General features: G+C 40.1%; 7 protein-coding genes and 1 long non-coding RNA gene across 17 annotated transcripts; 3 read left to right on the top strand and 5 right to left on the bottom strand.

The window, feature by feature from the left end:
• Positions 1–1348: 1348 nt before the first annotated feature.
• Positions 1349–12395, bottom strand: LOC125898665 (protein spinster homolog 3-like). 4 transcript variants are annotated; one of them, XM_049592499.1, is made up of 13 exons: positions 12292–12395; positions 8386–8617; positions 8224–8289; positions 7902–8038; positions 6760–6911; positions 6593–6659; positions 6357–6499; positions 6057–6209; positions 5783–5972; positions 3836–3901; positions 3646–3744; positions 3371–3542; positions 1349–1828 (listed from the first exon to the last, which is right to left on the bottom strand). In XM_049592499.1, the coding sequence occupies exons 2-13, from the start codon at positions 8594–8596 to the stop codon at positions 1722–1724; spliced, it is 1563 nt and encodes a 520-aa protein (XP_049448456.1). In that variant the 5' UTR covers positions 8597–8617; positions 12292–12395; the 3' UTR covers positions 1349–1721. The 4 variants fall into 4 exon arrangements, with proteins under 4 accessions (XP_049448456.1, XP_049448458.1, XP_049448457.1 ...); XM_049592501.1 differs by having other exon boundaries at positions 12296–12387; XM_049592500.1 differs by having other exon boundaries at positions 8386–8639; positions 12292–12377.
• Positions 12396–20056: 7661 nt separating this feature from the next.
• Positions 20057–29396, bottom strand: LOC125898348 (protein spinster homolog 3-like). Its single transcript, XM_049592124.1, has 13 exons — positions 29370–29396; positions 28629–28860; positions 28457–28522; positions 28148–28284; positions 26749–26900; positions 25686–25752; positions 25452–25594; positions 25095–25247; positions 24821–25010; positions 23048–23113; positions 22856–22954; positions 22595–22766; positions 20057–20419 (listed from the first exon to the last, which is right to left on the bottom strand). Exons 2-13 carry the CDS (start codon positions 28837–28839, stop codon positions 20349–20351), a joined length of 1527 nt encoding a protein of 508 aa, XP_049448081.1. The 5' UTR covers positions 28840–28860; positions 29370–29396; the 3' UTR covers positions 20057–20348.
• Positions 29397–31317: 1921 nt separating this feature from the next.
• Positions 31318–39314, top strand: LOC125898548 (heterogeneous nuclear ribonucleoprotein A/B-like). 3 transcript variants are annotated; one of them, XM_049592380.1, is made up of 10 exons: positions 31359–31428; positions 32222–32295; positions 32524–32743; positions 33088–33256; positions 33788–33946; positions 34390–34521; positions 35673–35778; positions 36240–36386; positions 37845–37935; positions 38379–39314. In XM_049592380.1, exons 3-9 carry the CDS (start codon positions 32547–32549, stop codon positions 37913–37915), a joined length of 981 nt encoding a protein of 326 aa, XP_049448337.1. In that variant the 5' UTR covers positions 31359–31428; positions 32222–32295; positions 32524–32546; the 3' UTR covers positions 37916–37935; positions 38379–39314. The 3 variants fall into 3 exon arrangements, with proteins under 3 accessions (XP_049448338.1, XP_049448339.1, XP_049448337.1); XM_049592381.1 differs by lacking the exon at positions 32222–32295 and having other exon boundaries at positions 31318–31428; XM_049592382.1 differs by lacking the exons at positions 37845–37935; positions 38379–39314 and adding an exon at positions 36606–37209 and having other exon boundaries at positions 31355–31428.
• A 3564-nt stretch (positions 39315–42878) lies between these two features.
• On the top strand, positions 42879–44139 carry LOC125898266 (uncharacterized). The gene is made up of 3 exons (XR_007450609.1): positions 42879–43055; positions 43472–43560; positions 43670–44139. It is a non-coding gene; the product is annotated as an uncharacterized LOC125898266 (long non-coding RNA).
• A 1143-nt stretch (positions 44140–45282) lies between these two features.
• Positions 45283–49869, bottom strand: btg4 (B-cell translocation gene 4). Its single transcript, XM_049592025.1, has 4 exons — positions 49300–49869; positions 48553–48690; positions 47809–48100; positions 45283–46707 (listed from the first exon to the last, which is right to left on the bottom strand). Exons 1-4 carry the CDS (start codon positions 49470–49472, stop codon positions 46495–46497), a joined length of 816 nt encoding a protein of 271 aa, XP_049447982.1. The 5' UTR covers positions 49473–49869; the 3' UTR covers positions 45283–46494.
• A 3991-nt stretch (positions 49870–53860) lies between these two features.
• On the bottom strand, positions 53861–74112 carry slc25a14 (solute carrier family 25 member 14). 5 transcript variants are annotated; one of them, XM_049592062.1, is made up of 9 exons: positions 73965–74112; positions 73257–73401; positions 71910–72048; positions 70267–70361; positions 64507–64592; positions 64180–64275; positions 62816–62940; positions 62324–62537; positions 53861–60598 (listed from the first exon to the last, which is right to left on the bottom strand). In XM_049592062.1, exons 2-9 carry the CDS (start codon positions 73318–73320, stop codon positions 60557–60559), a joined length of 861 nt encoding a protein of 286 aa, XP_049448019.1. In that variant the 5' UTR covers positions 73321–73401; positions 73965–74112; the 3' UTR covers positions 53861–60556. The 5 variants fall into 5 exon arrangements, with proteins under 5 accessions (XP_049448019.1, XP_049448018.1, XP_049448021.1 ...); XM_049592061.1 differs by having other exon boundaries at positions 73257–73358; XM_049592064.1 differs by lacking the exons at positions 73257–73401; positions 73965–74112 and adding exons at positions 70460–70538; positions 72412–72677.
• Positions 74113–82476: 8364 nt separating this feature from the next.
• On the top strand, positions 82477–87813 carry LOC125898929 (glucose-dependent insulinotropic receptor). Its single transcript, XM_049592998.1, has 3 exons — positions 82477–82624; positions 82746–83358; positions 84855–87813. The coding sequence occupies exons 2-3, from the start codon at positions 82791–82793 to the stop codon at positions 85538–85540; spliced, it is 1254 nt and encodes a 417-aa protein (XP_049448955.1). The 5' UTR covers positions 82477–82624; positions 82746–82790; the 3' UTR covers positions 85541–87813.
• Positions 87814–89986: 2173 nt separating this feature from the next.
• Positions 89987–107850, bottom strand: LOC125898335 (dual specificity protein kinase CLK4-like). Its single transcript, XM_049592103.1, has 14 exons — positions 107719–107850; positions 107476–107620; positions 98902–99013; positions 98485–98546; positions 98025–98181; positions 94910–94976; positions 94661–94774; positions 94409–94575; positions 92128–92222; positions 91860–91989; positions 91684–91766; positions 91526–91605; positions 90347–90437; positions 89987–90262 (listed from the first exon to the last, which is right to left on the bottom strand). The coding sequence occupies exons 3-14, from the start codon at positions 98936–98938 to the stop codon at positions 90110–90112; spliced, it is 1236 nt and encodes a 411-aa protein (XP_049448060.1). The 5' UTR covers positions 98939–99013; positions 107476–107620; positions 107719–107850; the 3' UTR covers positions 89987–90109.
• Between the last annotated feature and the right edge of the window lie 5256 nt (positions 107851–113106).

Below are 113106 nucleotides of genomic sequence, written 5' to 3'. Positions count from 1 at the left end.
AGACATGTCGAGACATAGACACAGGACCTGGACGCATATCCTACGGATGCTGGATCGGTTTGGGATATGGGAAATGTGCAGGCCCTGACCTCTATGCCATGTTCTTTAGACCATTCCTGAGTAGTTTTTGTGGTGTAACATGGCACATTTTTCTTCTCCTTTGTGTCTTTAAATACGTTTTCCTTATCGCTTCTCCCTTGTAAAAGGCAAAATCAATAAAATATTCATAATTCAATAACACAAAAAGTGTTTGCCAGGCTGAGTATAATACTGCTTTGCAATCTGTTTGCCTATATGAATGCTATTACCTTGGGTAATATCATTACAGTAGGATCATTACATGTAATGGTGCTGCCCAAGACACAGAGGGATATTAAAGATCATAACAGTAAATCTGCACATTATGCTCGTGCTGCCTTGGTGATTGCAAACATGAGCATTTTTTTAGTGCTGCTGGAGGTCCCAGTGAACATCTGGAAAATCCATTTCAATGAAAGACAAGTGGGATCCTTGTGTTAGCATGTTTTACAGTGGTGCTGTTCTGCCATCTACTGGACACACTCAAAAAAAACCCCCACCCAGCTCATTTACTTATTTATGTAAAATAGAAACACATTAACATTTTCCTACAGTGCATGGACAACATAAAGCATTCTGAGATTCCCTCAGGATGGAATTATGATCTGGATTTCCTGCAAATATCACTGTAAATACAGGGTTTAACACCATTATGTGCATAAGATGTGTTCCAGCCTGATGCCCCCTCTGGTCCTCATTAGGAGGCAGCAGCTGCATGCTGGCTGGAGCACGCATAGACAGAGAGGTTAATCTGGTGATCCTCAATGTGGACAAATTCATCTTACTCTGCCTGAGGTTTATGGACAAGTCTGAGCTGGTGACAGGGGTGGTGGGGGGGATGTAGCTGTCAGCAAAATTCAGGAGAATCATTAAAAAATAATAAACAAGTGGATGATATACACAACTAAATGAAGGCATTTTGAAATTCCGGTGTCAGCAAAACAACGTATTAGGACTGTGCTATCACTTGGAGAAAGTTTTAAGGTTTCTTCAGCTGTATATGTGCATCAGCTCATAAACGTTTCCTTCTGGAAGAGTTTCTGGCGGCCCGTTACTGTTAATGTTAATATTCAGCAAAAACAGCCAGGTCTATTGTGATAAGCAAAATGCAAACTTCTCTTTATGAATTAACCTCTTACCAGTACATTTTGATTGTTGAGGGATTCATAACATTAGCCAGTGACATCAAAGTTTAGATATAAACATAAAAAGCAGGTAATGGAACGGACAAACATCTTAAAGACTGAAAAAGTTGAATGCTCAGAAGAAGTTTTGCTTAAAAATTTATTGCAAAATGAAAAACAACATTTCCATTAAAAAAATAAGCTGCGCAGTGCCCATGAATGGAACATAATATTCACATAACACTTGAAACAAATTCACATATTTCTTTAAAAGTACTGTGAAGTTTCCACTTTCTCCTGCTGGGAGGAACGGTCTGACTCGACGCTGTACACATTGTAAAGTCCTTTGAGGCAGATTTGTTAATTGTTATTTTGGGTTGTACAAATAAAATCAACATGACTTGACTTCTACCATAGAAAATAAAACTTCTGTCACCAGTCTGTGTCTGTAAAGTGACAAAAATGGATCCTTTTCAAGTCAACTCCAATATCCTGCGGTCATCACCAGCGGTTCCTAAATTAACTTTCAATATTTACAGATAAATTATTTGCATGGTCGCTTTTGTTCCCGACGCTCAGCTCCATATGAGGCTCAGATGCAGGATTCGGTTGTGGTGGAGGATTTCCTAATAACACACACACACACACACACACACAAAAGTATTTTAAACATTTGAAAATGAAGCGTGGAGCACTCATTACAGTGACATGGAAGCTAAATACAGTGATCAAGTATAGGTATACACACACCAGCCCAGTCACCAGAAGAAAATGTTGGCATTGTACGTTTTGCAAACCATGAATATGTTATGTGGTAGGTGTCATATAAATGTTTCTAAAGTGATGTAGTATATGAGCTGACTTTGTCATCAGGAGGTGGAGGGGAATGGTGGATGGTGTGTCAGCTCGGTGAGACACTTGCTGAGCTGCAGACCACTGCTCAAGACCAACAAACAGCAAAACCGTGTGTTTTTAGCGAGTCATTGCTGTGTTTCCATCAGATTTTTAGCCACCAAACAAGGGTGTTGCACGCAAAGTTCTTCACTGAGACATCACTGCGTTTCCAGCTGGGATAGTGCCACATGTGAGTAGTTTTTTACTGAGACGTCAATTGTGCCATGAAAATCGGTTGAATTTTACAGAGACATCAACAGTATCTCCAGCCTTGAATGAGCCACCAAAACCTGATTTTATAGCCCAAACATGATTTTTTTCTATCCATAACCAAGTGTTTTTAGTGCCTAAACCTCACCACACAGTGCTGTTGAAGGCAAGGTAAGGCAGTTTTATTTGTATGGCACATTTTATACACCAGTGTGCTCTACAGGGTTATAAAAATACAGCAAAGGTAAAAGATTTACAATTTAAAAAGTGCAAAGTACAGCCAAGTGACACAAGATATACGCAATTTAAAAAGTAATAGCACATTAAATACTCCTATATTTACATACACAATTAAAGCAGGTCCACTACATAATAACATACAAAATGTATGCATGGTTGGCAGAAATGTTCAATGCCAATATTTTTCCTTGCGATTTGTGTTGCACACACACTAGTTTATGCAACACCAGACCATGTCAACTCTTATCTGCTAAGGTGTCAACTGTCAGATAAGTCGCCCTGTTGGTGCAGCAGCTGCCTCACACACACACACACACACACACACACACACACACACACACACACACACACACCAATTAACAGTCCAACAGAATGGAGAGAATGTGGTAAACTCAGATCCAAAGTAGGAGGACAATGTTATCTTTATCAAGTCTGGCCCATCTCTGCCTCTGTGTTACCAGAAAAACTAGCCTGCCAGTGTGTTACTGGGGCACGTGTGCAGAAAAGGGGAATTTGTCCGTAACTGCATAAGGAAGAGTGCTATTTTGTAGCAAGTGAGTTAAACACAGGGCTGTTGTTGAGGGAGTGCTCTCCAGCATGCGTGACACTGACATGAACATGCAAACACAATGGTGAGGACTGCCAGTGTGTCATCCACACAGACCTGCACAGAAATTGAATCCTTCTCAGAGTATGTTGAATTCAGTATGTAACCAAAGCTCAACAGAACAGTTGGATGTGCAGAGAGGTGTTCTGCTTGAGCCATGGTTGCACTGTATCCCCATTTTTAGAGACACAAAGGATAGTAACTGCACATACAGTACCTTCAACCAACAGTGCAGCTGTCTTCCTGTCTTCAATGATGTAAAAGGAAGTCAAGAGGAAAAAGACTCCACCCAGGAGCCCAACAAATGGGCAGAGCAGGAGGCTGTACTTCAGACTGTGGAAGTTCCAATCGTGAGTTGCAGATTTGGATCTGCGTATAGCATCAGAGATCTGCAAAGACAAATCAGTGATACACAGTAAATGTAATTTCCTTAAACTTGCTTGTTGAAACACTACAGTTAAAATAAAGCTGACAGTGGGAACTATTTCTTACCGCTCCTACTAGGTAAGGACTCCCAGCGTCACCCAGGAGATGACACACTGAAATCTGGAGGGCCTCAGCTGTGGATCTTCTGGTCGGTATGACAACATACTAAAGGGAAAAGTAACACAAAACATGTTAGCTTTAAGTTTCAGCTGTCAGTTTCATGTTTTTTATTCCCACACACACTGTTCAAACTCACCAGCAGTATATCGGCCATGACAGCCCAGTTCAGTGATATCAGTACTTCACCGATGAAAATGAAAACCTGAAATGAAAACGAAACGTTTAAGACACAAAGTGAGCAACTTATCAAGTGATGAATTAATTATGCATTGATTCATTCATTATCTGTAACTGCACAATTTAGAGCCCCCCTTTTGGACTTTAGGAGGAAGCTGGAGAACACAAAGAAAACCCACACTGACTTTTTTTTTAATACCGAAATGAACTTTATTCTATAGCTTGGTTGCAACCATGTGGCTATATGATGCGTGAAATTCAGATGGAAGACAGGAGGTGAAAAAATCCTTATACTGCGCCACTTGGAAACAGAGGAATATAACTATGCATATAGAGGGTTTGATGAACCTGAAGGCAGCAGGTATCGTGAGAAAATTGAAACTTATGCTGGATGTGATCCACACAAAATGTAGGAAAGTAATTTTATCTGCAACCATGTGGACACGATTGTTGTTAGAAAGGACTTCTTCCTCCAGGGCTCCTAACGTTACTAGTGTTACATGGCAAGTTGATGAAAGTGTAGTGGGCTATAATTTTTTTGTGTTTTGGGCCCACGACTGAAATGACAGCTGTCTTATTTTTGGCCAGGTGAGTAAATGTGTATAACTGTCTTTTATATTTCAACTCTGAACATGGATGCATTGCTGATAACTTTAGCTACTATTTTCTACCTGCCAGGCCAACAGTTCCCAGAGGTCTGGTGAAACACCGTTAAACATCTAGGTTGTGGCTAAAAACACAGAGAAGTTGTCTCAGAACAGTATTGCATCCAACTTGAGGCATATTTAACCTGATGCTTCAACGTTAACGTTTGCCATTTGTTGACTCCGCTCCTCCAGACTGAAGATGGGTTTGTTTTTCTCAGTGAGTTTTTTTTTACTTCTTCACCTTACATCCTACTATTTTCAGGACTCAAAGTGGCCCTTGTGTTTGCACTTTTTTCCGGATATGATCAATCTAATGTTCTACACTTTGAGACATCACAAATTTGAGTTTAAGCACTCTAGTTTTTGGATTTGGGAGAGTTGTTCATATGTACTAATACTTTTGGACTGTCCTAGACTATAGGAATAATGTATGAATTTTAAAATGAATTTTGCTGAATGTAACGCTGGAGAATGAATTTGATTGTTCATTCCCAACCCAAAGCGTTGGTTTTTGATGACCTGGGAATGAGACAATTACCTTTGTTTCTTGTCATGATCCTTGGTTTTCCTGCCTGATCGCTGCCCCGCCCTGATTCGTTTCACCTGTTCCTCATCAACCTTACTGTCACCTGTCCCTCGTTTACACCCTCCTTGCCTTGTGTATGCAGTCTGTGTGTTCTCTGTCCTTATTTCCAGTGTCATTCCAAGTGTGTGTTTTCTGAACCGTCTTTTTTACATTAAAGCTTGCTTTTTGTATACTCAACTTACCTGTTTTGAGTCCTGCATTTGGGTCCTCTTATGAACTAAAATATGACATTTCTACAGAGTTACATGCAACATCTTACATCTCGTAGCTGTCTCCACTTTTGACGATTTTGACTTTCTACATTGCATAGAGTGTCCATAATCCTTAGCAACCGTTAGCGTTGGATATCCAAATGACCAATGGAAAGACATCTATTACATTATCTATTCAACACATATCTTCATTGGATGTCAGAAGTGTCCATCAAAACTTGTAGAAAGTCAAAATCGTCAAAAGTGGAGATACGTGTTTTTCATCCAACAGCGACAACTGCTAATTAGCAATAAAACAAAGTACAGCTGAAGCTGCTTAGGATGTCATTAATTTTGCAGGTATTGGTCATAAACCTAAGTACTACACAATTGTTGCCAGATAAGTGTTCACTAAAGTTTTTATTTAGCGATTTAGCGAGTTAGCGAGTAGACACAGGCAAACAAAGAAGTTTGTCTCTTACATAAGTGGTGGGAATGCTTGCTGATGCCACAAAGATGGTGATTAAGAGGCAAGGAGCCGATCCCAGCAGGCCAACTGCGCAGATGAGGGGGTCCGCGTTTGGGACCTTTTCCCTAAACCATCTTGACAAACCGCTGCCGAGACATCCTCCCAGAATGCCTGTCACCACTGTCACAGCACCAAAGATATAACTACAGAAAAGGGAGGCAGACAGCTTTGTTAAAACTCTGTAGATTTTTTGAAGAAGAAGATGTAAATGAAGGGTGATGCTGCACCTGTCTGTGGGGCTGCAGGGCTCTTTGACACATGGTGGTTGGAGGCCCTGACTGACCTGAGCTCTGGACAGAAAAGTGGGCATCCAGAAAGCCAGGGCTCCAGTGAGGAAGGCCGTAGCTGTCACGCCCAGTGATGACCACACATAACTTTTACTAGGGTCAGAGGAACAAAACAAGAAGAACAGTAAATATCAATCAAAAATCATATCTCTGTAAACATTAGGGATCAATACAAGGTATCACAGCATTTATTATTAGCTAGGACACAGTATTAAGCCAGTATTAGTTTCCATGTCTTACGTTTTCAGAAGATACTTGATGTCCTCCAGGTAAGAGCTGTTCCCTGTGACTCCCTCTCCGTGGGTTTCTGCAGCACCTCTGGGTGGGTTGGGGCATAAGAAAAACAGCAAGACTAGTCCCACTACACCCAGGATGGGAGTGATCTGATAACACAGAAAAATGTTGTGATATTAAATACTCAATATCTGTCAGTGCTCAGCTAACATTTATATGACTGTGTACGAAAATGTTCTCACCCTGAGAGCCCAGCGCCAGTCCCCTGTGAGAGTAGCAACCCCTGCCCCGACTATGTATCCAAGACCACTGAAAACACAAATGGTAAATTTTAAATTTTAAAATTTAATAAAGGTGCGAAAAAAAGTATTTGTGTTATTGTTAGTTTATATTTAGTTTTTTTTCTAACCTTCCGACTGGGATTAAGATGTAAAAGACAAGGATCATGGTGCTCCGTTTAGGCCCGACAAAGAGGTCACCGATGATAGTGGGAGCAATGGTGGAGTAGCTGGCCTCTCCTACCCCGACCATGCCTCGCAGCAGCATCAGGAGCCAGAAGTGCTGGAGAAATAAACACAAAAGCATCAAGCCAATTGAATGAGATTTAGTCATAAATATCACAGATATCCTCAGTTTTATTTTTCTTATTTGTCAGTTGTACTGCATGTTGAAGTTCATATTGTCCATTAAATAAATCTGCAAAAATGTCTGACAAATACTGTATTGTTTTAATATTTCTGTTTACACAAGGTTTTAGTGTTTCTACCCCCAAGGATAAGTTTCCTGAGCCACAAACTTCCCATCGATTTCTTCTTGCACTGACAAACAGGCATGAATGGATTACCTAACCATTCATGCCAGCCAGCCAAGTGTCAGTGCCCCCCTGGCCATCACCTGCGAAATGTCGCTGAAATTAACATGTACTAACTAGGAAAAGAGTAAAAAAAAAAACACGGAGCGATGCAAAGGAACTGTAAGGAGGTACAAAATATCTAAAAAAGACATAAAACAACCTCCAAAAGAAGCAAAAATGACCACAAAGACAAAAATGAAAAGACACAAAAGGGCTTCAAAGAGACACAAAAGACACAAAACAACCTCAAAAAAAGACAAAAATGACCAAAAAGACACAAAACAACCTAAAAAAAACCCTGAAAATGACCAAAATGACCACAAAGAGACAAAAATGACGAAAAAACCCTCACACAATTATCTACAAGAGAAACAAAATGACTACATGAGACACACAACAACCACAAAGAGACACAAAAAGATGCATAACAACTACAAAGACACAGAACAACAATAAAAAAGAGACAAAACCACCACAAAGTCTGTGTGTCATGCTCCTGTGTAGGAGAGGTGGTGGGGCCCTTTTGCATATCTGTGCCCAGGGCCCCATTGTCTCACAATCAGCCCATGCACTCAGGGACATGATGAGGTCAAATGATAGAGGAAGAACAACTGCGAACACTATGAAGTGACACCTTGTGATTGTGTTGCTTCTTATTTCTTGCAAAGTGCGTGTGAGCACATCTAGTTCTCACTTACCGACCCAGTGACGAAAGAGCTGCCGGCTGCAGTCACTAGCCACACACTCAAACCACCAATCATGATGTATTTCCGGTTGTAGCGGTCCCCAAGGTAACCAAAGAGAGGGGCCAAGAGCAAGAAACTGCAGATGAAAACTGTAAGTGCATAAATGAGAATTAATTCCTTCTTTATAATGAGACAAGTTGGCTTATTTACTTTATACTTCTGTCTTGCATTAACCAACAGTGCTGTGCAATCCACTTGCAGCACATGTTGCAAAACTGTATCTTAAGTAATGCAGGCTGAAATGAGGACCTTCAAAATATGTGCATCATCATACCTGTTTGTATAAGTGCAGCTGTACTGTCACTTATTTCAAAGAATTTCTGAATGTTGGAAAGGACACCTATAAGACAATAAAACAATTCAAGTGTTAACCCACCAAATTAGAAGCAGGAAATTGTGGTTGTTGATGGAGTGTGCATACAAGAGATCATCTGACCTGCTATCGTGTACCGTTCCATGTAGTTGAGCAAGTTGACGTAGCAAAGCACAGCTACAGCTATGTAGGCACGTCTAGGTGATATTCCTGGTTTCTCCTCTTCCTCTGCCCTTGGTGTAAGTGAGGAAAGGCTGTTCGCAAAAGAGCCATACTGTAGACCAGAGTTGGAGCCAATACTCCATCGAGGTTTTGGTTTGTCCTCTGGCTCCATTGTGAGCAGCTGTTTCTTCACCTGGAAATGGAGAATGTGTGACCTAGAAATCATTTACCCTCTGCATTCTCACCGAAGATCATAATACTGCAGCATGCGTACAATATAAAGTCTTACAAAACAACTCAATAAAGCTCAGTGACAGGACTGAATTATACTCTACAGAGAGGGGGAAGTGGATATAAATTACAGTTCTTCCTCAAAATGAAGTCTGCTACATCACAGAACAATACGTGACTCCCTCTATCCCACTGTACATTCATCAACCTAAAGGAGTCTAATACATTTCCTGTGTTGCCTCTGAAGCCACGCACTACTGTAGTTTGTGAGGAATCAGTGTGGCTTGTGGAAACACTTTAGAAATAGTCCCAATGACACAAAAGGCAATTACACAACTGCGTAAGAACAAACCATTGCAACTATGTCAAAATGTCAGAAAATGGAGAAGTAGGGTTTCAGAAAAGGTTTTCCAGCTATTTTTGCAGCTCTCACGTGAAGCAATGCATAATGGTTTTACACATCCACATACTGTTTAAGGCATATAATACATTGTATTATCAAGCAATTTGTCCTAATGGCAATTTAATGATACATAACGTAAAGCATTAACAAAAAACAACTTGAACATAGAAAAAAAAGGATATATAATGATCTGAATCCTTCATAAGTCTTAATTTATTTTGTATTATTGTGTGACTTTATTTCTTTGGATACAAGATAAGGGCCATATTGGAAAAAAAATCTGAGATATTCAAGTTAAAGTCATAATATTATGAGAATTAGGTTGTAATTTAGAGAACAATGTTTAAATATTATGAGAATAATGTCATGATTTAATGAGACTCTCAGGTCATACTATTTCAAGGAAAAAAATGTGATATTATGCGAATAAAGTCATAATTTCCACAGAAAAAGATGTGCTACCATGTCATTAAACTCTCAAATTCCAATTTTTTCATAATTCGCAACTTCAAATTCAAACAAAAAAAATGTCCTTTTCTCATCAGTAATGTACAATATGTTCGTTAAAATAGACATTTTAGTTGCACCCAGAGGTTTTCACTCATTCTTGTTAACCTGACACCCCCCCGCCCCTAAAAAACTGGGACATTACACAAGTCACATGATCAACAGAAAGTAGCATCATTTGAGTTCCCTGAAGGCCGTGGGAAAACCAAAAGTAACTTCTCTCACTTAATTTTCTGTATTTTTGATCATATGGTAAGTATGACTGAGAATGTCGATCTCAGCATAACGCCCCGTTGTCTAAATTGTTTCTCACATGTTAGGTTTTCTTATTCAGAGATAGTTTTAGTAAACCACTTTGAGGGGGCGAAGGGTTCTCATGCTGTTAGCATTGATGTCAGCACTGTCACTTTCAGTCCTGTTACTTTATGAACCATCTTCCATTAATAAACCTTCAAAAACCTTCATGAAGTTGAATGCAAATTGGACTGATTCGACGGAATTTCTCAAATACAAGCACTCTGGTCATGATAGCCACGTGACAATCACCGTATAACATTAAACCCACACATATCGATGAGTTAAATTACCAACACATGTTAACAAAAACCCATAATACATTAAAGATATAGCTAAGAACCGCACAGCACAAAAGAATAACATCAAGCCAGTAGCCGTCTTACCTTCTGTGTGGCTATATCTAGCTAGAGGTGCCTCTTTATTTAAAGTAGGATGTCCCTAAAACATACAGGGACAGGAACCAGCAATACCCAGCCAAGGGACATCACCATAATGATCTAATCAAGTCCTTAGAGATCAGCATCATCCTAATGATCTGATCAAGCCCATACAGCCCCATTCACATCTGAAATCTGTAAGATTAAGGGCATCATGTCTGATAAAACAATGGAAACAAGGATTTCCTGTCATGTTGATTTGTAAAGGCCAACATAAAAGAGTCTATGGACTTGATCAGATAATTAGGATGATACTAGACTCCAAGTACTTGATCAGATCATTAAGATTATGTTGGTTTCTATGGACTTTATCAGCTCATTAAGTCTGTGGTTCTAATACTGAAGCATTTAGACAAGCCTCAAACTACAGCTAGGGCTCTCCTCTTAGATTTTACATCAGCATTAAACATGATTCACTTCTTACAAATAGAGTACAGATACTAAAAGTTAATCAGACATATTCAGCTTCCATTGGTACAAACTCAGGAGCACCGCAATGTTGTTTGAGCTTTCTTTATACGATACGCAGACGACTGTAAAACTTATATTCCAAATACATTTAGAGTTTTCAAATGATACTAAGCTGTCATCTTTGTCTGGCAAAGACGATGCTAGTATTCATCAGTATTGTTCGGACAGACTGGTGGAGTGGTGTGAGAGGCATTCACTTATTATTTATGCAAAGAGTTCAATTTAATTCTACTTATAAAGCCCAATATCACAACTCATAAGTAGCCTCAGAGGGCTTTGCAGCATACGACATCCCTCTGTCCTTGGACCCTCACAGCCAATAAGGAAATACTTTCAAAGGGTCTTCCATCGAACTTGTATCCTCCAACTGTTACTGCCCATTACATACAGACTGAATGAGTTTCCTCCTATAAATATTTGGGCATCTATGTGGACGCTTTTTTCAATCTATCTAGTCTAATCTAGTGTTATGCAGTATAGAATCAGTGCATGGTTTCCTTTAAAGCTAGACTGACTAGGCTGCCGCATATTTGCTTAAAGATCATGGGTCAAGCACTTGAGACAAGTTTCCAAACTGCATATACTTAAAGGATGTTGTCTCTGGCTGGTAATATCACATCTGACTGACCCCTCTCATACGTTATTTGAAGAACATCAGCTTGTGCCATGACACAGGAGATTTACAGTCCCACAGGCTCAACTGAGCAGATTGAGGAACTCGTGTTTCTCAGTCTGTCAACCTATTAAATCAAAGTGTAGCTTCTAAGTAGTCTGGGTCGACCACTGAATGTAACAGGGGATGATTGATATGTGGATGCATTGCATCCACTTTTCGTAATGCCTGATGTGATTTGTGGCGTATGTCGTATGGATTTGTTTTCCTTTTTCTAAACATTAAGTGACTGCCACTTACTTCAGATGTATATCTTGTTCCTCTCCGTTGTGAATATTTGTGGGCTGGATATTGCAGATTCTTGTTTCAACATGTTTTCGGACATCCAATGTTAAATACAGGGGCACGTCTATCTCAATCTAAGCATATAGAAGAGCGCTGGCTCAAACCTTACTTGTGGATCTGCCAATAAGTGCACTTACAGTAGGGGAGCTACAGTGAGTACTTCTTATAACACCACAGAACACTAGATAATGTGAATATGTAAAGAGTTTAGAACTTATTATATATTTAAGGAAAATAGGCAAAACTTTGGGTTCACAGTGTAAAAACCTAACAAATATTTTCAAGTTATATACTACTGTGTAAAAGCATGCTTAGGTCAGATAATAAAGTGACAAGATAAGAAATAAAAAAGACGTAATACTGTCAATAAAAGCATTTCAGGGGATAATTTTAAATGAAGTATGAAGAGCGTTCTGTCTTGGTGAGCGAGTTAGTGCAGTGACAACAATGAGACTATTGTGGATCTTTTTATCTTTATACTGACACTGTATTCATATCATACAGGTTGAACCTTTCAGATGTTAAAACTGTCTCTGTAAAAATGTAGACAAACAAAGACTCACCTACTTGATGATATCTGATTTACGTTGTCCTCTCAGCTCATTTCATGTTTGCAGGACGGTGTGGTTTCCAGTGTGCCTCTGACAGAGGCCTCAGCTCTAACATGGCTCAAGAGATATTAAGTTAGTGAAAGGGACAGCCCACTTTGGGTTGGTCATATGCTTTCACACAGATCTTCACTGTGATGCAATGCTGTAAACAACCCTCATGTGTCTCTTGTCTTTCTTTCATTTTTTGTTTTGGGTGACACTTTATGTTCAGGTGCACATAGTCACCATTAAGAAACTGCTTATTAGCATGCATGTTTTAGTCACAATAAAGCACTTATTAATGCATTATTCTGCATGATCATATTCTACAACTACTCAGTCATTGACTAAGAGTTTTCCAATGAATTATGTGTGGATGACCACAAGCATAGTCATTCTACCCCAATAACACTTAATAAATATGATCTATTTCTCGGTAACAAAGCACAAAATGTTGGCACAGCGACTGAACTCTTACGCCTTCCACAAACACCCATGAAAATCACAGGGAAAAAGGAACATCATTATCTTCAGCCTCTTTGTGAGAAATTTGTGCTTAGGGAGGCACAGGTGATTCAGAACAACACAACACACAACCTGAACCCTGAGTTTCAGCTGTTGCCGTCAGGCTAATGGTTCAAAATGTGGAACAGACTGTAGATTAATCCATTAAAAAAATTCATTCATTCCATCCTCCGTCAAAATACACACCAGAAATAAGTCACTTTGACTCAGGGACCAGAATAATGCAACCTAACCATTTATAATGTGATACGGTTACACTTGGTTTTACTATTTGAAACTAGCTAATTTGATGTGGTTGTGTAATGTTTTCACGTTTCAAGTCATCTTATTTTATCTGGTTTTATTATGCAAAACTATTGTTTTTATTACTTTTATTATTAATGGAATGAATCATTTCAGGCATATCAACACAAGTGTGTGTATGTATGATGTCTTTATGTGTGTATCTATGTATGTTTGTTGTATGACGCAGTGACTTTGAGTCCAAGACAAATTTCCCTGTGGGACAATGAAGTATACCTTACCTTATCTCACCTTACAAAACTACAAATGTTATAGTGTCCCGTCGTCCAGCGATGGACCATCATCAAACAGAGGAGGTGCCATACAACATCACTTAATAGCCACTTACAATGCTGCCCATTCACACCTGGATCCATCTAACCCTAACGACTCACATCTGTCCGTAACGACTCTGAAACTCAGAGCTCACATGCGACCTCAATGACTCTGTCAGGGTTCACACCCACACAGGGTTTAAAGCCTGCGACTCCTGACCAGTCTGTTAGAACTGAGGAAGCCTATTGGATGACAGGTGAAACGTCTTCAAGAACCTCAATCATGTCCAGTTGCCTACTACACAGCAGTTAGGGTGCTCTCACACCCGAACCAGGCAACCGATCCAAGACTGACTGCTCACAATGGTGGGTCTCAGTCCCCTTCCAAACTGACTCTGGTGCAGTTTGTTTGTGGTGTGAAAGAGACTGAACCAACCGCAGGATTTTATGATAGCAGATATGTGATTTTAGCAACAGCCAAAACAAAAATAAAACCATCTGCTGATTATGAAATCTGTCCAGGACCAACCATGTACATCCCATAACCTATTTATGCAAATGCATACATGTACCCATGGTAACACATATGCACATCAGTGACGGTATTTTCCATGATTAAACAGCTGTTAAAACTCATCATCATATCAGACCCCGTGTACTTTGTCTGTTCATTAAGTTCATTAAAAAGTGTGAAACAGTGAACCCACTGTATTACGCCCTGAAACATTACTGTACAGGACGCCTTCTTTCCATCCTGTCTCTATGTTAGTCATTATTCACAACAGGCAATTAATTTGCAGTCCAATAATAGGCCATTAATAATGCGTACAATCTATTATTTTTCTATGAACTCTTTATGAAACCAAAGAACATAAATATAAACACTTTAGAAACATTAAAGTGCTGCAGCATCAACATCTGTCAGTCACCACAATTTGATTTCCCCACATGGGTCCTGATGATGCAGGATGACAAATGCCAAAACTATGCACAAGTTGCCTATCAGGTGGTAGAACTTAGTATTTACTCCTCTTGGTTCGTTTGCAAAAAGTCAGTGTGAACAGGAACCAGACAAAAAGTATAAAGCAACAATGTACTTTATGTATTTTTTTCCTCTCATGTGGACCAAATGAACTACATGTGTGAAAACAACCTAAGAATGACCATGACCTCGATGACTAAGAATCTTCACCAACATGTTAATAGTGTCCAAATAACTAAATTACGTATTTTAAACTCAGAATGTGTTCCTCTTTCTTGAATGAGGTCTCGCTCAAAGCTAATTCACTGGTGGTTTGACGCCCATTTACCCTCACAGGTTCCCTATTCTAAAGTTGCCTTCTCTTCACACTCTGTATATACTATATCACACTTGAGATGGGGCGGTTCATCAACATAACTGATTACAGAAATATGTTGATTTGCAAAATGTGTGTCGGCGCGTCACAATTAAGTGACACCCAGGCCACACTGCCTGTGCAGCACGTGACGACTACTTCAATGAGCTGATGCAGCTCGCACGTATGCAGTGTTCATACAGACAACATAACCACTGTAGCGAATGCATTTCCACAGTTAAAAGCCGGCACTCCACTCTGTTAAGGAGCCTTGTAAGCCACATGGAGGCAGTGTGGCCTGGACGAGCTGCAGCCAATAGGCTCAATAGGCTTTATTAGCATGGCATTTGACATGTTGCCAAAACACAGTTACTGTTAAAGGGCAGTGAATGAAATCAACAACTGATCAGTATTAGTCAATACAGTAAAATAGGTAATTAAATGAGTAAACAAAATAGAATAATATATGTAACGTACATACATATCTCATTTGTCTCACATATGTTTACCTCTAAACACATGTTTTCTATGTGGGAAAAAAAACATGGAGTAGAGGCGTAAATAAAAATATTCCTCCAGAGAACAAGCTGCAGCAAAATTATCTCGCCCACAAATTGGAAATGACTTCTCACAGGAGTGCAGCTGCTTTGCACAGACACTAGCAAAAGCACGCCAGAGTGCTTTGTAACAATGGCAGCAGGCAGCACCGTCCTGTTTACTGTTTGTCTGCATCCAGGCCATATTTGAATTATCAACATGCCAAACGTGTTTCTGTTAGTAGTAGTCACTTACACCAGGCCTCATCTAATGTTGTCACTCTTTACGTCCATGCACAAGTGAGAAAATGGCTTAAACTAACAGACTGCTGTTACAGTCTGTAAAAATCATTTCAGTTATTTTCCTTGCCCCATGCATTGATGCAAAATACATTTGCCAGTGACTATCTCAACTGCACATTACTCCAGTGATAATATAAATTGATGTCATGTCCATTTTAAGTTTGAGTCAAATACTAACGTAGAAATACTGATTTTCCAGTTAAGGGAAAAGGCTGCTATGATATACAGTGACTAAATCAATTTATGTATCACAGCAATCCTTGTGAATCTGAGGTCCAGTATTTTTTCTTATCAGGCATCTTACAGATTATCATTATTATTAATATCATAACACAGCAGTGGTGTGGAAATTAGACTAATCGCAGAATATGGCACCAATGTCATTATTTTTTAAGGGAAAATTATTGAATAGAAATATTTAATACAAATGAGACACGTTTTGATGTTTATATTGGGGTAAATTAATTATTATAATCAAGTAATAAAAAAACATCTTCATAATAACTGATAAAGTAGTTGTTATATAGATAAAACAGTTAAAAAAAATGTAAATGTAAGCAAGAAATAATAATAATAACGTTAACTAACATTATATGCTGCTACTGACCTCATTCATTGGTGAGTTCTAACAGCTTTGCACACACACAACTCACACAACAGAAGGACTAAAGGGCTGATAGATGTGGGTGGTCAGCTATATATGAATGCGTTATTATTTTCATCAGTGACTTCACTTCTGCTGTTGCCACAGGAAGTGTTTTAAGAGCTATTGCCTTGAATACATTAGGATGTGTCAAACCAAATTTCTGTCTCTCTGGGGAATGGATACCATCACCCAAACAACTTGTAACTTCTACTTCTAAAACAGTCCTCATTAAAGTCGTAGAGGTGATTGCCTTAATGGACAACTTAACTGGGGAATTTTCAGTGGGTCCAACTAACCAAGAAATCTGCTACCTTCTTGTCGCTTTTCCTCATGTCTGAGTGAGATTTTATAGTGGGTGAACAGTCCTACAAAATGAACTGACCCTCCCGCGTCGCCACAGGGTCAGCTTATTCAGTGGCTTTCTAGCCCAACAATAGAAACACAACAGCCTCTGGGACAAAAACAAAAAAACATGCAGGTACCTGCTCATCCACCACCGTCACAGCTGAGAGAATTTGTGATCAGAATCTACAAACAGACTTCCTCCTTCAATCTGAATACAAGTGTGAGATCATTTCGCACCTTCAGATGAAGACGATTTGTGTAAAAATAGAACATCGCAGTTAATATCCATGGTAAGAGGTGAAGAGAAAAGTGTGTGAGCTTAAAAATGTATCATACCATCACTATCTACACCAAAATGAATCAATTCATCCTTGACCCTGTCATCGCTGGGTTTGACATTGTCTTGCAATTTTCTTTCAGGTGGGGATGCTAATAACTTAAAGTTCCCATATTCTAAAAAGTCAGATTCCCATGCTTTTATTAATATAAAGCAGGTATGGTGCTACAGTATATAAATAGCGTGAAAGTATCAAAATGTTCAATCCACAGAGAAATGCACACAGTCCATATTCAGAAACTGTGCCTTTAAATGTGCTGTGAGGACTTATGAAGGTGTGGTATCACAACTATGCTATATAAAGGCACAAACTGCCGCTACAGGGGTGTTACAGTCATTAAATGGCTGCAGTGACAACACATTCTCACTCTGACCTTGTCACCTATCGATGTTTGGTCATGGACTTTCCACGTCGACATATGACGTGCAAGGTACCCTGGGTGTGTTGGTTGTTCACGTTCTGGGGCGCTGTGTCAAGTTCAGCCTGTTACGTTCATTGTCTGTTTTCAAAATACACTTCCTTGTTCACAGGAAATGGACCATTTGCATACAGTCTCTTTCAAAATAAATGTACTATGTCAGTACAGCATGCGAAGTGAGGTTTTTTTTCCTTCAACAACAAACACACGTGGTTATGTTTTGCAAACACACGAACTTCCGGTGTCTTAACTTTCATCGTTGTTACCCTGCGTATCCCCCTGATGATGCCAGGCGCCATTAAACAATAGCAGTGACCGGCTGCGTGTCATGCCGACATGAAAGGACAGATTTTTTTGTCGGCGTCTGATGCCGGAAGTCACTGACCAAGTGCCAGATTTTGACAATTTCAGAGTGAGACTGGGTTGGCAATGACGGTGGAGAATAGGGGCTGTGACTGACACAGGGAAAGTGTCAGAAAAACAGAGTAATACAGTGGAGACCTAGGGGAGAAAGAGAGAGCGCATGCAAGAGAGGGACAGAAAATACAAGAAAAAGAGCAATAAAGAGAGGCTGCAAGGCCACTTGGTTGGCAGTGTTTCTTTCTGCCTCCCCAGCAGTGGGAGAGATGTGCGTAACAGCGCAGTGAAGAGCAGTGATCATTACCTGCATGCCACATCGACATGGACTGCCATGTGCAGTAGACTTCCCAAGGAGTGCAACCTGCTCTGCTGAACCTTTCATGCACAAGACGACAGACTATTGAAATAAGGAAGAGAAGAAGGAAAGGTGGTGCGAAAAAACAGCCCTTGGCTTGTAGTTTCAGTATTAAAATATATAGAGCATATTTCCTTTAGAGTAGAAATTCAGGTTTTTAATCAGGCTCAGGCCCAAAGCTGTTGCTATGTCAGACTCACACTGGGCTTGGACAGAAACTGTGCCGGTTCATGTAGGGGTTGCTCCTGATTTTTGAGATGTGGAGGACCTGTAAACACTGACCAATCAGAACAGACTGGACTTTTTGGGGAGGGAATCTTAAATAGACAGATGCCAATATGGGGCGTTTCAGACAGAGGGTGAATACAAGTATATTCAGACAGACAGTATGAGAAAAATGTGTTTTTTAACACTGATGTGTAAACATGTTCTTAAAGAAACCCAAAATACAAATTTGAACCTAAAAATGAGCATAATATGAGACCTTTAAGTGATGTTATTACAGTAAGATCTTTACATGTAATGGCCCAAGACACAGAGGGTTATTAAAGACCATTATCATAAACCTGCACATTATGTACATGCTGCCTTGGTGGCTGCAAACATGAACATCTTTAAGGTAGTTCTAATGGAGCTCCCTTGAACATCTGGCAAATCCATTGTTAGGCTATAAAAGACACTTGGGATCAGTCATGCTGGCATGTTTTACAGCAGGACAGTGGTGCCATCTAGTGGACTAACTCAAACAAACTGAAGCGAAACTGAACAAAAAAACACTTATATTTACTTTTGTTAAATAGAGACACATTTACATTTTTCAACAGTGCATGGACAACATACAGAGTTTTGAGACACTTTCAGGGTAGATCCACGGAAATGGGGGGAAAACTGGAATTCTCAGATGGATTTCCAGCAAATATTACAATAAGAGATTTAACACCATTATGTGCATATGTTGTGTTCCAGCCTGATGCCCCTCTGGTCCTCATTAGGAGGCAGCAGCTGCATGCTATAGCTGGAACATTCATAGATGTAGAGGCTAATCTGATGATCCTCAATATGGATCCTTCCCCCATATTGAGGATCATTCATAACTGGCCACATGAGTGTAGATGGTTGTCAGCAAAATTCAAGAAAGAAAGTCCTTACTAGAATTGAGGGTCTAAGGCAGGTGTGTCAAGCATACACTGCAAATTAACTCCAGGACGTTACAATATGTAACTGTAATATTTCACAATAAATTACATTATTATTACCTCACAGGCTTTTACTGTGATTTTTAACCAAATTCAGTTTTATTGTGAAATTCATGCAGTTAAATATAATTTTACTGCTAAATCACAGCAATATATGCAGTTTAACTGTGAGGTTACAGTGAAATACTGTAATTCTATGAGAGCGTACTGCTAAATCACAGTAATCAAATGTACATAAACTGTGCAGTGACAGTTAAATTCAGTCATTTACAGGAGCATACTGCCAAATCACAGTAAAATGCAGGCATAACTGCTGCAAGATCACAGTATATAGCTGTCATTTCACAACATTCTACTGTAAAATGACACAGTAATTTACGGTGAAAGACCACTCAAATATTTTACAGTGTACAGCCACAGGCCAGAAGGGTCAATAATTAGTAATAAATAAAATTGCATATAAAATAAAATGCACCCATTCTTATTTCTTTATAGAAGTAAATGGGAGGCCAGTGTGCTGGGTGTGCAGACAGCTGTAACAGAAAGCTACCTTACTGCTCACAAAATAGCATTAGCATCAAAGGTTGAGTTTGTGAAGACATGCATGCTGAGACATATTGTTGAAATTGCACTCATTTTTTTCGAGACACCTCCAGCTGTTCACCATCTGTTTTGTAAATTAATGAATGTTTTTAGGATGTTCTCCTTTACACTAAAAGAAAGCAGAAATTTGGAGGTGTTATTGAGAGGTTATGGTTCCCAACTTGGGAACAATTTGGGCTGTATGTGGCCCACGAACTAAAATGAGTTTGGCACCCCTGGTCTAAGGTTAAAAGGTGTTGTACTGATTGTTCATCCCTTTGAGGCAAATTTTAGAGTAGCCGTAGAAAATACAGGTTGACCCTGAACGTATAAACATTTTTAAAAAAGGCATTTAATTCGATAGTCTTAAAATGTGAATTAACACATTTTTTTGCATCTGTCATCAGTGTATAGCTCCAAAGTGACAAAGATGCATCTTTTCAAGATACCTTAAACATCCTGCTTTCAGCACCAGCAGTTTAACTTCAAATATTTACTAATAAATTAATTGCATTGAGGCCTTTGTCCAGCTTTATTCAATCGCCCCATTGCTCTGTTCCACCGGGGGCTCAGATCCAGGACCCTGCTGTGGTGGGAGATCTCCTGGTACAACACACACACACACACACACACACACACACACACACACAAAATGTATTGACACTGAGCACTTATTAGATCAACATGGAAACTAAGTAATTTAGTACACTGAACAAAAAAATAAATGCTTCGCAAGTTGAAATAAAATGTCTAAGACTTTTTCTATGCACAGTACTGATGTCTGTAACGGGTTTATATTTCATCAATAATCAATATACATTTTGTTATTATTATTCTTGTTATTTCTGTGTTTTTTGTTAATGAAGTTTTTGTTGTGTGACCTTTGACATTTTGGCAGTGTCACTTCCTGTACATTAGCGCTTTTCTCCTCAGTCAGCTGCAGGCCCTGCTAAGGAGTGGTAAGATTATACGAGAGCCCCATGCAGAGATATCATTGTTTTTTACACAGCCTTTGAGAGAATTAATCTCAACTGACAAGCCAGTAGCTGCCCTTGTCTCATACTCACTATCTACAAACACAGCGCAGAGTTCTTAACAAAATGGAGTTTCAAGCCAGACCGGCTACACAAACGGCTAATTCTCTCAAACTGTGAACCCAACTTTGTTGAAATCCATGTTAGCACTTCTCCTTTGCCAGGATAGTCCATCCACCTGACAGGTGTGGCATATCAAGATACTGGTTAATCTGCATTGTTACTACACAGGTGTGCCCTGGGATGGTCGCAGTTAAAGGTCACTTTAAATTGTGCAGCTTGATCACACAACACGATGCCACAGATATAAGTTCTGAGGGAGCGTGCATTTGGCATACTGTCTACCAGAGCTGTGAACTGAATGTTCATTTCACTACTATAAGGACTCATCTATGCTCAATGTTAGACATGGAGACGGAGACAGACAGAGCCTTCTGTCTGTTCTCTGCATTCATTTTGTCTTTAATTGTGCACATTTTCTTAAAGCTTAAGGATACAGATGAAACAGAGCAGAGATCGTGGAGGTAGCGTAGTGTAATTCAAGTGAGATAAAACCATAGGAGACCAAGAAGAAATTTAAATAATGGTGGAACAGACAAATCTGCAATATATAGCGATGAGTAGTGAAAAGAATTCTCCGTCCGCATTTCGTGATGTATATAATGGCTGCATAGACCACCGCCATCTACAATGCTGCCTCTGTGTAAAGGTAAAATATTTCAACCTCCTCCACTATCGCCTAATTCATTGCTGTGTGAAATTTTTGACCCTGTCCTCCATCTATTGGCTGTATTTATGCCCCCAAAAAGTATGAGGGCAGTGACGTTTACAACATTTGAAACAGATGAATCTATAATCATATGTAAAGGGAGTACAAATGAGTCTTAAGCTCTGCATAGCCACACCAGGACCTCATGATCTTCCAAGACCAGCCACCCAAACAGCTGATGCAACAATTGGTTTGCACAACTGAAAATTTTCGGAACAAAATGTCGGAAACATGCTTGTCATCCTCAGCAGGGTTTTGACCTGACAGCAGTTTGTTGTCATGACCGACTTGAGTGGGCTGCTGCTCAACTTCAATGGCATCTGGCACTTTGGAGAAACATTCTCTTCATGGATAATTCCTGTGTGACCATAAGTGCATACCTGTAGCCCTAGTCATGTGAAATTCATAGTTCAGAGTGCTTAACAATTGTCTTTTTTTTCCAAAATAAAACTGCACATTTTATAGTTGCCTTTTATTGTGACCATCCCGATGCACACCTGTGTAGCAATGATGCTGTTAATCAGCATCTTGATATGCCACACCTGACAGGTAGACATATGATCTTGGCAAAGGAAAAGGGCTCACTAATGGATTTAACACATTTAACAAACAAGTCTTCTATTTTTTATTTTGACTTGTGAAAAATGGGAGCAAAAACAAACGTGTTTTTGACATTTTTGTTCAGTACAAGTGAGTTCAATAGAGGGCTATTGCTCAGGAAGGGCTCTCCAGTATGTGTAACACTGACATTAACATGCAAACACAACTGTGAGGACTTAATCGTGTACTAGTGTGTCGTCCAGACAAACTCCTGCACAGAAATACGAACAAACCCTCTCAGAATATGTTGATTTTAGTATGTAACCACAGCTCACAAGAACAGTAGAGTGTGCAGAAAGGTGTTCTGTTGGGGCCATGGTTGCACCATATCACTGTTTATAGAGAATAAATGAACAGTAACTATATCTACAGTACCTTCAACTGATAGCACAGCTGCCTTCCTGTCTTCTGTAATGTGGAAGGAAGCCAAGAAGAAAAAGAGTCCACCCAGGAGCCCAACAAACGGGAGGATGACAAGGCTGTACTGCAGACTGTGGAAGTTCCATTGATGTGTTGCAGATTTGGATTTGCGTATAGCATCAGAGATCTGCACAGAAAAAAATGATTTCCTCAAGCTCACATAGGTATTATTGATGAAACAGAAAAAAGAAGTTGACTATGGGAAATATTTCTCACCACTCCGACTAGGTAGGGACTCCCAGCGTCACCCAGGAGATGACAGAGTGTTGTCTGGAGGGCCTCAGCTGTGGACCGTCTGGTCGGTATAACAACATACTGACATAGAAAGTAACAAGAAACAACCTGTTGGCTTCAACTTTCAGCAGATGGTTTCATATTTTTATTCCCATACATGCTGTTCAAACTCACCAGCAGTATATCAGGCATGACAGCCCAGTTGAGTGATATCAGCAGTTCACCAATGAAAATGAATACCTGAAATGAGATGTTTAAGACACAGAGTAAGAGACAAATCGCGTGATAAATTAATTATTCAATTTCTTGTTTTTAGTCTATGAGTGCATTACCTCTAGCTAAACCAGAAATAGAATAGGCATACAGCTAAAAACAAGGACACAATGACATTTGTAAACAGCCGGATATTAGTGCAGTGCAAAGCCTGCTGGAAAAAATAATAAATTATTAATGTAGCATGTAACTTTATATACATGATGTAGGGGGATATATGTCTGGGAACTGCCCATTGGTCCGACAGCCCATTGTTCCGACCATATTAAACCCATTGTTCCGAAGTCCCGTTGTTCCAAAATCATCATGATGCCCTGTGGTTAAGGTCTGGTTAGGTTTAGGCACAAAAACCACTTGGTTAGGGTTAGGAAAAGATCATGGTGTGGGTTAAAATGAAAAAGAAAGTGACAAACACATAAGCCGTAAGCCTACTTCGCCTCAAGCCTTTCCCAGCTGACCCAGAGCTGGTTGCGGCACACCATCAAGGTAGAAATACGCCTGCCGGGAGCCGTTCAGCGCTAATGGGATGTGGTGGTGTAGTGGGATGTCGGACCAATGACATGGACATGGAATGACATGTATAAACAGTATATATGCAGTATATGCAGCATGCTGAGATTACTGAACTGTTTACAGTTGACAGGTGACAGGTGTAGCATATCAAGGCGCTGATTAAACAGCATCATTACTACACAGGTGTGCCTTCTGCTGTTTAATCAGCATCTTGATATGCTACACCTGTCAGGTGGAGGGATTATTTTAGAAAGGAAGAAGTGCTCACTAACACAGATTCGAACAAAACTGTGACCAAAATTTGAGAGAAATATTTCTATTGAGTGCATGAAGGTCTCAGATCTTTGAAAAAAGTGAGTAAAAATAAAAGTGTTGCATTTAAAATTTTGTTCAATGTATTTACCTACACCAAGACCAAGTCAAGTCAAGTCAAGGATCGAGATCAAGACTTTGAGGGGTTGACAATGAGTCAAGACCTGAGGAGTGAAAGGCTCACACTGCATGACACACTTATGATTAAATGGGGAACCATAGGCCCTCCTTGTATCTAAAGGTGGAAAATGAAAATTCCTCCATCTTTACTCAGCACTCCTTTTTTGCACAGGAAGTTTACTGATATTCCTGTAGTTGTGGTTTTGATTCGTCTTGAAATAAAATCCAGAGTCCTCTTTGTCGAAGACTGAGACAAGACTGAGTAAAAATGCTGCTGAGTCCAAAACGTGGCCTTCAAAAAGTGTTCTCAAGACCAACACTGATCTCAAGCACTACGACACTGCTTTGTACAGTACTGTATCTGTTATTTAGTGTTAATTGATTGGAGGTGGGTTGGGTTTTACAACTATTCATAGCGTTTTATATTTATTCAAACTTATATATTTAGGTATATTTGAAACTGTTAAGAGTTAATACTTTGTTCAGTTTCAAGTTCAGATTTGCCTTTGCAATAAAAAAAGGACTCACTGACCATTGTTGCTTTCGGGTACTATCGAGTACTGGCACCATTTCAAAAGTACTGTTTTAGCACCAGTATCAGCAAAATCCCAAACAATACCTAACCTCATAAATATATATATCATTGTGTGGCTCTAAAGTCTAGACCCATATATAAAAATCATCATTTTAACTACTTGACACCAGCAAAGATTTAAGTTTGTCTCTTACATAAGTGGCGGGGATACTTGCTGATGCCACAAAGATGGTGATGAGGAGGCAGGGAACCGATCCTAGCAGGCCAACTGTACAGATGAGTGGGTCCGCCTTTGGGACCTTGTCCCTAAACCATTTAGATATAGCACTGCCGAGACATCCTCCCAGAAAGCCTGACACCACCGTAATAGCACCGAAGATATAACTGTACGGAGGAAAAGAGGCAGACAGCAATGATAAAACTATTTTTCAATTTTGAAGAAGATGTAAATGAAGGGTGATGCTGCACCTGTCTGTGTGGTTGCAGTGCCCTTTGACACACGGCGGTTGGAGTCCCTGACTGACCCGAGCTCTGGACAGAAAAGTGGGCATCCAAAAAGCCAGGGCTCCGCCGAGAAACGTCGTGGATGTCACTCCAAATGATGAGCGTACATAACTTTTACTAGGGTTAGAGTAACACAACAGAAAAGATTGTAAATATTCATCAAAAATCATCTCTGTAGACATTAGGGACCAATACAAATGATCACAGCATTAACTGGAGCTTGAACAATAAATCTGAAATCTTTTTTTTTTTATGTGTTCATGAAAAACAAAGAATAATGGCTGACATATAATTGATCTTTTCCATCCATCCTTCTCCTACTTTTTCAGAAGATACTTGATGTCTTCCAGGTAAGAGCTGTTCCCTGTGACTCCCCTTCCATGTGTCTCTGCAGCACCTCTGGGTGGGTTGGGGCATAAGAAAGCCAACAAGACAAGTCCCACAAAACCCAAGATGGGATTAATCTGTTAACCCAGAAAAAGGCTGTGATAGCAAACAAATTATATTTGTCAGTGATCAGCTAACATTTAAAGCTGTTCATTAAAATGTTCTTACCCTGAAAGCCCAGCGCCAGTCTCCGGTGAGAGATGTAACCCCTGCACCTACCATGAATCCAAGACCACTGAAAACAATCATAATGGTAAAACAATCTGAGTGATCATGATGACATAAACAAGCTTAACAGTAGGATACATCTGTCCAGCAGTATTCACAGATGAAAAATATTATCTTTACTTTGAGCTGGTTAAAGAACCATGATTTAGATTATCTTGATTTTTGTCCTTTTCATAAGGTGCATAGTTGTTTAATGTCTGTTTTTTTCATTTGATTGTCCAGCAGCATTGTTGGCTGGACCGCAGTTAAGCGGGGGCCAGCCCTATAAATGCATAAGTCTGTCACAGGGTGAGTGAGTGAATTACTGAGTGATGAACATTCATCACTGGTCGGTCTAATGTTTGTGTTTCTTTTTTGGCCATTAGTCCATTAATATGAATAGGCACACTGGTTATATCTTTGCCACCACGGCAAAGAATACATAGACTATATTAGAGTTCTGGATCTAAACCAGTGGTTCGGGTTGTAATTTTTTCGGCCTTTTAAGAATTTATAATAAGATGCATATGCAATAATGCATAATTTCTAGACCCTGGGTCTTCTGCGTGGATTTGTGACCCTTAGGGAGTCCTCAGAGTTACTACAGGAAGGCTGCTCCCCAGTTTTTTGTGTTTGTTTCCAAAAATTAATTAAACTTAGTGTCTGAAAATACACATTAATATGAATCCAACATATTATTATATCCAACATGCCTTCCAAACGCACCAGCAACAAATTTGGAAGGCATGCTTTCTATAGAAATTGCCAAAGTGACACCAATTATCATTGCCAGAAACTGTAAAACAAAAGTTATCATTGGATTTTCAAATTCCTGGTGGTCCTTGGACACACAATGTGCAACAAATGTTTCTGTCATGGAAAAAAAATATAATCAAAACTGAAAACAGTGATATTTCATCAAAATCACTTAATTCTATGTCTCATTTAAAATTTGGCCAAGTGTGCATAAACTAATCAACGTAGCAGGGGGTAGTGGTGGAGTTATAGTGACTTTGTTTCTGACCTTCCAATTGGCATAATGACGTAGAAGGCACAGATCATGGTGCTCCGTTTATCCCCAACAAAAAGGTCACCAATGATGGTGGGAGCAAGGGTGGTGTAGCTGGCCTCTCCGACCCCGACGATGGCTCGCAGCAGCATCAGGAGCCAGAATTGCTGAAGACATTAAGACAACAGGACAAAAGCAGTTCAGCAAGATTCAGTCCAAAACACCACATATATCTTCTTAACATATGGCATTCTTATTTCTCTGTTGTACTTCATGTTGAGGTCTGTCTTTACTCAGATGTTTGACAAATACTGTGTTGTCTCATGTAATGTTTGCAGTTGTCTCAGTAATACCTGGTTCATGCTTGTTTTTTGGGTAACACTCAAAACTGGTGGAAATGCGATTTGGTTTAGTAGATAGCACCAAGGTTCCAGCAGTCATGAATGGAACTAGTTTAAGAACCAGTGCCAATTTGGTGGTAAAACTTCCCCTCTATCCTCCTTGCACTGACAATCTGGGGCCGTATTCACAAACATTCTGAGAACACTCTCAGAGAGCTCCAAACTTTAGCAGGATTTATACTTGTGTAGCAGACTCTACACCGTAGTCTACACACGTCGCCTCATGCTTAATTAGCCTAAAGTTTTTTGTAAGTAGTCCTAGCTTAGGAGTGATTTAGGAAAGTTCTCAGAGCAACTATGAGTAAGGAAGGGACAGAAGGTGTGTGTTTGACCCCCTGCTAGGTGTGATGCTTTCTTTTAACATATGTGATTGGTTGTCAGACACATGTCTTTTTGTGAGCCTGCAAGGTGTGGACTCCCAGTGGAAATGAAATGAACTGCTGACTGAAAGTGTTCTCATTGTTTGTGTGATCACTCTGCTGATGGAAGGTCTTGACACACCCAAGTCATCACTGCTGCACACATATCTCAGTATTGTGATCATTTAATTTCTGGCGTTACAGCGTTATGTGGGAAATGTGTGCGTACCCCAAATGAGATCGACCACAAACATTATCCCTACATGATCTAATCTGTAGCATTTCATTTACTCACTGTCACCCAGTGTTTGGAGAATATTTCTCCGACCTCTTTGTGTTTCCACCATTTTCTCCTCTGCCTAAGAAACTCTTAAGCCTCTTAAAAGTCCTCCTCTCTACTCCTAACAAATTTTCCAAGATGCTCTGTGAATAACTTTTATCTTTACAAGGACCTCGTCTTAACTTTAAGGGGGAATTCTAAGTTTTGTCTTAGAATTTTGTCTCTCGGAGCAACTCAGTGCTAGGAAGCTCTGTGAATACGCCCCGTAGAGCATTTGCACAAAAGGAGTAGATGGATGATGAGGTCAAATGACAGAGGAAGAAAAACTACTAGCAGCAAGATCTTGTGATGTCAACACATCTGTTCTCACCCACCGATTTAGTGACGAAAGAGCAGCCAACTGCAGTCGCAAGCCACACACTCAAACCACCAATCATGATGTATTTCCGGTTGTAGCGGTCCCCAAGGTAACCAAAGAGAGGGGCCAAGAGCAAGAAACTGCAAATGAAAACTGTAAGTGCAATAATAAGAATTAATTTCACAGATTTAAAAGCAAAAAGTGCCACACATATGTACGTGTCTGTCTAATTTTATATTTCTGTCTTGCTCGACAATTCACTTGCAGTCCACGTTGCATAAAATGTGTTCCTTTAAAATATGTGTGTGTTCCTGCATCATCATACCTGTTTGTAAAAGTGCGGCTGTGCTGTCACTTATATCAAAGAACTTCTGAATGTTGGAAAGGACACCTATAAGACAGTAAAGACAATTCATGCTTAAACCAACCAAATTAGAAGCAGGAAATGGTGTTTGTTTACAGTGTGTGTTTGTTGTGTACACAAGAGGTAATCTAACCTGCTAATGTGAACCGTTCCATGTAGTTGATCAAGTTGACGTAGCAAAGCACGGCCACAGCTATGTAGGAGCGTCTCCTTGATATTTCTGGTTTCTCCTCTTCCTCTGTCTTTGGTGTAAGTGATGAAAGGCTGCTCACAAAGGAGCCAAACTCCAGACCAGAGCCGGGGCCCAGGCTGCATGGAGTTATCGGTGTGTCCTTTGGCTCCATCGTGAGCAGCTGTTTCTTCACCTGGAAATGGAGAACTGTACATTTATCAAGCTAATGGTGCATGGTGACAAGTGTAATACATTCCCTATGTGTTGCTTTTAAAGTCCTGTGGAAGAGAAGGGTTTTCATTTTTCAGCTATTTTACAGTTCTTACAACACCATAGAACAATAGATGATGGAAAAAGCTTCGATCTCATTATATTTTTAAAGAAAATAAGCAAAACTTTGGGTGTACAATTTACAATCCTAATAAATATTGTCAAGGTAAATCTACTGTATAATAGGATGCTTAGGTCAGAAGTTTAAAAGACATAATATTGTACATAAAAGAGAGTTTAGAGTCATTGCAGTGACGACCATGAGACCACCTAAACAACATATGGAATAGTCTTAAAGCTTTGGCTACAAGAACTTAAGACATGGCTCTTTTTATCAATCAAACTGATACTGCTGATGTATCCATATCATACAGATTAAAATATTAAAACTGTCTTTATAAATAAAATTGTAGACAAAAAAGACCCACTTACTCAATTGTATCTTTTTATCTTATTTTCTTAGTTCATTCCATATTTGCAGTTGGCAGAGGTGTGTCTCCCTGTGTGCCTTTAAGGCTTGAAGAAGCTAACAGAGGCCTCAGCTCTAACATACCTCAAGAGACATTCAGTTAGTGAAGGGACCAGCCCACTCTGGGTTGGTCATATGCTTTCCCGCTGTGCATCATTGTGATGCAATTCTGTAAACAAGCCATATACTTTATATTTCATCTACCATTAATTTGTTTCATACATTATCTTTTCAGGCATGTTAGTTTTTTGTGTATTCATTCAGAATTCAGCTGGTTTTTAATAATATGTCATGAAAGCATCACCGTGACTGTCTTAACTTAGTTGCACAGGCAATTTATTACACAATGGGCCCCTGGAAACAGATATTTGTTTGGGTTTCTCTGAGATAATTTCGTGTCTTATTAACGTATTTTTTTGTCTCTCTGGGGTTATTTTGTTTCCTTTTTGGTTATTTTTGTGTCACTTTGGTCATTTAGTGTCTCTTTGTGGTTGTTTTGTGTCTCTTTGTTATCATTTAGTGTCTCTTTGTGGTTGTTTTACCCATTTTTGTAGTTATTTGATGTCTGTTGGCAGTTTCTTTGCATTTCTTTGTGGTCTTTTTGTGCCCCTTGGCCTGTGCCTGGTTGGCCTGTTGAGTACTGAGTAATCCATCCATACCTAGTGGTATTGGCATAAGGCTAAATACGTGAGAGTTAGCAGCCAGGCAGTCTTCCCCATTTTCCCTTCTATTAAAATTAATTTCTTTGTAAATAAGAGCTGCAAACAAGGATATAAAAAAGTTGACAAAAAACAGACATGGCCATCATAATACAGCTTGATCAGAATTCACGTAGGTTATCTGAACTGTACAGAAGCGCAATGCATTCCCCTCAGAAAAATATTTGCCCTGTCTTTCTGAATTAACTAGATTATCTCAGAATTTTCTACATGGTATAGTTTCAGAGGTCTTACTGAACAAATTCATGTAGTTTTATACAAAAATGCAGGGTGAAATTTTACAAAAACAAACAAAAAGATGCTATACCTAACAGTTCACTTGTCCTTATAGTGAAGATAATAAACATACATTTTTTATATAAAATTAAAAAAAGGATGAATATTCACAGCTGTTAAGACCATATATTTAATGTTATTCAATTATAAATTGGATGAAAAAAATATATTAGTATAATTTTTCACTATTTCTAAGATGTTTTCATCTGAATACTATGATGGTATATATCTAGAATAAATACATAGAAATAAAACTAGCACTACTAATTCCACAGTAGCAAATTGATATATGTTGGCATACTAACATTTCACAAGCATTATAACAGAATATGGGTTGTAATTTAGATTTTTTTCTTTCTATTTTACAAATACCATGAAGTGACATCTCAAGCTATGGGGTCTGTTAAAACAAACAAAGATTATGTAATTACTGCCCCAAGGAAATATAATTGCACAGAATAAGCCGCTGCTTTTTGATAAGTGTGGACATTAAAGGGCTGATTCAGACAAAAAAGAGCAAGTAAATCCTCAAGTAAATGCATTAGACTTCTGTAATATCGGGCTGAGGGTCCCTGGTAATGTTAGCTTTGTTACTGTTACTAAAATAGAAACTGCACCAACGGAAGAAACCCGCGCAACTGTTTCACTTTTGAGGCTTCTTCTTATTCACCGGGCAAAATAAAGGCAGTAACAAATATGCTGGTCGTAACACATTTGTGCATCGATTAAAAAATGTGATTAAATATCAAACAACAGCTCGGAGTAGCGGTGAGAGGACAGGAAGCAGGAAGGACATTTGGCTACTGTATTTTCCTCTTTGTCATTACTGCGTCAGCCCATTAGCCAATCACATAACGTCTTCATTCACACAAAGGAATGACGTGTCCAATCGCGGACCTTCTCTTTCACACGTCCCCCAGTACTTGCTCACATCCGGTCGTATATATTTTGCCACGAGTTAGCGGCGAATTTGGAGAGTGTCCATTTTGAGCAGCGGGTCGGCGTCTCCGTTATTTTCCCCCTTAAAGTAAGCACGGTTTCTTGTTAGTACAGCTTGATTTAAATGGCGGCGAATACGTTTAGCTCCAAACCGCGGTTCTTTTCATTGTTGTGTTCGCTATGGCGCTGCTTTTCATGTGTAATGTGTTATCTAGTTAGCAGTAAATGTAGCTAGCAGACTGTTAGCCGCAGCGGTGCTTAATACGTTAGCGCGGTTATTGCGCTCATTGAGTAGTTCATTTATGGGTTATAGTAGAGATTAGGACATTAATGCTTATGGAGCGTTTGTTGGTATTTTTATGTGTTGCGCATACTGTAATATTACTGGCTATTTAATTCAGTTTCAGCTGGCTGGCTGCTAGCCGGGCCTGACTGTGTACCGAGCTACGAAGCAAAGCGCGGTCCGCTTGAACACTGAACATGGAGATCCACGCCGGATTACTGCTTCTTTTTGTTAGCTAACAAAGTACTCAATGTACACGTAGACCTAGAACAGTGTTTTTCACCTATTACTGCCATAACATTGACGTTAATATAGTTCTCTGACTACACAATTATGAAGAATATTGTAATTTCTTCAAAAAAATGTAGTATTTACTCACCATACCTTTGTAAAGAAACGATATGTTAGCATGGCGACAGCCGCAGCTATTGTTAGCTTTCTGTTAGCCTTCGTGGTGTTCCACTCTATGTTGTCATTTAAAGTAAGCAACTAAGTTTAAGCGGAGAAATTAGTAAGACTATTGCTAAATGTTAAATAATATCATTTAATGGTTTAGCTTCTTTTGCATTTAAAAATAAATGTGTTTATGCGAGATTAGATTAACTACTGGGCAACTACTCTCTGGCTCCAGACCTGAGGTTCCACCAAAAGCCCCACGCTCACTGCATTTTGGTAATTTTTGGCAAACTTACTTAAAATAACGATATATGGGAACAATTTTAAGTCATTAAGAAAAACATTTATGTATTCTTTCAATTTCCCACAAAGCAACTGTTAACAATACCACACAGAGTCCTGACTCTGGGACTTTGTTCGTTTCACCCCTTAGAAGCATGTTTCAGCACTGGCTAGTTTTCATCCATCTCTAGGATCATACTAAGTTTGTCTTCTCTATCTCAGTCTTTTAAGAGCCCACCGTCAGAATGGCAGATGCAGAGACTCTCCTCATGGAGACATCGGACCAGAACGGAGCCGAGGGTGAGGAGGACCAGAATGGAGCGGAGCAGGAGCTGATGGGTGGAGAGGACGAATGCCTGGAAAGCCAAGATGGCCAGGAAAGCCAGGACAATGGTGGAGATGGAGGCAAGATTGACGCCAGCAAAGGAGAAGAGGATGCTGGGTGAGTGTTTAGTTTCCCCTCAAGACCCACCACACTTATGTAAGAGAATCTTTTGTTGTTAAATTAAAAATTTAGTGTTGTGAAATAAAGTTCACAATAAGAGTTTACGTGCACAGGATGAAACAAAAGATGCCAGGAGACAGCATAATAACAGGATAACAAAAAGCAAATGTATAATAAGTCTTTTGTTACCAGTTGATTTTGTTCATTAGCAATCTGTGCTTGAATCTATATTAATAATGAGTAATAATTAAAATCACTAATAGCTAGTCAGTCAAGACTAGCTGTGCAGTAACTAATATAAAAGAATAAGAAATGAACAGCAATATGTCCTGTGTTTGCAGTAAAATGTTCGTGGGCGGCCTCAGCTGGGACACGAGTAAAAAAGACCTGAAGGATTACTTCAGTAAGTTTGGCGAGGTGTCAGACTGCACCATCAAGATGGACTCCAACACCGGCCGATCCCGAGGCTTTGGCTTTGTTCTCTTCAAAGACGCCGCCAGTGTTGAAAAGGTGAGCCACTCTGACTGACCTGACTGTTTGTTTGTTCACATGTATCATCACCATAGTGTTTTTTTTATGATCAGATGAGGGTGATGCATGATTAACACTCTGATTAATGATTAACAATCTTTGTTAACAGTTATTTTAATTTGTGGGTAATTTGATTCTTGGTGTTCACCAGAAAGATTGTGGTGTGAATTAAGTGCAGTGCACTGGTTTTATTTAAAGACAGCAGGCTTTTACATCAACAAAACTGGTTGCTAGCTGATTCTTTTGCTACATCTGTCTGAATTTAATTTTTATGAGTATGCAGTTAAAATAGAGCATAGACAGAAGAGATCATGTAGATCATTTCTGTTGCTCAAAACAATTGACTTGGGTTTCACTCCTTGTGCTGCACTTGTGGCCACATTGTAAATGCTCACTGCAGTAGACATTTAAATGAAATATCAGATGATGAAAGGAAAATTTAAAGGCTTTTGACCCTTCATTACTGTGTATCAGCACTCCGCGCATACTATAATGATAATATGTCTGCAGGTGCTGGAGCAGAAAGAACACAGACTGGACGGACGTCCCATTGACCCCAAGAAGGCAATGGCCATGAAGAAGGAGCCCGTCAAGAAGATCTTTGTTGGGGGTTTGAATCCTGAGGCGACTGAAGACGCCATCAGGGAATATTTCGGGGCCTTTGGAGAGGTAAGTTTGACCAGATGGACCCACGTAAAAACGCAGTGAACAGTTATGTGTGTTGGAGCAGCGAGTAAGGATAGTGTTTGTTTGTGGGCAATGGCTGATATCATCTACAGAGCCGGAGGTCAGTTTAAGAACTGATGGCTTAAGTACTCACATTTAGGCACGTGCATCGCTATATTACAGAACTCTGAAGGAAGGATAGTTTATGTGGAAGATTAACTCTTTTTATCAGAAGTTCTTTCTCTAAGACACTATAACAATAATAAGCCTCATGTGCTGAATAGCGCTTAAATTACACAAGAAATGTTATATAAAATAACATCATCCAGAATTTTTAATGCCACTTAATTGTTAAACATCTTAACAAGAATCAAGTTCAGTTTCAGAAATATGTATTGTTTTGCACCAGATTGTAACACAAGAGTCTTTACCTTCTTCTCTTCCAGATCGAAACCATTGAGCTTCCAATTGACCCCAAATCAAAGAAAAGGAGGGGTTTCATCTTCATCACATACAAAGAAGAAGCCAGCGTCAAGAAGTGTCTGGAGAAGAAATACCACAACATCCAGGGCGGCAGGGTAAGCACGCACGCACGCACACACACAAACACAGCAGAGCCAGGTGCTTCATGACACCTCCCATGTACGCTACCCTGCAGCCCCCCGATTCCATAAACCCTTTCTACACAGATCCTCCAATATTGCTGCAACAAAGTCCTTTCATTACACCGCAGGCATAAAGCTGCCTCGGTGTATGAATTCTTTATTTATTTATTTTTTTTTTTAATGGCACGCTGGCTTCAAGAAGCGAAAGACGGAAGGGGTTGGTGTCTAGTGTGATGTATAACATGCATGTCTGGCAGCTCTCTGAACAGTAACAATAGCGTAAATGGCAATAATTTAGATTGTCTGTTATATGCGTTGATCTTGTCCTCTGCTCAGTGTAAGGAACTCCTAGACCACATTGTGCCCCTATTTGTAGACATTTTTGGTTGCTCTTATTCTTTTAAGTTTGCTGCCAGCTGCTTTTTAAATCTGTGCCACACACCAGAATATATCATCAAAACATCACTCTGTCCCGTCCTGCTGGTTGCTACTTTCACACAAATGTCAATTCTGTGCTGTTACTGCATCTACTGCTGTCTTAAAGGAGTTAACAGCAATGCCTCCCCAGTCCGTGTGAATACCCTTTTTCACACCCTTTTACCCTTGATACAGAATAGCGAGGCAAAATAAGTGCAAACTTCCTGTCTTGAACAGGCAGCATAAAAGGGGGCTTTAGTGAGGAATTTGTGATGGTTCATACCTTTATCACACCACAGTGGAACCTGACAGGTGATCATGATGGATTAAGTTTTTTCATCATGTAGTTAGACATGCTGAAAAGAGCAATCATAATCAAGATATGTCTGAACTGAAAATTTTAAGCAGCCAAATGAGGAGTATTTGCTGGCACCAGCTGGACTAAACTGTTTACTACCAACGTTGTGTATTAAATGTATGTCTCCGTGATGACCTACAATATTAACATGATGAAAGCATTGTTGAATTTTTTTTTGTGAAGAGTTTTACTCTGAACAAAAAATTGTCAGTACATTTGACTCTTGGAGTACATGTTTGCGTGCTAAATTAGAATTTTTAACATCTTGGCACTGCTTTATTAGTTTTACTGCTTTTTCCACTTCTGCTGGGTCTGAGGTCAGAATTTAACATGTGCTTGTCCTCCACAGTGTGAGCTTAAGATCGCCCAGCCAAAGGAGGTGTACCAGCAGCAGCAGTATGGAGCAGGACGTGGTGGTGGTGGTTATGGTGGCCGGGGAGGAAGGGGCCGTGGAGGTAAGGATGCACAATCTCCTTTTTTCTTTCCAGTCTGTGTTTGCAGGGTCTCTGGGTCTGATCTAGTACAGGATGCGTGGTTGGCACCACATTTTAAAGGCTGGGGGGTGACGGCAATGTCAAAATTTGATGTAAAAACTAATAAAAATGCCCCTTTGCCCACAAAATTAGTGTAATATAGAGAAGAATGATATTTTAGGGGGAGAAATATTTTGACACTCTGTTGTTGGCAGATAACCGCCTGTTGGGGCCTTGATGTACTGTTCATATCTGCATTGTACCCACTGAGTTTCTTATCAGCCGTTAAGCAGATACCCTAATCCTGTGTCTGGCCTACATTTAGTGACTGGAAAATTGAAATGGGGTTTCGGGCATTTTGTTGTTTTATAATTGTCAGAAAATGTGTCTTTGGGCTGTTGAGACTAAACCTTCATGTGAACTCTGCACTCTGTGCGTCTCAGGTCAGAGCCAGGGCTGGAACCAGGGCTACGGAAACTACTGGAACCAGGGATATGGTAACCAAGGCTATGGCTACAGTGGATACAGTGGCTATGGAAACTACGACTACTCTTCTGGTTACTATGGATACGGTCCCGGATATGATTACAGTAAGTACACACACAAACCACCATGTATGGAAGATGGTAGCTGCATGGAGTTCAGTATTCATGATTTTAAAAATAAGTCCTTACTGGGTCTTAAAATGTCTTAACTCATTCTTTCAACAGTCTTTAAATGCTAAAACATGGGAAATAGGATACTTTTTCTGTCTTTGTATTGTTAATCTCAAAGTAATTGGTAATGTCTATTTTTAAAATAATTTACAGAATGCTTCTGGCATTGACATCATGAAGATCAGGATAGAGGAGCCAACAATACTCATGTACATCTATCACATCCAGTCAATGGATATGGATACTTTTAATATATTAATTGCCACTTGTTCCAAAGTTTTAAAACCTTTCCAGCATTTAATGTAGATCTGACTTTAACTTGACCAAAAAAAGTCATGTTTTATGTTGCAATAAACATGTCGGCAATATTGTCCCCTGTTCATGTTAGTTCATGTTTTTTCCCTACAGTTTTGATTATTGTAAAAATTGGTCTTACGTTTAATTCTGAATGGCATTGATAAGTCCTCATTCAAACTTGCCTTAAGCTGTTGAAACCCTGCATTAGGGATGCACCAGTTAAACTGTCTCATACCGAATCCTATGGATTGATTAATAGTTTATTAGTTTGAATAAGATTCAGTATATTGTGTCAGTGCACGACCATGACTGTCTGATTATGCCAAACTATTGTCAGAGTAAACGTTGCCAAATTAAGACTTTGTTTGTGTTATTTCTTTATAGTGTACTCAAATGTCCTTCCAGCTTACTACAGCATGTGAACAGGAATACATGTAGATATATAATTTAAGGAATTGCTTCAGCCACATACACACACCAGAATGCAAATGCATGGATTTCCAAAAATGTTCCTCTAGCGATACGAGGAGATATTTGCCTGTCTCATGTCTGTGTGTTGGATAGGAGTTAGGGTGTTCTAAGCCTAGTTTGATATAAGAGCATAAAGCAGGAAGGTATTGGCTATCTTGGCATATGTCAGTGTGGAAAAAAACCCAGCAAACACTTCTGAAGCTGACTCACACGTTGAATCTAAATATACCAACAGATTTTGTCAAATTAGTCATTTTAGAGGGCGTTGGTGGCGTAACCGTTGTGTGGCATCCGGATGCAGTGACTGTGCAAAACATCCCAAAGTCTTGTCATAACAGTAGGGTTGCCAGATTTGCTCACATACCACAGCTGGTAGCCCCACACATCTGGGAAGGCAGCACAGAAATACTGTGTTTACTGATTTACCTCTTCTTGCTTTGTTAGAAGTTCTCACTATAGCTGTCAGCTCCAAATCTCATCTTTCTAGATCTTCTATAATCTGCTCTCACACTGAGCCACAGTTAAATCACACTATCAGTCATCTTATATTGCTCTAATAATTACACTAAATAGTTTAAACCTGATTGCTGTGTGTCTGACGTGTCTTTCCTCTCTGCCCCACAGACCAGGGCAACGGCAGCTACGGGAAAACTCCAAGACGGGGGGCACACCAGGCTGGCTACAAGCCATACTGATGATCATGTGGTAGCGCAAGGTACGCCATGGCTTTAACTACTCTCCTTTTACATCTTGTCATGATGCCTGTAAGCACAGACACTTAGGCCCGACTACATGAAGCCATAGTTGAGCTTTTGCAGTTCAGAGCTGGTAAACACTGTTCATCTGATCCCACAGAACACCAGAGTAATTGCTTTTGAAGTGCAGGTGTCCGTATTAATCTACTGTAGCTCGTTAAATTCACCCATTATTTATCTACTCCTCTTCCACTTAGAGCTAGGCAGCTGACGTGTTTTGTCCCATAGTAAAATGTACAATATTTTCCTTTTGAGATGTAGCGTAGTAGCAGGAAATGTAAATGAGATAGACGTCATGTTTAAGAACATTTCCCCACAAATTACTTTTGGTGCAACTCAAATGTTTTAGATCTGAAGTATTTGGGTTTAAAAATGTGTGACTCTGTTGTGTGTTCTCCCCCAGGACTCCAGTGATCCGGCGAGACCGACAGCAAGACGGACACACTGGGCATGACTCGACCTCTTTTATGACAGAAGACCATTTGTACAGAAAACATCTGAAATGTAACTTTTCTTTTTTTTTTTTTTTTTTTTAATTCTATCATTTTTAGGTTTTACTTTTCCCTTTGGTGTTCCTTTTTTTTCCTTCCACATTTCCATCAACGGAAGTGTAATTTTTACTGTACTTTTTGGTACCTGTTTTGATTCTAATGTATTGTAAGGCTTGTATTTTACATGTTTGCTGGCTTTACAGGTTGAAAATCTTGGCGCTGTAAAGGAGCTTTTTTTGACAAATAAACAGTTTTCAGTAATTTTTTTTTTTTTTTTTTTTGAGGTGGGGGTTCTGTTTTGGGCTGGAAGATTAGGAAGTAGTCAAACAGATTAAGGATTCAGATTCAGTTCTCAACATTGATTTCTATCGGTCTTTGTGTCACCACACAATTCAATGATCTGTAATGAAGGAATGTTGAGCGTAACTGAAGAATTGTTTCACATCCCCTCAAATGACACATTTGGTATTTTTCCCCCTTTATGTGGAATCATTTTTACTCTAGTTATAATTCCGTCAAATTGGAATGACTGCCTGCGAGCTTAATGAGTTCACCAGGGACTTAAACATCTGAAAGCATACAGGTGTGTGGGATTTAAGTGGGGGCAAAAATGATTTAACCACATGCAACTGCGGACTTCCTGTTAAATCACACCTTTTACATAACAAGCAAATTGTTAAGTTTCTATGCTGGTTTAGTTTGTGTTTGTCAAGTGTCACTGGTTTTTAGAAATAACCGCTCTGAAGTTAAATGTCTGCTTAGTTTGTTTTCTGGACGGACTTCAGGCCTCTGGAGTCTCCTCAGCTAGTGTCTGGCAATTTATTAGTAATAAACATTCTCGTTTGTAATGTTCTGTGTATTTCTAATGCTTAATGTTACTGTTAATCATGATCCTAGTCCTGAAAATTAGAAATCGGTTGTTTTAAGTTATTAATTTGGTGCTCGTTTTCAAGACGGTGCACAAGAAAAAGATTCCTACCCACAAAAGTCTGAAAAGGGTTAAGTGTTACAGATTATTATATGCTATACTTTCACGTGACCAAAAATTTTAGGTTTGACCTCATTATGCAAAGAACATATGGATTTGTCAAATTCAGAAGTCCCCCCTGCAAAAACATTTGCGTGAGGTCAGGGGTCACTATGATAGGTGTGGAAGACAGCTGGTGCTTCTCAAAGTCAAGGATGCTTCCTTGGTGGGAGGGATCCTTCCAAGTCAGGTCCTACAGAGGCTAGGCAAGACTGTCCTAGCATTTAGTGAATACACACTGGAACAGGCTATCAAGTGCCCAGGTGTACGACATTGAAGAGGCCCTGCCCTCAATTCTGGCAAATTGTGTGTGAACAATAATGGGTGCTTCTGAAGATACACACATGCATCTTAAATTATCTGAAGGAAGGACTGGGTCCTCTGTAGGCCTCTAAAGTTCCTTGACATGCGAACAATCCTTCAGCAAGATTCAACGATGTAGCTTTCTTGAAATGGAGCTGTTCAAGGATCCATCCTTGACTTTGAGAAGCACCAATTTTCTGGACCAGAAGCTGTTCTCAAAAGACACTTGGTTTGAATCTAGCCTTACCCAAACAAATTGAAACAGAATACTTTGCTGCAGCATGTGCACAATAGAGAACTACATATAAACTTTCAGTGATATTTTAGTACATTTTAATATATGAAAACAAATCTTTTAGAATGAATCAACCTGATGATTTAAAGTGCTACTCTACATGCTGCTGCTGGTTAAAGTTTAATTAAACTTATGAAAGCATTAATACAATATCATTATAGCATGCATGCTTTAAACACAAGGTGCTTTCATCAAAGAATCAACACCCTTTAAATAATTATGCAAGTATGGCAATTTCCCAATATGCTACAATTACTACCATTATATATACTGCATGATGGATTTATCTACAAAAAATACACCATAATTTATTATGTTTGGAAGAAGAAAAATAACCAATGTGGTCAAATTCACAAACAATATTTGCCTTTGAGATTAAGCAGAGCAGAAAAATAAAGTAGAAGAAAATGAAAAAGTACAAGTACCTTAAAGTTATAGTTATGTACAGTGCTCTAGTACTGTACCTAATGTAGATACATTCCACCAATGGTATTAAATATGTCTTTGGAATTTCAATAAAGGGTTTTATCTGGTAGAAAGTATTTCCACACTCACATCTGTGCAGTGTTTCACTGTATTTTGAGCTTTCTGTCTGACCTTCATCAGCGCATACATGACTCAATAATGGAGAGGCAGGTAAACGTAATCAGTCCCATTCTAATCACTGGCAGTATGCAGCACACCTGTACACAACCCTGGTTGTAGAAGCTCCACCTCCTGGGAACTGTAGTTTTTAAGTACGGAATGGAGTCCCGTGAGGCGTTCAAATGGAGGCCATACTTGTTACAAAGTACAAAAAAAAGGGTGGAGCACAGTGAATACAGAAGAAAAATCAGGAAGCACCTTAAAATAGAACCAAACAGGAGTTCTGCTGTCGGATGTGAAATGGGACGTGGCTCTTTCTAAGGTTCATTCATCTTCAACATGCTCAAGACATCAAGACATGCCTTTATACAGCGAAACAAAAGCTGAACTTGTAAGAACATTCCTAAACGTACGCCCCGTATGTGTCAACAGACCCCATCTACCATATGTTGTGGTCTTGTTTAAAACTTGGCCTCTTTCTGGTTATCATTTTTTGACACTATTCCTGAGACTTTCGGCTGTAATATTATGCATTCTCCTACTATTGGTATTTTTGGTATATTTTCAGTTCCAGATGATTCCAGTATCTCTGCTCACTCTGGTCTTTGCCTTTTGCTCCCAATAAGCTGGATGCTCAGCTCTATTTAAATGGAAGGATGTAAACCGTCCATCACACAGCCGATGGATCACAGATGTGATGCAGAACATCAAGCTGGAAAAAAATCTGATGCACCCTCAATGGCTCCATTAAGAGATTTTACAAAACCTGGGACCCATTAAAAAATATGTGAATAGTCTACATACCTGGCCAGGTGGTCTGTCCTGTATTTACTTAATGTTTTTTTGTTTGTTTTGTGACCATCTGTTTCTCTTCCTTTTCCTTCCATTTCTCTCTATATTCCTGTACATGTTTGTTGTTTGCAGTTTGAGATTTTAGTTGACGTTAATGTCCTGTCTGACAAATGGAAAATCGTACTCATACTCCTCGTCCTCCACTTATCCGGGTCCAGGTCGCGGGGGCAGCAGCCTCAGCAAAGAAGCCCAGACAGTCCTCTCCCCAGCCACTTCCGTCAGCTCTTCCGCGGGAACCCCGAGGCGTTCCCAGGCCAGCCGGGCGATGTAGTCCCTCCAGCGTGTTCTGGGGTGGCCCCGAGGTCTCTTCCCGGTTGGACATGCCAGAAACACCTCCCAAGGGAGGCGTCCGGAAGGCATCCTTACCGGATGCCCGAACCACCTCAACTGGCTCCTCTCAATGTGGAGGAGCAGTGGCTCTACTCCGCGTCCCTCCCGGATGTCTGAGCTCCTCACCCCTATCCCTAAGGCTGAGCCCAGCCACCCTGCGGAGGAAACTCATTTCGACCGCTTGTGCTCTCAATCTCATTCTTTCGGTCACTACCCAGAGCTCGTGACCATAGGTGAGGGTTGGAACGTAGATCGACCGGTAAATTGAGAGCTTTGAAATGGAAAATCTCTCTCAACAAAATGTTAATGTTAACCCACCTCACAACCCACTGGACTAAATAGATCTGCCACCAACGCACTGGTGCCAGACACCGCAGGGCACTCCCAGAGATCCTGTGTCCATGCCTTGACAGGTCAGAGCCAAGTCTGATCCAAGGAGGCCCCACCTTGGATTAAGGGTACATCTGGGGTACCGGCACATCACAAGAATCCTTGAACAGATTGGGACCTGGGAAATTTAGAAGCCGGGTTGACACCTTGAGCTTCTTGTCATGCTCTACAGGCCATTTCTTAACAGTTTTGTAGTGTGGCATGCTGCATTTGCTTCTGCAGTAGCCTACTTGTTTAAGTGTATATGGGTGAATCATATCAAACCTTAGTAACCCGACAGTAACAGATCTGGCTCTGCAAAGTTCTCCATAATTTGAGAGAGGGAACTTTGCGGTGACATGAAACACAGTGAAACTGTTAAACCCTGGAGGCTCAGGGTGAGTTTACTGACCGCTTCACCCAGGCAACATACCTGCCAGCCAGGGGCAAGTCAAGACATGACCTGAGACATGGCCGCGCGCGCACACACACACACACACGCACACACACACACACAGAGTAAAGTGTAGCTGTGGAGACGGTTGTGTTTCTCCAGCAGTGGTCACTTGTAAACAGTGCGGTGGGACCTGTAGCGATGATAGGTAGGATCACAGCACTCATCCATTCACATATACACACCAATAGTTAACTTTAGACACTGCTGTTGATTATGTGAGTACAATTTTTTATTTTTTTTAAAGACTGCAATTGTTTTGTATCCAATCATACGGATGTGGACAGCTCGTCCAGCCTGTGGTCACACTGTGTGCGACATGATCAACAAGTCAGCAGAAGAGTTCGCACAGAGCCCATCAGCCTTGATCATCGGTAAAGTCATTTTATTGTTCCCCAACATGTAATTTATATTTGCTAATTGGTCTTTGCTGGTTGTTAAGTTGTTAGAAATGCCAGTACTATATTGCCTGGAAAAACAGGCCAACTAGTGCCTATTATTTCCAAGTGTATAAGAGCATGAAAGTGTTGGCAGGGCTTCCAAAAATAAAGAATTTGGACTCAGGATACTTTTGTAAGAGAATTCACACATATTCTTCTTCTGTAACAAATTAACACTGATTTAAACTGGAAGGGAAAAGATCCAGTCAGGGAGCTCTTGAGGATTAGGTAAGGCAATAAAGCCTATATTGCATTGCACCTTGTTTCCTCAATTTAAAGGGCACCATGGAGGGCACTTGATTGCATTTTCTCCTCTGAAAGGGCACTTCATCATGTTTTATCTACCATAGGGGCATCCCAGAGGTGAAGTTGGTTTTCCTTGCAAAGTGAAGGCATGACCTGAGGCCTGTACTACGGAGCAGGATTTGGAGTTAGCGAGGTAATTTCAAGGTTAACTGTGGGTTTTCAGTACTATGAATCTGTCTGCTTCTTACTGGTATAAATCACTGTGGCAACTTATTCTGAACAACTAACATGCTCCGGAGCAGGTTAACTTCAGAGTGTCGGATCACAGCCTGTCAACACCCCGACCTCTGACCAATCAGATCACTGAAGAAAAAAGTATCCATGGATAAAAGTCTGGAATCTCAGATAAAAAAAGTAACCTAGAGGTAAGTAGTAATACTAGGTCATTTTGTTGTTTCAGGGCTCTGTTTCCACTGGTTTTAAAACAGAGCTTCTAACAAACACAGGGATTGTTTACACACTAAACACATGACCTCTGCTGTATTTCAACTTATGCAATGTTTATTTCAGTCTGCAGTGACACGATGCTATTTTACACTCTGATTCCATCACTGCAGCTCAGAATGACATGAGACACATGTGTGGTGAGAACTAGGATAAGACGGATAATATTTTATCAGTAAAATTATCCATACACTGATATTTGGCTCCCATTATTATATAAATGCAATATTTTGGTCAGATAGACCTCATCAGTCATTAACTAGCCTACTTTTCCACCCTTTACTTCAGTAGCAGAAACAGTCTGAAGTGTTTTATATGACATATTCATCATCATTGTTCAACTAAATAGCAAAAAATACTCTATACTAACATCATTAATAGCCTAGTGATACCTACACATAATTTAAGACTCGGCCAACAGTGACTTTTTGGATAGTATTTCTACATTTGATGACTGATCTAGTTGATAACCAGCTTCGCAGTACCTGTTATCCAGACAGCCAGTGTTAGGGTTAGTCAAGCCAAATAACGAGAAGATATCCTGAGTAAGGTGAAGTGGCTTCGTAGTACAGGCCTCTGCCTCACTCTGCCTCCGATTCATTTACTGAACCAATCTCACTCCTCTTGCCTAAACCAAATTAGTCCAACTAACGAAGGCAACGAGTACAAGCCAGTCAGAGTGAGAGTAGGATGGGTCATGCCTTCTCTATTGTAGGAAATGCATTTTGCTGAACATGGGCGCACCGAGGGGGATGATCTATTTCCATCTGTTTCCAGTCTTTGTGCTAAGGTAACCGGCTAAAGCCTTTTGTCAACCATATACACATTAGAATATAAATTCTCATCCAAGTCTTCCCCAAAAAGAAAACGTGATTATTTCCCAAAATGTCGAGCATTTCAGGACAACTTGTCATCACCAGTTTATTTTTATATTTTACATTAAGTTTCTCTTCACTCCAGAATGAAGATGGTCAGCAGGGTCTGACTCGCCTAACCAGATGCTCCAGACCGTCTCCGAGTAAAATCCTTCATGCAAAAGCAAACCTGTTAGTATCTATGTCGGTCATGTCACGCATCACCTCACAGCGTTTACTGCAGTATTACGGATTCCTGATTGGGGTTGCTGTGTAGGCAGTGTTGTTAGCTGATTGTTCTTACACACCAATCACTAACTACACTACCAGTACAACCACCACCACACACACACACACACACACACACAAACAACTGCTTAGCCAGGTAAGCTTCCAGCACTTTCCATACACCACATTTAGATGCGCATAAAAAACATAGGCTACAAAATATAAACTATTGACTGGCCTCTTTACTGTAAGTCTATAGTGTTCCAGGGATTTTTTTTGTAGGCCGACACAGAAGTTAGTGTCGCCCTGGTTCCCTTGTCAAAAAGCCAGTGGGATTTTTCCATTGGATTTAGGATCATTGCAGAAAATAAGCTTTGTGGCAAACAAACATGATACTTTCATGTTTAGTAGATAGTAACACTAGCGTTTCAGTCTTCCTGGACCTTCGTCAAGAGTGTTCAACACCGAGTTTAAATATAAACTGCTCCACCCATTTTACAGGTGTGGGGAAATTTTTGAAGCCTAAATGCAATGAAGTAAAAAGCTAATGTTAGGCTATTCAACTGCACTATGGTTGCAAGTCTTAACGCCCCCATAGCACAGCTGTAAAGCCATGGTCGGCATGATGACGTTCTGTAGTCTCATTTAGCCACTTGTTAGCAACTGCCTTTTTTAAGACACAGAAAAGCTTTAAAATTCATGTGGAGTTTATGCTGTAGAACAAAACGTAAAGTTTCTTTAGCTTGTGTTAACCACAGACCTCATTTCAGGCATCTAACCAAAAACCCATTAACTTTAAGAGGGAACGGTGGGTGGTAAATTGCTCACTCATTTTCAGGTTTTTGGACTCATTCCTGGGGCACTTTTATGGCTGCAAGGAATTAGGAGTTGCAGTACCACAGTTGGCCACTGGTAGATTTTCCATCAGATAATGAAGCCCAAAGAAAGTTGTGCTATAGCCATACATAGTTACAATTTCTCATTTCTCAATTTCTCTCATATTTTCTGTTGTTTCTCTTTATGGCTGCAATATTTTGATTCATTTTGTCCCATCTCGCTGTCGTGTTTTGCCCAATAAAAATGTATTTAAATTGTAAAGCTCTACCTGTATTGTTTGGGGAGGAGGACATGCATGATAGCGAATTCAGCCCAGTACTTGTGTAACCAGAACCTGTTGTCTTGTTTAAGATGAACCAAAATATGAAATAACGTGGAAACAGCTTCGGACAACCAGCAGAGCTGACACAGACGCTTTTATTTCTTTTCAATGACAGTTCAATGTTTATTCACACTTACTTTTAGTTTAAAAACACATTTAGAAGGAGAACTGCTTAAAATACTTGATATTTATAAATTTAAAAACATGCTTAAACAGCATTACTTTAAATCATTAACACTTTAAACCATATGCAATTAATAATAATTATCCCTTAAAGATACGTAAACTGCATTGAAACTTTTTTCTCCCCCAACCACAGTGTCTATGGTTGCTGTCCCAAGCAGTAACCCGATTCTGCTTCTAGGCTGAAGGCTCGGTTGCTCTAGGATCTGGATTTGCTGACCCAGTGGTACTTGTCAACACGAGGCCCGGTGAAGGTGAATGTGGCTCGATAGGACTTGAAGCCTTTCTGGCTGGAGAACTGGGAGGTCGGACCTCCAACTGGGGGAGGATGAGGTGGGAATGGATCCCCAGCAAAGGCCTTCCGCTTCTCCCTTAGCCAGGTCTGAGGGGCGCCTGGAGAAAACTCACTGAACTGAGGACGAGAAGAGCAAAGGGTTAGAGGGCAGCAATGAAAGAGACTTTCAGAAAAAAAAAGCAACAGCTCTTGACTGCTCCCAAGAAAAGCAGAAAATGCCTAAATTCCCTTTAAGGTTCTTTTAGCAAATTAAAATGTTGTGCAGTCAAAAGATTAGACATACATTAATGGACTTAAAGAAATATAAAATATGAAGTCCCAGCTATGCGATCCTATCGTCAGACAAGAATATTGATGAACCATTTGAGAAAGTCCAGACTACATCCAACATTTTTAAAGTACTCTCTATTCTTTACAATTTCTTTGCATAATAACTGCGGTATAGTTAAGATTACAAACAATGCCAACTTCTAAGTCCTTTTATTGTCAGGCAATTGTTCGATGCCAGAATAAAATCAGTTTTACCTCAGCTGGTACAAGCTCCCGTGACCTCGGTTGTTTGGTGTAGGTGGTCATAAAACTCAGTCTGAGCTGTCTTTTTTTTCCTTTCATCTTGATGTTCCGACAAAATCAAATGCAGTTATTATCGTGAGTTTTTAGTCTTGGCTTATGCAAATAAGTCCAATAATGTGACCATTGTCAACAACCAATAGCAGCGCTCTCCGCATCCAACAGGAAGAAGCAGTCCAAGGAGACAGTAAACATGGAGGGGACTCCGGGGAGGGGAAGGAACTGAGGTGTCTGATCCACCAACCAGCACTTATTTTAGCAAGAATCTTAGATTTAAATTAAATTATTCCCATGGTCTCCTCCCACTAAAATGGTGCAGTAAAGCAACAGAGGCTGGTAGCGAGTTGAGGCAACAATACAAAATGTTAAGTTTGTTACTGATGCTGAGTCTACATGACACGCCTTTTACATTGTGATTCTAGAGTTATGCGTTTTTGCAGACACACAATTGTTAATGTGTCATATTTCTTAAAGGGAGTTTGGCGTAATATTTTCCACCAGGGACAGGGTGGAAAATGATCTAAAAAGGAATCTAGTTGTAGTCTTGCAAAGTGACCCTGCAAAATGTTAATGTGTGAAGAAAAACTCACTTCTTGTGGTGTACGTTTGGCATTAAAGCTCAGATGACCCTTTGTGTATTGAACCTACCCTGTAGACACTGTTGGGGTTGCTGACAGTTGGGATGGTCTTGGGCTCAGGGTTGGCGGGCGGAATCGGAGCCGGGCAGAGAGTTGATAGGTTGCTGCTACTCATGCTGTTGTTGCTCATGCTGCTGTCTCCGCACCCCTCCTCCTCGGTGTCGTCGTCTGAGAAGCTTCCTGATCGGACGTCGTGGCTCGCCCGTTCCACAGCATCGTGGATGCGACGGGAAAATTCCCCATCGCCACGACGACAGCTGTCCACCACTGAGACACAGAATGGAGTGCTGTGTTCGCCGTATCTAGAGAGGTAAGACAGAAATAAAAAAAACCTGAAATCAGTTTTTTTATTAGTGATAAAAAGCAGGTTTTCACACCGTCAACTGCATCAACTTGCCATTGCTCATATGGTCCCGTCATGTTTTAAAAGGATAGTTACATTTTTGGGATGTACACTTTTTTTTCTTGCCAATAGTCAGATGTCCCTAATGTTAGATGTCTCTGACCCTAACCCACCCTCAACATAAAACTAGAGTTAGCAGAGGATTAGCTTAGCATAAAGTTTAAACTTAGCAAAAAAAGTTTTATCTAAAGCTCACCAATTTAACGTGTAGTTTCTCACTTGTTAAATCGGGAATGTAAATGCAAGACGTAGTTTTACGGGGAATTATGTGCTGGAACCATTTTTTGGCCAGGCACCTAATTTTAGAGTCTCCACCAAGTAGCAGAAGAGACTTGAGTGAAGTGACCTAACCTGCAGGACACCTCTCCAGGGTCGACCCACACCGTCAGCTCGTGTGGAAGGCCGAGATCCTCGTACCGCACCGCACTCCGCTCGCAGGCCTGCTGCAGCACGGGATCCTGCAGCCGCACACGGTTCATACGGAGACACCTGAAACACACAGCAGTGATGTGCAGCACAGTATTAGATGTGAGGATATCTTTCACCATCACAAGTCTTGTTGAAAATAAAGTTTCATTTAGTTATTGTGTGACGTTGGCATTTAAAAGGATTAGTTCAGATTCACCAGAGTCAAACAATAAAGCAAGAGTCTGGTGGTTTTGACGAGTGCATACATGGGAACCGACACGTTTAATGGCTTCCCCGCTGGACAGGCTGTCTAATGAATAGATAAAGTGGGGAAAATACTCTCAATATAACATACACATAAACTAGAATTGATTTTTAGGTGGTTAAAATACAGTTTGTTGCCAACACAGCAGCACATTACTTAGATTTTGTGTTGGACTCCAGCCTGCTTCTCTAAACTGGGGGCATGCTGGCTGACATCTAATGTATGTAACTCTCTGGCTGTGGATTAGTCTACACTTCATTTACCACCATTTGTCTTTTCACTTATTGTACTGCTTTGACTTATTTTACTTGTGTTACTCACTATATGTTCCAGATTAGTCTTTGTATAATTGCCCGTTCTTCATTGATTTACTATTGGTGCACTGATTTTTTTTAAAATTGTAGTTGAGGTTGAGATTCACTGACCTGTAGGCCTGCCCCTTGGTGGGTGCATTCAGGTGCCAGTGGTTCTTGTAGCTCTCAAACAGAACAGAGGTGAGGGCAGCGGCAAAGCGCTCCCTGCTGTCATTATCCAGACAACCATATCTCTTCACCAGGCGAGCCACGAAGAACACAGCAGCAGCGATCTCCTCCTTCATGACTGCACTCTCTAACCTCGAGCTCAACAAACCTGACACAAACCTGAACTGTTAAAATCTCTACAGAGCGTAAAACATGCGTAGGATGGTCCTACTGTTATAGAAGAGCAAAGAAGAACATAAAACTAACAAGACAAACTGGAAGCCAGACGACTTAAGCAAACATATTTGCTGCTGGAGCTCTAGAGAGAACTCAGCTTTTGATTTCTAACGCTTTTACAACAATACAAACACTTAACAAATATATCTTAGTCTGTGTGTGTGAAGCAGCAGCTTGTTCAAGTGGAAGCCTCACACACATCACACACTGAAAGAGTCACTTCCTTCTCAGTTGCTCCTGTGGGTTAATAAAATCATAGTTCAGCTGTGAGACAAGCTCACACACCTGAAGCTGGTTGACTTAATGACTCTGTGTGTATGTGTGAGAGAGAGTGAGAGTGATTGACTGCTTACATCAAAGGTGAAAATAACTTTTGTCTAAGAAAATCAAACAGTACCTAACACCATACTGCACAGAAATGTGCCAAATGTGAAGAAGTCTGTGGAATGTTTTCTGGAACAGAATTATCATAACTCTGGTCTGACTAAAATCTGCGTAATGTGACTCTCTGCCAACAAATAGCTCAAGTTAAAACACAGAGATGCTTTCTTTAAATTAAGTCACCCCCTCACTGTGAAACAAAACTTCATAAAATTCAATCTTGGGAACACATAGTTCTCTTTGGACCTAGCTGCTTCTTGTTTAGTTTAGTTTAGTTTATCAAGGGACAGTGTGCAATAGCATTAATCATTTACAAGAGATGAGGAGATGGTTGCACCAGATTTAGCAATAACTGCTAATTTCCATCTGTAGTCCCAACATATAATTTACAATATACACAGACCACAATCTAAAAAACAAAGAAACCTAAAATACAGATGAACAGAGGACAGCACAGAGACAATACAGACATACAATTTCCACATTTAAAATAACCAAGTTGTTACAGTGCAGGGAGGAACAACCTACAAAACACTAAAAGGCAGTCCAAGTAGCAGCTCCTGATATGAAGTGCAAGGCAGGAATGTGCATAGATAAAGTGCTGGTGTTGTTGTTGTTGGTTGTCGACAAAGTGCTCGTAGCAGCAAAAAAAGTTACAGAGTTGATTATAGTTTAGAGTACAACAATAAGAATCCTAGATACCAACAATTTGAGTATTATGTGATTGTGAGTATTAAGAAACAATGTGACTGATGTGTACATGATCAGAACGCTGAAGAAGGCCCAGTCAGTCTTGGCTGACCCCGGTCACCCCTTATTCAGTGAGCTCAGGTTGCTTCCATTTGGCTGTAGATATTGCAGGACAAATAGGAAAAAAGAAAATGTCCCAAAAGCCACTGGCTTCTTAGATAATCTCACTTGACCCTTTCACCTGAGTTTTTCAATGTATATATTTGTTTTGTTACTAACACAGCATGATGTATTTTCTGTATTTCTTTATTCATTTTGTACTTTTTAAAAATCGTTCATGTGCTTGTGATACTACTGACTGCGCAACAAATTGCCCCGAGGGGATAGTAAAGGTATCCTGTTTCCTTGAACATTACATTTTGAGTCAGATATTTATCTTGCTTTACCCTCTGGAGTCTGTCTTCTCACCTGTGAATACACAGGGCATGTTTTAGTTACAGTACATGACTTTATTAAAAAAAAGGAATTGTGATAAAATTACTGTACATGTAAAAAAGATCGTAATAAAGCGTCTTATTGTTTCTTAAATTTTGTGTTTCATTTATGCTCTGAAATACTGAACCAATGGTTTTGACTTCAGTTCAATTATATTTTTATTTATAAATCTCAATATCACATTTTGCCTCAGAGGGCTTTACAGTTATCATCATGAAAGACTCACATTTTTTATTGACTGTAAGCAGCAGGCATCCAAAAGACACAACAACAGGCCAAACGGCAAACGAGAGAAAATCTAGGGTTGGCTTTTTTCACTTTCACTGGCGAGTATGTTTACAAACAGAAACCGACAATCCTGCATAATATATCTTTATATTTTATGGTTTTTAAGACTTCTTCAAGGTAATTTTTAAATAAACGTAAGACTGATTTTGGTCAGTTTCTTATTCAACCATTGCAGTAAAGTATAAACTTAAGTTGTATATATGTGGCTGTTGCAGAGGTAGGTATTATTTAGTTATGAGTGAGTTAGATTAATCTACATGTTATATGAAGTCTATAGTAAAAACACAGTACTAGGTTCATTTGAAGGTTTAGAGATTTGTAACATCAGGAATGTGGAATTTCATGCACAAGAGCTTGACACTCAGACAGAAATTAAAATATGGATAAATTAAAATGGACAAAATGTCTCTGGCAGTTAAGACCTCACACATTGAAACCAGTTTGGTTTCAAACGTAAACATGGCACTGATGTGTACTACTTTAGCTTTAAAGGAAATTTTAGATTAATACAATCAGCAGAACTCCACAATGTTTATGTGCTTCATAGGTGCCTCTGAGGCTTTTGATCGCATTAATCACAAGATATTATTCAATAAATTGCATTGCAGAGGGGTCCCTAAATGGATAATTAGAATTCTCATTTACTGGTGTGTTCATCAGTCTGTGCAGGTAAGATGGGGGTGCTCTGTATCAGAATCATTTCATGTTCGACAAGGCGGCATTCTATCTCCTTTTCTTTTTAATGTGCACATGGATGACTTGTCCCAACAGTTAAATGCATGTAACACAGGGTGTATTGTTGGCAAAAATTCAATAAATCATCATATGTATGCAGGTGATTTAGTTATCTTCTGCCCATATGGTGTCAGCCTGCAACAGCTCCTGAAGGTTTGCTCTGGTGCAGATTCTGACATCAAATTATGATTGTTAGAAGTAAAGACGACAGAAAATGAGTATTTCCTGAATTCTTTTTATCTGGTGTTGCTCTTAAAGTGTGTAATGAGATTAAATATCTTGGGCATTATAGTGTCAATGATTAATCTGATGATAAAGACATCTACAGACAGTGTCACAAGTTGTATGCACAAGCTAATAAACTTGCTTGCAAATTTAGTGTGTTCAGTAGTGTTCTGCACTCTGGCGCTCCTATATGAAGAGCAACGTGCAAAGACTTAATGTGGCCTAACTAAAACTTCCATGATGGTGCAGTGCCAGCCAAATGTGTGTAAGTGTTGCTGTGCCCACCTGCCCTGCTTTCATCGTATATTCTAATCTCATATATATCGATATATGTGCAGGTTCTCTGTCTCAGAAAATGCTATCATCCAGGCCTTTGCCGACACTGAGCTGAACTCAGTCAGGTTTTCATCTAGACTGTGGGGCCAGTGGCTCTCCAGCTTGTTTGTGTGTGCACTTTATTGAATTGTGTCCATTTTTATGAACTTGTATGATGAAGTGTTGGGTATTTCTTGTCTTTTTTTTCAAATATATGTATATATTGTATTTACCATATCATATTTTTGTACATAGATGATTGTCTATTTTATTTGTGTGCTATGCTTTCCCTGTGTCCTTAATAAAGTCATTATTATTATTAAATGTAAGACTATCTAATTACTTTTAAGGTCTCATATTCATTAAATTGAAGTCAAGACATTTTAAGGACCTGCAGACACACTGTCATGCTTTAGGTTATAATTCTAAAGCTGCGATGTATGTATTTCCCTGTTTCACCATGTCAAGGTCTCTAAGTGAACATGAGGTGACATGCACACTGTCAAGGAGTTTTGCATAAATATTGAAATCCAGGAAAATTGACTGCACCAACCCAACCTACTGAGCAAGGAGAAACAAACCGATACAGAAACAATCACAGCATATATTTTATTTGAGTGAACATTTAATTCATATAAAGCCGAACCCATTCTGTCAAAGAAAAAATCCAAAATAATACTCCCCGTTTAACACCTCCACCATAGAAATTCAGAGTGTGAACAAGCATAAAAGGTTATAGACAGCAATGATACACCAAAGTGCAAGTAAGTGGCAATTTACAAAAAAATATTTATAGATTTTCCTCTCCTGTCAGGCTGCCACACAGATGCAGATTTGTCAGTTATCAAGTGTTTTAAAATCAGAATGATGAAACTTTTTTTTTATTGATGCCTCTGAAGCACCTTAAAAGAACCTACATGAGGTTTCTTCAGTAGAGGATGCACTACCTCGGCCTTTAAATGAACAATTAATTTATCAAGTGTCACCGAACAATCAAACTGAAATGCCCAGAGAAAACTATTTCCCACACTGGTTTTCAGAATGTGATCAGGAGGAATGATGCCAGCTGGCCGAAATCCAATACAAAACTAATGGCCAATATCTTCATTTGGCGAGTGTAACAGTGCTTTTTCGCTTTGTTGAACATGACACAGAAACATAAAGACAAACAATATATATTCAGTCACAAGCAGAAACATGAATGGAGGCTGGGTGTGTAGACTGTGAATCATTTTAAAAGTCCTTTTGAAGTAAAACAATAGAAAAGCATCAATAATTAAACAAATACACTGATGAAACCTTTCAAAAAATCTTCATATCCAGTGTATGAATTTAGGGCACAGCGCAGTTTTGTGGATCTACTTCCTTTATTTCTGGAGTGTGATACACAGAGCTCAACAAACACACTCTGATTCAAACTGATGTCAAAACTAAGGCAGAGCTTAAATTTGCCAAAATAATCTTGACTCAAGGACCACTTTCTCACCTTTTCTGGAGCTTTCAAGTGAGCAAACTCCCATCAGCGACTACATTTACATGCACACTAATATGCCACTATTACTCCGAATATGACAGCATATCCTGCCTTTTTCCAAAATTAACATTTTCTGATTAATATGTGGGATCTGCCGGTATTATTCGGAGTTAAACAGTATTCTTTGGACATGTATTTGGAATATGTGTCTCAGTTGGTGACACACAGCCTCTTGCCTGCATTGCCCACTAAATCAAAGACGGAGGCCACGTCCATACGGTCGAACAAGTCCACCCTGAAGCCTGCTCCTTTGGATCCTATTTTGATGCGAAGAAGCAAAATGATTCAGCGGTTCCACTTATCTGTATTTCGACGTGATAAATTACGTTAGGACATGTTAATGTGAGTATGCACGGCTGCATGTAAATTGGACTATTTGTGGAATATTCTTTTTCACTAGTGATGTAAACAGCTTGGTAGGAATATTGTCTTTTTCGGAATAAGGGCAAAAACTGGAATATTTCGTGCATGTAAACATACTCGGTGATTCTGTGTGTGGTCAGAGGTGAAGCAAGCTTGAAATGTTCGACCAAAGAAGGCAACAAAGCACCATTTTCTCCATTATTCTTTAAAGATATAGTTCAACCAAAAACATTAGACATTGTGTACAGTACTCGTCTCTCTAAACTCCACTGAAAAATGTTAGGGAGAGTGGAACATCCGAATAGTTGAATCAGATCAGTGCACTACGTTTTTTCATTTTTAAGGACGTCATGCTCAAACATAAATTATGTGATCAGTATCTCTTTTCAGTGAAAAGTTACTAATCACATTCACAATATTCGGCAGAGCAATAGCATCAGAGCATCGCTGAAGAGACAGCAAACCAGATTGCGGTGAGATGCTCATCAAGCTGAGTCATATTAAGTTTTGTCATGCCAACATCGGGCTCCTGGTTTTGCCGGGGTTATAACAGTGAAGTTAAGTAAAAATGAAGCATGATGTTAGGCAAGGCATTATCAAACTTTGGCTGAAACATAAGTCAGGATTTTTTGGTTTATTTGAATTTCAAGGCTTTTTAAGCTCTTTGTTAAAAAAGTGTCATTTTCAAGTGATTTTAGCACTTCATTTTTTCCCCTTAAAATCCAAGCACTTTAAGCACCTCGTGCGAACCTTGGGTTATAGACAGTACAAAAATGTTAGGAAAATTCCTGTGCAGCATCATCCAAGTATGCATGCATGCACACTTGGCAAATCCCTTCATAGGAGGACAATCGAAAAATACTTTGTTTAGCAACAGTTTAGCACAAACAGTTTGTAGTTTTCTGATTTCCATAAGCCCATGAATGGATACAAGACACCTGGATAATGCTGCACAGGAAACGTCAGGCAGTTTTTCAGACATTTTATATCCTCTTTTACTCTTTTGTTTGGCCACAACAAAGTCTTTTTTCACTGGTTTGCCTATCTCCACTCTCCGATAGCAAACTTTTTCTGAGACCACAGAGAGCTTAGGGAGGTGAGTACAAACAATTATGTTACTGGGTGAACTACTGTTTATCATAAGCATTACATAATGATGAAGGGAATGAAACACTAGGCAAATAAGTGATGAGTTGTTAACATAGTAGACTCAGTCGGGTACAGTTCAAATTAACACACAAACATTTGAACAAAAATTCAAACATGCCAGCGTGAGGATTAAATAATAAGCAGGAATGGACAGCAGCATCATTCAAAACAGAGTCAAATAAATAGATGAATCATTCTGAGGTCAAATCAGATCAACATAAAAAGCAAAACTCTTTAAAATAATTAGAAAATAGATAAAAATCTACTAAAGCTTAAAACACAAAATCCCTAAATATGGTTCAGTCATTTTGCCAAAATGAAAACTTGACAATACAGTCACAGGGTTGAGCTGCAAGACGAGCAATGGAAATCCTTCTGGACATTTGAAAGGCTGGACAGTTCATGTAACATGAAACAGAGAGTGAGTACACTGCTATGACACTAGAGTGATCAGCCGACAACACATTATTTAAAAGAAAATTGATTTATGAACACTTAAAAGACCACAAGAGATACTACAAAATCAGATGCTGCCGCCTGCTGTGCCGAGTTTCCTGATGTAACTTTCCATAAACATAAACCAAGTACCACAATAGTATTTACATTGACAGCTGTGCAAAGTAGCTCACAAAGCAAGTTGTTGGTTAGCATGAACTTTGTATCTCATCTTCTCTACATGTTAGGCTGAAAATGTCTGACAGAAGTAAATTTAGTTCCATTAAATGAAAATCATGATTTCTTGAGTATATGTAATTTGAGATTCAGCTTCCATTGTGTGTATATGTTGTGAGATGATTGTAACTTATTGGCCGGCAGAAATGACACGTTCAGTAACGTTTAAGGGTATCTTAAGGATTTTTCAACCTGGACCTTAGTCTCCCATGTTTTTGTGTCTAAAAAAACCCCACTCTATTCCAGTGATAAACCCCTACACTCAGATTAACTCTGTAACGTTATGGTTACTCAACAAGCCGATTAAACTTCAAAAAAACCCGATCCGAGTCTAAACGCACTTTATAGGAAGGTGAATTAATACATAGATAAATAGATTAATCGTAGGTTGCAGATATCCTGACACTCTGCTGTACCCGAGTACTATGCAGAATTGCTAACAGACTGTTTAAATGGCTCAGGAAAGCTGAGGTAACACCAAACACATCTCCTCACAGATGCACTTAAATGTATCTAAACAGCTTTTAATAGTTTAATTTCAATAGTGAGAACTGTGATTAAAATCTGTAGACAATATCTAAAGGAAAACCCACACACTCAATGTTAATGAGGCATCAGTGATATCATCAGGTATCAACAGGTCACCACTGTAAAACGTAAGGCTGCAACAGTACAACTCTCCCAGGACTCTATCATTAAAATAACTTCACGCCAACATCACCAGAAAGGCAAACCAACGATAGACCCCAACGCACACACACATGCTCACATTCTTGTACTTCTACCTTTGTGAGGACCCTCATTGACATAATGCATTCCCTAGCCCCTTACCCTTACCTAAACCTAGCTGCAACTAGAAATGGGCGTGAGTACTTACGTACTAAAGTACTAATTTGGACGACAGTACTTGCATCCTTGCCCTGCTGTCGTTTCCTTCCTTCCTGCATTTATCATGAGACTACTGCTGTGGGAATGTGAGCTCCGCCCATGAGGTCCGCCCATACAAACACACACACACACACACACACACAGTGATAGCTTTACACAGCTAACATTAGTAACAGTAAGAGTCAGTAACAGTTATTAATGGGACTGAGTCAAGCCATTTCAGTGTCAGTGTGAGTTTGTTGGGACCATTAAACGGCTCGAAGTCAGATGTTAGTTTGTGCTAAACTGGGCAGACGTCGAACTGACTAGTAGGACAAAAGCTTGAGGACAGTCCTTCAGCACAATGTCTAACCTATGTCACAGCAGCAACAGAAAGTTTGCTGATTTTTATCATGTTAACTAAAAATTTATAGTTTAATAGAGTGAATAAATACATTTAAAATTGCATTTGTTTTTTGTTGTTGGCCAATTTACTTTCCTATTCTTACATTAGATTTTTTTAAGGAAATACTCAAGTACTCTTAATAATCTATAGCTAGGACTGGGATATGGAAGTTCCTTAAAGTGTCCATCCTTTACAGTAACATGAACCTTAAAGCCAAGTCTTAACCCTCAAACAGAAAAAGTGAAGTGTTTGAAGAAGTGAAGACTAACAAAGATGTTCTCATTTTCCCAAAATGTCCTCACTCTGTTGGTTAAAATGTGTTTCGGGCCTCATTATGTGCAAATTATTACTATTGTTACACACACACAAACACACACACACAGAACCTTGTGGTCTTTCAAACCCACTCCACTGTTGAGCACAAAAGTTGAGAGTTGTGTCCGAACTGCACGCTAAAATGCCAGCTCAAACCATAACTGAGGAAACAGAGGATGAACTAATAAATCCCATTGGAGAGTTCTGAAGTAATGATACTGGGAAATAAGGTTTACACTGGGTTTAATTTGGATTCTGCAGTCAGGTTCAATTAAAAAAATATGTCATTGTGACATTTCTGCAGCTGTGATGACAGCTGATGTATGTCAGGGTAAAAGGACACCATGTGCGTTTTTAATCGAGAGCAGAAGAAGAGGAAAAACCTGATTTGCAAAATCCAAAAGTATCCCTTTATAGATAAAAGTAAACTATAAGGTGATCCAGTGAATTATGACCAAGATAGAGCCAAGCTACTTTACAGTCTGCTACTAAACGATAACAAGCCTGAAGCTAAACAGCAGAGTTGCCTACAACAGTATACATGTAGAAGTACCAGCTCTGTTGAAGCTATAAATCGTATTTTTAATGTCCTTCAGTCATAGAGTCCAGCATGTCTGTGCAGTCAAAATAAAGAAGAAAGATGAAGATAATTTCGGGAGACCCATCTGATGACAAGCTATGATGCCACACAAAACTGCTGCCACAATGGGAAACTTTTGATCACGTCAGAAAATAAATAACTTCAACTTTAAAAACAAAAATCAAAACTGCTAAAAAATAATTAAATATAATTAAAAAAAACCTGGCGTGGAAACTGCACTCATGTTCTGTACAAGTCAAACACATATATTGTTTGTGGATCCTCGTAAACTAAATAAAAATTCATGTTGTTAAAACTGCATTTGTTTTGATTTAAAGATATTATTCACAAATTTAAAATATGTTTTCAATTTCAAACTACAGCGTCTGACAGTTTCCAGCTACGAGTTTCTTCTGAAGACAAAACTTTATGTGGACTCAGAGTAGCTGCAAATAAAATCAAACCCAGTTTGGCACAAACGCACTATTTTGCACTTTCTGTCCACACCAGCTGCCTCCTTTCATGCCGTGACTTTACCTAACAGGAGGAACACAACAGTAAGAATAGCGCAACAAGGCATCATATGTGCACCTGGACATGACAGGATAAAATACATCCACCTCTCTGTGATTGAGTCTGTACAGTGATTTACAGTATGTAATGGATTGTTGTCATGTGGGTTAATAATGGCATTAGCTTCGCTTCTGAATCAGCAGCAGACTGGAGGAGAACAAAACAAAGCCAAAAAAAAGAAAAAAAAGGTCTCTACAGCAAAAACATAAGCATTCATTTGGAGTGATTGCTCTTGATTGAGTATTTCCTTGAAATTAAATAAAACAAAGGAAAAAAAGACCTTTTGGTTGTGAAAACGAGTAAAAGTGTTTCCCTTTTGTCATGAGAGGCTTTGGTTCAGATTTCTGATATTTTCAAGTAAAACTTCAGTGTCTTCTTTAGATGTTTAGAATTTGTGTTATGTGGAAATTTCTTCTCCTAAAAAATAATAAATAAAAAAGTTCTGACTATTTTTTTCTTCAACTTTAAAATTCAGAGTGATTTTCTGGCAACCGACCCATTTAAAGATTAAAAACTGCACGTCAGATGCTGTGCGACACCTTTTCTTAACACCTCAATGTACCAGAGATCACAAGATATCTGAGAATTTCATTTTCCATACAGACGTTAAGCACTAATGACCTGTTCATTTCCTACTTTCTGTCAGTGTCTTACTCCGGCTCTCTCTCACAGTACAGTAACTAACAGTAACAGCTGATTTCCTATTTGAACCACTCTTCCAAACAGTTCCTCAACATTCAGCAGTAAAATCCAAGCATGTTTCATGCAGTGCCTGTGCATTCAAAATACAGCGTTCCTACATGTCATTCAGTTTAAAATTTAACATTATCTTCTTTTTAAAAAAAAAAAAACAAACAAAAAAAAAAAACCCAACAACTCCACAACCTGCATGTGTGACCTGACATTCTGCAATTCCTAAGCTTATTATTAAAATTATTTCCCATGTTTTTCTGTGTAGGATTCCTGAGCAAACAATCCCAAGTGTCCTCTCTGTCTTTTTAAGATAAGCCAAAGTTCACAAGGTTCCACTCACCCAATCAGCCCGAGGAAAATGAACCTAGTCTTCCAAACTTTCAGTCTTCTGCTACAACCAAATATTTAGCTGCCTGGGGAGTGTCGGAGGTGGCTGTTGGTGAGCGTAGTCACCAAAGCAACAGTCCTTAAAACAGTACGAGAACACAACCAGTGACAATAAATAAAACACATTGCGAAGAGAGAGAGAAATCAACATAAGATTTGGATGAGCATGGGCAGATGACTAATATTGTATCATTGGTATGAATTTGAAGGGAGTGTGAATATACTGGTGCCAAAACTCCAGGTGCTGCCGTGCTCACACCCCACTTATGCCCGACACAGTCTTAACAGACCAGTGAAGTCCCACTTCCTGTTCCCATTAAAACGGGAGCTTCTTCAGCTGCTCGAAGGTGATGAAGAACTGAGATGTGTGTTAAGGAAAGCGTCATGATTTCTATCACAACAGTAAACAGGCTGAAGCTGCTCAGACACAACGTCTGAAATATGGTCACTGAGCATAGTTGCATACAGTTTTGCAATTTAATGGACAAAAAAAAAGGTATTTCTGAGCATTTGTGTTTACTTTCTGTACTGTTATGGGTCACAAGATAAATCCAGGTTTGATTTTCTATGTTTTACACATATGTCACAAGCCTTTCGAGAGATGTTTGGCAGTGTGACACGTCTTCGATAAGACAGGATAACAGGTCGCACAGCATCATTTCATTCCTCAAACAGGCTACTTCAGTAGATCAGAGAGTAATATGCAGGTAGATGATGATGATGAGGAGGACACAGACAGAGAGAGTCAAAGAGTTGAGGGAGAGGACAGCTCAGCTCCTTCATGTAGCTGTGGTGCCAAATGCAAGATACAGCGAGACAGTGATGCCAGCCAGGTAGGTATCTCCAGTGGAGAGAAGCATGGGAAGAAATGTGTCTTTTCACTGTCTCTCTCACAACAAATAAAACAATAAAATGCATCTGACTCAGTGTGCAAGATTTCTCTGTGTATGATTTTTTTTTAAAATGCATATAGATGCATGTGTGTACTGAGTTTACAAAGGCTGTCACTCACTAATTATAATTTTCAACAATTAAACCCCACCAGGAAAAAGGAGGAGCCCCAGTGAGCCTCAAGAGTGCCTGGACAAGTAAACTTTTCAAAAACTAAGATGAGCAATCAATTAAATAAATCTAATGCTGACATAGGAACAGGCAAAATGGATAAAATCACCTAGCAATATGCTGTTTGCTGTTAGGCAACTGTTTAGGCATTGATGACAAGTGACAATCCACAGTTTGCCACTGCAGACTGTTAAGCACTGATGGAGAGAGGAGCCCACAGTTTGCTGTTTAAGCAAGTGTTTAGGTCACTAATTAATTAGAGTTCCATTTCTTGTTACTGTTGAGTAATGCAGAAGGTCAGTCTGACAGGAAACTGAACAGAAGAAGTCATGTGTAAGCAGTGTGAACGCACAGTTCTTAGAGTCACTGGTTTCACAGTTAAAACTCAGGAGAAGCCTCAGTTCTTTTATACTAACTTGCCTTGTTGTCTATTGTTGTTCTATGTTCATTCTATGTTTGTCTATTTTCACGTGAAGCACTCTGTGCATGTAATGTTACTAATATTACTGAGTGGGGTTTATGTTCTGTCTTACTTTGCATGAATTATGGCTTCTATCCCTCTTTTTAATGCTCATTCTATGTCTATCATTATTAGTGTAACAGAAACTGAGTTACAGAAAACCAACTACAAAACTGCTTCTGAAAATATACAGCTAGGAATGCCGGTTAAATATCTGTCAAACCAACATATGTCATACAGCTAAAATCATGTAAAAATACTATGTTGTAATGAAGCACACCTCATTGATTTCCAACGCAATGTATGTAATAACTAGAGATAATAAAGGCAGAGCTACTTCAGGAAAACTGCATTGCAAATAGTGCAGTTGAAAATATTATATTGTCTTATGGCATCAGAGGAGAAAGAAGAACTCAGATCTTTTATGCGAATAAAAGTATCAGTATGTAGAAATACTCAAATAAAAGTCCTGCATTCATTATTTTACATAAGTAAAAATACAAAAGTGTTAGTATCAAAATATACTTAAAATACCAACAACCAATGGGTTTTAAAGGATACAATGATGTTCCAGGGGCCCAGCCTCAGCCAGTTCGGCCAGAATCCCTTATAGAGAGCGAAGAAGCCCTCGTTCTTCCATGTCTGCATCACTCCGTCCAGTGTTCCTTTGTACATGGGGCTTCCCGACAAAACTCGCTGGTTCATCATACGGGTCCGGACCACGTCCACGGGGTTGGAGGCCAGTGCTCCCGCCAAGCCACACGTGAAACTTGAACTGTGCAAACAACAAGACACAGAGCAAGGTTATCAGACCATGCCAAGAAACCTTTAGCACTTTGGTGAACTGCGGTTGTTTTAAATTTGCTGTACGCATTAAGTTCGACTTGACCTCTTCAAAAAAGACAAAAAGACATCTGTGCACTGCAGCCAAAGACATACTGTGTGATCACAAAGGATGACCATCCCTGACCTGAAGAATTAGGTCTGGGTATCAATTAAAAAAAAGGTATTGAGAGCTAATACCCAGCCCTACTAATAAAAAATAAAACTTACATGAAATGTGTCAAAATGGTGTCTCCCATGAGGCCAGAGCGAAGCAGGTGCTTCTTCGTTATGTCATAGACAGGAAGTTCCACTCCGACGACGATGGCTGCCCGCTGTGCTGTGGGGATGACACCCTGAGGAGGAGAAGGAGGATGAGGATGAAGAAAATAAGTCTGATGGTTAAACTATCACAGTACAACTCACTGGAGAAAATGTTGAGTTGACATACAACAAGCTCATATTATCAAATAACACAACATGTAAATAAGGTAATGTTGAAGCTTTTGGTCGGCTGTTTTCTCCTGCTTCAACACTTTGTGCGGCGCTTTGCTAAACATGTCCTGTACCAATCTCTGTATAGGACATGTCTCATTAGCTGCTAAATGCTCCTCCATGTTCACCAGCTAGAAGTATTAAGATATGACAGTACACTGGGTTATACAGGCGCTCCTCTCTCTATTAAACTCATTGTATGTAGTGCACATCATGCGCCACCAGAGGTCAGGTGGAGCAGGTGGCTGAGCTGACAGATACCCTGACTCCGAGTGGTGATGGGACGGGGGAATTTAAAAAGGCAGCTAAGCTAACGTTAGTCTGACTTTGGTGAAACTGGAATTCATAAGGTGTACAGCTGTATTTCTAGTTTTAAAACAGAGTGATAATACTAAATTTATCTTGTCGTTTTGTGAGTTTATATTGTTTATTTAATAGACTGAAAAAGGTGGGAGATCTTGCGGAAGGAGCAAACTCACCAGTGGAGGTTCAGAGATGGGGACAATGTAGCACCACAAGCTAATATCGTCCTATACCGTACACCCCAGTGAAGTTACAGGAAGGTATGAAAAAACAGATACCACCAGAACCTACCAGCTAGTCTCTTACTGTATCTATCTGCTGTTTAGTACAGAGCAGGTGGTGTATAGTGGGTTTTTACAGCTTTTTTGACTGAGCAACACTATGACAGTGAACCAGAACGGTAAAGTAGCAGCCAGACAGATCAGCAGTTCGCCAAAACTCACTGTAAGGCTCCGTTGAGCTGAGGGGAACTGCAGATTCAGCTGATCATTCTCTGGAGGTTCATCACTATGAGCAGCCTCTTTCATATTGTTTTCACATTTAAATTATTATAAGAAAATAGATTTCAACTGCTTTAAAGATGAATGGTTTGGCTTTAATGATGTGATCTGTAAAGCTGGCTGTAGTAAATATACAAATGTACTTAGAATTAAGTGTCAAAAACGAGTTTATGTTTTGTCACAAAAATTAATATCTTAAATGAATGAATGGGACGCCATTTTGGAACACAGTATCCACTACTTCTCCACATACATGCACACTACACACACACACATCCCTATACATCCAGCACTCACTCTCCAAAGCCCTCTGGTGCCCTCTGTCTGGTAGATGTTGATGAAGTTGGACATCATGCTGCCTTGGAGCAGGCTGCCCTGCGCCTGCATTCTGATCTGGAACAAAAACAAACACACAGACAAAGACAGTGTTTTAGTCCCTAATTTACAAGCCAGCACTTCACTCAGGGTCTGAGTCTAGGAGTAAGGACACATTTTAAGTAGCTGTAGGAGTAAAGCCACTGCACTATTCATTGACTTAAAGTGGATGACACCGGCTGGTCTTGATTGATATATTGGTGAAGAGATAATTTAGTCTGGGCCTTGTGCTCAAGCATTGAGAATCACCTTGAGGACATCGGTGGGGTTGGCCAGAGAAGAGGACAGGACTCCAGACACGACACCACAGAAGACGTTGATGACCATGGTCTCATCTGGCAGGAAAGGCACAAGGAAGTATATTAATTAACACACATGGGGCAAAAGCAACCAAAAGCACACAAACACATTAAGATTAGCCTTTTATTTACTAAGTCTACAGGGATGATATGTTATTTCCATAGATCATGAAATTATCATGCATACTCTCCACTTAAAGAAACAGTGTGTCATTTTCAATTTGAGCTGCGAAGGGTTGGTACATTTCCAGAAATATCCAAGGATAGTAAAGCTTGGGAATTCTGTACAATTTCTATATAAAAAGCATACCTTTTAATAGTGAACTTATTGGGGAAAGAAATGCAAGAAAATATTTAAAAAATACCATGTTTTGGTTGAAAGTATGCCTTGTTAATTGAATTGTACATTGCAGTGCATTCAGCAGCACATTCTTCTATCACATGTGCAGGGCGATTTACCAGCATCCCATTAAATAGGAATTTAGTGAAATTACAACCCTCTGCAAGCACAATGCATTGTCCTATCTCATGTGCAGCCCACACATGTGAAAGGAGAATGTATATATTCATATTTTTATGCTATATTTTAGTTAACCAGCAGATAAAAGTACACAATTTATTACTTAACACCTTCTGTTTGTTTCTGCTTGTGCATGCTAAGTTAGGAGTTTACACCATTATTTCTTAAATGTAAAAAATGTATTTTACAAAATAGTTATTCACTTTCAACCCTACATTTGCACACACAGTGTTGGCTCAAATTTACTAGCTAGCCCACTACATGGCACATTTCAAATTTGACAAATTTGTGGATTTATTTGGCGTATTAATGAATTATGGCTGCATAAGATATAGGAAAAGGTTCCTATCCTGTACATTTTATCAGTTCTCATGGAAAGTTTGCACCTTGAATATTCCTGGAATTTTGCAACCCAATACAATAGTTGATTTGGTTTGGGACAAAGCATTTGTGTAATTATTCAACACAACACACCCCTGCTGAACTATGTTTTTGGCAGATGGCTGTAGGCAAAATAATGTTACAAAAGATATCTTGGTTTTAATAATGTCTGAGAATATCAGCACAGAAATATTTGGACACACTTGAGTCCTGCCAACTAACAAAGAATGACAGGAACCACTGACTGACTGATTTTTTTTCCTTTCTTAAAATTGTGCAGACCATCTCTGCCCTGTCAAATACATTAATAAAATAAAAAAGTAATGAGAAGACCAACGTAAAGGGATGAGACATGAATCAGCCCCTTAAAACATCTTATATGTGCTTTAATCACCTGATTTAAATCTGGTCTTTGCTTTAATTCATCAAATCTTTTGTTGTGGTAGGTATGCACTTTTTGGATCTTAATACTTAAATAAATAAATATAAACAGACCCAAACAAGACTCAAATTGTGTGTGTTGAAAATGACACTACAAGAGATAAGCCTTCTATGATTGTCTTTTATGCTCTGAACATATGTTGCTACAACAAAGTAAGAAAGGACAAAAAGCATTTTATAGAAAATTATTTTCAAGCATAATAGTCTACTACAAAAAGTGTGCAGTATTTTGGTCACAGGCAGAGGTTTGTGGGAGTTTAAGAAATCATTACATCTCATTTAATCTGCATACAAGTGGTCATATTTGCTCGCACCTACTTGGAGCACCACATGGGTGAAGCTAACTGTGTATTATGCATACAATGTTTAAACAGTCTTTAATTTCACAGTGGTCTCACTCTCGTGATGTGTCAACCTGCCTTGTGCTCCAAGCAGATTAAAACTACTACTGAGAGTCACTTGAAATTTGCAGTTGGAGAGATTGCACTCCCTCTACATTGGCTTTAAACAGACAGGAACCATTGTTAGCAATTAGCCTCGGCAGAGTTTGTTAGTCAGCGGTGGATCTAATTAGTAGTTACCCAGTATGGTGTCTACAAAGGAGGAGGAGACAAATAATTTTAGAGCAATAGTTACAGAGATCCCTGATCAACCTGTACAAAAGTTAGTGTGGCTGTCCTGGAGCCGCTCTTTTTTTGAGCAGGTGAGAGAGGCATCCGATCCCACCACAACCGCAGAGCAAAGCAAAGCCTGTATCAGGACAAGCATTAAAAACAGTGTGGCAATGTTGTGGCAGAGGGCAGAACAATCAACAGAACCCCCCCAAAAATTGTGTTTGGACAAAAAACACACACACATACACGCACGCGCACACACGCACACACACACACACACACACACACATTTAAGAGATAAAGTTAAGCCTCAAGAACAAAACTCTTCACCCCCTGATTTCTTTCCCTCCTGCCACCATCACTTATCTACTTTTCACATTATATGAGCCTATTTCAGTATAGTATACCGCTTAACTGCTTGCTAATTACAGTAACTTCAAATTTGGTCAAAACTGAGTTATGACAGCAGAACAACATCCAGCTCCACTCTTTCATTCCAGTCAATCACTCAGATTTGTTCTCCTACCTTGATCTACTCTATTATTCATATTATCTATCTTATGTACACTAATTGGCCATTAAATATTGAGAGGAGCAGGAGGAAAGTGGAAGACAGAGAACAAAGAAATGACAGAGACAGTGAAAGGCAGAGGGACCAGTTAATGGGAAAAGAGAAATGACAAATAAAAAAAAGCAGACGTAATATAAGAAACTTCCTGTCAGTCTCAGAAACATTCCGGTGCTGGCAAATCACTATTAAATGTGGCGCAAGTCCATCTGGCTGATGAGTGAAATGGCTCTCTGTTTCAAAGATTCAAGTTCTTTATTGATATGTGCACAATTTGCACAAGCAGTTGTTGGCAATGACAATTCTCATTAAATATGTATAAAAAGAAAATCGTGCAACTAAAAATGTGACTCTAATACATAAAGCAGTGCAGAAATTAAAACAGAGATAAAAAAAAATGACATATATGCAAAGTATGAACGACAAAAACTGATCCACTTTCATGTTTTTAGAATTGAGTCATGCTCAAAATACAAAGAGTTGCATGATTTACTGCACAGTCCTAATTACATAGTTATTATTCATGGCAACAAAAGCTACATGGGAATGACCGACAATTAAGTGCTCTAGTTTTGGGCTGCAACCATTATTTATTGATTAGTGTTTCTATTATTTTATCAATTACTCATTTTGTTGTGTCGTGTCCCGTGTGGCATCTTCAAAGGTCTTGTTTTGCTCGATATTCAATTTAGAACAATGCTAAAATGATGTATGATGAATAAAAGCAGGAAATCATCATATTTGAGAAGCTGAGACCGGACAATGTTGAGCATTTTTTTCACCTGCTGATCGACTAATGAACTAATTCTTTCAGCTCTACTTTATATAAATCAAGCTGGTTTTTTCCATCTCTCTCTATGCTACAAGCCTTGACGTTATGACTGATTTGAAGTGTCTCTTTGAGCAGCACGTCGGCTCTTTGAGTGTTAAATGATGGAAGATTTCCATTTCAATTAAACATATAGAATATGTGCTCCATATGAGATCGATGTCACATAGCAGGGGAAAAGCACATCGGAGCACTTACAGCTGCAGTGTGAATGTAGCCTGACTCACTCTCTCATTCTCCCCGCCCCTCCCCTTGCCTCTCTCTCTGTCTCCACTCCTCCCCCTCCATCCATCCATCCATCCATCCATCTCTCCATTTCTCCCTTCCTTCCTAGAGACTCTTTGTCTCTTATTTAGCTTGCAAATTAGTGCCGGCAGGTTAACATGCTCAATCTGCTTCTGGGCAGGTTAACACAGGTTGTCCCAATGTGGGGTGTGCAGCCATACACTCAAAGGAACACACAGTTTTACTGCTGCATATGACTGTAACTGTGGGAAACACACCTTACATTCTTTTTTATCCATCTCTGCAATGCAACCAGAAGCAACCTACCACCCACTGAGTGACTCCAAAACACTCAACCTGCCTGCAGAGCCAAATGTATACAAAAGAGGAGAGAAGGCCCACGGGGAGTTTGTACTGTTTAAGGCACCAACGCTGTTTTGAGTCTAACCAGATGGAAGGAGAAAGAGAGAATCCCAGTGTGAGATATAAGGAGAAGCAAAATGCAATACAAGCAGCATCAGAAATAAACTTTTTGACTTGTTAAGTTGATATAAACATGCTTAAAAAACGATTTTTTGAAAGCCAAAAGAAGATATGATAAGAAACAACTACACCAATGTTGTATACTTTTGAGCTGCATACTCAGATCATCCCAGAACTATCTGACAATGTTTAAACCTAGAGAAATCTAATTTTAATCATGTGCCATTTAGTCAGCATCGCCTGTCAGTGGCATTATATCCTCTTTGTGTATGCATCAGGGCTGCAGTGTCTGTCAGAAGCTGTCATAACTTGACTATTTTTAATCTAGTTTTAGGCTGCATTTCAGTCATTGGATGTCTGACGATCTTGAGTTATTAGAGAAACTAGCTAGCAAACGTTAGCTGCAGCTCTGCTCCAACCCCTGCCATGCCAAACGGCATCAGAGAAACACTTATTTTTTAACATGAAACTGATTTATTTAGTGGTTTTACCAGTTTAAATCACTGAGTCCATTTGTTCTGGAGAAGAAGTGACTTTTGTGAATATTTGGCTGCTGGTAAAAACCTACTTAACATCTGGATTGTAAGTTACAAGACAAACAAGCTCAGCAAATGTTAGCAACAGTTCAGCTCCAGCCCCTGCTGTGCCGAACAGCATTGCAGAAACACTTATTTTTAATGTGAAACTGCTTTATTAAGTGTTTTTTACTGGTTTTAATCACCTGGTTTGTTTGTTTTCGGGAGGAAGAGACCTCTGTGGATAATTCCACCACTGCTACATTTACAGCTGATACTTTTAAGAACAATTTTACAAACTACATCAACTTCAAATGCGTGCTTTTTATTTATTATACCATACTATACATTTAAAATATTTTGGCTGGATATAAATTGTGCATATTTGACAGCAGGGAGTCCTGATAGGTGTCAGTCTATATTGAGAAGTACCTCCTAACTTCACCTCATTTTCAGCAGGGCCAAAAAAGGTAGATTACCCGCCCCCCATGCATTCATTCATCAGCACAGAATAAAGGTAGTGCAGTATGTAGCGGTGCTGACAGTTATCTGCCACCTTTACTGCATGATAAAGCCATCAATCAACAGTGCACCATTCACCACTGCACAATTGGCTACTTGTCAAAGTATTCAACAATATTCGTACGATACTTCACTATAGATAACAGCATCAGTTCACAGACTAAAATGTAAATTTAAGAAAATGACTTAGGGGCTACTACTGCCAAATTCTTTGCTGTTGCTGCTACAGTGCTCTTCCCTCAGCTGTTTGGGGTTGGTTCTTCGACTTTAATTGAGCTGGTTTTAAAGAGTTTTGCTCATTGTGGTGCTGGAAGGCCACAAGGGTTTTTAGCTGGGTCAGGGCTTTAATCGATGCTTAAAGACCAGGAATGGTTTGCAGTGAACAGCCTCAAACCAGTCAAAGCCACAATGCAAATATGAGCTGAGCTCAACTGTTTTTACAGACAAATATCTTGTAGTTAAAATGCTTTCAAGGTTTCACGGGACTTCTGTGACACTAACTAACTGAAGCCTGTGAATTAAAAAGGCTGACTGTAAGTTTAGAGCCTTAAAAAAGAGTTTAGCAGAAAGGTAGAAGACAGGGTGTCAGAGGCAGAAATGGTCAACACTCACCTTCTGGGTGACTGACAAACAGCCTCTTCAGAGAGTTGTAGGTTCCTATCTTGATTGTCCCATAAGATGCCTGTCTCAACAGAGCAGGAGAAATCCTGAGAGAAGAGGTAAAATATGTTAGTAGTCTTTACCCTTAGGGGTAAAACTGAAGGCAGGTGCAGAGGAAGGAGTGCTCATCATTTGCTTCCCTCACCTGCCTATGTTCATGTGGCTTAGGATGCAAAATGTCAGTCTTAGTGAGGAGCATGAAATCCCGGCTTATTGTCTATTACCTAAAAAGCAGAGATTAATCTTAATAACTGTAGACGCTAAACACTTGAATCACACCTGCTGCTTTATAAGTCAAAGAGAAGCTTTGGAATACATTTCCTGTCCCACTGGGCTCCTTTCAAGTTGGATTCGGCAATATCACAGTTCAGCCACCCACAAAGTGTAACAGCTCTCTTTGCAAAGCTTATTACTGCATATCATATTGAGCACATGCTGTTTCCATCAGCATGGAGCATGCTGCAAGCTTGTAGCAAACAGAAGTCGCTAGATTTACTTTACAGGTGTTTAACTGAAGGCTCTCTCCCCCTGGGAACAGCACAGCATCTAGGGTGATATTCACACTCCTTCCTGGAACTAAGAATTCCTACTGCTGAAAGTCTAATGAAATCCTAATGACCTCTTCTAAGAATCCCCCCTTAAAATTTACGACTGAATCTAGTTTAAAGCCATTGACAAAGATTGACAGGTAAACTGTGAAGAGTAGACAGGAAGCCTTTCCTGTAGCTACGGCAATCTTATTATTAGTTATTATTACAGTATCATGAGTGGTGGTCCAGAGCAGATTGTGCAAGGTTGAACCATGCTGTCCTGAATTAACTTTACACCATTACTCCGTCTAACAAGCACATCAACTGAACTGTACTGGTGCTATTGATGCCACCCATGCCCATACCGTCTATTTCATGTAAATCTACCAGTACAGCAATAGTTCAGCGAATACAGCAGCAATTCATCTCCATTTAGTGTTGCACTAATAGGAAATTTAAGCCTGTATGGGCACTGCATGGCCTTGCCCCCAGTTACATTTCTGATCTTCTTGTTCCTCATTCTCAGAGCGGTCATTCTTCCTCAAATCTCGGCCTTCTATCCATCCTCTGTTCAAATCGCAAAACCAAGGGTGATCATGCATTTGCTGCTTTAGCTCCAACCCTCTGGAACATCTTCCCTAGTCCATTAGATTTACCGAATCTTCAGACTGTTTGAAACAGCTATGAAAAACCCACCTTTATGGGGAAGACTTTCTATAGAGCTTCTTTATGTGTTATGTCTTTGTTTGTTCTAGTTTTGTTTATTTCACATTGTGCTGTGTTCTATACTGTAATTTAGTTTTACTTGCTCTATTCATTTATTTATATTTTTCATGTATGTGTGTGAAGCACTCTGTGAGTGTATGTTTTAAAAAGTGCCAAATAAATAAAACTTATCTTACTTACTTTCTTTACACACTTTCACTTCCTTACACACTGTATCTTGCTACTGTGCTCCAAAATAACAGACACTTGATCTGATCTTAAAAAATAAGCTGCGGTGACAAATTGTGTGTACACGTCGAATATCATGTTGATACAGAGTCTAAATAAAAATATCCTTACCCAGAATAGAGCGCTCGGATGCCCTCCTCTTTGCCAATCCTGAAGAGGGCATGAAACATGCCCCTGTAACGCACCTCCGTGTACTGAGACTGACCCTGGACCTGTAGTCTGGTTTTAGTCAGGTCAATGGGAAATGTCCCTGGGGATTAAAATATAAGTAAATATGAGGGAGGTTAGGGTTAGAAATAAGAAAATGAAGTGATTAGAGTTACAGAAATGTTTGAGTACAGTGATCAGGTATAGAGGAAATTTGGCACTACAGTCAAATTCACACTGCTAGGCAGCCCCAGTTTTGACCTCCTATGTATCATCATTAAATTTGAGTCAGAGAATGATGCATTTTATAATAAAATAAAAATATTCTAACCTGTTTGCCAAGTTATAGCTCCTATTCAGATACTGGAAATTACATTATGCCTTTCTTAATTTGTAAAAAACATGACAAATATGACACATAAATAGAAACCATATGAATATATATTTGGCTTAGGGCCCCGATTACCAAAAAGAGTCACAACGGCAGTAGCTCAGTCCATAGGGACTTGGGTTGGGAACCGGAGGGTCGCCTGTTCGAGTCCCCGTCCGGACCAAAATATGGAGCGTGGACTGGTGGCTGGAGAGGTGCCAGTTCACCTCCTGGGCACTGCCGAGGTGCCCTTGAGCAAGGCACCGAACCCCCCAACCGCTCGGGGCCCCTCACTCTGAGATCTCTCCACTTTGTGCATGTATAGGTCCTGTTTGTGCATATGCATGTGTGTGTGTCCTTCATGTGTGTGTGTCCTTCAGACCTGTGTGTAACTGACAAGCAAGAGTGAAAACATTGAATTTCCCCTCAGGGGGATTAATAAAGTGAATAAACTTAAACAAATGGGTAAAATAGCTTTTTCATCATGCAGCAGTCTAGATCTAGATAATCATAATTTATAACTAATCCTAGCTTTGTGACTGAAATGTAATAATTGTACCTAAGAGGTGCAAACTGGGGCAAACTGCCAGGTTAATTACTGTGTTCCTGTGAAACTAGCTGTCTATTGTGCAAAATATAAAGTAAGCAGTGTGGATGTGTACCCACAACCTGTCTGAATCCTAACTTATCTGTAGTTGCAGGGCAGCAAATATAATGTGCACAAAAAGAGCTTTGATATGTATTCAGCTGGATGCATCGCCCCCTTTATGAAGCCTCCATCACTGAGCAGGTGCTGATGCAGAATTTTCCTATGTCTGAAAATACATTCAATTCAAAAGACTATGCGCAAGAACATGTTCTGCCATGGCATTACAGTGCATGTAGAGCAACACTACATAACGGTATGGACTATGCATGTCGTGGTGCATCACGTAGCCTACCAAATTCTGCGACAATCGAGGCCATCCCTCCGTAGATGAACGGCTTCCAGTTCAAGTTTGCCATCTCCGCGGCGGCGGCTGCTTCCACCTGCTGCAGCCCCGCTAGAAACAACAGCAGGCAGCCCAGACAGAGGTCAACACAGTGCTGCAACCTCAGACAATACAACATGGCGATAAACATTTGAGATCCAAATGGGGCTACAGATCAACGAGGCTCCTCAGCATCAGCATCCCAGCGTACTGCGCCGGAAAGAGACGCCCTGTGCACAGCACCGAGCAGGGAGCTATCGTGTTTTGTTGTGGCGTTACGATTGGCTGTGAGTTCTGTCAATCAAATGCTTCAGCGATTCTATTGGCTGGTGCGCCGGGGAGGGCAAGCCATGACTGACAGCTCTGTGACAGCAACAGTGTCACAAGAATTAAATTAAGTTATTTATAATCGTTAACGCTTGTCATATGACCAACAGAGACGCCACTTTATTAACAATATATAAATAATCATTTTTAGTTAGGGTGTACATTTTAAAAAAAAGAAGATTTTTTAAATTTATTACATAGAGATGGCCGTCCCAACTCCTCCTGACGTTTAGCTTACAGCAGATGGCTCCTGCTAGCCTAACGGCTAGTCGGCTAACACTTGTAGACGTTAGTAGCCAGCTTGTTAGCGAGTTTATCAGTTAGCAACTAGTCAGCCGAAAAGTCACGTACCTGTAGTGTCGATAAAATCCGCAACCTGCTACTTCACTTGGTCTTCCATGACTTAATAAATATCCGCAGCTTGACTTAATTAAAGTGCAAGCAGAAAACTTCTCGCCCGCTGTTAGCTTCCCATTTCAGCTAATGTCAAACGCCACAAACGAGCTTCTTCTTCTCCTTTGAGGTTTAACGGCAGCTGACATCCTTGGTGTTGCAATGCCGCCATCTTGTGGACTCTGTTAACTCCTACAGGATCCGCTTTATCAGATTTTCCCCAACAGTACAGACACTTCCACCTTTAATTCTGCTCCTGTGAGCCCAAATCTTCTCATTTCTTACATTATATCTTTTCACTCTGTAGTTTGTGGTTCTGTTGAATTAAATAGTATCACACTGAGATAGCCTACACAAGATTAAAACCTCCACTGATCCCTGGTAGCGTCACAGGGATGTAAATAAGTACAGATTATAGAAAAAGCACAACCTAGATAGTCTGATAAATGGGGTAAAAAAATGACACATGGGCTTTTAAAGAAATTTAATCTTGTTTTATTTTATTAGTTTTCTTAAATATCAGAGTAGATCTGCATCATCAGGTAACTTATAAGGGATCCAGACACACCTGCTGCATGTCCTTACATACTGCCCAATGACTGACTGCAGTGAGAATAGAACCTAAAGTTAAAGTCATCAATCATGTCACCTCAACAGACAATTGTTTATTCACCATCATCCAACAGCCACAGGATTTTTCTTAATTATTTTTTTTTCCCAAGCAACACCATGATGGAGGGAACATTACACATGGGAAAAAAGTAACACAGCCAGACCAGAGTCATGCTCAAATGTACAACAAATCACTGCAGCAACTTTGGCTTAATGTACCTGTGCGAGCCCTTTTTCTGTCTTTAAAAGGAGCACAGATGTTCATATTTCTTTTAGTTATCTCCCTAAGTGTGAATCAGCCTTCGCCCCCTTTTCTCAGTCTTTTAAACACAGGCTGTAATTCATAATTGACGTGAGTCCACATAGAGTACTGTTTATAGAATTAAGGCTATAAAATATTACCTAATCTCTGTCAGTTCCTTTGCATTATCACCTCACTGTCATACACATTTCTGCTGCACTGTCAAAAGCCAGTTTTCATCTTTTTCTGCTGCGGTGTGCTCCTGTTGTATCTGTTGGATTTGGCAAAACAAAATACTTTTTAAGCCCAAAGCATGAAAGCATGTAGCTAAGCAAAAGTAAAAGTACACAATGTTGCGTGCAGCAATTTGACACCTGAAATTCTTGTTACGATGCAACTGAGAGCTGTTTAGTTTCACTCGTTGAAGCACTCAAGATCCGGTCTCGAGACCACATTTTGAAGGTCTCGGTCTTGGAATCGACTGCATTTTTACTCAGTCTTGTCCTTGTCTCAGGAAAAGAGGACTCTGGATTTTATTTTAGGACCAGTCAAGACAAAGACTGCAGGGTTATCACTTAATTGCCAGTGCAAAAAAAAAAAAAAAAAAAAAATTGAATAAAGATGGCAAAGTTGTTTTTGGCTCCATAGAGTTTGTCTTCCATTTGCTTGCTCATAGAAAACATAAGAAAATTCCAACACATAAAATTTACTTTTGAAAACCCTTTTTCTCATGGTAAACGTCTACAAACACAAATACAGCACAAGGCAATATAAGAGGTGAATGAAGAAGAACCTTCATTTGTTTTCTGTGGCTGTCTTCATGGGAATGTGGATCTCTCCGTGTGGGACTCATACTGCGCTGGTGTTAGATTTGACCTGATCTCAACCCTTAAAAGTCTTGATCTCGTCTCAATATACTCTCGTCACCGGTTTCACTCATACAATAGTCGTTAAGGGCATTGTAGCAACAACAAGGTCATGGAATTTGACATGTCTCTTGCTGTATTACCCCTGTAGAGCTCTTTCACCTCCACAAAGAAGTAAATACTTGTTTTATACAACTGCGCCACATATTTGCAAAGTACAAGCCAAGTGTTGACGTGGCATATGCGTACTTAAGTAGATTAAGGGTCTAACTTGGACAAGATAGGGCCCGGTGGTATTTCCGCAGGTCTCAGGTCTGTAAGAGGACAATAAACTCTGATCACATGGTGTTTCATGGGAAATGACATTGCTACTCTTTTCAACGGCTGCACCTTAATTAGTGGAGCATCCTACTCTCTGTGTTTGGGTCTTTTTGTATTGGATCTTAGGTCCCTTTCTGAAACCAGTTTCCTTTAAGATCTTTGCAGGTTGGCTTTAGGTAGGTGTTCTTAAATTCTGGACCTCTAATAAGTTTGCTATAACTTCACTAACACCACAGCTGCTACTGCCTGCTACAAAACAGCTCCAGTGAAAACTTTTTGCCGTGCTCTGTGGTGGTTGTAAACGGAGGGAAGAAGATTTTCACCATCACACACTACAACAATGATGCCAGCTCGCCCAGGAATTTCAACCTGTGACCTCCTGGTTATCAGCCTGTTTCTTTAAGCTTCAATGTTCTGCTCTTGTAGGACACAGCACAGCAGCCAAGCTCGCAATGAACCCTCAAAATGCATTTAAGAGATGACCATCCTTTTCATCTCACACAGCAGATACTCACAATAGTAATCCACATCAGTAAAAAAATAAACATTTTTAGACTGGCCTACTCTTTGTCTCCTCATCTTAAATATAGTCAAAGGATTGCAGCAGTGAACACAGCACAGCAATTGGAGTCCAGTGCAGAGAAAACTGAGCTGGTGGAAACTTCACAGTCTGAGAATGGAGTCACTCCATTCCTCTTCCTCTGTTTCTTCTTCTTTTCAGTTGGTAATGCGCTTCCAGAGAGCATGCTTGATAACAGCCAGACTGGCCACAGTGGCAGGACAGGTCCGGAGTTGTTGGTTTAAAAGGCTGTTGATCAGAGGGTGGTGCGCAGCAGTCGAATGACACGCTGGTAAAGCTGCTGCACGACTGACACCATATTCCTGAGAGAAGTTAAGAAGAGTGAAGAATGGGCAGAGAAGAGGATAGAGAGAGAAAGAATAATGGGAATAAAGAAGAAGAATTAAAACAGCAGAGAGGGAAAAGGAGAGAGAAAGGCTATGCCGAAAAGCCATTCAAGTGAGCCAGCATGCACAATACAAGGTCCTGGAACTCCTTTAAGGAATAGTTCACCCTGAACAATATACAGTGTACATAGTACTCACCTCCCTGGGCTCTCTCTATGATCCCAGAAATGGTCCAAGAAAGGAGAGCAGAGCACCAAAGAAATGAAAGCATATCAGTGCAAACAGACTTTGATGGAGGACGAATGAAAGACAACAGAAAAGATTTTAAAACGTGCAGCATTAACCCTACTGCTAACTGTTGCCAAAGGCTCATAGTTGCCTCTGATTCAAGTTCATGTTTATGTAGCTAATGTTAGCTATAACCTTGAGTGACTGGCCGCTATTGACCAATCAGTGCAGTGTTCACAGCTCCACCTTTTAGTACCAGATCTGTGTGCTAGGTACCCCAACAGAGGGGGGACCAAAAATGGGGACAGTACGGATGGTTCCATTGGTACCATCCACAACTTTTCACAATGGAAACAGAAAAAAAGTGTACTGAACTGAACCGTACTGTACTGCCTGGTGGAAACGGGGCTTTTGAGATCGGTTCAGTTATAACTTTTAATAGAGCATGTGAGACAATTTGAAGGGACACAAGGGCAAAAAGTTTGGATTAACAGCTTCTATGCATTCATAGCATTTTAAATGTACTGATGTCTACATAATAAACAGATGTAAAGAGACTCACCGAGCTCCGAGAGAGAAGCAGTTGTTGCGGTTTGGGTGGAGGCAGAAGAGCGAGGCCACGCAGTAAACACAGCACAACAACATGGACAGCAGCCGTCTCTTTAAAGACATCTTCAGTCTGATAGAAACACAGATGCAAACCACTCTGACAGTCATCTATGAGGAACACTTTCTGTGTGTACATTGGTGGCCGGTACGCACAGACAAAGCAGAAAGGAACAACGCACTCTCTTGAACTCAAGAACTTCAAGATCCTGAGATCTCATTAGTACACAAACTTATTATGAAACTCTTGCTCTTCACAGTCTATGAGTTTGTAAGATTTGTTCACACTACTGCCTTTTAAAAGATCTGGGAGTAGAGTCTCAGATCTAAATTAAACGTAGACTGAGGGAGTCCTGAGAGAGTTTCAGTGTCCTCAGAAAAGTTCCAAGCACTATAACAAAGTGCAGTTTTCCAGCTTGTCAATTATGTTAAGCTATTTCTCTAACCCTTAATAAACCAGGAAGTCTTTTGAGATACCCTATCTCTTTAACAAAAGGCCAAAATGACAGTGTGGAGTGCAGTTAACAAACATTCACATTAACATAGCGCACTGACATGGGACCCGTGTGAATGCCTGGTATTAATGTATTGTTTCAAATTGACATTTGTCTCATACATTATTCCAGAATGCATAGTGCAAAACTGCAGACTTCAGTCATGAATCACCATGATCTGGGTTATGAAACTTGAATCCGATTGTAAGCACATCACCAGAGTCCTTTTATGAAAAAACACATTAAAAGTTTGTAGAGCTATCCCCCATGTGAAATAAGAGATCTATAAAACCATTTTTGTTCTTGTCAGTTTGTCACAAAACAGACCCAAGACCCAAGACTTCGGATATACCTCAAACTCAGCTGCAGGCCACAGTGACATGTGACAACAATGGGAGACAAAAGCCAAAACCCTGCTCCACACATCACCCTGAAATCATCACTCACACATCGTCATGATCATCACCTTAACAATCCTCTCGAGAAGAACTCTCTCCTGACAGACTGATCTTCCAGAACTCCTCACTTTTGAATAAAAATACCCTTTGAGGCTTCTTCGAAACAGATCCCAGGCCCAGGTGGAGTTACAAGAACTGGTCACAGCAGTTGGAGGATGGCGTTGGCAGAGGTGTAAACAGGATCCCGGCTCCCTGGGTGCTGCTGGGCACTGGGCACAATTACTGCTGACCCACGCTTTGTTTTGAAAGGTCCTGAAAGGTCTAGCAGGGGTGAATAACATTCCTACATTGTGTGTCTGTTGGAGCTATTTTGGTTTGTTGGGAGGGAGAGGGGGGGCAGAGGTATTAAAAAGAGGATCTTTCCTCTCAGGTTGCTCTGGACTCATATTGAACCCGGTGAAACTCTGTTCTGCTGCTCCAGGCTGGCTGGAGCTGTTAGGGATTGAGGATGTCTTTGTGTGACTGAATGGGAAGCTGGGTTAATGAATCAAAATCTTCTACCAAGACTGAAAGTCTACAGCCATGTTAGCAACTCAGTGAGGGGGTACGCAAAATAAATGTTACATGAGCAGTGTGTGGAATTTAGTGGCATCTAGTGGTGAGGATTGCAGATTGCAACCAACTGACACTTCTACCATGTGCCGAACATGAACCCTTGGTTAGGATTCCTTTAGTACTGATCGTTAAGGAGGTTTTTACCAGGAACAGAATTATCCCCAGAGGCCTCCTCCTCTCCAAAACAAACATGCCAGATGATTTAAACCAGTAAAAACTCAAAATAAAGTAGTTACGTTACACATCAGTGTTTCTCCAATGCTGTCTGGCTCACTGCAGACGGGCCACTAGCCCAACACCTGCTAATGTGTGCTTACCTTTTTTCTCTGATAACTTCAGATCCAGGTGTTCAGGAGGTTTTTACCAAGAGCCCAATTACCTGCAGAGGTCTCTTACACTCCAAAACAAATGGACCTTCTAGTTTAAACTGGTAAAAACACTAAATAAAGCAGTTTCATGTTAAAAATCTGTGTTTTTCCAATGCTGTTCGGCTCGTCTTGCAGAGGCTGCAAATGGTAGCCAACATGACACATCACCCTATCTAAAGCCAGTGTTTGGTATGTCCATTTTGAGCTTCTGTAGAGTCCATAGACAAGGACCTGCTCCATATGTAGATATAAAAAGCACATTTGAAGATAACAAAACACAACAATTCTTAATTTCAGGTGTTTATAAAGAAAACATATTTAATGTATTATATTCCATTTCTGTTAATATATTGCCCTAAACCCCCACACACAAGTCCTTCAAATAGTGATATCATCTTGTAAACATGGTCACAGTGATAACTGAAATAAGGAGTGGGCGTACTCTTTTTACGCTTTATTTAATACCGTTCAACACTTGTGGCATACATCTCGACCTCTGTACTTCTCTTTCAGCATATCCCTCCACCACACAGCACCTGCATCTATCCAGTGCACACAATCTCACAGTGACACATAGTGGTCAGGAAGTGTAACAAGTTAACAACAGTTATAAATCATGTCTGTAAACACAACAATAATGAAAACCCAGTTCACCATATTTTGTGTGTGCAACTACAACATGTAAGATGCATACAATTCCATCTGTGCATAAAAAAATAGGCTAAAAAAAAAGGAAATGAAGCTGTTATGCGGTTATGTGTGATGAGTTTGAAGCGAGAATGTGTTGAATGCAGGGACGTCTCAGTAAAAAAAACAACCACTTTTTTGTGAAATAATCCCTTGTGGGAACACAGCAATGACTCACTAAATCATAACTGGTTTTGTTGTTTGTTGGTCTTTAACAGTGGTCTGCAGATTTGCAGGCTCTCGCCCTACTGTAGGTGACACACCATCCACCATCCCCTCCACCTTAGTCAGTTCAAATATTACATCACTTTAGAAATGCTGATATGATACATATAAAATTTGCAAATGTAACTTATCTTAGGTTTGCAGAAATGTACAATGCCAACATTTTGTTCTGGCAACCAGATTAAAGTGTGTGCAGCGAGAAAGCGTCATTAGCCAAATCTATTTGCGTGTGAATCTTAGTGGAAAATGGTCCCACCACGCCAGATGTCTCTCCTGAGGGCCTCTGGGGCCAGAGCGGGACAGCAGCCAGCAGGGTTAGAGTTTAACTAAACCCATTTAGCCCTGTACAGTACACAGACACAGTCTTAGCTGCTTGTGTCTTATATTACTGTATAGATTTTGATAAACTTGTGTGAAGATTTACTGTTTTTTTCCTTTTAATAATTGTAATATATAAGTAATAATGTTGAGGTCTGAACTATTGGTTTGACAAAACAAACATTGTGAAGTGTCATTTTGGACTCTGGGTCATTGTAGAGGGATTTCTCACTATTTTTTACTATTTATAGAAACCAAACAATCAAACGATGGAGGAAATAATCAGCAGATTAATCCATAATAAAAATAAGCATTAATCAATAGTTCAAAATGAGCTCCCCCTCAACCAACTAATGCATGAGCAATTATAATTTAATAAGATCATAATATTATAACAGTCCCACTGAATATGTGCAGTAGTGTTTCTCCCACTGGCCCAGCCTGCAAGTTCTCCCTCAACTTATAGACTTTGCATTGTGATGACGTCACAGATTTTTAAATCATTTTTCTTAGCTTGAGTAAAGTTTTAAAAATATAGCCACCATGGCCCAAAAATTCAGAATAGAAAGAATGATTCTTGGGCAGCAGATGTTTTTCACTGCAATACCACGAGTGACCACTGGGAAAAATTGGCTGCGTAGCTGAGCAGGCCTGGTAACAGTACAGTAGCTAAAGGTGCTCTAACTTCCATTTCACAGGGACTTCAAATCCCATCATGCATCAGAGATGACTGTGCTTGATTGATAAGATAATCTTCTTTAATTTGTTTGCTTTAAAGGAGTTAATGGAAACATGTTATTTAAAGGTAGTTTTGCCAGCTTGTACTTTTTGCCAGCAAAGTGACCCGGGTAGAAGTCACCTTATTTGGCTTGGAGGGTGGAGCTGTGGAAGAGCGAGGGGTGGATCTGACTGAGACACTGAGTTAACGCCTCGCAAACAACCTGTCACTCAAAGCTGCCACGCCCTTTATTATGGATAACTTTAAGCCTTAATAAAATTGAAAAAGGTGAGTTATTAAAAAAGCCATCCCCTGTACTGCTGGCATTAATGTTGAAATTGGTTAAAGAGACTAAAATTGTTTTTGTACCATGCTGTGATCATGTTTATTTCAGCTGTAAGGTTGGGATTGACTCACTCTTGGAGCCAGCCTCAAGTGGCCATCAGAGGAACTGCAGTTTTTGAAATTCTCTCTTGGCTTCATTTTTGAGCCATTTAAAGCTGAGTTCATTTATCTATGTTTTTTTATTTATTCCCTAATTATGTAAGGTTTGGGACATCAACCCCTATCAAGCCTTAGTTTAGAAATTCTTCTTGATTAAAAATGATAAATACAGTAATTTATCTTCCTGTTTTCTCGGCAGTGAGCCAGCAGGCAGACAGCTGGGACAAGGGTCAATCCCAGAGAGGCAACAACAGCAACGGATAAGCAGTGGAAGGGTATGTGCTGCTGTGTTTGTGTGTCTATAGACTGTAAGTGTGTGTGTGTGTGTGTGTGTGTGTGTGTGTGTGTGTGTTAGGGGGAGGGACAAGCGAGACCTGATAACGCTGTGAGTGTCTCTGTCCCTCTGCATTAGTTGAAGGCATTTTAAGGACACTGATGAGAACAGAGAGATCGAGCTGGATGTTTTAGCAACAGTTAAACTTTCTTAACTCTACTATGAGACACTGTGGAAACATTACATGATACTGGATGTAACTGGACAATGTTGGCTGATAAGATTCTTCTTCTTGTGGTAATCAAACTTATCTTCTGTGCATTTTTTCTAATGGTTTCTAATGGTCTTCAAATATGGCCATAAAGGATAAAACAAATTTCTGAATGCAACAATGTTATCCCATCTCAACTGCACACAGGCTTTGTGAATTTTACCTTAAAATCATCGGATTCTTGTTATCAACATGTCATATTTGAGTGGACATGTGAATGCTGAGGCCACCATGAGGATGACACCTGACAGCATGGACTCCAGCGAGCCGGGAACCCCAAGCGAGGTGAGGCCTCGGGTGATGGGGGTGATCCTGAGCATCGCCTCCTGCCTCATCATCTCCACCAACCTGCTGGTGGCAGTTGCCCTTCTTAAGCTACTCCTGAAGAAGAGAAGCCAGAGCTGGTGCTTTGTCCTAAACTTGGCACTGGCCGATGCCCTGGTGGGTGTGGCCATCACTGGCTTGGCCACAGAGGACCTCAACAACAACAACATCAGTCAGAGCCAGCTGAGCTACGTTAATTCTGATCCTACCACAAACACAACCCCTCCTGCTCAGGGCAAGACCCGGTGTTTGATGCGGATGGCCTTTGTGACATCACCCTGCACAGCCTCCATCATGTCCATGTTCCTGATCTCACTTGACCGCTACGCAGCCATCAAGATGCCCCTGCGGTACTCCCAGCTGTCTGGGAAGGGGACAGCACTTGGGTCACTGCTGGCTCTGTGGATCAGCTCCCTCACTGTGGGATTCTTGCCAGGTGAGACTTAAAAACAAATTTTTAATGTATTACAGCCCAGTCGCAGAAAAAAATGTTGGCATTGTATATTTCTGCAAATCATGAATATGTTACATCGGTTTCATACGTATCATATTGTTTCTTAAGTGATCTTCAGTGGCTTTTTAGGCACCAAATGTAGGTGTTTTGTAGCAACGTGTTGCTGATTTTCCTGCAGCTTTTTAGGCCCAAAAAGCGGTTGTTTCTTACTGAGACATTGCTGCTTTTCTAGCCAGGATTATGACTCCCAAATGGAGTATTTTACGCCAAAACATGATCCTTTCTTAACCATAACCAAGTGGTTTTTGTGCTCAACGTCATCATGCCTTCACCTCGGCGTTGTTGAAAAGTGTAATGTATCTGTTACATATAAACATGTAAGAGTAACATAGTTGTAGTTTGCAGAAATGTTCAATGCCAACACTAATTCTGATGTATTAGAGTAAAAGAAAATAGTACTGCATACTGCATAAAATAATGTTGTGGCATGCCATATTCAAAAGGTTTTGAGTAATATATCTGTGATTTTTAAGGTTTCTCAGAGAGGATTTACTGGTGCCATGAACAAATTTAAGGCCAGTTCACATTACACGATTTTCACCCCGATTTTGCGCTGCGGACACTATCGTAATCTTTTGAGTGTTCATACCTGGCGACGTGCGTTTCTGTCATCGGGAGTCTCGCCAACTGCGTTACAACCTGTGCGTGCACACCACGAGACTTCTCCACCGAGCCCTCACAGACAGAGCCTCAGATAACGTGGTGACGTCACCAAACTACATTTTTTAACTTGGAGATGGCACATCGTAAAGGCATGGATCACGCTCCCCGTGATCCTGTGGACGCCGCCATTGTTGTTGTTGCTTGCTGGCTCATCAGTGTTGCCAGATCTTGGGAGAGAAACAAGCAACCAGGGCTCCGGAAACAAGCCCAAAAGAAGTGACGAATATATATAGAGAAAGGCGACGTTTAGAGAGCAAGCCCAAATAAGCAACTCCACTTTAGAAACAAGCCCAAAATACCACAACCTGCGACTACCAATATTTGTAAGCGACTTTACAAAAAACAAGCCCAAAGTCATGGCTAATAAGCAGACCTGGTAACCCTGCGGCTTGTCCTCCTCACATTTCTTCCATCCTCCTGCGTGCTGACGTGGGACGTATCCCGCCTCTCATTGGCTGATGCTCTTTGTCAGTCGTGTCAGACTTCTCCAGTTTTCTAGCATGCCAGATATCCAGTCCCAGTCACAGACGAGGGGGCGACTTGCTCGTAGGCTTGTTCACACGAGGACTCATCATGGCAGATCTATCTGCTGACTCACCTCTGACCCAAGGTGGCTCTCAAGATCCTCTGCGACACCAAAATCGCGGTGAAAATCGTGTCATGTGAACTAGGCTTTAGAGTATTTTCTTTATAGTTCAAGAGTGTAAGTAGCAGGAGTGTCATGTGGCAGATAACCCATGTCCTCTTTTCCTCAGTCATGGTGCGGCAGCTGCAGACAGAAGGATACGGCGGCTTCTGCGCCTTTTTCTCCGTCATTCACAAGGTGGGCATGATTGTGTTATTCAGTGCGTGCTTCTTCCCCGTGCTCTCTGTGTTCGTTTACATCTACCTGGACATCCTGAAGATCGCCTGCAGCCACCAGAAGCAGATCTGCCAAGTCAGGCAAGCTGGTTCCAGGACGGCTGACTGCCATGGCCATCAACATTACGAGCATCATCACCAGCAGCTGAGGAGCCACTACTGGAGCCACGTCAAGGCCCTGAGGACAGTGGGGGTGCTTGTGGGCTGCTTCTTGGTCCTCTGGTGCCCGTTCTTTGTGGCGTGCATTGTGCACCTTCTGTGTGAAAGCTGCCAACTCACCAACGTGTTGGAGAATTATCTGTGGCTTTTGGGACTGTCTAACTCGCTGATCAACCCACTGGTGTACGCCTTTTGGCAAAAGGAGGTACGGCTGAAGTTGGCAGCCATGTTTTCTTGCTTTACAGGCAGGTCATTGGCTGCTGGACCACCAGGTGTCACAGAAACATGTGACCCGCAGCCAACTGTGCTGACTCCAGTTGGTGCTTCTCCTGGAGACACCCTCAACCCTTCGCTGCTGCGGCCAATTATCAGCAACGATAAGGTTCACACTGTGCCACGATCTGCCACAACCAGCCTGTGAGAGACACTTGGAAATAGAGGCAACAACAACAACAACAATAAAAAGGTGGTGCTTTTTTTGTTTAATCAATGTGATGTTCTGGAATAGAGGTCTGTACGCCAAAAATAAAAAAATATAAAGTATTAAATATTAAATTTTCAGTGGTAGACTTATTTACTCTTTACTCATTCTACATAATGTATTCAGCAGGGGAGACCAGGGACGGTTGTAACACATGATAGCTGTAACACTTACAATTTCTCCAACCAGGAACAAGCTATGAATCATCTGATTCACTCTGCACATGCTTAGTTTAGTCGTTATTCTTCATGTGAGGAATCAGCACCCTGTGGCAGACAGCCAAGTTTACAAGGAAAACATATATTTTGAGGTAAAATGTCTTGTTTTGTTTTTTTTTTTAACTTCATTTATTTTTGTAAAAGCATTGCTTGCTTTGTAGTTGAATTCATCAAACTTAAGTTATGTTTATTGTGTGTCAATGTAAATATCTTCAATGCAAGTTGTTCCTGCTAATGCGTTGGCTGTAAGAAGAGCTAGTTTGTGGCTTACATTTCACTGCAGGCTATGTTACAGCCAGTTTTGGGTTTACTACTCCAAAAATGTAGTCCAATATATAACTCGTCAGTTGTTACCCTTCTCAAAGTAATGTTATGACTTCACTTTTTACTCCCCGCCAACAGTAATTTGTACACTAATTGTTATATTACCTTTCCGTTACACCCGATAAAATTGGTAATTTGGAGGTGTATCACAAAGGAGGATCAGGAAGTGTAGCTAAAGCTAGATAGCTTGCAAATTATTTTTTACCTCAGGGTCTTGTGTTGCTTATGACCAGTATTTTTTCAGACCTGTGTGAAAGACAGAGAGTCACATGTGGCGATCCGCCACACACCAAGCCATAAGCTTCGGCAGGTTATCCACGATTAACTAGTCCATGATTAAAATCCAGTTGTTGTTTCCACTGCTAAGGAAGGCTCACCTTTGGTGGGGGGTATTTCCTGGAGCTTTCTGTTGTTTTGCTTTTGGTTGTAGTAGATGTTTCACACCAGAGGTTTGAGGCTGTATTTTTCACAGTTGAAAGAGCCTTAGTACCACTAACGTTACCTGGAACAATAATGCTCTTGTTATCTTTCCTTCCGACAAAATTCAAGTAATTGTAATATTTCCAATCGCCGAACGTAAGCGTTTTCATCTTCCAAACTAGCTTACTGCTCTGTGGCATGCATACACAGTGTGATGATTATGAACATGAATCCACTGATCCAACAAAAGTAATGATAAATTAGTTTCACCACCTGTTATTGAAAAAATAACATTATTGCAATCACTGCCCAGTACTGGTCACAGCTAACCCAAACTATGGCATGAATATTAACATTTTACTCCTTGCGTTTGAGACTAAAGTGTGCATTTTTTGTTTGTGTAATGGAGATAATAGCTGCATCATTTTGAACACACTGGTTTAAAAGAGCTCCAAGATACAGACAGAAATGTCACAAATGTTACAGCCATTCCCGGTCTCCCCTAGTAATCTATATGGTGGCAGTAAAGAAATAACAAATATCATAATTCTGGTTTATTACGGCTCGCTTTTTTGCCATGCTAGTGACATGGCTCTGTGTAAGGGTAATACTTGTCTGCTGTTTGAGTGACAGAAGGAAGGAGACTCATAACTACATAAGCATAATGCATTCATTTGAGGAAAAAAAATGTATGTATATTTGCCATGTTTTTTGGAATGAACAAGATTATTATGGCAAGATTATTATCTTAGAATTCTAATAAGTTTTCATGCTTGTTATTGCAAATGAACAGCTGTAATTCGGAAATTATTTTCCCATGAAAACTTTTCTCATAATTCTGAGATAGTAATTTTGATTGTTTTGTTCTCAAGTGAATTCATTACGCTCCCGTACATAACAGTGACAGCACTACTGTGTCATTTAAAGATTTGCTCCACAGTTCCCAGTGAAGCTGGAGGGTCAAAGGCAGCAGGAAGCAGGAACAGAGTTCAGCGGTCCAGTTTCACAGACTTTGACATGAGCTCCTGATAAGTCTGCAAGGGTTCAGGCCCGTCCCACTGTGGAATCAGTGCCTGAGGGGTGCTCACTGACTTTTTGATCCCTTTATGCACACTTACTGCAAGTCTGCTATCCCTCAGAGACTTGTCGAGGACACTGCCTGTGTGCAGCTGGAGGAGAAAACCCAAAAGGCACTTGGCTGTCGTGTTATAAACAGGGATGACTGAAAAAAGTGAAATTCAAAATAAAGGATTTGTGGTAGAATCAGTAGTATGCTTCCTTTGTGTTTGACTTGTTTACTTTTTTGTTGGTAAAAACTGTAACTATGAAAAGAAGAAGTTGACTTTCTTTTTGTTTGCGGCCATTTTTGAAATTAAAATTAGGCTACTTTTATGACAATTTGATTTAGGCTGTGACTGAGACTATTTTTTGTCAGTCCAATCTGGCAACACTGTTCAGGACTCACGTTATTGGCTGCTCACTGATATGGGCCACTGTCTCACTGACAGACAATGCAACAGGAAATTTTTAGAATTGCTGAATTGACAGCTTCCAGGAATTTGGTTGGTTGTGCTCTTTGATTAAAAAGATATCTTACACATCCTAAACAGAGAAAAAACATTTCAAAATTATAAAGTATCCAACACTCATCAAGAACAACTACTTCTAAAAACAGACATACCTAAATCTCCCACCCATAATCTCATAGAGACAAAAACTGTGCAGTCATGTACGGCACATCATTTCATAAAGTTAGAAATTGTTTTGAAGCCTCATCTTTTTTCAATAAGTTACTGTATTTTGTTGTGTTATATCTCCTTTGCTAAGCAAATTGAGGCAGATATAAAGATAACGTGCAGCACTGGTCACGAGACAGACTGGAACCTGCATAAATTGCGTGCGTTAGCCATCAGACCGGCTTGTTTTATCCTGCTTTATAGCATGCATGTGATTTAGTAGCTTTAAAGTGATGGTTCTCAGATAGCAAATGAGAGCACGTTGTGTATCTGAGCAGGTAATGTTTCATAGCTGGATAACTATTCAGTCATGGACACTTCCTCAGCTGCTTAAATCTTGATATAAAAACGTCCACTTAACGTGTCAGCAGTCTGGATCAACAAAGCAGTTATGTCCGGTGATGTCAGGGATTTCCACATGGGGTTAGATAGTTAACAGACTGCCGTGTCTACATGAAGCATAATCAGCTGAACTGGAAATAGAGTTAATGTACCTTCACGTCTTTCGTCATGTGTCTCGTCATGCTGTAACAAGTAGGCTTTTAGTAGTTCCCTGCAGGATAATGCTGCCTGTGGATGTACCTAAAAAAGGCCTGCGGTTGGAACGTATAACTGTGTCTAACCACCTTGGACTAATGCATGAACACTTCCAAGGTGGAAAAAGATATGTTTTTCCATCCCTCGCCAGTTGCCAGAATAAATTTTGGCATTCTGCTTTCTTTGCAAACCATGGATATAGAAATCTATACATTTCATTAGTGAATATGTTGATACTTTACATTTCTTTTTACTGTATGTTGTGACAGTGCTGTGGTTAATGTGGTTTCGTTTTGGCAAAAAAACTATTCAGTTAGACTATTTTGGCTTAAAATACCTGGTTTTGGTCACCACAAACATGACTGGGAATGTCCCGACATCTCATTTAAAATACCTGCTTTGTCGCAACAAACATGGCTGAAAATGTCCTGACGTATTCTTAAAAAATCACCCCTTTTGTTGCCAAAAGCACAGCTGAAAATGTCCCAAGGTCTCGTTAAAAACACCTGCATTCGTCACCACAAACATGGCTGGAATGTCCCGATGTCTCACTAAAAATTACTCACTTTTGACGCCACGGACACAGTTGGAAATGCCTCATTAAAAACACCTGGTTTTGTTGCCACAAACATATCTGGAAATGTCCTGATGTCTCGTTAAGAAATACCCACTTTTGTTGGTCTTGAACAGGAATCTCGGCCTGGGTGTCATGCCAGATGGTTGTAGCAATGTAATCATGTAGATCAAAGAAATAATGTCAGTGAGAAAATCGTTATCATAAATGACAAAAATGATGGCCAGATTTCTTGTTCTTCTATTGTATGTATCTTCTAGGTATTTAGTTGACACTGCAATGTCAAAATGACTTCATGTGATGATAATATTTTTGAGTTTGGCTACTTTACCCACCTCTGATGGTGAATGAGCAGTAGTAAAAAGCAGTAGAAATGCATGATATTAAACAAAATAAAGACACAAAATGCACAATATTTATTAACAAACTGCCAACAAAAATCAATGAAGGAAAACACGAAAATATTCTGTATTACACTTGACTTTTTACAATAGCGTGCGGACTGCTAGATCATGATGGGATGTTTCAAAAAAAATAATTTCAAGTAGACAGGAATGCTCTCTGAAACTGTTGTGACTGTATAAAACACAAAATCATCCAACTCATCAACGCAGAACTACAAACCCAAACAGTTACATTACAGTCTGAGGTATACTGTATGTTGTGTGTGTGTGTGTGTGTGTGTGTGTGCATGTGTGTGTTAGCTGCGCTGCTTCTGCGCCCTCAGCGGGCTAAAGAACGGGTGCCACAGCGCCTCCTCCAGGGTGATCCGTCTGTAGACGTCGTACTCCAACATGCAGCCGAGCAGGTCGAACAACTGCCTTTCGTCCTCGCTGCACCTGAGCATGTGCTGCTGAAAGATGGACAGTAGACTGTGACTTTTCTGCTGCCACATCACGGCTGCAGCTGGCTGGCTGAAACTGAGCGTTGTGTTTACCTGGAGAGGTTGACAGTTTGCCCTGATGTTATCATTAGAGGAGCTCTGCTCATCCCAGTTCAGACGCTCGTTGTGCACGTAATGCTGCTTTCTACACAAAATACAGCACATACACATGAGTCATATAGGAGTTAGTTGTCGGTGAGATAGAAGACACAGCTTCTTTCAATTAAACAACACCCTCTGGGGCGGAAAATGGAGCCAATGCCAAGTGCCAAAAGCTGCAGTTCCTCAAATGGCCACTTGAGGCTGACTCCAAGAGCCAGTCAATCCCATTGAGCCCCATATTAAACTGCCCAACTCTACAGCAGCAATAAACAGGTTTACAGTTCTAAAGCTAATTTCCCCCCTTCATGAAAACTGTAGGTGAGGTTAACTTTTATATAACTTTATATTTATATTTACATTTATATTTTATTAAGGCTTAAAATTACACAAAATTAAGGGCATTGCCACTTTGAGTGACAGGTTGTCTGTGAGGCAACACAACAGTCTTGCTATTCCTCAGCTCAGTTCAAATATGATCTTGTCTGGCTTCAAAAATTCAAGATGGCAACAGCCAAAATGCAAAACTCAAGGCTTTACAATGAGAATCCACAAACCAGTGGATGACATCATGATGACTACGTCTACGTCCATTATTTTTATACAGTCTGTTTTCAACTCACTTCCTCCCAACCAGCAGTGGTGGAAAGCTCACTTATGAAAGTAAGTAAAAATTATGAGGTACTTGAACTTAACTTCCATTTTCCCCCATTTCGTTCTTCTTCACTACATTTTGGAAGTCAACATTATCATTTTATCTCCACTAAATTTATTTGAATGCTTTCGTTTTCAGTCACTTTGCAGATTCAGATTAATAATTCAAAATATAATCAGCACATTCATATAGATATTATTGCTGTTTCTCAATATGATACAACTATTTTTGCTAAACTATTACAAATTGATACAAGACACTTGGATAAAGCAGCACAGGTGTTTTTAATTAGTAACCTGTCTTGCTGTCTGTTGTTTGGACTCCACTGAAGTCTGTTCGCACTGATATGCTTTTATTTTTCAGGCACTCTGCCCTCCTTGATGCCATTTGATAGAAATGTTTTTCTGGGACCACGGAAAGCCAAAGTTCAGCACACTCCATACAGTGTGCTGAACTGTCTCTTCAAAGTAGCTGGTTACCTGGTCTTTTTCAGCAGATGAGGGGGAATCGGCCCCAGAGTCTTCTCCATCATGGCCAGATGTTCTTTACTGTCGTGAGTCTGAAGCAAAAGACGGACAGGGTAAGATAAAGCATTACTTTTTTTTCTGAGTGTGTATGTGTGTCTGTATGTGTTTACCGGGAAGAGTGTGCGTCCCAAGTAAAACTCCATCAGAACGCAGCCCAGACTCCAAACGTCACACGACTGGTTCCAGCCCAAATCTGTGCACAAACAAACAGTTAACGCAAATTACATGGATCATTTGACACACAGCTTTAGTATTTCTGTGTGTGTGGGGGGGAGTGTGCGTGTACCCAGTATGACCTCTGGAGCTCGGTAGTGGCGTGTTGACACCAGGGATTCATGGTGTTCATGATCAAATGTTGCAGTGCCAAAATCCACCACCTTCACATCCAGACTCCTTGGTTTTTTCTTCTTAGACTTCTGAAACACACACACAACATGCACACACACACACACACACACACACACACACACACACACTGCTAAACACCTATCACCACTTGGCACACCTTGAAACAGCAGCATGACATGTTTTAATTGTCTTTACAAAACTGATACCGTCTCGTTGTTGTACTCCAGGTCATAGTCGGAGCAGACAAACAGGATGTTCTCTGGCTTCAGGTCCGTGTGGGTCAGCTTGTTACGATGCAGGACTGTAACACACACACAAAAACACACACATTGTAATTGTGTGTTTGTTTGAAGTTTTTCCGTCCTCTCACAGTTCAGGATTGGGTCAAGTTAGTTGAATAAGTCAGGAGGCAAAAAGACTATGTGAATTAGGGCAAGTTTTAATCCATGACTGTAGAAGCATCGAGATAAAGACTGAGCACTTGGTGGCACTAATGCTCCAGTTGGGTGCCATTAAAGCTCTGCAGAAGAAAAGGGTGCTATGATGCCATACACTTGAAATACTGAAATAATTAAAAGAGCAACAGTCACACCTCAAACTGTGGAAAACATGATGAAAATACAACATTTATGTTTTAACCAATACAAAACTTTCCACTTCAGTTTTTTTGTGATAATTCAACTTTCGTCATTTCTGGTGCTGCAATAAAACAGGTAGATACAGGAGCAGGAAAACAAGCTGCAATGTAACCACTCAGGGCATGTTTGCACTGTCAGTTTATGTCCCTAACTGTACGTTCACACCAAAAGCGACCAGAGCTTCGAAAGCGGTGGAGGTCATTCATTTTCAATGAGAGCCCGGCGACTTGGGCGACTTGGGCGACTTGGGCGACCTGGTCGTCAGCCACGGGTCTTAAGCGATCGAAGCAACCGTGGGGTCTGAATTAAAACTCGTTTAACTTTATGATAATGAGCTCTGACGTGCTGACATGCTTCGATGAAGCAGGTCCCAGAGAAAAAGCCATGTAACTTTGGTTCCTACAGCACACTTGTTCCGACAATGGATATCGACAAGTCTATTACTTGTGTTCGCGCCCACTCAGTCCTGTATAATGTGTCGCTGTTCGGTTACAGAGACCAAAATAAAAAAAATGAGGCTTGGGACGGCGTCGCGGAGGTAGTTGGTTGGTCTGGTGAGTTTTAAAGTGTGTAATGTTAGTCATAGAGGAGATAATTGCAGGCTAATGTTGCAACGTGGCATGCAAGTCTTCCTTGCTTGGTTTGAATGGGATGACATACGTTTTCTGTTTTCATTGACCAAACATAACTTTCTGTAGGCCAACTATGAGCTTCTTGACTGGACAACAGCAAGCAGCAACTACACTGCTTTCAAGCCAGTAGTCCGCTTTGCGGCACGTTTAAATTGACAAACACGATCGAATGCCAATGATTCACGTGATGAGCGACTAGAGCGACCAAAGCTGCCACAAATATTTTTGACACTTGTGCTTCTTGGGCGTCCGCGACAGACTTTGCCTCTTTGGCCTCTCTGGTTCTGAACGTACAGTAAAAATGCTTCTTACTGCCACTGACAGGCTCAGATTGTTAACCTAAGTGTCTGACAACATTATGGAGAGATCCCTACAGAGATAGATGTTTTTGTTAAAGAGTAAAATCCTTTATCTTTAACCAGAAACAGCCCAGAAATCACCTTCACCAATTCCACCAGACTCCATTTAAATAAATAGTAATTTTAGCGTGTATAGAGTCAGCATATTTTCACATCTAACTAGGCTGGTAAGGGTTTATTTCAACCGGATCAGAGTTGGTGATTGTTGGAACAGTGGAAGATGAACCAAGACAGTTTTTGTGAGTTTTATTTTGTTTCTGTCGACTTTGAGTGAAGTGTGTTTTACAGTGATAAAATAACTGTTCGTTTAAATAGAGTCTGGGGGTCTGGGTTTGGCAATGACAATGTTGGTTAAACATGACAGATTTTACTCTTTAACAAAAAGTCTATCTCTGTAAGGATATTTTCCTTACATTTTTAGACACTTGGATTAATAATAGGAGCCTGTCAATGGCAAAAACAAGCACTTCTCGTGGATGTAAATTGACTGTGCGTAATTGCCTTGAGTGGTTACATTGCAGCCTGCTTCACCACTGCCATTTGCAGCAGTCTCGCTGTGGACCAGTTTTAAAAAATGTTGTTCCCATTAGTCATTTACACACTAAAAATATGGAAAAATAGATTCCAGTCAAGTTGATAAATACCAAACTGACCCTTTCATGCTCTAAACAGTGAGTGAGACATCTTGACCCTACATTCTGTAATCATATTGTTGATTCTCTCACCAAAAACAACCTTCATTTAGTACAAGAAGCTCCAATTCCACAATCCCCACCATGTAAAGTTACCAATAATGACAAGGTCGGGGGTCAGAGGTCACAGGGCTGGCAGAAACTAGTTAACAAACACTTGACTTACAGCAGACGGCTCTGAAGAGCTGGAAGGCCATGTGCCTGATCTGCTCCACGTTGAATGGCAGGAAGTGGTTCTGTCTGAGGAACTCGAAGGTGCTGATGCCGAGCAGCTCCATCACGATGCAGATGTGACCCTCATGGTCGAACCAGTCCAACATCCGTACGCAGGCACTGGCAGGAGAGTCAGAAATCCATAAACACGAGGCTTATAGTATCACCATTAGGTAAAACAATGACATTGAGGATTTACTCTCACAATCTGTTGTCATCATCCAGGCTGTTGATCTCTTCCAGCACTGCGATCTCAGACTTGGCAACTTCACGGAAACACTCAATGTTCCTCACAATCTTCACAGCCACATGCTCCTGTCTGAACACACAAACAGCAAGTGCACACAGACAAAAATGAATTCTCTGTATTCTAGGTTTTTTTGGATTTGAGAATCTCATTACAAGCAGCACCCAACAGTTAGGAGTTCAAGGTTCATTCCGCAAGCATGCTTACTTGTCTCTATCAATACACTCCACCACTTTTCCAAAGGCTCCTTCACCTAGAGTAAGTATTATCTCATCTGGGGAGGAGAGAGAAACATTTATTTTGGGTCAGCCAATATCTTAAAGCCTTTGGAAACACAGCTTGAAATAGTAAAAATGCATATATTATATCAAAGTCGAGTGTCTCATTAATCATCCACAAAAGTCTGAGTGAAAATAACCATTAATAACTATTAGAAAACCTGGTTTAAAAACAGCTAATTTTGCTGTTTAGACCACTTGCCAGGATAGAGTGGGTGTGGCAGATAACGCTCTGATTGACAACTCTCTCGTTTTGATTGACATCTCCCTGGCTCAGCAATGGCTGCCACAAATTTAATCCAGCCGTACATGTTTGAGCCCTCTGATGATTCAGAGGACGAAGCAGAAGCTGAAAATGATTGCTTTCAGGTGGTCACTGAATGGTAAGTTTCAAAATGTTTTGTGATTCATATTAATGTTACTTCGAAGAATAGTTAGCATAACTTTTACATGCAATGTTACGGCCAGGCTCCACCGGCTGCAAACGTACAGCGTAGCGTCGCGGCGTATTCTTTTGGGCTCCACTGACTGCGTATGGAAGCGACACATAGAGAAGCCAGCGGGGTTGTTTATCGTTTGCTGAGCCGAGAGGCTGCATGTAGGCTGCATGACATGTTAAAGCATTTTCCACCTAAGTTATTACATATATTTGAGTTATCTACAAGTTTACTGTACTGTTTGTTATCTACTCGCTTTCAAATGTCCGCCACGGACACAGTGTCACGGATGTCACGGATAGAAGAGTCGCGTAAAACAGAGTTGTCGCGCCGCTCCCGTTGCCGGTGGAGCCGCTGTAATTGATTAACAGGGGGGCGAGCTGCTACGGGACTCGCACTGCAGACGTGCCCGGTTGAGCCCGGCCGTTAGCTGAGATGAATGACAACGGGAGGCTAGCACTTTGCCCTTCTTCATTGAGATGCGTTTTCATTGAAAACATAAATCTGCTCCGTTTTTTTTGATAATAGCCTTTTTTATTCAAACACATCCAGTCTTAATAGATTAAATCTGTCTTTACTCTGACACACACACACACCGACCGTCAAAGCGGGAGAGACTGGTGCCGGCCGGCCGTCTCTCTCAATTTAGCTGGAGCAGAAAGGTTTTGTTGCGCTGCCACTGGGGGGCGGGATGAGACAACTGACTGATGATTTATGATTGGTTTGGAATTTATTGCGTAATAAATCTCAGAGATAACCATGGCCAAATCAAACCCAATTTCAAGAATGTACAAAAACTTAAAAGACAGATATTTCAAATTTGGATGGAAACAGATTTCTAATTGTTTTACATGTTTAATATTATGTACATAAGACCCTAAATTACATAGTTAGAAGGCTATTGTGGATTTGGGTTTCCAGAGGCTTTAAAAGGCAAATATTGGTGCAAAAGAAAATTGAGAATATTCTACCCACCACAAAAGGTTTAGGTAAAAGAGGCCAAACATTAACAAGGACTTATATTTTTCAGAGGACATCTAGCCAGTTATTGTGGTCAGCAAATGACTCTCATTTCGCTCTTCCCAGCTGGCCACCAACTTTGATAGATGGTGATATTTAGTTGAATTTAGGGTGTGATGTCTGGTGGCCAAAATTCAGTGTCAGGGTGTTTACTGGCAAAGTAGAAAACAAACAAGTCGGCACACTGAGCAGCTCCTGTTTAGAGGGATTTTAATGCAGAATGGCGTTTCGGGCCTATCGTTCTTCCCATACCCATAGTGCCTGAGCCAGTCATGTGATGTGCCACACCATGTAAATGTGTACCCCAATATCGTACCAGAGCTACTTTTGCTAAATATATAAGGGGAAAATACCAGCATGTACACTTATATCTCACATATATATAAAGATGGTGCTCTACTGTCATTTATCAAAAGTCTGAGGAAGAGCCGTAGGCTTGAAACGTTACTTTGCATTAAAATCCTTCTAAACAGGAGCTGCTTGATGTGTGGACATATTTGTTTTCTACTTTGCCAGATGTTTCTTTGGTCCAGCACCCGCTCCGCTGGACGTTTGGGTGTGTGTGTCTTTTGTTCTGTTTAGGATGTCGACTGCCAACGTCAATTTGAGGTGAAATACCGATGACAAATGACAGTGATACCTGATTCCAATGACGTCCATACCTCTCATGTAAGTGTCATCTTGATGTAGAATAAAGATATTTGGTTGTAAGGTATGGAGAACAAAACCCAACCTTTGCAAAACATCATAATTTTAACATCCACACAATATGAAATTCTACCATTATTAGACATTTAAAATATCATTAACCTGATTTTCATTTCAATCAATATTTAACGTCTGTCCATTGTAAGAGGCCAGCACCTTTCTGATGTCATATCGACGTCTGGTGCAAGCTGGGAAACTTTCACGCTCTTACCCAAATTGATCAATTAACCTGATTTCAACAATTGTCAAAAGAAAATTAAAAGTCTCACACAATCCAGTTTGTGGTGGATAAACATGTTCAGACACTTTCCGTCAGCACATGAATGCAGGTTTCCTTTACATGGTTAGAAATGATGGGAATTTTCTCGCAGTTATACTACATGGCGGCACGGTGATGCAGTGGTTAGCATGGTCGCCTCACAGCAAGAGGGTCCCTGGTTTGAACCCAGTGAGGGGTGTCAGAACCCAGGGTGGGGGAACCCTTCTGTGTGGAGTTTGCATGTTCTCCCCATGTCAGCGTGGGTTTTCTCTGGGTACTCCGGCTTCCTCCCACAGTCCAAAGACATGCAGGTTAATTGGTGACTCTAAATTGCCCGTAGGTGTGAATGTGAGTGTGAGCATGTCAGCTGGGAGAGGCATCAGACCCCCTACGACCCCTAACAGAATAAGCGGTTATGGAAAATGTCTTCACACCAAAAGCTTGAGCTACTGACAGTTTGCATGAGAACTGACTTCTGCACAGACAAAGGAACTTAAGTGACTAGAAACAGGTTCTGAAGTTGCTTGTGGTGTGAGTGCAGTCACCTTAATGTTGTTCACAGGATCAAAGCTATGACAAGGACAGAAAAGACAGTAAAGACAAAGGCTGGTGTCACGTACATCTTCCTTTCATCACAAGACCAACGTGATAGACCAGGTGTCCCTCTTTGTCATCGTAGTCCCTTCCTTCATGACTCTTCTTCACTCCATCATCGTCAGCACTGACAGCATTGTCATCGAGAAAAGGGGATTCGAGCTGGAGTGAGTTGTCGTCAGTCTGAGTTTAGTGTTGACACGCGTGCCACAAATGGAAGATGAAGCGATGAAGGCAGGTGTTGGTGGTTGTGTTTGAGACATTCAGGTCGACAAGACAAACGGACAAGACAGTGCAAGAGACGACAGTTTAACAACAGTGCTGGAATGTAACTAAGTTCAGTACAAATTCGAGATACTTGTACTTTACTTGAGTATTTCTGTTTTATGCACAATCCGAATAATGGTCCAAGATATATTTCCATCCAAACTGTGACAAAAAATCAAAACAAGAAGAGGAGGATAAACAGGAGTACGAGATTCATACCGAGTTACCAGTGTGTTGGCTGAAGCTTCCAGTGTCAGTGTCTGTTTCAGGGTCATCGCCGTCTACCAGCAGAAAGAAAGACAGAGTTGATTTACTGCGCTGTGAATACATTTGAAACTATTACTGTAACACTAGCAGAGCTTATGCCTAATTTTCTTGCTGTATAATTGAATGATTTACTTTAAATGTCAGTCTATGAGCAGGTATGGGTAACAGTAAATGCACAGAATCAGTGGGTTTATAATGAGAAAAAAATGCACAATTTAAATCTGTAAGGAAAAACCCGTACTGTTTTCTTCTCATATATCTTGTTGACATGTCCTTGAGTAAAAGTTCCTTCTGCACACAGCTTATGATATATAGTTTAAGTTATAGCATTAGTTAAATGGCCAAAACACTAGTGGAATAGAAGGTTACCTCTCCGAGACCCATATCCGTTGTCCTCCTTGCCCATAGTACTGCTGTACACGCTGGGCTGTGTAACCCCAATGTGCTCCCTCTGCTCCAGTCTCTGCAAGTCTGGCGATTACTGAACACATCAGAAGAGATTCAGTGATGCGACAAGTCCACACTAGAGCTGAAAGCAACTCTGGCAACTCTTACAGCTGATTAAGTGGCTGGATGCATAATAAAACATGGGCAGATAACTTTGAGATTGTTTTAATTCTTTAATTTATTCTCAGTTTATATCAAGAGACATAGGATCCTGGGAACATAGGACTCTGGGGAACATAAGGATGACCCTCTTACAACTAGTGGAGCAATAAATGTACAGTTTGGCTTGCGGTGCCAGAGGAAACTCCATATCAGTGTGATATCTAAGACTTGGCTGAACTTCTATCTGCTAACTTTGTCCTTTTAAATAAACCAGGTAATGTTAGCATGTAAAATTCAGCATTAAATGGAATCAAACTTAACTCAGTTAGGTCTCTAATGTAATAACTGAATTGGTGGATACAGTAAGTGGGTTAAGCTACATGTGGGTTTATGTTTTAAACTAAGACAGTTAATGTGTATGTATCTATGCAAATTCTGTACTGTTGCAGATCATTTAGGATTTTAATATACATGGGCTGTCTGCATGTTTAATCCTGCTGGATCAACCCCATGATGGATGGATCATGATAATGAGCATGCCAGAAAAGTAATTAATTCATTATTCGTTGCAGCAGCGTTACCAACCCTGTCTCCAAGAAATTATGCTCTAAGATTATGGTTAGAGACAACGCTTCTTTCAGGTAATGAAAACCTACGTTCATTAAATGTAAGCTTTCGAAAGGACGGCAGGTGTACAAAGTGCAGGACCCTGTCACCAGAGCTTCAGGTTCACATCAAGACTCCTGTCTTAGGTTTAAGTAAAAAGGCATTTTGGTTGCGGTTGGGGAAAGATTTTGATTTCAGTTTTCAGTTAATGGCAAATGGCAAAAATGGCAAAATGGATACTGCATTTCAAGATTGCACATATTAGGCAAAAATCACCTAAAATACATAAAAATAAATATGTTGTCAGTGAATATTTTGCTTATACATCTAGTGTCAGCATTTTTGCAGCTTGCCAGATGTGTTAATTAGCAACATTTCCTCTTTATGTTGATAGAAAATGTAACTTGTTCTAAAAACAGTATTTATGGTCATGTAAATGTAATATTTGTAAAGATCCTGGTTAGTTTTAATCTGGATTGCCCTTCAAAGCAGGAGACTAAGAGCCTTGGAAATCTTAAGTTGCCAGGTAAACTTCATTTCCTACCAAATAAATGCATTTAACTAGATCCAATAAAAAAACCCATCCGTAATGAAATGGTTCAAAGGAATCTTTGGAGTGCTTCCCATGGAAAGACTGAGGAAATGAGAGCATCTTAAAGTCTGGAGAAAGAAATGCAAATATTTGGACAAGAGGGTGGAACTGTGGAGGAGCAATAAGTGGATCTGACTGAGGGAGCTCTAGGACACTACGCACACCCACCTACACCGGCAAATATAAGAGATATAAGAGATTAATGCTAACATAATGTAAGCTAATATAGTTTATCAGCTTAAATAGGCTGGTGTTTTCTAAAGACAGAGTTACCCTGAGCATGCTAACTTTTTGTATTTAACATAACACTCTGGATCTTAATGGAAATCAGTAGCAGACTCAGGCTGTCTGTGAAAACAATAAAAAGGGGACCATCTTACAGTATATGGCACTGCATCATTTTACAACAAATAAAAAGCCAGGAAGCCACTGTGATTCCTCCTCTTGGCACCAACATGTCTGTACCAAATATCACTGAAATCCGTCCAGTAATTATTGAAATATTTCATTCTGGATCAAACTGGACCAACAGACTCAACGACTGGCCTTTATTGCCAACCCTGGCTCAGAAAACAAACAAAAAAGCATTGCTTGAATATCTTAACACACAGTTGGATTAGAGTCATGCTGTTCCATACTGGTACAAGCTGAGTACTTCTAAAAATAGTCAGGGGAGCGTTATAACTTACAAGATCTGTTGCTGCAGCTGAAGGAAGAACTTGCTTCCTATAAGAGGTCAAAAACTCTTCAGCCTCTTCCTCTGGTGTTTTCCCTGTTTTTTGCTGTTCTGCCACACTTTAAAAGGTGGAAATGTTTAATTTAAAACCAACTAAATGTGTCGTGGCTGCAGAGAAACACACAACTCGTCCTCTGGGCTTTGCTGTGGTATTCCAACCCTCCTGCCTCCACAGCCCTTTATCTACAGGGGCAAATATTTTCCTGTCTCCTTCGTCCCTTGATGTCCTCTTCTCTGTTTCCAGAGCTATACATAGTGTGACATCCCTCCAACCTACAAACCTACTGTTTCTCTGTCTCCAGGGCTCTCTCTCTCTCACTCTATCTTTCCCTGGCCTTTTGGAGGAGGCTTAGTTACGACCCCCCAGCGAGCAGGTCACCTTCCACAGGCGAGAAGATAACATGAAACCATAATGGTCCCAGTGGGGAAATTAGGTTTTTAGAGCAGTCATTGGATATGGCAAAGTAAAATGGAACACAAACAAAAACACTGAGTAAACTTTTTTTTTTCTTGATAGAGTTGATTTGATGTTGATTTATTCATGTGATTTGCAGAGGTGGAAGAAGTTCTCCAATCAGAAAGTAATAATACCACAGTGAAGAAAAACTTACAAGTACAAGTCCAGCATTTAATCTTACTCAAGTAAAAAATATCAGCATCAAAATTAGCTTGAAGTATCAAAAGTAAATGTACTCATTATGCAGAGAGGCCCTTTTCAGAATAATAAATATAAATTAATGAATAATCTCTTACTCTTGTCTCAATTCTGAGATCGTTCTGTGAAAAGTTATCCAGTGAATAACAAATATATCAACCTCTGGTCAACCCATATCAGATCCAGACTTAAAATAACAACTTAAAATAACAAGCTCCAGAGGCCATTCAACCCCCAACGACCCCCATGTTAAAATGATACAAAAAATGGTTGTGGTCTCTATAGCTAATTTTCCTGATTATGGCAACTGTACGGGGGTAAATTTATATATAACTCATCCGTTTACATATATTAAGGCTTTGAGTTACACATAATTAAGGGCGTGCCACTTTGAGTGATACGCTGTCTACGGATTGTGTCCTTGACTTCTCAGTCAGATCCATCCCTCGTTCCTCTATAGTTCCAGTGTCTTGTCCAAAAATGGTCATTTCAGGCTCCAAAAAAAACAACAAAATGCCTGACTTGAGGCTTCAAAACAGGAGTCCACAAACCAAAGGGTGATGTCATGGTAGCTATGTCCCACCCACTTCCACTTTAAACTCCCCCCACAGATAATGGAGTACTCTCTCATCCCTATTACTTACATTCAAACACTGGTGATTAAATGATTTGATGATTTAAAGTTAGCTACCATTAAAATATGCAACTCTTTCACCAAATGAGAATATTAACACACTCGGCTCCATGCCTATCGGTTCCTCCTGTAAAACTTTAAAAGTTCACAAATAATTTCTGGCTGTCAGTCCAAGGAGAGTTTAAGAAAATATTTGGGATTGATATGCCAATAAATCCACATCATTTTGTTCTGGGATAAGATTACAGCTATGAACATAGGTACAGATACATCCTTAGAACAGCTTTGTATGCTGCATGCAATACAGCTTTACAAAGATGGCTGAATGAAGAGCCCCCTGATATTACGATGTGGTATGTAAAACTTATGTCTATCTTGCCACTGGAGAGATAGACATAAGTTTATCCTTATCCTCACATGTGCTGAGAGGAACTGTAAGAAACTGGGCCCCAATATCAATATACTTGAAAGTTTATTTACTTTATTAATCCCCCTGAGGAGAAATTCAATGTTTTCACTCTTGCTTGTCAGTTACACACAGGTCCAAAAGACACACACATGCACAAAGTGGAGAGATGTCAGAGTGAGGGGGCTGCCCTTGGTAAGGCGCCCCGAGCAGTCCACGCTCCATATCTTGGTCCAGACGGGGACTCGAACAGGCGACCCTCCAGTTCCCAACCCAAGTCCCTATGGACTGAGCTACTGCCGCCCAGAGTCCAGTATAAGAATAAGTATAGAAAAGACAACATTTTGTAAATTCCACCGATTGTGATTACTGCTATTGCTGATTTTTGTTTGTTTGTTTTTATTTTCATGTGTTTCATGTGTATCATTGTGGGTTTTTGTATTGCATCACCCTACTATTGTTTAAAATAGAAAAATACTGACAGAAAAAAGTTCACAAATATAAAGTTTCACTTATAAAAGTAATTTTCTTATTCAGCTGGGTAGTTTTTGGCAAACATTACTAGTAAAGAGTGCATATTTTAGGGGACTATTTTTAGCATTTAGTGCTCTGGTTAGTTTCCCCGGCAACAGGACAGTGTGTGTGGGATCGGCTCAAAATAAACTAGTGTGACCACGTTCATGGAACATGTGACCCAGGACAACAGTGTGGCTAAGTGCTGTATTTTTCAATGTTCTTGGACAACAATGGATAACTATGGCACAGAGGAGGAACACATGTCAGGCTTTAGATACACAGACAATACTTTTTTTTTTTAATATGGCTACAAAACTGCTGCCCTTATCTTATAAAATGGGTCTTTAAAACCCAAGTAGGTTAATCAGGTTTTCAGTAGATGATGGACATCTTGACAACAGCATGTCCACAAGCTTACAGCTTGCTTCTACTGTATCTTCATGCAATGAAAACTTCTCCCTGTCCCTCTTCCACAAATAGCAGACATGCCATTAGCAGAGGGGGGTTTCTCTCGCCCTCTGCGTTATTTCTTATTTATCTTTTCATCATCTCCTCCGCCGCCCCTGCAGTATATTGCTTTTGCTATCTTTATACCTTCGGATGAGATGTTTCAGCATCAGTGCCACCTAGAACCTGCATTGATTGCCTGATGTAAAATTTGGATTTGTTCACACTTTTCCAAGGGGAATTAAACAATTAGCAAGAATTTTCTTTTCACAGATGAATACATTGAAATCCACTTAAGAAAACTTTTTTTTTTTTAAAATAACATGCCTTTTAAATAAATTCTTTTTGCTTTGCTGTTATTGAAATATTTAAATGTTTTGGTTGACTGGCCTATACTGTAAATGCCGAGGGGCTTTGCTTTTTATAGCCAACAATGTGAAGGAGTGTCAGACCTTCCCGAGCAGATCCGTGTCTCCATGCCTCCCGGCTCAGCTGTCCCTGAACGACAGTAAATCAGCGCTGAGGACGACTCACTGCTGCTGACAACATGCAGGACCGTTGTCACTCACTTAAGATCCACCAGTCCACACTACTCAACAGCCTCTGCCAGGAGTGTAAAAGGTTTCACTCTGCATACAACCTGATAGGCAGAACATGGGGGGGCTATGGATACTGGATACTAAAAAAATGGATTGGTATTCCTCAGGGATCAATGCTGGTCCCTGTGATATTTTGGTTTTATAGAGTGGAAAAGAGGGAAGAGCATTACTATCATAATAACAGGCAGGTCCATATGTTCACTAATAATATCTAAAGATACGTAGGCAGAACATTTTGTACAGTTATCTATAGTTCGCAAACTTATCCACATGACTTTTAGTGATACTGACATTTTTCTCTATAGCGTCAACATGAGGTTGACATTTGTGGTTTTGAGTGAAATGTCTCTGCAGCCATTTGAAGGATTGCCATCACATTCAATACACATGTTCTCCTCAGGATGAGCTGTAATAACTTTAATGATCCCTTTTGTTGACCCTGAAGCTGAAAAAGAAGCCAATGCAGAAGTACCCAAAACTGCAGTTCGTCGCATGGCTACTTGAGGCTGACTCCAAAACAGATTAAATCCCCATGGACCCCCATGCTAAAATGCCCAACTTTGCAGCAGAAATAAACATGTTTACAGCCTGGTACATATTTAAGCGTGGGCTGCTTGAGTGACAAGCTGTATGCCGATAGTGTCCTCAGCTCTCAGTCAGATCCACCTCTCACTCCTCCACAGTGCCAGCCTCTTGCCCAAATATGGTCACTTCTGGCTACAAAAAACCAAGATGGCGACAGCCGAAATGCCAAACTCAATGTTTCAAAACAGCGGTTTAGAAACCAAGGAGTGACACCACGGTAGCTACGTCCATTATTTCTGCAGTCTATGCATTAAAACTGGTAAACATCAGCATGTCAATATTGTCACTGTGGACATGTTAGCATTTAGCTTAAAGTTTATTTGAAATTTGATCCATTACATTTGTAATTCAACACAGGAACATAGCAGTCAGTGTTGCAGAGTAGTGAACGACATGTAATTAAACCTTTTCAGTAGCTTGTGGATAGTTCAATTACAGTTATATTTGCGTAGCGATTCAAGTAGTTAACTTACTTTAGTGCTTTTTTTTGTTTAGTTATCTATTGAAACTACAAACAATTTTGGACCTTTAAAGGAAAAGAGTGATATTTTTAAACATTGCTTTCTACTGTAATTGAACTCTGTCACAGCTCAAGTTTCTTAGGTTATGTTTTTTTATTTAATTCATTCATGTTGTTTCCTGTTTTACTTTGAAACTCACATCTCCTCTCGTTTAAGATCACTTCACTTCCTGCCCTTGTGTGTTTTCCCTCTCTTTTGATGTCCTCACCTGTGTCTGATTGTCTGTCCCACCCTGACTAGCTTCACCTGTGTCTTGTTATCTTTCCCCTCACTAGAGTATTTAGTGTGTCTTGTTTTCTCTCAGAGCCAGATCGGCTTAGCTCCTTGTGTGTCTAGCATTCCAGCCTTTTTAACTCTCTAATTAACTCTGCCTCATCCCTATTGGATTTGTTTGGAAACTTTATTTTTGTTTGCAGTCTTTTATTTCTTATTAGTGTATCAACTCGATTAAAATTGGCTGAAATAACAAGTTAAAGACTGAAAGTTGTATAAAAAAATAGTGGAAGCTCTCTGAGTGCTCCTCTTACCCCTTAAGGCAACAAAATGGTTTGGTCCACCCTTGCACTAGCATTGGTCTCTAAAAGCAGCAAAATTAAATGAAGAAAGGGAAATTGGAATTACAAAAAAAGAAAAGAAAGAGGAGGGGCAGGGGGCCCACAGGGACTGCTTGTGCATGAAGTCCAGAATCTGGTGTTGCATCCCTGCCTGGCTAACTGAGTAATCCCTGCTTGGTGCAACAACCCCACTTGGACTCTGAAAGGCTGGTGTCGGACTGATGGACATTGTATACAGAAACAAAACTAACATTCCTGCACTTGCCCATGAATTTTGTTTCATGTAAAACCTGTAAACAGGTTTTTTTGTAATAAACTAAAATGAGGGCCTTTTTATACTGGTATGTGACTTTTTTGTACTACATACAAAATTAGATTGTCAATTGTCAATATGAGCTCTTTTTACAAAGTAGTTTGAGCTACTTTCTCAGAGTAGCTTTAACCGAACTAGATTTCTCCCTTAGGTAGCTTTACTGCAATTCAACGTTTTCCATCATGAAGTAATTGGTAGCTTACAAAGCGCTGCTTTGAAAGTAGCTTCACCAACAGGTTAAAACAAATTGGTCAGGTTTAGTTACAGCTGTTAAATGTCTGAACCTCATCACTGGGAAATCACATTGTTTTCTACATTGAATGGCGCTAAATTCTGCCACTGCAAAGGAACCAGAACCATAAAATTAGCATTGTAATCCTTTCTGAAAGTTTTGTTTTTGCAATCATAACACAACTCTGCAATGTAGCTGCCAAAGTTCAAAGTGACTGAGATGCTTTATACAACAGATTTATAGAAAACTTTGCATCAAATTCTACCTCTCAAATAAATGTGTCTCTCACTGGTTGATTTATTTATTGACTTGGCTCCTGACGTTTCACAATGTTCCCACAACTCTTTCATAATTTTATTCTACCTTTTCTTGAATCCATTGCATCAAAATGTTCAGATACATGTTTTTTTTTATCGGCATATGTAAACTATACTACTACAACACAGCCCAGTCTCTCTGCCACACTCTTATGCTCTCCTTTATAACTGTTGTTTATGTTACTGTCTTTTATAAATTGTTTATCACCATGGGAAATACTAACACTGGACCAAAGTGTGGGACAAACTAACTGACTGTCTAAGATCACGCTTTGGCTCCATGTGTTTTCTACTTTGAATGGAGTATGATCTAATTCCAATGCAGATGGTTGAGATAGGTCCTTGATACCTTTTAATTGAAGGGGATTATTTGGCCCTATCACTTTAAGTTTAACAGTTTATCCGATATGGCTTAAAGTACACTAATGACAGCCCACACAACTCTAATGATGAGCACTATGCCTGCTGACCACAATGCATACTCTTTGGTGCAGCTCTAATTCATGAAGCATGCTTATTATAACACAGACATCCCAAGAAAAAGCAGCTTTGAAATGATATGCAAAAATAAATGACAACCAAGTTTACACTCAAATCCTTGATGTCAGCCAGAGTGATTCTGGCTCTTGGTGGCGTTCAGGTGTATTGCTGTATTTAGTGCAAGTGTTTCTTTTTGCTTACCTGTCTGTTATTGAAGCTGTGACGTGTCCTGCTTCTCTTCTCTGGCTCGTTACTGTTTGGTCTCCTATTTGAGCAACTTTCCCTCCTCTTCGTCAGCTTCCTTCTGCCAGTGTCCCCAGGGGTAACGCAAACACTTGTTGTCACGCTGCATAGTTGCCAAACAAGGAAAGACAGATATGGCGTCCGTGGTGCAATAAAACATAATGTCCCGCAGAAAACCAAGACGTGAACATTCCTACACACTTCTAGGTTGTAAAATCCTCAGCCAGCTGCAGTGAAAAGAGACACGGGAAACTGCTCCAACCTCGACCCCTGGCCTGACCCAGTAGGAGCTCTTCTTTCATCCCGCAGGAGAAAACATAGTGTACCGTGTCTGATCTGGAACCGTCGATGCAAAATGATGAAGGAGATTGTGTGATGTACGCTATAGGACACAAGACATGTGAACACAGTGTAATCACAGTTCATACAAGAGCCTGGACATCCATACCCCATGTCAGTGTCATCAAAACCAGCTGGAGCAATGTTGTTTTCATTCTTGAGATACAACCTGTAATGTGGTATAACATCAAATGATTTCTTGTCTTTATTTGGTCATGAAATGTTTAGGCTGGACCCTATGTTCATTCTGTAACAGCTTTATTTTTAAGCTCTGGAGAGTTTTACTGCACATGCCCAAACAGGGGTCATTTCTATGTTCCCAGGTTCATATGTTCCCCAGCTCTATATAGGACGTAACAGGAACCTGATGAAGATGTTGCCCAGCTTTGTATTCTCTTAATGTGACATAGGCTCAGGTTAGATTGGGGTACTATAATCACGAGTTACATAAGAGTCATGAAATTGTACTGGACTGAACCTTAAAGGGGAACACCACCTAAATTAATAATTTCAGTATGTTATTTCCATGGCCTGATAAAGTTTGTTCCTCTCTCTCAAAGCCAAAAACAAGAATAGTACATCTCAAACTTGTGATGTCATAAGGTGTAAAGTCTAGAGCTGTTCCTTAGATAATGAATGGGAGTCTGATTTTGTGGACCCGCAGAATGTTTGTTGTTTTTGTTTTACCCAAATGAGCTTTATTCTACTCTAATGCTCTTGGTTCTGGAACAGAAAATGTGCCCATATACCAAGAACATTTCTCAGGGTGCTCTTAGTGTCACCTTTCTCATTCATTGTCAGAGGAGCAGTTTTAGACTTTATAACCAATGACATCAGTGATTTGAGTTTTAGCACTCCAATTTCTGGAGAGAGTTTTTTATGTTTACTAGTATTTTTGGACTGTCTTTGACCATAGGAATGATATGTATGACTTTTGAAAATGGGCATACTTCCATACACTCTGACGTATATGCTCTACCCATTGAGCTACCGCAATAGTTACTTTTTTGTACATGATTTAGCCTTCAGTTCAAAATAACAGCAATTACTCAACCAATTAAAAAAGAAGGGAAGAAAAACAAAACATTTTAGGGTAAGGAAATCAAGATTAGATCAAGAGACCTCCAACAATTAACTGGAAACATAGCGCCCTGGGAACATAGCACCATGGAGACACAGGACCCTGGAAACATAGCACTCTGGAAATCCTAGTAACATAGGACCCTGGGAATATAGCACACTGAGAACGTAGAACCTTGGAAACATAGCACACTGGGAATAAAACACCCTAACAACACAGGACCCTGAGAATATAGCGCCTTGGATACATAGCACCCTGGGATAGGACCTTGGGCACATAGCACCCTGGGATCATAGAACCTTGGGAACATGGGACCCTGGAAACATAGCATTCTGAGAACTATGGCACCCTGAGAACTTGGAACCTTGGGAACATAGCACCATGGGACTTGGAAAACATAGCACCCTGGGAACAAAACACCCTAACAACACAGGACCCTGAGAATATAGCGCCTTGGATACATAGCACCCTAGGATAGGACCTTGGGCACATAGCACCCTGGGATCATAGAACTTTGGGAACATGGGACCCTGGAAACATAGCATTCTGAGAACTATGGCACCCTGAGAACTTGGAACCTTGGGAACATAGCACCATGGGAACAAAACACCCTAGCAGCGTAGGACGGTGGGAATATAGCACCTTGGAAACATAGCACGCTGGGAACATAGGACCTTGGGAACATAGCACCCTTGGAACACAGAACCTTCGGAACATAGCTCCCTGGGAACATAGCATCCTGAGAACAAAGCACCTTAGCAACATAGAACCCTGAGAATATTGCTTCCTGGGAACATAAGACCTTGGGCACATAGCACCCTGGGAATGTGGGACCTTGGGAACATAACCTAACCCTAACCCTGGGAACAAAGCACCTTAACAACATAGGACTGGAAACATAACATTCTGAGAACAAAACACCCTAGCAACATAGGACCCTGTAAACATAGCACCCTTGCAACATAGGACCCCGGGAATATAGGAACTTGGGAACATAGGACCCTGGGAACAAAGCACCAATTGTGGGAACATAGCAGCCTGGAACATAGTACCCTCGGAACATGGGTCCCTGAGAACAAAGCGCCCTGGAACATAGGACCCTGGGAACACAGTACCCTCAGAACATGGGTCCCTGAGAACAAAGCACACTGGAACATACCACCCTGGAATATAGGACCCTGGGAAAATAACAACCTGGGAACATAGGACTCTTGGAACATAGAACCCTGGAAACATGGGACCCTGGGAACATGGTGCCCTGGAAACATGGCACCCTGGAAACATACCATCCTGGAGCAAAATCCAGGGAGTCCTAAATGACCTTGCAGTTCGAGGTGTCCTGTCAACAGTTTTATAGACATCTCTTTTTTAATGGTAGTCAATGGAGAAAATGGGTTTTGTGCTCTAGGGGATTTTTCGCTGTAATACAAGAGGCCACTGGGTAAAATCGAACACGAGGCTGAGCTGCTTACCTGGGGGTCTTGTGGCTACCCATACTGTAGAAGGAATTAATTCTCTTAGTGGGAAATGTTTTTAAAGATTAAAAACATAAAAGATTGCATAATAAAACCATAATTTATATTTTAAGAACAACAATGTGTCAAGTTGAAATGTAAAAGGGGTCATTTGTAATAATGAACCCCCAGAGAATTATCACCTGAACCTGAAGCTCCTCTCGGCTTTACAGAGCCTTAAATTGAGTTTCAAATTCAGCTGTCGGGCTGCAACTTTACTGTTGTGGTTCACTCTCACACTTAGCTTCAATTTCAGCTGCAGCAGACAGTAGAGAGACACAGTTAGAGACGAACTGGTGAGCATAGTGGAGCATTTAGCAGCTAAAGAGGCAGATATTTCCCTCAGGTGTTGGAACAGGCTCGTCAGGCTTCATTCACTGGGTTAAAACAAGTACAATTTGATTTTTTTTCTAAGTAAGTAGCTTCTAATATTCATGTTGTAGTAAGGTCCTAAATTGCAAATTCTTTTGAGCAAAACAGTCAGTTTGGAAAGCAAAGAACATAAAATCAAATTGTGGCATTTTTTTTTATGTTGTCTCAATGAAGAACTCTCCATATATTTAGCATACAATTTATCCAACAGCCAGGTGTTTGGTATTAGGACGTGACAGTTGGAGTATTTACTGTGGCTTTGACGCACATCCATTACCAACACGTGTTTGTATTTCTGTCCTAAATATAAAAAATAAAAATACCCCCATCTTTAACTACCATAGCTCAAATTCTGAAACTAGATGCTGAAACCGTCACAAGCACACGTGTTCTTCTCCGACGAAAAGGAATTTTACTGACTCAGAGTTTTTCAGATTTCTGACTTAGTTTTCATTCTTACAGTGTAATAATAATAATAATATTAAAAATTTTATTTGACTTTTTCCTGCAGAATAATGTCCTCTTCTTACGTGTTAAACAACAAACAGTGTCCGAGCTGAAGGAAGCAGGTTAACAGATAGGAGGACCAGAATGCAGACTGCTTTGCAGATTGATAGAGTTCAGGGCTTTATTAATCAAATAAAAGGGTACAAGAGTGAATGGGCATGGGTCAAAACCAGGAAGGCTCCTAACTGAATGAAATGACTCATGGTGATAGCCATGATAAGAGCTAGTTGAATTCTTAAAATGCCAAAGAAAGGAGCCTCCATTCCTTTAACTTGTTTATCATAGGGTACGCTCGAACCATTGTTTATGAAAGGAAAGGGGATAATGAAGTCCTACAGTACCTTGATGCAGCAACGTTTAAAGTGACACACAATTCAGCCATTAGCAAAACATGTTTTCCTAACATCTTATCTTGCATAAATTTAACAATTAATTGCAAACAATCATACTAATTGAGATTCATGTCTATAAATATGAGTAGAAAGGTAGGTGAGCATGAGCAACCATTCTCAATGTAACGGCTGGTAGTCTATGTTCGTTTTTATAATTTCAATTCCAACCAGTATCTAAGATGGGCTGTAAGATATTTTTTTTCTTTTAAATATTATAGTTTCACCATGCCGGACAAACTTCAGTAACATCAGTCATCGTATATCTACTGTATGTAGCCAAAGTGAAGTCAGATTGTCATAGCATGGTGGTTATTTACGTCTTTTATTTAAGTCTTTATGAACTCTCCCTCACATCTTTCCATGACGTTTTCCATCATGGTCAAAGAAAAGATATAGCATATATGTTTTTTTTTCTGTTTGACTGCAGTACATGGATCAGGCAGAGGGTCAGGCAGATACACGTCCAGGTTAAAGTTCAGCTTCAGGTTACAGAAGCTTTAAAGCCAAAGCACATGGTAAGAAAGCAGCAGCTTTAATGAACTTTAAGGAGTGTCAATGCTGTAAACTGCAGGCCTGATGAGGAGAAGTGGAAACAGGTGAGAGAGTAAGTGGGGGAAGTCAGGTAACTGCAGGGCTGATGAGGAGAATTGGGAACAGGTATGCAGGTAGAGGAGGAATTCAGATGATTGGGACAGAGAGCCAGGCCAGGCAAAACAACCAAGAGACTATAGTCCTCATAATGAACAAGTTAAATTATGTCCAACTGTTTTTCAATGGTGCAGTCAATGTTTAGCAGATGAAGAGGTTTTTTTTTTTTTTTTACAGGAGCCAAATACATATGAGCCACCACTGTCGTCACAGTTAATGTTTGAGTGAAATGAAACCAGAAAATTCAATGAAAACAAAGGAAAACTCCACATTTATTGCATTTTTACTGCACGTGCTGTATTTACCTGTATTAACACTAGGTACATTTTAATAGCTGTACCTGGTTCAATGCCAGTGGTAGAATGTAACTAAGTACATAGAATTTTGAGGCACTTGTACTTTCCATGTTATGCTGTTTTACACTTCTACTTCACAACATCTCAGAGGCATATATTGTACTTTAACTGCACTACATGTATCTGACAGCTGTATTTACCATGTAAAGTTAACATGTAAAACATCATATCAGTGTATAAAATAGTATGCATTCCTGTAAATTAAGCACATAACAATATATTAAGTTGTTAAAATTAACTCCATGTATATAACACACCCTATTAACAAAAGAGAGCACATTACACCTGTCCTAGGCATCACTGCACTGGCTTCGTCTACAATTTAGAATTAGTTTTAAAATTTTATTACCCACCTTTAAAGCACAACTTGGACTAGCTCC

Source organism: Epinephelus fuscoguttatus, linkage group LG12 (genome assembly GCF_011397635.1).
Source record: "Epinephelus fuscoguttatus linkage group LG12, E.fuscoguttatus.final_Chr_v1".
Taxonomy (NCBI): Eukaryota; Metazoa; Chordata; class Actinopteri; order Perciformes; family Serranidae; genus Epinephelus; species Epinephelus fuscoguttatus.
The sequence above is the reverse complement of the archived record's forward strand: the minus strand, read 5'-3'. Positions and strand labels throughout refer to the sequence as shown.

Excerpts from the sequence above, each read along its gene's own strand:
- LOC125898548 (XM_049592381.1), top strand. The coding sequence starts at position 32,547 with ATGGCAGATGCAGAGACTCTCCTCATGGAGACATCGGACCAGAACGGA. Across the intron at positions 32,744-33,087 it reads AAAGGAGAAGAGGATGCTGG|TAAAATGTTCGTGGGCGGCC; the intron begins GTGAGTGTTTAG and ends CTGTGTTTGCAG. Across the intron at positions 36,387-37,844 it reads CGGTCCCGGATATGATTACA|ACCAGGGCAACGGCAGCTAC; the intron begins GTAAGTACACAC and ends TCTGCCCCACAG.
- LOC125898665 (XM_049592499.1), bottom strand. The coding sequence starts at position 8,596 with ATGGAGCCAGAGGACAAACCAAAACCTCGATGGAGTATTGGCTCCAAC. Across the intron at positions 6,912-7,901 it reads GCTCTTTCGTCACTGGGTCG|CACTTCTGGCTCCTGATGCT; the intron begins GTAAGTGAGAAC and ends TTATTTCTCCAG. Across the intron at positions 3,543-3,645 it reads GTCCTTACCTAGTAGGAGCG|ATCTCTGATGCTATACGCAG; the intron begins GTAAGAAATAGT and ends TTGTCTTTGCAG.
- LOC125898348 (XM_049592124.1), bottom strand. The coding sequence starts at position 28,839 with ATGGAGCCAAAGGACACACCGATAACTCCATGCAGCCTGGGCCCCGGC. Across the intron at positions 26,901-28,147 it reads GCTCTTTCGTCACTAAATCG|CAATTCTGGCTCCTGATGCT; the intron begins GTGGGTGAGAAC and ends TAATGTCTTCAG. Across the intron at positions 22,767-22,855 it reads GTCCCTACCTAGTCGGAGTG|ATCTCTGATGCTATACGCAA; the intron begins GTGAGAAATATT and ends TTTTCTGTGCAG.
- slc25a14 (XM_049592060.1), bottom strand. The coding sequence starts at position 73,437 with ATGTTTATCGCCATGTTGTATTGTCTGAGGTTGCAGCACTGTGTTGAC. Across the intron at positions 64,276-64,506 it reads ACCCCACCGATGTCCTCAAG|ATCAGAATGCAGGCGCAGGG; the intron begins GTGATTCTCAAT and ends TTTTTGTTCCAG. Across the intron at positions 60,599-62,323 it reads TGGGCCCCTGGAACATCATT|TTCTTCATCACCTTCGAGCA; the intron begins GTATCCTTTAAA and ends CACACATCTCAG.
- btg4 (XM_049592025.1), bottom strand. The coding sequence starts at position 49,472 with ATGAAGGAGGAGATCGCTGCTGCTGTGTTCTTCGTGGCTCGCCTGGTG. Across the intron at positions 48,101-48,552 it reads CCTGGAGAGGTGTCCTGCAG|ATACGGCGAACACAGCACTC; the intron begins GTTAGGTCACTT and ends TTACCTCTCTAG. Across the intron at positions 46,708-47,808 it reads ACCCCAACAGTGTCTACAGG|TTCAGTGAGTTTTCTCCAGG; the intron begins GTAGGTTCAATA and ends TCTCGTCCTCAG.
- LOC125898335 (XM_049592103.1), bottom strand. The coding sequence starts at position 98,938 with ATGGGCAAGGAGGACAACGGATATGGGTCTCGGAGAG. Across the intron at positions 91,767-91,859 it reads AGCTCCAGAGGTCATACTGG|ATTTGGGCTGGAACCAGTCG; the intron begins GTACACGCACAC and ends GTTTGTGCACAG. Across the intron at positions 90,438-91,525 it reads CATCTGCTGAAAAAGACCAG|AAAGCAGCATTACGTGCACA; the intron begins GTAACCAGCTAC and ends TATTTTGTGTAG.
- LOC125898929 (XM_049592998.1), top strand. The coding sequence starts at position 82,791 with ATGTCATATTTGAGTGGACATGTGAATGCTGAGGCCACCATGAGGATG. Across the intron at positions 83,359-84,854 it reads CACTGTGGGATTCTTGCCAG|TCATGGTGCGGCAGCTGCAG; the intron begins GTGAGACTTAAA and ends TCTTTTCCTCAG.